Source organism: Lynx canadensis, chromosome C2 (assembly GCF_007474595.2).
Source record: "Lynx canadensis isolate LIC74 chromosome C2, mLynCan4.pri.v2, whole genome shotgun sequence".
In the NCBI taxonomy this organism is placed as follows: domain Eukaryota; kingdom Metazoa; phylum Chordata; class Mammalia; order Carnivora; family Felidae; genus Lynx; species Lynx canadensis.
In genome coordinates this window covers 152,981,190-153,125,368 of record NC_044311.2, presented here as the reverse complement: position 1 = coordinate 153,125,368, position 144,179 = coordinate 152,981,190, and the positions used below count along the sequence as shown (strand labels likewise).

General features: G+C 45.8%; 1 protein-coding gene and 1 long non-coding RNA gene across 2 annotated transcripts; both read right to left on the bottom strand.

Annotated features, from left to right (window-relative positions):
• Nucleotides 1-40,564: 40,564 nt before the first annotated feature.
• Nucleotides 40,565-41,996, bottom strand: LOC115524244. The gene is made up of 3 exons (XR_003971988.1): nucleotides 41,874-41,996; nucleotides 41,304-41,495; nucleotides 40,565-40,697 (listed from the first exon to the last, which is right to left on the bottom strand). It is a non-coding gene; the product is annotated as an uncharacterized LOC115524244 (long non-coding RNA).
• A 6,236-nt stretch (nucleotides 41,997-48,232) lies between these two features.
• On the bottom strand, nucleotides 48,233-100,852 carry IGSF5 (immunoglobulin superfamily member 5). The gene is made up of 10 exons (XM_030330034.1): nucleotides 100,673-100,852; nucleotides 100,204-100,368; nucleotides 96,194-96,271; nucleotides 81,853-82,170; nucleotides 75,739-76,038; nucleotides 65,253-65,393; nucleotides 61,742-61,766; nucleotides 57,911-58,011; nucleotides 56,402-56,475; nucleotides 48,233-49,036 (listed from the first exon to the last, which is right to left on the bottom strand). Exons 3-10 carry the CDS (start codon nucleotides 96,249-96,251, stop codon nucleotides 48,941-48,943), a joined length of 1,113 nt encoding a protein of 370 aa, XP_030185894.1. The 5' UTR covers nucleotides 96,252-96,271; nucleotides 100,204-100,368; nucleotides 100,673-100,852; the 3' UTR covers nucleotides 48,233-48,940.
• Nucleotides 100,853-144,179: the final 43,327 nt, after the last annotated feature.

Here is a 144,179-nt window from a genome sequence, read left to right as displayed (position 1 = left end):
ATGATCTCTCTCTCTCTCTCTAAAATAAATAAACATTTTTTTTAAATTAAAGGAAAAATAGATTAACAGAAGAAACATTAGGCGGTGGCTTCCCAAGGTTTTAGCAAATAATATTGCACGGCTGCTGTCCTGCCCCGCCCCCTTCATTCCCATCCAGCAAGAGTGTTTCCCCATCTCTTCTGTCACCCTTAACTGGGCACTCTGCATCAGAGATGTGTACATCTTATTATTTCTTGGAGATATTGGAAATTTGTTACCTTCGGGCACTCCCCCTTTCTCCCTCCCTCCCCCTCCATGGCTCGCACTTTCCTGAAACAACTTGTGTTTACTACATATGCAATTTCCAGCCCACCTTGGCACGCTGTGAGGTCACTTTTTCTTTAAAAGTCACCAGGCAACGGGGCGCCTGGGTGGCGCAGTCGGTTAAGCGTCCAACTTCAGCCAGGTCACGATCTCGCGGTCCGTGAGTTCGAGCCCCGCGTCGGGCTCTGGGCTGATGGCTCAGAACCTGGAGTCTGTTTCCGATTCTGTGTCTCCCTCTCTCTCTGCCCCTCCCCCGTTCATGCTCTGTCTCTCTCTGTCCCAAAAATAAATAAACGTTGGAAAAAAAAAAATTAAAAAAAATAAATAAATAAAAGTCACCAGGCAATAGGAGAGAAAAGGGGATGGTGTGGGAGGCAGACACGGACAGGTCAGATCTGGGCACCTGTCTTGTCTTATCTTCCAGTGTCAAGTGCTACAGGCCCACCGGAAGCCACTATTGTTCTTCAGGTTTAAATTACTCCCTGTTTATGGAGGAAAAGGTCATCTTACAACCTGCAGTCTCTTTTAGCTCAATTAAAGGTCCAAGGCTGTCCTAGGGATAAGTTCTGCCTGGAGAGCTCGCAGAGCCCATGTCACCCTCCTCAACTCCCTCTTTGATGAAAAGGTCAGCGGTGTTTGCATTCAAAGAGCCCCCCCCCTCCCCCGCCCCAATCCCGTCTCTGACGCCTGGATCCCTGGCCCATCGCTGAAGGCCATGCCTGTCCTGCTGGTAAGGCTGTCTGCTCCCAGCAGTCACGATGGCTCTCAGAATTGTGCTTTATTGAGTTTCTAACTATTTTCCCTGCGTGCACTTCCTGCACAGGTGGACTCCTCCAGTTCACGCTTCAGCAACTCTTCCCAAAATTTCAAATCAGTGATTCTGCAGAGCCAGATTCTGCAGAGCCCACTTGTCTGGCATTATAGGCTGAATAGGATCCCCCCAAATTCATACCTTGAAGACCTAAACCCGACGCAGCTGTATGTAGAATGGGGTCTTTACCGACACAATTAAACTTAAATGAAGGGTCATAAGGGTGGGGCCCCACTCCAATGGGGCTGGCGTTTTATAAAAAGAGGAGGAGATACTATGGACACACGTGCACGAAGAAAAGCCATGTGAGGACATGGGGAGTAGGCAGTGTCTACAAGCCAAGGAGAGAGGCCTTTGGAAGAAACCAGCCCTGCTGAAACCTTGATCTTGGGCTTCCAGCCTCCAGGACTGAGAGACATAAATGTGTGTGGTCTTCTGCCATGGTGGCCTGAGCAGACTCAGACATCTGGACCACAGCTGAGGTTCTCTCTAGAGGACACTCTAGTGGAGCCCCCTGGCCCGCACACTCCTAGGATGGAAGTGCTTGTTCCCAGGGTGCTGGGTGTTGGTGATGGACTCAGCCCTCGACTCAGTCCTCCCTCAGCCAAAGGCTGCTCTCAGCCAAAGGGCCCTGTTTGCTCAGGGTCATCATGTCATTCAGGTGACCACCCACATCCAGTTCTGTCAGCTCCACATCCAACAAATGCCTGGCCCCTTATCTCAACTCAGGACAACGCTACAGGGTCATCCATTCCAGCTCCAAAGCTTCCTGTTGGATCCTCTGAGGCATTTGTTCTGTCTGGATCACAGCCTGAATCCCCCTCTCCCCAGGGAGCCATTCCAGAAATAGGTGAGAAAGACCATTAGCAGGACAATGGAAGGAGAAGGCTGTTGCTGGGGAAGTCAAGGCCATAAAGAAAAATAAGGCAAGGCCGAGAGTGATTAACCAGGAAATGAAGGCTGAGTGTGGAACCCAGGGCTTCTCGAGCAGCAAACAGAAATTCTCATGTCCTATGACTGTGGGCAGAAAAAGAGGAACACGCCCAAGACTAACTACAGTGTAGCCAAATGCCAGAGAAAGCAAGTTCTCTTAATCTATGCCAAAGTCAGGGTCTATGGGAGGGAAAAAGATCCTGAGTCGTGGGTAGATGCATGCAAATATCTTGAGCCCTCAGGTCCCTCTGATCACTCTGGGACTACAGCACTGGCCTCCTCCTCCCTGTTGAAGGCTGGTGTTCTTGGTACTTGAAGATGGTACGGAGGCTTCTCTCTTGCAAGACAGCACATGCCTATGCCAGGCCTTCCCCACCTCCCTTCCTGACTGCCAGACTCATAACCAGAGTTAAATCACTACATAAGCTGGCACAAGTGTTGAGCCTGGTAAAGGAAGAACCCAAAGGAGCTTGGGGCTTGGCCAACACGTACTGGCAGAAGCCATGATGAAAATGCATATGCGGCTGGGTTCTGAGAGTTAGATGGAGGCAGAAAGCCAGAGGTGGGGACAAGAGAAAGTTTGTTGAGAAGGGAAAACTCTCCTATGATGGAACACTCATCATTCAGCCAAGACCCCAAGAGATGATTCCAACAAGCTGCTCGAATGGCTTTGGAACCTTGCAGGAAGTGGTGGTTCACACTGAGTGAGGTAGAAATGCCAGAACTGCTAGGGAAAAAAAAAAAAAAGAGGAAGAGAGGATCAAAAGGCTCAGTGATGAGGGCATGCTAGCGGTATATGCTATCATACCATATAACTTTGGATAAATATGCAGTGAGGGCTTTGCCTTTACCGAGGCAATAAGAAATGTGCTTCCAACAGCACTGAGTAGCTCAGTGGTATCTATCCTACTCAGGCCAGGACTGCTGCAAGGGCCAATACAGAACCAGGCTTCCTGATGGCAACAGGGATGATAGGATCCAGAAATAATGGAGGCCAAGTGGCAACAATCAACCATTGAAAGCAGGTGGGTGCAATAATCAAGATGAGTGGAAGGGTCTGAGAGCAGCCAGTGGGCTTGACTCACAGAGCGCTATGTTGATAGATGTTAATAGAACATAGCATCCATAGACACAGCATATAAATGCACCACAAAGGGCCTTTCTCAGTCTATACTGGCGCTTCTCAGAGGAGGAGCAAGGGGACAGCCCCCCCTCCCCCAGGGGACACTGGCAATGTCTGCAGACATTTTGTGGTGTCGCAACTGGGAGGAAACATTTGTGAGATCAGGTCAGGGAGAGTCTTATGACACTTAATGTGTAGAGACCAGGGTTGTTGATAAATTTCCTATGATATTCTCAACAGTCTCCCACAACAAAGAATCATCTGGGGCAACATGGGCTGAGCATGAGAAACCCTAATCAAGGTAAACATGTCTGTACGAGGATCTATACAAATCTGTACAAGGATCCCCAGGTGAGTAATCAAGAGGCTGAGGGCAAGCATCCCAATAACAAGTCAAGATTCCTTGCCCAGTTTTCAATCTGAGCCAGTTCACAGACTCAGAAGCGGTCAACCGAAAAGGGGGCCAGGTCTCCAGGGAAAAGGACCCACCCACATCATAGCCATAGTGAGTAGTGTTAACTTTCCCAGTTATTCCTCAGAAGGACCCATGACCATTTTCTTGAGTAACTATAAAATAAAAAAGAGAATACCCTAAAATTTAGAGGACTGTTGAATACAGGGTCCAAGTGGAAACTGGGAACTCAAAGCATTAGCCTGTCTGTTAGCGTATAAGGGAGCTGAGTGTAAACGGTGTCCTGGAACAGGTGCAACACAGAGTGGGTCCACTGGAAATAGACATATTTGGCAATGGGCAGAATCTCCACAATGGACCCATGGCTTGTGGTGTAAGAGCTCTCATTGTGGGGACAGCCAAGTAAAATCTCTGAAACCACCCCACCCCAGCCAAAATGATCATAAAAAAAACAGTATCATATTCCAACAGAATAGCAGACATCAGTGCCACCCTTCAAGACCAAAAGGAGACTGGAGTGTTGGTTTCCAACTTATCTTTACTTAGTTCACCAGTCTGATCTCTACAGAAGCCAGACAGACCCTGGAAGACATCAGTAGAGTTGCACAATCCCAACCAAATAGCAGCCCAAAGTGCAACTGCTGTGCCAGACATGGTATCTCTCCCAGAGGAGACTAATGTGGCCTCAGGTATGCGGTATGTGGCCATTGATCTGGCAGGTGTATTGTCTTCCTTCTTTATTAAGAAGGAGAACTGGTGTACCTACATGGCTCACTTGGTTAAGTGTCCAGCTCTTGGTTTCGGCTTGAGTCATGATCTGAAGGTTCGTGAGTTCAAGCCTTGCATTGGGCTCTGCACTGACAGGATGGAGCCTGCTTGGGATTCTCTCTCTCTGCCCCTCCCCTCCTCCCACGCCTGCACACTCTCTCTCAACATAAGTAAATAAACTTAAAAAAAATAAATAAAAGGAAGATTAGAAGGTATGAGCCCCCTGATATGACACCATCCCTCAAGGAGATCAGCCAACCCTTTGGTTGCAAGCTGACATCTTTAGACCCCTACCCTGGAAGAGACAGTAATTCACCTTAACTGGAATGGGCATATATTCTGGTGTATCTCCTTTGCTGCCCACAGGCCTCTATCTATCCAATTCTAGCACCACTGTCTGGAGGTTTAAAGAGCATTTAATCCACCGATACAGAATATTGCATAACATTACCTTGGACAGTGTTGCATTTCATGTCAGCCAAGGTTTGATAGAGGGCTAGAGTGTGTATACCATGGAAGTCTGAAAAACACAATGAGGGCATTGCTTTCACCAGGGGGCGCCAGGGAGACCAAGGTTTGCAAGACTGGATGGCAGAGAAGAGGTTGCTGTAGTGAGAGAGCTGCAGAAGGTTCCCTGGTGCCTTGGACTGAATAGTGATCTTTGCAAAAAATACCCTCTGAAACCAAAGTGGAGGAAACTTCCCAATGCTGGGGAAAGAGCCCCTGGACAATTCCTGGAGGTGCCACAGAACTGGAAATCATTCCTGTTCCCACCAGCCAAAATGGAGTGACCTTGAAATACACAGGCCTTGCCTTAGAAGTAGGGTTAAATTAGTTCCTGAATAAAGGCTGTTCTTGGCTCGCCACAACAGAGCTTAACACCAAGCCTCAAAAGACTCAAAGTGACCCACAGTTCACTTAATTACATGCCAGGAAAACAATCCATCACTCTTTAAAGGACTACAGTAAAATTAGCACCCCACAATATGACATTCATAATGTCGAGGATCCAAAAATGACCAGGCATACAAAAAAAGCAAGAAAATACTATTGTTCATTTCATAGACACAACTGCAGAGATGGTGGAATTGTAGACTCTCTTTCATACAGCCCCATTCTACGATTCTATATCTGGGATTCTGCAAACCACATTTCAAGTTGGCCAGCCATTCCCTTCCAGAATCCACCAAGAGAGAGCATGGATGGTCAGGATTCTGCAAGCCTGGAGGTGGAAGGACAGGTGTGTTCCTTCCTGTTCCCTTCTTGCTCCTTCTGTTTGATCCCTGTTCCCATTGGTGGCCGTGCTTCTTCACCTCAAGACGGGCAATTCCTCCAGACTTGATCTAGTTAGTGGTTTTCCCCACATCTGCAGAATCAGTCTCCCTACACTCCCCACAGAGACACTGCACCAGCAGAACAACACCTGCTTGACAGAGGTCTGAACTTCAACTCCCTGAGATCCTTCCCCTAAGCTTCTAAATTTTAATAATCCCAGATTCTTCCCTTTGTTCACCAGCCCCCAGGTTGATAGCTGCCTTCAAGGGACACCTCTATGACACCTCTAGAATTCTCTTTTTGTCTCTTTGGTCGGCCATTCAGCAACTGTACGCCTCATTATCAACTGTTATACAAACGCTTGTCTGGGTGAAAACCAGTGTGGTTCCTGCCTCTTGATGACCCCATCTGTGTAGCCCCTGATGCAGGTGACTTATTACACTTAGTTCCCACAAAACTGAGTAAGATAGGCAATTTTATTAACCTCATTTTTTTTCAAAGCACATGCAGTTCAGAGAAGTTAGTAATTTCCCCAGAATCCCAAAGTTAGTAACTGTGAAGTCTTACCTTTAGAAATAAGCAGTCTGACTCCAAAATTTGTGTGCTTGAAAATACCATGGAAAAATTCCTGCATAGGAGCACATATGATAATATGCTTGGACTCATTGATATCAAAGGAAATGTCCATTCAAGGGCTATTGAGGGATTGGTAGGATTCATAAATATCACAGTGGCAGTTTATGATTACAAGAGCATCCCAGAGAAGGCATTGTGGGTCATATTGGAGGCAATGAGCCTCACATCTCAGTGTCTATGTGAGAATCTCCAAGTGATCTTGGAAATAAAAATGCCAGGGACATGGGTAATTTAGCTGTTGTTACCCACAATATTAACTTCCAATTCCCTGAATTCAGACAATCCAACTATTTTCCCTCAAGAAAAATTTGTATGGTAATCAAAATTTAAAATTTGATCATGGTTTTTCTTCTTGGATGTATTAACACAGTGGATACCACTAATCTTGTTCTCTCCTGCCCCTTAATAGAATCTTTCTTGTACTAGGAGTTATATTGCATACAAAAGCAAGACAAAGACATGGTGTGTGTGTGTGTGTGTGTGTGTGTGTGTGTGTGTGATGTGGAAGCTGGGGAAAGGGGAGACAGTAAGTAAACAACCATAATATATTCCCAGTGGCATCTTCTCCTACACCAACTTGTACAGCATTTAAATGGGTCATGAAAGAAGAATTATATATGGTCATCACTATCTGGACCTAATGCATATGTCAATAGAATGCTGGGAAATTGTGCTAATATCTTTCAAAATGAAAGCAAAAATGAGGTCCAAAATTAATCTGCAAAACCTTCATGTCATTTTGGTTCTTTCCAGACTATAAAATATTAGCATAAAAAGTGGTAAGTTCATTCCATTTAATATGAATACTTGCTTTAAATAATTCCAAATACTAAATCATGCTGAAGAACTTATTACCAACATTGTAAAATTAGGAAAAATCTCAGTCAATTAAACGCAGGAAACTAAAAGTCTTTAGAAAAATTTAATTCCCTAATTAAACAGCTGAGGGGTGGGAGCAGCAAGTAGAATGTTCCACCAGAGCAGCCTCAGAGTTACTGGCCTCGTAAATGAGATAGTTTGACGAAAGCATCATTGTGGTGACTGAAGCTTAAGAATGCATAAACGCCATTAGACACTTGCATCCCAAAAGGCAAGGCCATTTTCATCATATAGAGAAACTGACCAGAAAAAGCCTTCTGAAAAGGCTTCCGAAAAATGGTTTCCTCTTCTGAAAAAAAAATAGTTTCTGCAACCACATACCTGCAAGTCAAAAACATTTTGGGTGATAACATTCCATTCAGTGGCCCAATTTTGGCCTGAACAGTCTAAGGGCAGAATGCCATCTACAGCAACATCCTTACCCAGAACATTACAGTGTAGACAAGCTCACTGCCCACTCCCACGTAAACACATACCCCTTAATTGTAATAGCAATGCCTTTAATAAGATCCATGGACAGAAGTAATTCTTTAGGGTCCTATGAGCCCTTTGATCTCTAGTGCCACGGAAAAATACCTAGAACTACGTGAGGTATTTTAGCTATTGAAAGAGCAGCCAGAAACTTGTGAAAATACCAGCCCAGGGGGTAGAGATACAGGGAATTAGGTGAATAGCTACAGGAAGGGGTTTCGCCCCTGGGAGAAGGGACGGGGCCCACCAGCGCCTCCGTGGCAGGCCAGTGGTACTCACCGTATGTAGTTTGGCATGGGAGGACCAAGGACTGGAGAAGATAGGAGAGGGTGGAGCCAAGACACAGGAAGGGAGGAGCCAGTGGAAGTTCCCCTAGAGGTCACCCAAAGAATTGCTGAGTGCAGGAGACAGAGAAGCCCAGAGCCAAGGGATAGAAAGGGCCTGAGATTATAAGTGAATCATGTTCCAAATGAGAAGAGTTAGGCAGGGCCGGCTAGGTCAGTATCCTGGAGTCAGGAGGCCAGACTGCATCTCGAGGTACAGAAGGGAGGTAATTATGGGCATGAAGAATTCTTATAGGTGAAAACTGGGTTGAATTAACAGGTTAACAAAGAGGGAATCCATGGGTACTAGTATCAGTTGACCGAGCACCAACTCAACATACATCTGCCAGGAATGCATCTTCTGTTACTGGCCACTGTACTTTTCCAGTTGAATGCATGGTGTGGTTAGTCTACCGGACCAGGATATCACTGGGCTCACTCACCTCAGGAAGTGCAGAGCACAGTTCCCAGAGCAGAAAAAAAAAGGAAGTACTTCTCTCAGTCTGGACCCAGAGGCATGAGCAACAAGGAGGTTTTACCTGATTGCATTAGTCCCTGCCTCCCTTCAACAGTGCCTAAATTTTGTTCACCTTATCCATCTGTGAAGGGGCTTTGGCTTGAGGCTTCAGAAGAAGTGAGACTTTTTGCAGTGATGAGGGACCAAGGAAAGTTGCTGGATGAAATGTGGTATAAGTCTGTCCCTCTCTGGAGTAAAGGCCTGAGGGCTATAAACAGATGAAACTCCACCGTCTCCTGTGTGCTTGTCAAAGATCAACAAGCTTGACACCAGAAGTGGTAAAGACAAATTTCATTCAGTCATAATTATTCCAATAGAGAAGAGGGTCCAGCATGAACTGAACTCAACTTCCTGGACAAAAATCAAGGGACTTTGTAAAGGCCTGGATGTGCCAATAGAAAGGCACTAAGGGGTATTAAGTGGCGTTGGTCCATGTGATTAGGCCACTTGGATTTGTTCATTGGTGCTTATTCACAGAGAAACAAACTTCACGTCTTTAGGAGAGAGGGCAGTGGTACAGGTTAGAGCATGGCATCCACTGACATTAGGCCCTCACCCTCCCGCAGGGACTGAGAGCAAGGAGCAAGCAATGAGTTATCTCCTTGAATGTTGCTCCAGGACAGCTTTGGGGCCCTTGAGAATATAGCTCTATGTGGTAGATTTATATTCCAAGGGGCAGAGAAAGAATTTATAATGGCAAGCTTTCTAAAGTAGCAGCTCTGTGAGGAGATTCAGAGGGCTATCTCCCTATCCCCAGGTTTTGGAAGCATTGAGCTCCCCCAGACAGGACTTAAGGGAGGGCAGTCATCATCCTAGAGACACAGCCTTGAGCTGTTAGAAACTATGCTAGTGTTTGCTTAAGTCTCTTAGTGTGGGGTGGGAGGTGAAATCATCTGTGCTGAGAGTCTGCAGATTTTATAAGCCAAGGTTGAAGCCTAGTCATAAAGAGGGCTCAGAGGGCCTGACTAGAGTTTGGTCAAGAGAGCATCTTTGTCAAGCTGCATCATTATCTCTTTGAGCCTCACCATCCTCTCCATGAAGCCACATTGTCTTCTCCATGAGTCACACTGTCTTCTCCATGAACTTCACCATCATCTCCAGAGCCTCACCATCTTCTCCCTGAATTGTCTTAGTGAGATCCTGGAGGACACTTATGACCACAGTGGACCCATGTGGATAATCCAGGAGAATCTTCCCACCTCAAAACCATTAACTTAATCACACCTGCAAAGTCCCTTTTGCCCTGCAAGGTAATATATTCACATGTCCCATGAATTAAGATGCAGACATATTTGTGGAAGTCATTATTCTGCTGGCCTCCCTGCCCACATCCCACAACTCAGAAATGAAAGTGTGAGGATTACTACAACAGCAGCTACAGTGCCTAGAGCTGAGAGGGCATCTGCACAGATGTGTGTGTGTCAGGGCTTCTGGATGGACAGATCCACCCTCACAGTCTGCCTCTCTGTGTCTTTCTTACACACACACACTCTGCCATCCTGAAGCTCTGGACCATGGGAAATCCCAACTCTATTCAACAGGCCATCCTCTCGCCCCCTGAGGTGTGAGCAAAGATAAATGAGTGAACGGGGTTCAGACACGAATCATCCAGATGGAGGCCTGGGGTACAGCCACGGGCTCTGCAGGAGCTGGGTTACAGTCCAAAACACCAGAAGTTCCCTAGAATGCTGATAAGTCACCTGGACAGTTGATGCTGGCAAAAAAATTCCAAGAAATTCTCAGATCTCCAAGAATTTCCCCAAGTGCCTGATGAGCTGAGAATCTGATTCCCATTGTATAATAGGCACATTTCATTTAAAAAAAAATGAAGTGTATTCTTTTTCCACAATGATGGGATCTAATACTTGTAATTATAAAAATAAGAGTGGCATAAATATCTACTGTTGTCATGGCTCCTTTCAGCATCTGAGGATGGGATTTATTCACACATAATTCTGTTAATCAATGTTGGAGCTATTATTTCCAAGTAGCTTGGTGACTTTGATGAAGATAAAGCCTTCAAGATAATTAAGCTGGAATACTCAAGCAGTGCCAATCCAAGCACAAGGAAAACAGCCACTCTTATTGCCCACAAAACATCCACAGGATGAAAAGGATTCGGACGCAATGGTTATTTGATGTAGAAAGCACCCATGTTCTTACTTCAAGATGAAGTCCAATTATAATAAAGTATTTCCATTTTATGAAAATTAGCTACACAATAAATAGGTGAATATTGGATACATTTCCAGATGAACAACAAGACCAATTTCAAAGAAGGATTTCAAAGGGGTAAAAATGTTTTTAAGTACGGAAACCAGGAAATTTTCCTTTGGAAATTGTTTAGTTAATAACAGCTGCCTGTTTCACAGGTAATTTGCCTTTTTCATTATGGAAAATTCACCTTGAACAATGGAAGCTAAGTTTTCCTACTCTAAAAATATTAACCTCCCGTGGAGTCAAATTGATGAGTGTCTTCTCATTTGCATGAAAGATAACTTATTTTCTGACGAGAGAGTCTGAAGAATGGTTCATCTTCCACATTCTATCATGTGTGCACAAGTTAGAGCAGGTACAGTTCTCTTGCTTAGGCTTATCTTAGTTTCAAAACCAGCAGCCACTTCCAACTGGTGTCAGCCAAAGAGAAGGATTGATTGCAGGGAGGTGGGCTGTGTCCTAGAATCCAAGGACAAGAAGGCAGGTGATCAAGAAGGAGGCTGGACTTGGGACCTGGAGAGTCCCTGGAGGGAGGGATTTAGGAAACCAGCAGGTATTGATGATTGGCTTCTACCTTCTTTCCTCACTAACTGGCCTTCCCAGGTACTCAAGGTCACATATGAATAGAAGATGGCCACCCACAAGCCCAAGTTCACATGTGTGGTTTCTGCTGCACAGGGTTTCTGTGTGTACATGTGGCCAGATTTCCCAGAAATTAACCCAGCTTAGCTAGGTGCCCACCCCTGGATGGCTTGACTATGTCCAGGAAAAAAAATCATGGCCCCAGCAGCTGGCCCTGACACTGGCAGTCTCAGATTTTTTTGTCTGAAGAAACCTGGCATTCATTTGGGCCACGCTGCTAAAGAGGAAGCAGTTGACATTGCAGCACAACGACTGATCATTGTTCGGGACCTCCGCACACTTTGCAGCGTACTTAGTCCCCTTGTTCCACCTAGTTAATGCCAAAAGGGCCCCCTCCCCAGTCACTGTGACACTAAACCAGCCCCCTTAAGTGCCTCCTCAGATTACAGTGTTGCGTCCTGTTGAAAAGCCCCGAATTTCAGTCCAAGCATTTTGAAACACACATGTGTGGGTCCTGTCCTAGCCCCAGAGCAAGGTGGAAACACACAAGCTATTTAGAATAAGATGGCTGGCTCTGCCAGCCTACCAGCCATGCGGCCTGAAGCAAATACCTTAATCTCCCTCACCCGTGGCTCTTCACCATCCAAAGCTTGAATTAAAGGATACCTCCCCCTTAGATCTATTGTGAGGATTAGGTGAAATTGGGTATTAGGTTGAACCATAGGAAATGTCCAGTTTTATAGGTCAAACACTTGAATAATCTTCAATTTCATAGGGTTTCAACCAACATTTCAGGGCTGTAGCACAGTGCTTGGCACATAATAAGAGTCAATAAATGGTAAATATGAATCCTACAAGGATTCAAATTAAACTTGGATGATGCAAAATGCACTAAAAAATATAACTTCTAGGTAAGAACATTGTGTCCCACCCCCTGACCTTGGGCAGAACATAGTACGTGCTGTTAACTAAGGTATAAACAATGGTGGGAAGAAAAATCCTCTGGGGAAATTTTAAACGCTATCTGTGACAGCTCATGACAATTGGAAGGGCAAAAAGGAGGTATCATCCCAGTGGAGACTTAGAGTATGGTGGCCAGCTGTCCTCTGCTTATGGAAAATACTGGAGAAAGCTATTATCTGTGATGACTCATCAGTCTTCCTCAGGAAGACAAAACAAAGCTTTCTTCTCCTCCCCAGCAAGCAGGAATCAGGGCTTGGAATGGTAGCTCAAGGGGTTATGGGCTTGGACATGGATTTCATTTTTAATTATTCCAGGCTTACCTTTTGCATAATTTTGCATAAAAGAAATAACTTTTATTTCAAGCTCCCCAAGTCCCTAACCTGTCACTTGCATGCAGATGCCACCCTCTGGCCCTCCAACTGGCCATGGGTCAGGAAAGCACAGAAGCATTAACTGACTGCATACAGCATGAGAATTTTCCTTGGCACTTTCCACTGGCAGTTAACTTTTAATTAAAAGGCAAAAAAGACATTAATTATCAGTTAACAAATTTCAATCTCTATTCAGACAAGGGAATTAATGTGTTTAAAAAAGGCCTCAATAATTATTTCTTGCAGTTTAGAAAGGGTGATGATAAAAGTATACCTCTGCCTCCACTCTTCTTTTCTGGTTTCAAGAAACTTGATGAAAGGGCAGCCATACCCAACACCTGTTTGCCAGGGCTCTAGATTTAGGGGCCATGTTATTCTAAATAACTTCAGGAGGAAGGGCACCTAAGCCCAGCAGAAAAGGAAGCTGTGGGCAAGCTGGTCACCTTTGGAAGTTGGGTCCTGCCTGAGATCCCCTTCCAGACTGTTCTCTCCAGAAGCTTGTGCCTGCTTTGCCCCTGACAGAGCCTGGGTCTCCAAATGCAGGTAGGAATGACTTGTACTGCTCACCTCCAAGTCAAGATGGATTTTCTGTTCAGTCAAAAAGCTCAAAGGAAAATGTTTCCAGGTGGGAAAGCAGGAGAGTTCTCCTCTCTCATGACCCTATAGTTATGTTGGCAGAACTTCCCAGTGGAGAACAACGGCTTTCCACTGCTCTTGTTGAGTTGTTTATACCCTGTGACTTCTCCCCCCAAAAACCTTCTTCTAAGAAAGCCTCCCACTTTTTTCCAGAATGGCCATTTTCTTTCCTTCCTTTCTTGGAAGGGAAATTGAACTAGTAACTCTTACTTGATAAGAGTAAGTCAGCCAGCCACTGGGAATGGAAAGTAGAAGGGGGTCAAAGGCTCTCAGCTCCTCAGATTAAATAGTGCTCCCAGATAGCGATGCCAGATGGGCAACATGCTGGGAGGCCATCAGCCCCATGAATAAATTAAAACCTGAGTCAAATATAGCTAAAACATTTTTTTTCATTTGATAGACCCTAATGCAGGTTGCTTTTTAGCTCCTCTGTCAGACCACAAGCACATATTGAGGTCACAGGACCAAGGGCTCCCCTGGGCTCACACATTGTAGACCAAAGGGCTGAGGAGAAAGCTTTGCAAAGGGGAAGCAAAAGACAGTGCTGACCCACTGTGGTCAAAGACACTGTACCTCCCCCCACCTACCCACCCATCCCTATCTCTCAGCCTTCCCTGCCACTCTCCCAATCTCTTTTTCTCTCTAGCTCCCAAACATCCTGGTGCTCAATCCCCTAAGAAGGTGGATTTGGGAACATCCAAACCCAAACACAGATTCCCTCTCCCACTCAGTGGGACCACACCATGGGACATACAACTTACCTTCCGCCCCCAACCCTGACACACACAGCAAGTGTGAACAAAAACTTTATTAATTCAGGCAGGACTAGAGCAGTAGAGGAAGGAAGGAAGGAAGGAAGGAAGGAAGGAAGGAAGTGGGAGGAAGGAAGGAAGGAAGGAAGGAAGGAAGGAAGGAAGGAAGGAAGGAAGGAAGGGGAAGGAAGGAAGGAAGGAAGGAAGGAAGGAAGAAAGGAAGGAAGGAAGGAAGGCGCAAAGGAGGGAGGGCAGGAGGGAAGGGAGGAAAAGAAGAAGAAAAGGAGAGAGAACAGGAGTCTCCTTATGCTCTGATATACTGTACTTCCAAGATATACTATCCAGTGAAAACTGTGCTGCCCTTCGTCTAAGGAGGAGAGTAAAACTGTATACGTATATGCCACCCAGGCTCCCTCCAGCACTCTCCCTGACCCCCTGACAGCACCTCCTCCTGGCTGATGGGCAAGAAGGCTAGTCAGTGCACTTCACAGGGCAGCTTTTAGGCTGACGGGGCAGAAGAGAGCATAAAATGGACATTGAGGGCAAGTAGAGGATCATAGCACAGGGCAGGTGGGAGATGGAATGGGTGGAAATATCTCATTGTTTTGAATTTCAAGTCTTGCAAATATATTTCCTATTTTAAAAAATTAATATAAAGTAAAATTTAAATATTCAAATAAGTCAATCATTAGGACACCACAGGACCCAAGATGAGAGAAACAACAGTGTGCCCTGTGAATATACCCTTCAGCCCCACTGGTCCATGAAATTGAAAGAGAAGAGGGGGATCTCTTCGTGCTCCAGACTGGAATCAAAAAATTCAAATAGAGTCAAAAACAATAACAAAAGCAAAGCATGATACATAGAGTTTAGTGGGGGCTTTGGTCTAATTTTATTATATCCTCCAATAACTTGCAAGCCTATGAATTGAGAACACAGACACTGTTCCAATCATTGGGAAAGATTTGGAGGTAAACAATCTCATTAGAATAGTGTCCTCCTTCCTGCAGACGAAGACAAACCCATTCACAGCCAGCAAGGAGGCTCCTGTAATGGAAGCTGGCCCTGGGAAGAAGCCAAACACTCCTGGGCACAATAATACCAGGGTTTATTGCTTTGCAAGGGGGCAACAAAAAGGTCATGTTATAGAAGCAACATCCCTCTCATTGGGTGAGACCAACTGCCTTGTCTCCAAGAAGTAATAATGCTCACCTTGGCAAGGTGTGCCTGCTTTGCAGGTGAGCTAGGGAAGGCAGTCAGCTGGCCGTCTGGCTGATAATGGGGTTGAACTATAGGTGGGGTGTCTGCTTTCCTGTACATCCCTAGGAACAGTGCTGACCCCTCCACCTGGAGCCTCAGCAGCAGCAGGAGTCCCCATGAGCATCCAGCCCAACCTGGAGGTGCTCGGAATTCAAAACTCATGAAGGAACCCCACTGGAAAAACGCCAGTCCTCCTAAGAGAAAGGGAGTAGTCCTTCACTATCAACCTGTCTCTTCAGTGCAGAAGCTATATGCTTTCATCTCCATCCAGGATGGGTTCAGAAAAGCAACAAATTGTGGGGTACTCGAGAAAAAGATCGTGAATGTCCCAAGACTTCATTGGGATGTGATGTGAAGGTTGAGAGCCTCTCATCGCCATCACAGAGCCCCTTTATAAAATTAACAAGTGCTTCCCAAGTCAAATGGAAATGAGAAAAATATACAAGGTTCCTGAACCTTGAATAAATATATTGTTTTGCAAAAACTGACTGTTCTAACTTAAATGTGCATTTCCCTTCTATTGTCCATGCTTAAAACATAACTTCATAAAAACTTTATCATCTTAAATATGCCTCATCTCTCCTCCATTGTAAAAGCCTTATTATTGCATTGCTTTCAAGTTATTTGGGCAGCTCTCTCATATAAGCCACACACACAAAAATTCCCATCACCTTGTGTAGAGGAAGGTCAGGCCTTCAAGGTCAAGACCTACAGCATCCTGAACATGGAGCCTGAATGCTGAAAGGACCCACAAGACCTTCATGACCACAGAGGTGAAAATTCCTTATGAAAGAGATTTTGCAAGAGAGACTTGCCCCAGAGGAGAAGCTCATTCATTTACTCAATGTTCAAGGTATTAGTACACAGCACTCATGCAAGTGATATTTATGGAATCTGTATGGTGGCCTGTAAGCCATGAATTAGCCTCATTGGGTGCTTGTAGAATGCAGGAGAGAGAAAAAGTCAGCATCTTATTAGGACAGTAGAACACCCACAAACAACTGGAGCACAAGATTTAAAATTTGCCAAATGAGAGTTGTAGATAGGAATGTTGCCATGTTGCCATGGATCTTTTTTTTTAAGTGTGAAAAACTTCAAATCTACAAAAAAAAAGTAAAAAATACAATAAACACTCACATACCTTCGAACCCATGTCACCAACTATGCACATCTCCCCAACATTTGCTTGCCCTCCTCTCCTCTCTCTCTCTCTCTCCCCCTCCCTCCCTCCCTCCCTCCCTCCCTCTCTCCCTCTTTCTGGTGCTGGTTCTATCCTTATCTATTTATCTATTATTTGAAAGTAAGTTCAAGTCTTTATAACCCTTCATCCCCAAAGGTTTCATCCCCAAATGTTTCTTTAAAAAAAAAAAAAAGGGGATATTTTCCTACATAATTTGAATATCACTGTCACACCTGAGGAATTTAACACTGATAAATAATATTATCATATGTCCCAGCTATCCAAGACCCCTACCAAGGACCACGTAATCTTCATGCCTCTTTTGTCTCCTTTTACCCAGAACAGATCCCTTGTCTCTGTTTTTGTTTTCGTTTTCATTAGTACCATATTTTTTAAGAGCCCAAGCCTATTGTTCTGTAGAATGTCATGCAGTCTGATTTGTCTCATGGTGGCCTCATTATTAGATTCAGGTGCAACGTGTTGGGTCAGAATGCTAAATATTTGATGCCTGCCCTTCTCCTTTCATCAGAGCAGGAGCCCATGATGTCAGCTTCTCCCCTGACCCTGATGCTGACAGGTGGCTGGGATGGGAAGGGAAGTTTCCCCTTGTGATTAATAAATAGCCTGGGGAGTGCTACTCTGATGCGGCATGATTATCCTGCTCCCCAACTTTTCAACTCATGGTTTCACCTGACCCAATTAGTGGCAATGACAAAATAATGATTCTCTAATTCGATCACTTTCTGTTCAACTCTGTCTCTTTCTTTTGTTTTGTTCCACTTTGCTTTTGCCATGTGGGTTTGAAGGAGGAGGATCCCATCTCTAGCTGGGGCAATAAAGGAGGTCCCTCAGGCAGGAGATGGCATTTGGAGATGTGAGAGGATATTGAAAAAGCTGCATTTGGTGCCTTCTATCAGGAAAGAGATTCTCCCTACAAATGTAAACAGTGCCCTGACTGAGCCACATGTAAGTGGCCCTCTTTTCTCCAGTTTCCTGCTGGTTCCTGTGGACTCACTTGAGGAGCCATGTGGGGAAGATGTGGGAGTAGGACTGTGTTCACAGTTGGGACAGCAGGTTGCTGGCTCCTCGGGCAACATGAGAAGATCAGGCTCCAGTCTCCACCCACCGCCAAGAGCATTCAATCAACCTTAAGTAGACATTGTGCAGCTCATCTGGGCCAAGTACTCCCTGTTCCTCAGACACACAGCTGTAGGGCACAAGTGCCTGATAAAGCATCTGAAAGCATCAAGGTTACTTGAAGATTTGGAGAAATAAACATTTTTAAAACAAATAGGAACATAATAAAAATGCAATTATAGGGGAAATATGAAACTATGAGATCACACAAGAGCCTCATGCCTTTGGTAAGCCATCCTGGGCTATTGCCAGAACCCTAGGGACATTCATCTTGATCCTCTGCTGCAAAGACCACCCTGAGAAGGACATTCAGGAAGTGGAAGCACTGTCCCAGCCAAGGGAGCAGCAAGTGGCCCCAAACATCGGATACCAGGGACAAAAAATAGATAATAGGAAGACTTGGTTATGCAGAAGCAAATGGAAAGTTGATGAATATTGACTTCCTGGAAGTCGATAGTATGGTCACATGAACAGAGAATACTAACGGTCAGTCTTTAAACATTTTGTTTCTTATATCTATCCTTATTGGTAGACAGGGTTGTAAAATGGTCTCCTTTGTCTTACTCTAGAGATAACTAAAAAACTTTACAGAGTGTATATTAGTAAAGAGAAGACGGGTTCTAACTTTTTTTTAGGGTTTAATTTTAGAGGGTTTTTTTAGGTTCAAATTCTATATTTTGCAAAGAGAGAGAGAACACAGAGGAAGGAAGGAAGGAAGGAAGGAAGGAAGGAAGGAAGGAAGGAAGGAAGGAAGGAAGGAAGGAAGGAAGGAAGGAAGGAGTAAAAAGAAGGAGAAAAGGAGGAAGGGAGGGAGCCAATCAAATAGCATAAGCATTCCAAAGTCTTACCAGGATTTGAAATCGGACATAAAATTAAAATTGTTTCATAAAATTGAGAAAAGAAATTGAAGCTTTAAATAGAACAGAATCAAGTCACTATTTTTATGGAATTTTAAAAATCCAAGCTCAGATTTAGTTAAGCCACCATAAAGTGAAAACCAATAAACTGTAAGCATACATTTTCATGAAGTGGAAACTATGCTAATTTTTATAATTACAAAGAAGGAGACTTTTTTGGGGTTGTCTGTCTACTTTAATCCTAGGCCCTCTTAAATATTTAGTTTATTGCCTCTCTGGAACCAAAGTCTGAGCAGCTAAAATTTTAATGATGTTGGAAAGCACACTCCGATCCCACCACAGGTAGAGCATGTTAGATAAGACACCGCATACTCATGGAGGAGAACAGTTCACTCTAAGAACCCAGGGGCCTCCGACACACCAAGGGCAGCTTCTTGGTACCTCTTGGTCCTTCCTTCTGGGGCGTGTGTCAGGGCTCAGAAGATCTCCAGGTGAAGGACTGAGTGCCGAGTTCCACCCCACCTCTTCACCAGCCAACCTTTCTTTACACACCATCTTTTTTTGTTATTAACAACTTATTTATTTTTTAATTTACATCCAAGTTAGTTAGCATATAGTGCAATAATGATTACAGGAGTAGATTCCTTAATGCCCCTTCCCCATTTAGCCCATCCCCCCTCCCACAACCCCTCCAGTAACCCTCCGTTTGTTCTCCATATTTAAGAGTCTCTTATGTTTTGTTCCCCTCCATGTTTTTATATTATTTTTGCTTTCCTTCCCTTATGTTCATCTGTTTTGTCTCTTAAATTCCTCATATAACTGAAGTCATATGATATTTCCCTTTCTTGGGCTAATTTTGCTTATCATAATACCCTCTAGTTCCATCCACATAGTTGCAAATAGCAAGATTTCATTCTTCTTTGATTGCCAAGTAATACTCCACTGTATCTATATACCACATCTTCTTTATCCATTCATCCGTTGATGGACATTTGGGCTCTTTCCATACCTTGGCTATTGTCAATAGTGCTGCTATAAACGTGGGGGTGCATGTGCCCCTTCGAAACAGCATACCTGTATCCCGTGGGTAAATACCTATTGGTGCAATTGCTGGGTCGTAGGGATGTTCTATTTTTAATTTTTTGAGGAACCTCCATACTGTTTTCCAGAGTGGCTGCACCAGTTTGCATTCCCACCAGCAGTGCAAAAGAAACACTCTTTCTCCGCATCCTCGCCAACATCTGTTGTTGCCTGAGTTGTTAATGTTACCCACTCTGACAGGTGTGAGGTGGTATCTCATTGTGGTTTTGATTACTTTACACCCCATCTAAACTGCATCTTTCTTGAACTCTCTCTTCCAGTATTTATCAGTTTGTAGTTGTGTATTTAATTGTCTAAGGTGTGTCAAGGTGTGTCACCTCAACTAGACTGGAAGCTCCATGGGGTTGGGGGATCATGCTCTTGGTCTGCCCTCAAGTACCCAAGACAAACATACTCTGAATGAATAAATGAATGAATGAATACCTGAATACATGGCTTTCAAGTAGCAATCTTATCAGAGAACACTCCTCCTTGCCTGGGAAACAATGACTTGGTAATTATACTACCATCTACGTGTACTTTTATTTAACCAAATGGGTAGTCTCAACACTCTGGCTTCCTGTAAATTCAGCCATTCATCCAGCTAATGTTCTCTGAGCCCTATCGTGTCCTAAGCACTACGGCAGGAGCTCGGGATACAGAGACGAACAGGATGAAAACAAATGCGTGAACACATCAGTCAAATGAAAGCCTGCAATGACTGTTTCTTTTCAAGGACCAGCACATTGAAGCTTTTGTTCTTAAACATAATATTTTTTAAAGAGAAATTATAAACTTAGGAGTAAAAAAAAGAGGTGGCAACCTTAACTCACCAGAATCCAGGCCCAGAAGGGGACAGCCTCTCTGGCTTCATTCCCTGAATCACTAAAGTTTTCTCTCCTCCAAGCAACAGACATTAATAGAAACCCCCAGATTTGAGGAGACCCAAATAGAGACCTCAGCAACCAAATAGCAAATGGGCTTAATCTATAATGCCAACTCTTATTGACTGATGGCCATGGGTTGGGAAGCCACCACGGACTAAGTGGGTAAAAGCCACCATCAACTGGTGATGTCTGCCATAAGCACCATATGCCATTTTTGTCAGTCATGCCCCAGGAGGTGGATTTACTACAAGGCTGAGGTGGAGAAGATCAGAGAAGTATTTTTATGACCCTGCCTAAGCACAATATTGGTCATCCAGTAGGTGTTCAAGAAAAATTTAATTAGAATGACTCATCTCCACTATTCGCTACTCGTGATTTTATGAATTTATACCCCACCTTTGTACCAGTTTGTAGCTGAAGAGCCTATAGGAAAGTGATGAGTTTAGGGTGGAGACATTGCAAATAGCCTTTGTTCTGGTTCTAATTTACGATTATTTGATAGAGTAACAGTCCTCTATGTCTTTGGACTCATGTGATAGAGCCCAAGACATTTCTAATTAGAGTAATGCCCAAGAACATTCCCTGCATTCCCATTGACCTACAGCCCTTGCACCTTCTCTTATAATTGTCTATTCCTCTGCAAGATCTACAAAGACAGTAACAATTTCTAGTTCACTTTTATTTTGTCAACTGCAAGAACAGTGCCCACTATAGCAGGATCATATCAAATGTTAAATAAATGAACTGAAAATCTTACACCAAGAAGTTGAAAGTGTTGGCTCGACAACAGCAACATCTGGGTGTTTGCATCATGGCCAACACCTCAGTTTTTCCTGTCCTGCAGAGCGGTGAAGTCACTGGGGCAAGACATCGCTGAGTTGGAAAGGAAAGGATAAATTCTGTTCAATGTGAGGCAGAAAAGGCATTATGTTATAACTACTGCCTGTTATATATTTTTTATCAAAAGTAGCAAATGTATCGTGGTGTTTAAATATATAAAAAAGTGGAGCGCCTGAGTGGCTCAGTCGGTTAAGTGTCTGTTTCTTGGTTTTGGCTCAGGTCATGATTTCACGATTCGTGGGCTCAAACCCCACGTCGGGCTCTGCACTACAGGTGCAGAGCCTGCTTGGGATTCTCTCTCTCCCTCTCTCCCTGCCCCTCCCCTGCTCATCCTTGATAAATAAATAAATAAATAAATAAATAAATAAATAAATAAATCTTTTTTTAAAATGATCAAAGAACTTGAATAGACTTTTCTCCAAAGATGACACCCAAATGGCCAAAAAGCACATAAAAATGTGCTCAATATTACTAACCATTAGAGAAAGCAAATCAAAATCATGAGATACCACTTCACACCCATTAAGATGGTTATTATTTTAAAGAATCAGAAAATAACAAGATGCTGTTTGTGTATTCATATGGAAAGTTTTCCAAGATAAGTAATTGAGTGAAAAAAAGCAAGGTATTAGTGAGGACGGGGAGAACTTGGAACCCCGGTGCACTGTTGGCAAGAATGTAAAAGCCTGCAGCCACTGTGGAAACAGTATGAAGGTTCCTCAAAAAATTAAACATAGAGTTATCACCTGGTCCAACAACTCCACTTCTGAGTAGATACCCAACAGAACTGCAAGCAGGGACTTGAACACATATTTGTAACCCCATATTCATAGTGGCATTATTCATAAGAACCAAAAGGTGGGAACAAGCCAAAAGTCTATTCATGGATGAATGGATGAGCAAAATGTGGTCTCTACATACAGTGCAATATTTTTCAGCCTTAAAAAGGAAGGAAATTTTGACATACACTCCAACATAGAAATACCTTGAAGGCATCCTGCTAATGAAATACACCAGATTAAAAGTTCAGCATCAAATGATGCCACTTGTATGAGGTGCCAAGAGTGGTCAAATTCATAGAGACAGAAAGTACACTGGTGGTTTCCAGGTCTGGAGGAGGGGAAGCAAAATCCTGGAAGCCATCTAAATGACCGTCATGGCAGGGCTAGCCAAATAAATTATCATTCCAAGCACACAACGGAAAATTTTGTAGCTATAAAAATGGATCAAGATGCTCTTTATATATTCATATGGAAAGTTTTCCAAGATAAATAATTGAGTGAAAAAAGCAAGATGCTAGGCAGAGCATATATAGGATGCTATGATTTGTTTTTTAAATAGGGGGAGAATGTGTCCTTCAATTTCTTGTATATGCACAAAATTGTCCAGGAAGAATACACAAGAAACTAATAAAACTGTTGCCCATGAAGAGAGTAAGTGGGAGCAGAGGAAGGAGGGGGTGCTTTTCACACATTCCCAGATTGATTTTCATGTGAGCACCATGGGCATGCACTGTCTGCTCACATAGACTGCTAGAAACTCCTTTTTAAAAGAAAAACATGTTTTCTATTTTTTATATTATTTTTTGAAATTTTATAGGAATTTTTACTTAAATTGAGCATCTCATTGTGGCCAATTATCTAGTCACTCTGTATTCATTTCCTGGGGCTACCGTAACAAATTACCACAAAGTAGATGGTTTATAAAAACAAAGACTTATTCTCTCACAGTTCTGGAGGCCAGATGTCTAAAGTCAAAGCATCAACAGGGCCATGCTCTCTCTGAAGATTCTAGCAGAATGTCCCCTCACCCCTTCCAGCTTCTGGACGTTGCTGGAAGTCCTTGGCAGTGCTTGGCTTATAACCGCATCATTCCCGTCTCTGCCTCTGTCTTCACACAGCTTTCTCCCTGTGCATCCACACCTCTGTGTTCAAATCCCCCCCTTTGTAAAGACACCAGTTATTTTGGATTTAGGGCCTATCCTAATGACCTCATCTTAACTTGAGTACATCTGTTTCCAAATAAGGTCACATTCACAGGTTCTAGATGGACATAAATTCAGGGAGGAACCTATTAAACTAGGTGCATGCTCTAAAAGATTATGCTGGCATCTGAGTATGTTTATGGAATAGCCCTCCTTCTTGGCCACCTCATAAGGATCTGCTGTATTTCTCCCTCCCAAGAAGGTTGGGCTAGAGATCACCCAAAAGGAACACCTAGGTGACCTAAGAGTTGATACATCCACTCTTTCTATTATTATTTCCATCACCTTTTCTGATTCCAGTCCTGTGACAATGTTACTCACCAGTTTCAAGTATTTCTACTTCAACCAATACCCATGGGGAATATTTTAATAGCAATGTTAAACTAAAGGGTTTAGTTGAGAATAACGGTCACACTGTGACAAATTGTTGAGGGTATTTGCTAGGTTGTTAAATCAAGTATAAGGTGCTAACCACAGATATAAGTACATGTTAGGTTCTTACGCCTGTTTTACGTCCCTAGGAAATAAACAATACCTCCCTAGCTGGGGAGAGCAGGCTAGTTTTGCAGTCCTGATCTTGTAAGCTGTGGATAATGATGTAATGTCTTATTCTTGGCTGCCCTGAGGATTTAACAGGCTCACTCTTCACTTTATTCAGCATCCAGTTGCTCTGTTACTGGGCTCTGCTGCTGTTGCCCGAAATGCTCATGGACTCACTTCTTCCTTATTCAACTCTTCCACTTCCTTTCATCCCTTGTACCTTCTGCAAGTGCAGCTCTAATTAACAAGCCCCTATTATGAGAAAGTAGTGACTGAGAAAACAGTGGTCACAACACAGGAAGTAGAGTCAGGCCACCCGAGATCAGATCTCACACATGTTACTTACCAGCACAGCAGCCTCACGCAAGTTACTATTCTGCTACAGCTCGGTGCACAGAGCAACAGAGATACACAGATTCAAATAATATATTCCGGGGCGCCTGGTGGCTCGGTGGGTTAAGCGGCCGACTCTTGATTCCTCACGGTTCCGGAGTTCAAGTCCCGCGTCGGGACTCTCTGAGCCTCAGTCTCCCAATCAGGCAAGGAAGGCCTCTCTGAAAAGGTGGCGCAAATATAAGACCCGAATGACATGTATGAGAACAGTGTCCAATGCACAGGAGCAACTAACACAAAGGCCCTGGAATTGAAACAAAATTGACCAACAGGGAAAGACAAAATAGGCCATGGAGTCTGCAGCATGGTATTGCAGTGTGCGTGCGCAGGGGCAGGTAAAGTAGGGGTAGGGGGTGCCAACTGAAGTCATAATAATAGGGTAGAGCCAGATTAGTAGACCTTGGAGGAATTTTTTTTCCTAAAGTGTAATGAGGAGTTCTTGGATAGTTTTAACAAAAAAATAAATAAGATCTGATTTACATTTTTAAACACTTCATGCTATTTGGACTGGAACTAGAGTAAAAGCAAGGAGACCAGTAAAGAAGCTAGGGTAGTTATCGAGACAAGAGGTGATGGTGGCTTGGACAATGGTGGCAGCCATGGGGATGTACCAACTGGATGAGTTGGGGAAGTATATTATGGAAGTAGACTGGCAGGACTTCCTAATGGATTTGGATGTTGCAATAATGCAAAAAGTTGAGTCCAGAATGGCTTCTAAATTTTTTTTCCATTTTATAGTAGGTGTCACTAAAAGTTCTATTTGGGGATTTTTGGTTTGAGAATCATAGTAGACATCTAAACAGAGACGTCAAGGGGACAGTTGCATAAATGAAGCTAGAGCTCAAGGGAAAAGTCAGAAGTAAAAATAAATTTGGAAGTTATTAGCATAGGTATGGTATATCAAGGCATAGGACCATAATGAATCACCTAAGGAGAACATGTAAACAGAAAAAGAAAGGGTCATGGATCAGGTTTCCCCAACATGAAATCTGGTAAAAACAATCAATAAAGAAAGCAATTTGAGGGGCGTCTGGGTGGCTCCGTCGGTTGAGCATCCAACTTCAGCTCAGGTCATGATCTCACAGTCCGTGAGTTCCAGCCCCTGGTCAGGCTCTGTGCTGACAGCTCAGAGCCTGGAGCCTGCTTCACATTCTGTGTCTCCCTCTCTCTCTGCCCCTCCCCCATTCATGCTCTGTCTCTCTCTGTCTCAAAAATAAATAAATATTAAAAAAAGAAAAGCAATTTGAGGGAGGAGGAAAATCAAGAGAATGAAGCAAAACGGGAGTGAAAGAAGAAAACGTTTCGGAAGAAGGAAGTGGTCAGTTGGGTCAAATGTGGCCAAGAGGGCCAGTGAGAGAAACCATGTGGCTCTCTTGAGTCTTAACAAGATGGCGGTCATTGACTTCGACATGAACAGATTCCCTGCTGTCTTGGGAACAGAAGCTGGACTAAAGTCAAGAGAAGGGAGGAGGAAAGACTATCCATATAAAGTACAACAAAACCTTGGATTGCGAGTAACTTGTTCTGTGAGTGTTTTGCAAGACAAGCAAACATTTCTAATAAATTTAAACTTGATAAAGAGCGATGTCTTGCAATACGAGTAGTACGTGACACCAAACATCGCATGATCACAACTGAGCCAATGGTTCTTGAAATTCGTCTTGATATACAAGTGCTTTGGATTACAAGCATGTTTCCAGAACAAATTATGTTCACAAACCAAGGTTTTACTGTATTACTCTTAGCATAGAGCCTGGCACATAGTAAGCTCTAGGAAATGTCATCATGTATCATTATCCATTACAAGGCATCTCTCTGTGCAGCTCCACATGACTCTGTAGATTGCTACAGATGGAAATACGAAAGTCAACATGCATACCAAAATACAACTTCATCCAGGAAAGGAGTAACTTGACCAGGACAAAATTACTATTTTTTAATAGACAAGTAAAGGTTAAAAAAAAAACTACAAGAAAATTTGTGATGTACACAAAGAAGCCTACAGAAGCTTGAGCCCTGCTGTGCCACTGGGTCTTGAAGCATAGGTGGAAGGAAGTGGATGATGAGACAAAGGAGTTCTGCTGGTTGTGTAGACCCAAGGGCTCACCTGCTGGAATTTCCTCCCTATGTGAAGGAGTTGTTCCATGAATAAATTGTTGTTTTTAAAAAAAAAAAAATCCCATGCCCTGATGTCTCAGCACTTCAGCGATGTCATCAGAAATGAGAGATGCTAGATGTGTGACTTAATTGGAAGGTCATGCTCAGTGACCTTTCCTATAGGCTGTGACAGCATGGTACAGGCTCATTTTGTAAATAGGAGTGGGGGAGAACCTTCTTCCAGTCATCATTATGTTCAAAAACTCTGTGAGTTCAGCAGAAAACCAAAGGAGCAAGCAAAATGCTCTGACCTCTTGCACCTCCGAGCCCCAACACCCTTAGGCAGCAGCTGACTAAAACCCATCAAATGCTTTCCTGTTTGACTTTCCCCTTGGCTCTGATTCTGCTGTATTGGGATATGTGCAACATGCAAGCCCAATCCAGCACCATTGCCCTCCATGGCCCTACAAAGACCCTTCACCTGGGGAGCCTGACGGCATGTTGATCTGATAATGAATTAATTATGTATAACATTGAGAATATCTGTCTCCATTCCTTCTCCTAGCACTTAGGTATGGAAGAAATGGGTTATCAAATCAAAGACTCAGATACTGCCCTTCACTTACTCATTCAACAAAAAAATATTGAACCCTATTATATACCAGAAGCTATTCTAGCCAGTAATGCACAAAACAGCAATACACAAGGTAAACTTTTAGGGGCCCTCATGAAACTTATTTTCTAGTGACAGAGACAGGCAATTATTACCAAAGGAATGAGTCTGTAATATTTGTTTCAAGTACTAGTAAATGCTACCAAGAATAATACAGCAGGTGAAGGAATAGAGGTGGAGGAGTAGGACGGGAGACAATTATAAATATGGCTGACAGACAAGTCCTGCCCATGGTGGGTGCCATGTTAGCATGACCTGATGAAATGAGGGAGCCAATCTGGTGAATATCTGGGGGAAAAGCAAAGATTCAAGAAAAAGGACACTGCAAGGATAAAGCTCTGAGACAGTGATGAGCTTGGTGTATTGTAGAAATTGCAAGAAGACCAGTGAGTTTGGAGCAAAATGAGAAGGAAGGAGCCTAGAAGAATTCAAGATCATAAAGTTCTACAGGCGTCAGTCATGTAGAGCCTTGTGGACCTGGATTTTTTTTTAGTGGATTTTTTTCTAAATCTGTTGAGAGGCTTTTAGAGGAGCTGGAGAATGGCATGATCTGATTTATATATGAAAATATCACTTTGGTTGTCTTGTGGAGGAGAAGTGAATAGGAGACTATTGACAATGAGAACTGATGGTGCCTTCAACAGGGTGACGGTAATAGAGGCTGTATTAGCTTCCCATTGCTGCTGTGACAAGCACACTTAGTATCATACTTACCTCACACTTACTATTTAATAGCATCTTAGTATCTAATAACATTAACGTATGATCTTACAATTCTGCAGGTCAGAAGTCCAGAACAGTTTCACGATGCTAAAATCAAAGTGTTGGCAGGGTGGTGTTCCTCTTTAGAGGCTCCAGGGAAGAAAGTGTTTCCTGTTCCTTTGAGTTGTCAGAACCAGTTTCTTGTGGCTACAGAGCCAAGGTCCCTGTTTTCTTGCGGGCTGTGATATGAGGGCTATCCCAGTTTCCAGAAGATGCCACATTTCTAGGCTAATGGACTCTTTTCTTTATCTTCAAAGCCTGCAGCAGCACTTGACTCCTACTCATGTCACATCTCTCTGACCCACCTTTCTGTCTTCCTCTTCCACTTTTAAGGACCCATGTGACCCAGATAATCTAGGATAACCTCCCCCCTAAGTCTGTGACCATATCTTACGGGCACAGCCCCTGTTGCCATGTAAAGTGACATTCCTAGGTTCTGGAGATTACAGAATGGACATATTTGGGGGGGCCACTATTCTGCCAATCACAGAAGCAGTGACAATGAGTGAATTTTACATGTGTCTGAAGGATATTTCCAACAAGACACTGAATGACAGATGTGAAGAAGAAAACCAAAGCCACCTGGCCAGACTATATAGGTGACATCATTTACTGACACAGGGAGCAGTGAGGTTGGGGAGAAATCTAGTATTGGTATGTAGATTTGAGGAGTCTATTCAACAACCCAGTGAGATGCCAAGAATTGGATAACAAGTCCAGCCTTCATGGGGAGGTCAAGGGTGAATACAAAATGAGGAACTATCAGCTTATGTATGGTTTTTAAAGCCATGAGACTAAGTGAAATACGAAGCCACCTAGGGATAGATTATAGATTAAGAATCTAAAACTCAGTCCAGGAGCTCCTGGGTGACTCAGTCGGTTAGCCTCCGACTTCGGCTCAGGTCATGATCTCGCAGTTCGTGAGTTCAAGCCCCTCATCAGCCTCTGTGCTGACAGCTCAGAGCCTGGAGCCTGCTTTGGATTCTGTGTCTCCCTCACTCTCTGCCCCTCCCCCCACTTGCGCTCTGTCTCTCTTTCTCTCAAAAATAATAAGCATTAAAAAAAAATTAAACAGAACTCAGTCCAGAGTGAACAACATCTAGACATCACAGGAAGAAGAGAATCTTAAAGAACGAACAGAAAAACACAGAGGAAAAGTTAATGAAAGGAGAGTTAAGAATGGAGCTTCATGGAAACTGGATGGAGATTTCAAGGAGGAAGTGACCAAATGGCACCGATGGGTCATGGAGAGTGCCGAGTGTCCACTGGGTTTGACGAGATGGCCAGTCATTGGTGGCCTGATCAGCATGATCTTGGTGTAAAGGACAAACGCTTGTTTGGAATTGGGAAGCAAGAGAGTGGGAACTGTGATTTGGAGAATTCTTAATGAAGACTGTTGCTATAAAGAACAGCAGATGAGGTGAGAAAGACCAGAGAGGGTGAGAAACCAAACAAGGACAATGCTCCGGTGCAGGGAATAGAGTGTGCTGGCTGATGGGAATGATTCAGGAGAGAAGGAAAAGCCAACAGTGCAGGGAGGCCACCTGACATGGCCAAAGGAGACAGGATCCAGGCACAATGGAGCAGCTAGTGCGGAAGAGCTATGTGAGGTGTGTAACGAATTCGAATTGGGACCAGGTAGCACCACATGCTGCTGCTTGAAAGCAGGTGTGAAATAGCCAGAAATTTTACTGTAGTGAAGGCTGGAGTTTTGCCAAGCAATGTCAAGAGGGGCAAAGGAACTGTGTGTTGGCAATGGAGCGGTTAGTTATATTTAAGGACCAAGAACTCCAACCTGGGGGAAGGGGGGTGGGGGGAGGAGTAATGATAAGAGCAGAAGGAAGGTACATGGTGGTTCCCAATGCAGACCAAAGCATCATGGGAGAAGAAGGACTGCAGCAAATAAAGATAAGGAAGAAGTGGGAAGTCTAAGAGGAATATGTTTAGAATTTAAATTTTGGAGGTGTGAGAAATGATCAAAGCAGTGGGTGGGGAGTGGAGTAGAGAAAAAGGTGTGCACCATGAGGAAATGAAGGACCCGAGAAGACCGAATGCGGCGGTTTGACATGAGTGTTGTTATCCCAAGAATGCTGGAGCAGCGTTGAAGACAATGTTCTGCGTGCAATAGCTATAGCTGTTTGTGTCAGGCTGATGTGAGCTTCCAGAACAAGGACAGATTAATTAGTACTTCTAGTAACCACCCTCCTTCCTCACACCCCAATTCTTGCCCCTGGGGTAATACAGTGAGATACAATTAGAGCTACATCAGATGTCCCCCTACACACACTGTGGTCCACAAATAAAAGCATAAATCTGGGTGGTTGTATAGGATGTCATAGTCCTCCTCCCCTTCTGCAAAAGGAAAATAAAACTTATCTCTTGTCTAAGAAAACCAGAGTTGGACAGTAGTGGTGTGGTAAAAACAGGTTTTATTCAGACCTATTAAAATAGGGGAAAAGAGACTTCACTATAGACCAGGCTTAAAACTCTGATATGGCAAATGAAAATTATAGCCCAGGAGCAGGTGTGAGACAGTGGATAAAAAATTACTAAGAAGAGGGGCACCTAGGTGGTTCAGTCGGTTAAGTGTCCAACTTCAGCTTAGGTCATGATCTCACGGTTTGTGGGTTCAAGTCCCACAGCAGGCTCTGTGCTGACAGCTCAGAGCTTGGAGCCTGACTCAAATTCTATGCCTCCCTCTCTCTCTGCCCTTTCCCACTTCTCTCTCTGTCTCTCAAAAATAAATAAACATTTAAAAAAAATTTTTTTTAATTACTAAGGGGTGCCTGGGTGGCTCAGTCGGTTGAGCGGCCGACTTCGACTCAGGTCATGATCTCCCGGTTCATGGGTTCAAACCCTTCGTCGGGCTCTGTGCTGACAGCTCGGAGCCTGGGGCTCGCTTCAGATTCTGTGTCTCCCTCTCTCTCTGCCCCTCCCCTGCTCTCACTCTGTCTCTCTCTCAAAAAAAAATAATAATAATAAACATTACAAAAACTTTAATAAAATGAAAATGAAAATTACTAAGAGGAGACACCAGGGGTAAGGGGGACTCTGGCAAAATGGACTTAACAGGACTGTTGTTGAAAGCAGGCCAGGTGATCAGACCCCACATGGGCAGAGAGGGGAGGATGAGGAACTTGACCAGAAACCCAGGGTGGGGGCTGCTGGTTGAACTGACGTGGCAGTGTTCTTGCTAAAACCAGATCTTACAAGGAAGTACACAGCCGGTCTAGGAGAAGGTTCAGGAGCCTGACTAAAGTTTGGTCAAGCAAAGAATCTTTATCACTCTCTCTAGTGTAAATAAATTCTCCTTGGAAAGAATCCTGGCTTCTCACCCTTTGGAATGTAAATAAATTACTCTAAGAGGAAGAGATTAGTGTCTCCAGCTTCATAACCTAGGGAGGGCCCTGGGTCTCATCCCCACCTTGAACTGTAACATACACTTCCAGGGAGGCGAATCTTTCCGGAAAGTTCTCCCTGTCTACTCACACTTCAGCTTCCAAGGCTTATTTTTTTAGCCCAGCCTCCTCGAGTTTAATAAAATTTTCCTCAGAACGTTCTCACTATGCAGAAACATAAATGTGTGTGTGTGTGTGTGGTATGTGTGTGTGTGTGTGTGTGTGTGTGATATATATATATATATTTTTTTTTTTTTTTTCTCTACAGTTCCCCAGATAAAAATAATGAAGGGAGTATCCAATTTTCAGTGAACAGGAAGCAACCAGAAGATGAGCTGGGGAGCGTACAGGACAATCTGGTGTGATGGCTGATTGTACGTGTCACTGGACACCCCGGTATTTGGTTAAACCTCGTCAGGTGTGGTGAGGGGTCTCAGGATGAGTTATCATGTGGATCAGCAGGCGAGTGAGTGCAATGGCCTCTCCCACCAGGTGGGCCATATCCAACCTGTCGGCTCCACCAGGGTGGGCCATATCCAACCTGTCGGCTCCCACCAGGGTGGGCCTACCAACTGTCGGCTCCCACCAGGGTGGGCCATCCAACCTGTCGGCTCCCACAGGGTGGGCCATACCAACCTGTCGGCTCCCACCAGGGTGGCCATATCCAACCTGTCGGCTCCACCAGGGTGGGCCATATCCAACCTGTCGGCTCCCACCAGGTGGGCCATATCCAACCTGTCGGCTCCCACAGGGTGGGCATATCAACCTGTCGGCTCCACCAGGGTGGGCCATACCAACCTGTCGGCCCACCCTGGTGGGCCATATCCAACCTGTCGGCTCCCACCAGGGTGGGCCATATCCAAACTCGGCTCCCACCAGGGGGGCCATATCCAACCTGTCGCTCCCACCAGGGGGGCCATATCCAACCTGTCGGCTCCCACCAGGGTGGGCCATATCCAACCTGTCGGCTCCCACCAGGGTGGGCATATCCAACCTGTCGGCTCCCACCAGGGTGGGCCATATCCAACTGTCGGCTCCCACAGGGTGGGCCATATCCAACCTGTCGGCTCCCACCAGGGTGGGCCATATCCAACCTGTGCTCCCCCAGGGTGGGCCATATCCAACTGTCGGTCCCACCAGGGTGGGCCATATCAACCTGTCGGCTCCCACCAGGGTGGCCATATCCAACCTGTCGGCTCCCACCGGGTGGGCCATACCAACTGTCGGCTCCCACCAGGGTGGGCCATATCCAACCTGTCGGCTCCACCAGGGTGGGCCATATCCAACCTGTCGGCTCCCACCAGGGTGGGCCATATCCAACCTGTCGGCTCCACCAGGGTGGGCCATATCCAACCTGTCGGCTCCCACCAGGGTGGGCCATATCCAACCTGTCGGCTCCCACCAGGGTGGGCCATATCCACCTGTCGGCTCCCACCAGGGTGGGCCATATCCAACCTGTCGCTCTCCACCAGGGTGGAGCCATATCCAACCTGTCGGCTCCACCAGGGTGGGCCATATCCAACCTGTCGGCTCCCACCAGGGGTGGGCCATATCCAACCTGTCGGCTCCCCCAGGGTGGCCATATCCAACCTGTCGGCTCCCACCAGGGTGGTGGCCATATCCAACCTGTCGGCTCCCACCAGGGTGGGCCATATCCAACCTGTCGGCTCCCCCAGGGTGGGCCATATCCAACCTGTCGGCTCCCACCAGGGTGGCCATATCCAACCTGTCGGCTTCCCACCAGGGTGGGCCCTATCCAACCTGTCGGCTCCCACCAGGGTGGGCCATATCCAACCTGTCGCGCTCCCACCAGGTTGGGCCCTATCCAACCTGTCGGCCCCCACCAGGGTGGGCCATATCCAACCTGTCGGCTCCCACCAGGGTGGGCCATATCCAACCTGTCGGCTCCCACCAGGTGGGCCATATCCAACCTTCGGCTTCCCACCAGGGTGGGCCATATCCACCTGTCGGCTCCCACCAGGGTGGGCCATATCCAACCTGTCGGCTCCCACCAGGTGGGCCAGATCCAACCTGTCGGCTCCAACCAGGGTGTGCCATATCCAAACCCTGTCGGCTCCCACCAGGGTGGGCCATATCCAACCTGTCGGCTCCCACCAGGGTGGCCATATCCAACCTGTCGGCTCCCACCAGGGTGGGCCATATCCAACCTGTTCGCTCCCACCAGGTGGGCCATATCCAACCTGTCGGCTCCCACCAGGGTGGGCCCATATCCAACCTGTCGGCTCCCACCAGGGTGGGCCATATCCAACCTGTCGGCTCCCACCAGGGTGGCCATATCCAACCTGTCGGCTCCCACCAGGTGGCCATATCCAACCTGTCGGCTCCCACCAGGTGTGCCATATCCAACCTGTCGGCTCCCACCAGGGTGGGCCATATCCAACCTGTCGGCTCCCACCAGGGTGGGGCCATATCCAACCTGTCGGCTACCCACCAGGGTGGGGCCATATCCCACTGTCGGCCCACCAGGTGGGCCATATCCAACCTGTCGGCTCCCACCAGGGTGGCCATATCCAACCTGTCGGCTCCCACCAGGGTGGGCCATATCCAACCTGTCGGCTCCCACCAGGGTGGGCCATATCCAAACCTGTCGGCTCCCACCAGGGTGGGCCATATCCAACTGTCGGCTCCCACCAGGGTGGGCCATATCCAACCTGTCGGCTCCCACCAGGGTGGGCCATATCCAACCTGTCGGCTCCCACCAGGGTGGGCCATATCCAAACTGTCGGCTCCCACCAGGGTGGGCCATATCCAACCTGTCGGCTCCCACCAGGGGGGGCCATATCCAACCTGTCGGCTCCCACCAGGGTGGGCCATATCCAACCTGTCGGCTCCCACCAGGGTGGGCCATATCCAACCTGTCGGCTCCCACCAGGGTGGGCCATATCCAACCTGTCGGCTCCCACCAGGGTGGGCCATATCAACCTGTCGGCTCCCACAGGGTGGGCCATATCCAACCTGTCGGCTCCCACCAGGGTGGGCCATATCCAACCTGTCGGCTCCACCAGGGTGGGCCATATCCACCCTGTCGGCTCCCACCAGGGTGGGCCATATCCAACCTGTCGGCGCCCACCAGGGTGGGCCATATCCAACCTGTCGGCCCCACCAGGGTGGGCCATATCCAACCTGTCGGCTCCCACCAGGGTGGGCCATATCCAACCTGTCGGCTCCCACCAGGGTGGGCCATATCCAACCTGTCGGCTCCCACCAGGGTGGGCCATATCCAACCTGTCGGCTCCCACCAGGGTGGGCCATATCCAACTGTCGGCTCCCACCAGGGGGGCCATATCCAACCTGTCGGCTCCCACCAGGGTGGGCCATATCAACCTGTCGGCTCCCACCAGGGTGGGCCATATCCAACCTGTCGGCTCCCACCAGGGTGGGCCATATCCAACTGTCGGCTCCCACCAGGGTGGGCCATATCCAACCTGTCGGCTCCCACCAGGGTGGGCCATATCCAACCTGTCGGCTCCCACCAGGGTGGGCCATATCCAACTGTCGGCTCCCACCAGGGTGGGCCATATCCAACCTGTCGGCTCCCACCAGGGTGGGCCATATCCAACCTGTCGGCTCCCACCAGGGTGGGCCATATCCAACCTGTCGGCTCCCACCAGGGTGGGCCATATCCACCTGTCGGCTCCCACCAGGGTGGGCCATATCCAACCTGTCGGCTCCCACCAGGGTGGGCCATATCCAACCTGTCGGCTCCCACCAGGGTGGGCATATCCAACCTGTCGGCTCCCACCAGGGTGGGCCATATCCAACCCTGTCGGCTCCCACCAGGGGTGGGCCATATCCAACCTGTCGCTCCCACCAGGGTGGGGCCATATCCACCTGTCGGCTCCCACCAGGGTGGGCCATATCCAACCTGTCGGCTCCCACCAGGTGTGGGCCATATCCAACCTGTCGGCTCCCACCAGGGTGGGCCATATCCAACCTGTCGGCTCCCACCAGGGTGGGCCATATCCAACCTGTCGGCTCCCACCAGGGTGGGCCATAGGCAGGCTCCCACCGGTGGGCCATTCCACCTGTCGGCTCCCACCAGGGTGGGCCCATATCCAAACCTGTCGGCTCCCACCAGGGTGGGCCATATCCAACCTGTCGGCTCCCACCAGGGTGGGCCATATCCAACCTGTCGGCTCCCACCAGGGTGGGCCATATCCAACCTGTCGGCTCCCACCAGGGTGGGCCATATCCAACCTGTCGGCTCCCACCAGGGTGGGCCATATCCAACCTGTCGGCTCCCACCAGGGTGGGCCATATCCAACCTGTCCGGCTCCCACCAGGGTGGGCCATATCCAACCTGTCGGCTCCCACCAGGGTGGGCCATATCCAACCTGCGGCTCCCACCAGGGTGGGCCATAATCCAACCTGTCGGCTCCCACCAGGGTGGGCCATATCCCACCTGTCGGCTCCCACCAGGGTGGGGCCATATCCAACCTGTCGGCTCCCACCATGGTGGGCCATATCCAACCGTCGGCTCCCACCAGGGTGGGCCATATCCAACCTGTCGGCTCCCACCAGGGTGGGCCATATCCAACCTGTCGGCTCCCACCAGGGTGGGCCATATCCAACTGTCGGCTCCCACCAGGGTGGGCCATATCCAACCTGTCGGCTCCCACCAGGGTGGGCCATATCCAACCTGTCGGCTCCCACCAGGGTGGGCCATATCCAACCTGTCGGCTCCCAGGGTGGGCCATATCCAACCTGTCGGCTCCCACCAGGGTGGGCCATATCCAACCTGTCGGCTCCCACCAGGGTGGGCCATATCCAACCTGTCGGCTCCCACCAGGGTGGGCCATATCCAACCTGTCGGCTCCCACAGGGGGGCCATACCAACCTGTCGGCTCCCACCAGGGTGGGCCATATCCAACCTGTCGGCTCCCACCAGGGTGGGCCATATCCAACCTGTCGGCTCCCACCAGGGTGGGCCATATCCAACCTGTCGGCTCCCACCAGGGTGGGCCATATCCAACCTGTCGGCTCCCACCAGGGTGGGCCATATCCAACCTGTCGGCTCCCACCAGGGTGGGCCATATCCAACCTGTCGGCTCCCACCAGGGTGGGCCATATCCAACCTGTCGGCTCCCACCAGGGTGGGCCATATCCAACCTGTCGGCTCCCACCCTGGTGGGCCATATCCAACCTGTCGGCTCCCACCAGGTGGGCCTATCCAACCTGTTGAGGATTCAGATAGAATAAAAGGCAGAATAAGAAAGAGTCTTTTCTCTCTGCCTCACTGTATTTAAAATGCGGCATTAGTGTTCTGCTTTCAGACTCAGATTCAGACAGGAGCTCACACAAATTGGCTGTCCTGGTTCTCCCACCCTTGAACTTGGAATAGAACTACACCCCCCAGCTCCCTGTGTCTTCACTTGCCCATGACAGGTTCTTGGACTCCTCCATAATCGTGTTGAACCAGTTGCTTATAGTTAAATATATATACCAGTATATCCTATATACATTACACTATGACACAATAATATTTTCTATATTAGAGGTGGGTTCTGTTTCTCTGGAAAACCCAGACTGATAGATATGGTAACAGCCGTTACCTGACAAGGCCAGAATTTTTGAGGAAAGAGGAAGGAAATGGTGGGGAGAAGGCCATTCGCGGCAGAAGAAAGGATGCCAACCCCGTCCTGGCCCTGGCTCCAGGGGGAATTGGAGAAGAAACAGCCAACACTCAAGAGGACTACAGTGTCCTTAGGGGAGACTACAGTGTCCCCCCCTCCTTGGGGGAGTGTCCTTCCCATTCTGAGAAAGAAGGAAACTTTCTGAGAAGAGCTTGAAGGTCCAGGAGACTTTGCTGGTGACAGACCAGACTGCAGAGGACATGGTGGAACGTTCTGAGGGCTGGCAGACCAAGTCCTCTCAAGAGATATAGAGAACCTTACGGGACACCAAGTCAGGATGGGAAAAGTCACCAAAAACCTGTTCTGGTGGAGACTGAGCCAAAGAGAGATGTACGTACAGACTGACGAGATTATTTCTGATAATCTTTCAGGAGAAAGTAGGTAAACAGCTCTCATTTCATCCTCGGGAAGGAAGGCTGGGGAGGGAGGTCTTGCCAGGGCTGCTGTGTCCTGTGCACCCCTCCCCCTTAAATGCTGCAGTGAGACTTGTGCTGAGACGGACAGGCATCCCCTGCAGAAATTGCTGACTGTGCACTCGGCCAGGACGAGGGCCTCCTACCAGGAGGCCTGTTTCCATGCAAACTCAGCTCAAGTCACCAGCACCAGCTTCTACCACCAAGAGAATGAGGGATGAGACCCAGCACTTTGGTCACATAATGGAAGATGATTCACGGTCAAAGCTCTCCAAAGAGAATCTGGCCATTCTAAAAGTCTCCCTCAGAAGGGACGCCTGGGTGGCTCAGTCCGTTAAGCGTCCAACTTCAGCTCAGGTCATGATCTCACGGTCAGTGGGTTCGAGCCCTGCATCGGGCTCTGTGCTGATGGCTCAGAGCCTGGAGCTGCTTCAGATTCTGTGTCTCCTTCTCTCTCTGCCCCTCCCCTGCTCACGCTCTGGCTCTCTCTCTCAAAAATAAATAAACATTAGAAAGAAATCTCCCTCGGAATGTCCTCAGTAACCCATCACGCATGGAATATGGAAGACCCAGCCAAGAATACGTCCTTCCTAGTGTTTCCTTCCCCACTCTGGGTTCTACCCTGCTTCTCACGGACACCTGTTCCTCACAGGACCACTGTCTGCTGCTTCAGCTTCTCTTGGGCTATCCTCTGACCCCTGGTAGTGTTTCTTCCTCTTTTGGTGATTTCTCTATCCTTCGCTCCCTTCCTCCCTCACACAGTAAATCCACCACTCACTGTTGCCTTCCCCCCCTTCCCTGGACTTACGCACGTCACATACCACGTCTTTATTCATTCCTCCAACATTACTAAGAGCCTGCCTTCCAACAACAACTCTTTCACGTTGCCCAAAATGTGTGCTCTTCTCCAGAAAACGGGCTCGGTGTACCGTTGGCCATAGCTCCATCTCTGAGTCGTCTCTGGGGCCCCAGGCTAGCCATGGATGCTCTCTTATCACTATCTCTTCCTAAACGTAAGCATCCTTGAACTCCATTTCTCCAAAAGAACTCATTACTGCAGGAAAACAGCAGCAAAATCTCGCAGCCACCCTTCCCTACACATGAGCACTAATAGTCACACTCACGACCTTGCCACTTGGTAATCAGGCTAATCACTTGCTTTCTTAAACGTTCATTTAACAGTTCACAGTTGACCTGACATTATTTAGTCTCTCCCCTCAGTGACGTTTTCTATATTTTAAGCTTTTAAGAAGGCACACATCACAGCTTTATATCACACAGTGTCATAGGCGGATAGATGTTAGCATTTTTATCTTGACGATGAAATAGAAAGTCAAGGGTATGTTGGTCCTGTCCTAAAACATGGCCAGCTGTAGGCCAGTGCCCTCCACCCCTGCTGGCCATTGGTCTTTGAAGGGTTAGAGTTGTGCGTTTTCCAGAAAACAGACCTAAAATTTGCATTTTGCAGGTTGAAATCACACCGCCTTTGTTTGCCCTGAAAGACACCTGAGTCTAAAGCACATCACCCTGGTAAATTTTTGAATGTGGTTAGCCCTATGGGTCTTCAGGAGAACTACTCATCTCGATTACAATGGAAGAAAGGTCTCGTCAATACCCCAGGCTTCTTCCTTAATTTGTTTCCTTATAATCATCATGATCTAAGCACAGCTGCAACTCACTCAGCAATTTGCCAAGAAAGCAGGACTTAAATTATTCAAGTCTCGGTGCCAGGAACTTGAGTCCCCCCCCTCTACTCTTTCCTGATCTTCACTTGTTTGGTTATGGAGTCAGACAGGAAAAAGAAAGGGGAGAGGAAGCTGCTGAGGCCAATGCCCCCGGGGACCGGAATCCCGTCCCTCAGACACACTGTCACGGGTGTGGTAAAGAGTGCCCTGTGCACTCAGACTCACCCCACGCTTTGCAGGACCCCATCTCAGGCAGCCCCCTAACCCTCCCCTGTTTGCACTCCAGAGCCTTCTCTGGTGGTTGGAAGGGAGGGAGGGGGGTGTTAATGTCCCCACTCAGTGAGAAGGAGCAGGAATAAGCCTGCTGTCCTTGCAGGAGGACCCCCCCCATCCCCTGAGCCCTCAGTGTCACAGTCGCCAACTTTACTGGCTTTGTGCACATTGGGGATAACGTCCATACCCGCTGTCTTCCTCCTTCCCAGCCTCAGTCTCCCTACTCCCTAACTCCTGCTTCCTGGAATCACCTTCTTCAGAGTTGAACTAGAATTCTGTGCCTGCAAGTCAGGATATTGGGCAAGGAGGTAACTGGATATGAGCCAATTTTAACATTAAGTGACAATTTGGGACCCTCTGAAAATGTCCCTACTCCCTTCGAAAGTCCTGACCTGTACGTTGGCTGCAGTGTAGCCAGTCTTTGAAGAAATGTAAAGTACACAGACCGGAGAAGCAGAGAAGCTGTATCTCTCTTTCAGATGATGTAGCTCACGTGAGAACCCACGGCAGGTCCCCAGGGTACCATCGTGAGCATAGTCAGCCTTAGAACAGCACTTTGATGAAACCAATGACTCGAAAATTCTGTGTGGGCGGCAGTATCATTCTTTGCATCCTAAGGAACCTTGGAAAATCAATAAACGTTGATTGGCTGACTCTAGCTTCCATTGAAGACAGAAAAATAAAGGTTCTGAAGCAAATTTGGCCCTCCATCCACATGCTACTCCCATGGTCCCAGAGAAGCTATACCCCAGGGGGAACCAAGGGTTTGCCTTCGAAGTCAGATCATCCAACGATGGTCAAGCTCTCTGTGGCTATTCGTTTTTAATTTTTACATAACTCCCACTCACAGTATTTGCCGACTCACATGACAGAAAAGTATTTCATTGAAGTTTTCCTCTCTGTTTTCTTTTTTTTTTTTTTTTTTTTTTTAGCATTTATTTATTTTTGAGACAGAGAGAGACAGAGCATGAACGGGGAGGGTCAGAGAGAGAGGGAGACACAGAATCCGAAACAGGCTCCAGGCTCTGAGCTGTCAGCACAGAGCCCGACACGGGGCTCGAACCCACAGACCGCGAGATCGTGACCTGAGCCGAAGTCAGACGCTTAACCGACTGAGCCACCCAGGCGCCCCTCCTCTCTGTTTTCTAAACCAACACAAATCATGTTAAAGCAACAAGTATTCAAATAACATTCCTTGAGGCTCCCGGGCGGTTCAGTCAGTTAAGCACTCGGCTTCAGCTCAGGTCATGATCTCATGGTTTGTGAGTTTGAGCCCCACCTCGGGCTCTGTGCTGATAGCTCAGAGCCTGGAACCTGCTTCAGATTCTGTGTCTCCCTCTCTCTCTGCCCCTCCCCTGCCCACGCTCTCTCTCTCTGTCTCTCTCTCAAACATTAAAAAAAAAGAAGAAACAAACAACACTCCTTGTGTATTACAATACACAAAAATATACTTTGGGAAAATGTCTATATTAAAATATTCATAAGGGCTTAGGGATGAATTTCTATAACTCCAGGGGTCTTTTGGTTTGGGGAATTTGGGGCTTTACTGGGTTTTGGTTTTGTTTTGGTCATTTGGTCATATGTATGTTTCCTGGTACATGAAAAGGTTGATCTAAAAAAGAGAAAGAAATTTTGGAATTAGAGGACTGCTTTGTTATTGATAAGCTTAGAGATACAAAATTCAAGACTTTTAATTATGGGATATCAGTGATGGAATCTGCCTATATTTGCATAAATTATTTACATGAGAGAGTGCATTTGAATATCTTAATATCTTTGAATATCTGCTTCGGATTCTGTGTCTTCCCCTCTCTCTGCCCCTCCCCTGCTCACATTCTGTCTCTCTCTCAAAAATAAATAAAATGGATTTTGGTGATTTATTTTTCCGGGAAGCTGTTGATAAGACAGCAAATGCAGTGGTCAATGGAACTCCATAGGAGGACACGTGAGACAGTCACATCCCTGCCTCCACGCTTAGAATTACCAGGAATGCAAGGGCACCCGGGTGGCTCAGTCAGTTGGGCGTCCGACTTTGACTCAGGTCATGATCTCACAGCCTATGAGTTCGAGCCCCCATGTCGGGCTCTGTGCTGACAGCTCGGAGCCTGGAGCCCGCTTCAGATTCTGTGTCTCCTCCTCTCTCTGCCCCTCCCCTGCTCATGCTCTGTCTCTCAGTAATAAATAAACGTTAAAAAAAAATTTTTTTTTAAAGAATTACCAGGAATGCAGCAGCTGTAACTCTCCAGCGACTCATGTGTCTCATGACAGCAACTCAGATACTCCAAACGGTGGTGCTGTTGCCGACGCCATTTTCCAAAATGGCAAATCATCCTCTGTGAAGCTTCCCATAGAATCCACTGCCATCTGCCCTCAATTTCCATGGCAATTGCGTTCATGGAAAACCCGGTACCTTAGATGCACGACAAACATATTTTATGTTTTTATTTATTGTGGGATATTTAGTGGAAAGTAAGCTCATATACACAGATCTATCACCATCTAGCATTTGAAAGGTTTTGCAGGCTTCTCCAAAGGAAACCTACCCTCAGCTGCCTGCCACCTGTCAATCATCAAGAATTTCAAGCACCCACCCACACTCCCAGCTTCACCAATGGGATGAGGCTCATGTGAGTCAAGTGACATGACCAAGGTCACACAGGCAGCAAGCTCTGTTGCCTCTTTCCAGCTCTTTCCCCTGTATCATGTTTCTGGGGGCCTCCAGACCTCCAAAAAGGCAAATCCAACTCTAAATGACCCCTGGCCAAAAAAAAAAAATCATGGCGATTACCTTACTGGTGGGTCTTTCTGCAGCAGGTGGGTGCCATGCCCCTTGACTTGTGACACCAGGTGAGCCAATGAGTGGAAATTGGCCACTAAGGTGCGTGAGTCCACGGACCTTGACAGCCTAGAGATTCTGAAAGCAATGTAAACAAAGTCAATTTTCATGTCCCCTCTCTGCTTTTGGAATACATCATTCATTCTGCAAGTATTTATTGACCACATGGAATGTGCTGGTTGACGGAAGTGGTGCCCAGGCCACGAGGGGAACAGGGCAGACACGGAGCTGCCCACCTCCACAGAATTTAATGGGAAAGTAGACGTTCGGTAACTCGTTAATCATACAAACAATTACGTCATTAGGTAGCACAACGAAGTCTAAGGTGATGTGCAAACATAGTCGAGGCATGAACCCAATAGGCGGTAGGTTTGTTAGAGTTCCATCAAGGAAGCAAAATGCCCCACGTGACATAGAGTAAAGGATTCATTATAGGGACTCGACTTCACACCATCATAAGACATGCTGGGGAAGTAAATGCCCAGAGGGGAAGGTGAGAGGATCATGAGAGCCACCAGGCAGGGACTGTGAAGAGAAGCCAACGAGAAGTCCATAGCCAACTCCTGCCTCTGCATCCAGGATAGGCCTGTAGTCATCACCATCAGCAAGAAGAGTTGGGACAGCAGAGACACAAACTTGGACCTGGGAAGAAAAACTAGGACCCTGTCTTTCTCCCAGCTCTCCTAACCCCCATGACACAGGTGCCGTGGGGTGGGGAAACCAGCTCCCTACCCCTCAGACTGCACATGCCCCATGCTCAGGACCCAGAGGGGCAGAAGGAGGTCATGGGGATGGGGGTGCCCGAGGGGCTGCAGTTCCAGAGAGTCAGCAAATCAGCCTCAGCACGTGTGAGCTTCAAGGGCATCTGGGGCATCACCCTTCTGAATGTGTGGCCACTGGGCCTTCACACCCACCTCCCAGATGTTGGGCACATTTCTCTGTGGCCAGCCCTCACCCAGAAGCATAGTGGGAAGAGTAGCTAGTTGACACAGTGGCTCCACCAAGGAAAATCCAAAGGATCAGCTGCAGTTGGACAAAGTGAAGAGGGAGGAAGTGAATGTTCCAAGCACGTGCAAAGGCCCTGGTGTGGGCAGCACCACAGACCCCTGTGGAATTTCCTGCACTCGGGCATGATTTGGAGAGAGTGGTACATGGCCAGGGAGAGCTGGGGGTAGAGCCAGTCAGGCCTCATAGGCCATGGTGGGGTTTTAGATTTTATCCCAAGAGTGGTGGAGATCCAGGAGAAGTTGTGACCCAGAACAGAGAGTAGACAGAGAACCAGCTTGGGAATCAGAAAGACCTAGGGTCAGAGTCGCTGTGAACCGTATTATGTGACCTCACTTTGCTTGTCGGTACAATGGAGACAAAAGAACACGGCCGGATTAAGTAAGGGTTGAGCGAACCAACCCATGAAAGTGCCTGTGTGCGCGAGACCACGCTTTCTGCAAAGGGCGACATTATAGTTACTTCAGGCTACACGGGCCACACGGCTCCGTCCCCCTCAACTCTGCTTCTGTTGCCTACAAGTAGCCATAGACCATACGTAAACTTTGGCTGCATTCCAATAAAACTGTCCTTGTAGACACTGAAATTTATATTCCCTATAATTTGCACATTCAGTGAAATATTCTTCTTTTGATTTTTTTCAACCACTTAAAAATGGAAAAACCATTCTTAGTTTGTGGGCCACATAAATAAAAGCAGCAGACTGAACTCGACTCATGGGCTACAGTCTGCTGACTCCTGTGGCTGGCACAAAACAAATGTTTCTCCCCCTTCCTTGCTCCTTACACACACACACACACACACACACACACACACACACACACATGCACATACATGCCACACACAAATACAGCACACACACATGCACAGGCAAGCACACACATGCACATACACACACACACACACACGCACACATGCACACCACACAACTGGGAAGAGGCAGAAGGTACGGGCACATTCTTGTGTCACCTCCTACTGCCAAGGTCCGAGCCTTCTGGCTAACTACATTTCACTTGATCTCATCCCATTTGCACTTTTTAAGGAAAAAATCTAGATCGACTATAATGCTTAAAATTAGTTTCTGATTTAGACAGTAATTTGCTATTATTTGAACTACCTCAGAGGTTATTAGCCATGAAATTGAAGCACGAGATTAGCAACTGTTCTCAAATTCAGTTACCCTATAAAATATCATGCATTCTTAAGGGTTCTGAGCAGAAATATATCAATACATTGTGCACTGTGTTTCCCCCATACTTTACTGGGATCATTCATTTTCTGCTTTGTCAACCCACTGTGATTACATGCTGGTCATGAACCTCTCTGTCTGAAGCCACTAGGCTGAATGGTAATCCTCACGAACCTTCCTGCGGGTGTGTGCGCTCCAAATCCCACTGTATGCTTAGAAAGAACACGTCTCATGCAACAAAGGAGGGGAGACAAATGTGGGGTTGCTTTCTGTTCAGGACCCCGCCCACTGCCTCCAAGACTGCATTTCATCCAGGTCCAGGGAGAGGAGGAAGGCCTGCTTGGGAAATGTTGGAAAGTGAGACTCACCCGAAGCCACAGCCCGAGGCGTGATTTACAGGCTGAACTAGGTAAGAATTAAATATTTACCATCTCCCCCGGTGCAGCGGGGACAGGGCTGCCTGCACGCACTCAGATGGGAACAGCTTCAGTCCGACAGCTGGGCCGTGTCAGGTGAGGACGGGGCAAGTGTGTGTGTGTGTGTGTGTGTGTGTGTGTGTGTGAGAGAGAGAGAGAGAGAGAGAGGGAGCATCTCTACAGAGATAAGTGCCACAAGGGACTTCAGGGACCACCATCCCATCTCTTTGTTCTACTGAGGTGTCACCGAAGCCGTGACCTACTCAAGTTCAGTGCAGCGAAATTCCTTTTCCCCAAATGGTGTCCTCTTTCGGTATAAAGGGATGCATCCTTAAGAATGGAAAAAGTGGAATGCTACCAGGCCAAACGTCTTTCCCCGTGACTTTGCAAACATTCTCCATTCCTTGATTTCTGTTTCCTAAATGTTGCCAGATCCTCCTTGCTGGGTATCTTCTGCCTGCCTGCCCTCCATATCCATTTTCTGCCTTTCTGCATCCTGGACGGATGACATGGGTGGGCCCCACGGACCTCTGGCTCTGGTCGGGCTTGGTCAAGGGGAGGCATGAGCAAGAGAGTGAGGGAGTCTTGTCACCTCACTTCCCACTGCCAGGCTTCCAGGGCTTGGCAGCGACTGTTGGGAGCTCTCTCCATTCAAGTCTAACCCTTTGGACGATAACAGGTGCTCGGGCCCTCGGGTCCTGGCCCAGGCTGGCTAGACCCCCTGTCCGTCCCATTCTCCCCCACTCCCCCTGCCCTTCCTTACTGTCTCGCCTCTCCTCTACCTCCCTCATCTCTGCTCCGAGTTCCCAGGTGCTCCCCAGGGAGGACTATGCACCCTCTTTACGCAGGATGGAGTACTCTTCCCCAACAGTATCATAAGCACTGACGTGGCAGGGATAGGTTGTTGACACAGAATCTCCTATATGATTGGCAGCATCCATTCACCCTTTTGGTGATCAAACTCCCAGGATCTGGCAAGGCAACTTGAACATCTCTCACAGTTTCCAAGGTCAGGGTCACACAGAGCAAAGGAAGTGCTTCTATTCAAGTCTCTAATTACCTTTGATGTGTTGACATTACCACTTATACCCTACTCTTAAGCAAACTGTGTAAGGTCCTCGAGTTCAGGGGGCTGGCTTGGAATCTGACAGAGGAACCATGGTCAAAGACCCCTGGAAGGATGGACAGGTGTGGTTTCCCCAGCCAGGATTTTATGGCACACGCCTTTGAGAGGTATTTGTTTAAGTAAACCTGCAGCCTCATGGCCATTCATTAGCAGTAGCCATGTCTGTCTTTCTGAGGAACACTCTTGGCCGTGACATTTAGCCATGATTGACCCCTCTCACCGCATCCCCCTGGGCATGCTTCAGCTCTCTGCGTTGCAGAAGTAAGAGATGAATTTACCACATCAGCAAAATACCATTTTCAGTTGAGAGCCGCCTTGGGGTTTACAGGTTCCTAAATAGAAACTAGCAAGCACACAGACATAACACTGACAGAAGACACCAATTGAGTGTTTGTGTAAAAGAGCCCATCCTGGACACATCAAGGTCATTTCCAAATAGCTAGCTCTAGGTCAGGACTATCCTATAGGATTTTCTGCAGCAGTGAAAAACTTCCACCTGCACTGTCCCATACAGTAGCCACTAGCCACGTGTGGCTATTGAACACTTGACATGTGGCTGGTGGGACTTAGAGAATGGATCTTCTATTTTATTTAATTCCAAATAACCTAAATGTGCATAGCCACTTGTGCTATGGTATTGGGCAGGACAGCTATAGACAGTTCTGTTCAAATAACTTATTCACCTCCTGTGCAATAAAAACTGGCTGGGGGTCCCTTTGAGGAACCTTACTTCTGGAATAAGCTACAGTAAGGAAATAGCTCATTAGTGACACAGAGGAAACTTCCCGAGGGACTGATAAATATTTTGAGGCAACAGGCACCAACGAAGTTGAAGCAGTTTCCATGAAAATCACTTGGCATTGCTCTCCAGAGTTCAGAACTTAAAGTTCAATTATATTTCCCATGCAACTCCCACTGATTCCTAAAACAACCACCAAAATGGAATTCTTATAGCAGGCAGATGGCAAATATTCATTACACTTCAATATATTGTCTTTCTCAATATTGCCCTGTTTGATCTCAATATTTACTCAATGCCTACAAGAACGCTAGCGCCTGTAAAGGTTACAAAAGGCATAAATGACATGACATTTGCCTTGTCTCAGGATCTGGGTTCTGTGAAGGTTTCGGGAGAGCAAACCATGAAGTAAAGAATACAGAGTTCACTCACTGAACAGCTCTGTCCAAAAGGTCTTCTGAAACTCTTGTCTTTCCCCTTGACTTGTACCCACTCAAGGATGATGATGGACGACAGAAACACACTGGCAGAGAGTTAAGAAGTTATAATGAATAAGAGTCTCATTTTGAAGCAGGTGAATTAGCAACTTTTTTCATAAAAAATTATCTTGGGAAAGTGATCTAGCAATCGTCATGGGTTTTTGAAATTTTGCATTTTAGCTCTACTTCGAAGAGAAAGAGGCGGCCAATTCCCTCACTTTAGGGACACAGTGCTAGAAGAGATGGCATTTTCTTCAGGATCCGCTAGGCAGTGGTGATACTCAAAATATTGGACAACCAGTAAGGCATGAACAGCAGCCAATCAGAGCAGATACTGTATGAGTGCCAGTGAATCGGACATCTGCACCAGCAGATAGCTCTGGAATTAGTTGTTGATTCACATGAAAGCCTTCAGGGTAGAGGCTGAGTGTGATTTCAGATCACAAAAATATTTTATAAGTCATGGTGGTATATAGGTTTGTCCACCATTGATTGGATTAGCAGGCAGCAGTGTTAAGTGATAAGAAACGTCATCACGATAAATGTACATTGTTTACTTAGTAACTCCAAGGAATCACTAAAATCTTAACCCATTTTAAAAGTCAAATTCCACTTTAGCAAGTCCATGATTGGGCATGTCGTTAATTACTGAGCAGTTGCTAATTACTAACCATCACAGAAATTTGTACCAACTGGTGCAGGACTCAGCCACCTGTCCTGTCTCCGGGGTAAATATGAAGAGATGGGTAGGCAGTGAAATGCACTGACAATATCTACACGAAAAAGCAATATTTGGAAAAGACAAATTTTTTCTTAATAACAACATTCATATTAACTGCTTTTTTTCAAGTAGGCTTTATGCCCAGTGCAGAGCCCAACATGGGGCTTGAACTCACGACCCTGAGATCCAGACCTGAGTTGAGATCAAGAGTCGGACACTTAACCGACTGAGCCACCTGGGAGCCCCTCGTATTAACTTTTATGGGGCAAATGTACAGTAGTCAAAGACTAACATGAAAATGTGATTTTTTAAATTTTTTAATGTTTATTTATTTTTGAGAGAGACGGAGACAGTGCGAGTGGGTTAGGGGCAGAGAGAGAGGGAGACACAGAATCCAAAGCAGGCTCCAGGCTCTGAGCTGTCAGCACAGAGCCCAACACGGGGCTCAAACTCACAAGCTGTGAGATCATGACCTGAGCCAAAGTCGAATGCTCAACCGACTGAGCCACCCAGGCGCCCTTTGATTTTTTTTTTTTTCCAGACATCTCATGTTGCTTTTTAGAAATGTTTGATTCCTAAACATCATGATTCCTTAAACTACCACCTGAATAGTAAGGAATTAAGAGAGGCAATACATGTTTTTTGGTGTTTTCTCTTTTATTTATTAAAGAATACATTACCCATTTCCAGTGTTTTCATGGCATTTGTGGTATGTAAGTTACATCCCCCACAAAGCAAAATCCACATCTAACTCATTGGAGAGGAAGCCTGATAAGGAGCAGACAAAAGTGACTGTCTTCATGGAAATATCCACAATGTGTACGTCGGCTTTGAACTTAATCTTTTCTTAACCTATGAGTTCTGATTTCCCAGGCAATCTTAGATTTCTGATTGATCCTAATATGTATGCTCTTTTTTTTCACAAACAATATACAATAATGTCCCACATATTAAACATACATAAATATTGTCTTCATATGATTACAATAACAAAAATATTTTAAAAGTCATGGTATGATATAGGCTTATCTGCCACTTATTAGAGAGCAAGAAGGAGTGTCCGGTGACAAGTAAATCACCACGATGGACTCGTAGCTTTTACTCAGCAACTTGGTGGAATTCACTAAAATCGTGAAACGTTTTGAAAACCAAATTCTATGCTGGAAGGTGGGGAAACGGACCCCTTCTTTCACGATAAAGTGTCCATTCCGATTACTCCAGCATCACTGCTTCCCGGTAACACTGGCGAAGCGGGAGCCCAGCCTTGGGACAGAGAGGAAGGACAACGCGGGCGTGATGCATGTTATCAGCCATGTGCAGAATGGAACCCGAGGGACGTCTTCGCTAGACCAAAGTTACGTTCCTCACGGTCCTAGGACTGGCCACGGGAAAGGAAACCTGCGGGCGACCTGCTGGACCCCACCACCGGCGGTCAGGTCCCTGGTGACAAGAGAAGAGGGTGGATTTAATCAGTGGAGATGGATGGAAAAGGCACACTTGAGAAGAAACCTCCACTCATCAGATAAGAAGAAACGAGGACCCAGAGAGGAAGCAAAAATGTTAACGCACATCCTTCCTTTATGTCAGTATTTCCACGCACGCCCGAAGTTTCCGAGCTCAGGGCCACATGAGCAACGCAGGTCAAAGAATCCAATATTCATTTGTACGGAGGCAAAGTACCACAAAGATGTGCTGTTCTGGTTTGTTTTCTTTTCTTTTTTTTCAATCTTCCTACAGAAATTCTAACTTCCATATGAAAATATAAAATATTGCTAACCTTCGGGGGGGTACCCAGGTGGCTCAGTCTGTTGAGCATCCAACTCTTGATTTCAGCTCAGGTCATGATCCCAGGGTTGCAGGATCGAGCCCCACATCAGGCTCCACACAGAGCATGGAGCCTGCTTGGGATTCTCTCTCTCTCTGCCCCTCCTCCTTTCATGCTCTCTCTCAAAATAAAGACATTTAGATAGATAGATAGATAGATAGATAGATAGATAGATAGATAGATTTCTAACCTTCTTTAATAACACACATTCCTTCTACAGGAGAGGGGCACAGATCGTTCGTCTGTCTCCTCGGGCAGCCAGGCTGCTGCCTCCTGCGAGAAATGCCATCTTTGCTGTTCTGTTCTCATTCGGAAGTGTGATCCCCGGCAAACCACACACTCTTCCAGAGGGACCAGTGCCTGCCTGACTATACTGCCCTACTAAAAAACACACAATATGTTTTCCTGCCAGTCCTGAGAGTGCCATCTCAGGTTCCAGGGTACCGCGGCCACACTGCACATCCTAAATAATGCAACCGGGCACCATGCATTATTGACATTGCAACGGAATGTGAGTAAGTCTGCAGGATAGAATCACTCAGGCTCGTGGTCTGAACTTGGTGACTCCTGGTCATGCAGGGAAAACAGGAGGCTGACGGAGCCACCTCAGCAACATGCTCTAGGAAGTGGGTTTCTGCAGTAAATATGCCCGACATTTTTGCAGTTGTTATTTGCCTTTTGTTTTCACGACTGGGCTGCACTAACGCCTGGCTGTTTTCTAAATTTATCAAGAGTTTGTTTCTGTTGATCTCAGGAGGGTGGTGATTCGCGGGGAAGAGTCGATCCACATTTCAAGTTGTTCAAGCGTTCACCCTTCAAAACTGACAGACTCCGGAGAGAAAGGGACAGAGTTGCCCAAAATAAACAGAAAAATTGACTGACAGTGAGTGGAGGCCCGGAAAGAGGAGAGGAAAAGGAGGCCTCTTGGTTTTAACTATTGATCAAGATGCAAAACATTTGCAAACCCCATGACATCATATTAAAAAAAAAATGGTGTTTGCCCTTCCCACTGGCTGTAATTGTCAGTAAGAATTTCTCATTTTATTTTTATTTATTTTTAATTTTTTAAATATTTATTTATTTTTCTGTGAGAGAGAGACACAGATCATGAGCCGGGAAGGGGCAGAGAGAGAGAAGGAGACACAGAATCCCAACAAAGCAGGCTCTGGGCTCCGAGCTGTCAGCACAGAGCCCGACGTGCGGCTCAAACCCACAAGCTGCGAGATCATGACATGAGCCGATGTTGGAAGCCCAGTGGACTGAGCCACCCAGGCGCCCCTCTAGTTTTATTTATTAGTTTTGTCCTAACGTGTCTCATGGGCAGTTATACCTAAGTTTATTGTACTTCACCAACATCAACTCCTTTCTAGAATATAAAGTCAGTATTATGTATCCTAACCGTAAATCCAGCCTGGATAGGAATCATCAGGGGAAAGAAGTGTCACGTTTTGGTGTCTGTAACTTCTGAAAATCACTCTCTTGTTTTCCTTTCTGACCTTTCCTACAATTTAATACATGCTCTTGGGGTCTCTGCAGCCTAAAATCCTGTTTTTTCTTTCATCCAGAGTGAATGCAGTATGCCTTCGGACCCACTTAAAACATAAGAGGTTTAAAAAAGCTTTCCCCTGGGGTGCCTGGGTGGCTCAGTCGGTTAAGCGTCCCACTCAGGTCATGATCTCATGGTTTGTGAGATCAAGCCCCACATCGGGGTCTGTGCCGACAGCAAGCAGCCTGCCTGGGATTCTTTCTCTCCATCTCTCTCTGCCCCTCCCCTGCTCACATGCTCACTTGCTCATGCTCTCTCTCTCAAAATGAATAAACATTAAGAAATAAGTTTACCCCAACTACAGTGCAGCCTAGATTGCAAAGTATCTCGGTATCCAGACCCTTCCGTCTAACGCTCCTCGCAGCACTGCCTAGCCACCTACTTGGTAGCACACTCGTGAAGTAGAAGTCATTCCCAGTGCACAGGTGTAAGAAAAACCCCAGCACTCAGCAGTGACTTGCCCTTAGAAACAGGCTGTACACGTCTTCCGTTTTCATGTGGGGCCACTAAAATACTGTCGTCAAAGCAGATCGCCTGGAGAACATGGTAAAAACACCCATTCTTTGGCCCCATCTCCCAGAGGTTCTGATCCAGAAAGGCTGGAAGAAGCTCAGGACTTTGCATTTTAACAAATACCCGAAGAGCTTCCGGTATACCGCTCCACTGAGAGCCACTGCTGAGCCGGCAAGGTACCAAGACACAGGAACTTACAGGTGCTGGCTGTGCCTCCAGGCTCAGCAAGCATTCCTTGGGATCCTGGATCCTGGAAACACATCCTCCCTTTCTGCCAGTTGCTGGTAGGAACAAGGACTGCCCCCATCTCTCAGCCTCTGGTGAAGAGTCCCGTGTTCAGGGCAGACCTTAGCAGGGCAGTGGGCTGACAGGTGGGGATGAGGCAGAGAGGGAGCCCCAGAAGAGCCAGCAGGTACCTTTTCCTGTGATTACAGCCCAGGGTCACCAATGGACCTGACTCATGCCAGCCTGTCCCTGAGCAGAGCCCTCACCCCTCCGAAGCTTTCTCGGGGCTGTCAGCACCGAAAGCATCTGGACACGATGAGAGATCCTAAAAAAGAGGTTCCCCATGACGTCTCAGGTTGATCTTCCCCAAGGCAGTGTGGGCCTCCTGTGTTTTGGACCTCAATCAGAAGGTATCGATGGGGCAAGAGTTATGGGGGCTGGTGCAGCCGCAAACGCCCCTCGCAAGTATTAAAACTCCAATTTCCTGCTCTAGTAACTGTTGGGCATAGAATGTAATTAAAATCATGCCTGTGCTGCACGACAAAGACGTGGCACGTGGAGGTTCACCACAACCTGGAGATCAGACACAGACGTGGACTCTGGGTGGAGCCGGAAGTTGCGGTCTTGAAGGCGAGGAGAAGAGTGGCCCAAAGACGCTGCCTGCTCCTTGGGACACTTCTCTGGTCCCTGAGCCAGTGTGGGCACATGCAGGGCTCGGGGGCTGGACCCTCCTCTACTTGTAGGAGATCCACATGACTCCAACAAGAGCACAGGCGCCCTCCACCCTCGGGAAAGGTCCGGGGTAACTGCTACCCGGTGTACGTAACCTGGGTGTCGTGAATGCCCTGGGACGCTAGCAAATAATCATCACAAAGTAGGCAAGTTGGTCACTGGAAATGTTCCACTGTCTCTCCCAGCAGCCCCTCATTTCCAGCTTGTTATAAGGTAGACAATTGCCTTTAGACTTCACCACCTAGACAACCGCCCTGTCTTGTCCAAAACTCAGACGCACTGAGGCTGCATCCCAAGTCCACTGAGCCAGGAGGTCCACAGGTGAGACCAAGAGTCTGGGCATCCCAAAGGCCACATCAATGATTCCTGAGTGCAGCCCCTGGCCCTTCAGGCTCCCTCCTCCTCAGATTGTGTTTGAACAGGATAATCTTGAAGGAAACCAAAGTGCCCAAGAGCAAAGTGGCAATCTGACATGGACTTATTTACTTTTCTTCAATGAACCCCAAACACAGTATTTTTATGGTGCGTCCTCCTTTATACCTGTCTAACAAATGTCTTGGGGTGATCAGGTTGTGATTATCTGCAAAGGGAGCGCATCTACACACACACACACACTCCCTGTATCACCTTGCTCGTGACAGCATACGGCTAAGCACTGAAGTCATTCTCCACATCAGTGCATAGCTTTTTTTTTTTTTTTTTTTTTTTTTTTTTTTTTCAACATTTATTTATTTTTGGGACAGAGAGAGACAGAGCATGAACGGGGGAGGGACAGAGAGAGAGGGAGACACAGAATCAGAAACAGGCTCCAGGCTCTGAGCCATCAGCCCAGAGCCCGACGCGGGGCTCGAACTCACGGACCGCGAGATCGTGACCTGGCTGAAGTCTGACGCTTAACCGACTGCGCCACCCAGGCGCCCCCAGTGCATAGCTTTTAATGAGCGCCCAGTAACGCTGTGCTAGACTGTGCGTAGGCCTGGGCCACCAGTTAAGATCTGAAAATGCTGAGTTAACATAACACCAGCAGGTTGAGCAGACGAGAGAGCCAGCACGAAGAGAGAACGAGGGCACGTACTCAACGGTTGCTGAGCTGCTGGCAAAACCAAGATCACCCCACTGTGAGACCTATTAATACAAAACAGGAGCCTCGGCTGGTGTTGTGCACACCATGCCTCCATGGATAGGATATGCATCTGCCCCAACGAGCTCCATGCAGAGGAACACCGGGAAGAGATTTTGGGCAGGCTGACTCCCAGCTGGACATGTCTCAGCTGAAGCTACGGGCTTTTGAGGAGCCGAGGCTGGTGCAGATTTTCTGCACAATCACGTAGTCTGTAGCCCACAATCCTAAACTCCAACAAGCCAGCTTTATGGGCAGGAGTCCCACCGGAGCCCATGAGCATGGAAACACCCAACAGTGGCGCAGGTGGCTCTGTCACAGGCTGGAGTCACACTGAGGTCTCTGGAGAAGAGGCCGGGATGAAAGACAAATGAAAGAGCTCTGAGTAGCTCTCAGATGCCTCTCCTGGGCCTTTAGGGGTCACTACAGAACGGAGAGAGCCTATGAGAAAAGAAAGTGCAGATTGCACTGTCGTCTTTCAGTGAGGCCTAATGAGCTCTGACGAAGGTCTTCCTCGGGCTGCACAGCATGAACACGGACGCACGGACCTGGCAGGGCTACAGGCCTGGCCTGGGGAAGTCCTAAAAGGAACCTCTGTGCTGCAAGTCACCTTGACCTGTTTCTAGAAGCAGCGGCGTGGCCTCTTGGCAGCTCTCGAGTGGCCAGTTGACCACGTGCAGGAATATGTCCTCTTTGGGCCGAGGGCCCCTAGGCTCGGCCACTTGCGTCACCGTCTGCCTTCTTCCCTCCCTTCCCAAAGTGCTCATGGAAAGTGTACCCCACGGTACATCTTGCGTCCGGGTTCTGCAAATGGACAACCTGCAGACGGTGCCTGGGCCCGCACCTGCAGAGGCACCCTCTGGTTACTGATCAAAGGGGGACTCTTCAAAACTGGGTTTGCCCTGAAGTTCCCCAACTCTAAACAGAAGAATCCAGCTATTTAAACAGCCTCTCGCCAGCTTCTAGCCCAGGCAAGAACAGCTCATCCTCCTTGTGTTCTGTTGGTTTCTTAAGGACCTTGATGCTCTGGGCCGAGATGCACCTTCCCCTAGAAAACTGACAGACACTTCAAGAAACACAGGTGTGTGTGACAGTCCCCCAGGGCCCAGCACCTCCAGGCCACTGTTCTTTTCCCACCAATAGATTATTTAGCTGATGACACGTTTAAGTAGCAGAAACTTCTCAAGTTTCTCTCCCCGCGTATTTTCAAAACACTTCAAACTCAAGAAGGATCCACTCTAAGCTCTGAAACGTCATTCTCCATTCCTGTATCCAAATGCATCTAGAGTTCTCCCTTGTCCTCATTTCTACTTCAGGGGGGGATCATCTACGTGACTTCTTCTGACTCCCCTCCCCACTTATCCCAATGCCCCCCACCCAACGCCAGACGTAAGCACTTTGGCTTGTCCAGTGGAAAGACACCTGACAGTAAAAGGTAACCACAGAAATAAGGGCTGGAGTAAACGTGTTCTTGAACGACCGTGCTTGGTTCTGGGTGAAGAGAACCCCTCCATCAGCCCATGGCCCCCACTCAGGTCCAGTCTGAGAGGGTTGATAGGCTCCTTCACAGCCTGGTGATTACTCTCTTGGGTCAGCCCCCCCCCCCCCCGCCCGCCTTAGTCAAGAGATGGCCCCTGGAAAGGAAATCTGTTATGTCTCCACAAGCCACCCCACCTGGGGCCAGATTAAATGTATCAGAAGATCTATGTGCCAAAGAGAGCAGATTAGATGGGAAGAAATTTACCTCTCCATTTTCCCGACAATCACCCTAGGGAAATAGCCTGAACTTGTACCAGGAACTCAACTATTTGTCACGTAGGCCCATGTTCTTTCGTGCCACAGACACCCCCCCCCCATATGCCTTCCCACCTGGCTACCACTCTTTTGAGACCATTTAGGTCTCTTAATACATGCATGAGCATCAATCAAACCTCACCTCCCCCCACCCACCCCCAAAGGCCCAGGAGGCACACATCACTGACAAGATGTATGGACTGAGCTGAATCTCAGCTGCCGAGAGGAATATCATGGCCTGGGGCTGCCCGGAAGCTCAAGGAAGCTCAAGTCAATATCTACGCGTACAAAGAATGACGGGTCTAGGAAGGCACTCCCAGCAGCAGCGCCTCAGGCTGATAGAGACTCGCGGTCAGAATGCGGCCATGACCTCGGACCCTGAGTGCTTTCAGGATCCCAATCTGCCAGTGGGCCTTTTCCAAAAGCCAAAGGGGAGAACATTCATCCATATCGGGGACACCACTGCAGTGTCACATCGAAGTGTTTCTCATTTCAAGGTGCCTTTGTGCAGGTCAATAAATGATCAGAAAATACATATTTTGCCTAATATGACTATGCCTATGCAAAGAATTGTATTTTCTGTGCAGGCACTCTAACTCATCTGTGACAACCACCACCGACTCTGTGTCAGAAAAGTAACATACTGTGTCATCACGGTTCCTGGGTGACTATGTTCTTTATGTGCGCTTTGAAGGATGGAGACCATCAGAGTTTGCCTAACAACCAACAATACCTACCACCTGTGCTCCCCCACTGGAGCTCCAGACCTGTACATACACCTGCACCCTCATGTAAGAGATACCCCAAGATCTATAAGCCCCCACCTACACTTCTGATCTTCCCCCCCCAATACCCACTACGAAGGCCAAGAGATACTACATGTCCTGGCCCATTCCCTCCGTGTTGACAGGTTGACCAGTGAGCAAAGGCCATGTTCTTCCATCATGAGCATAAAACAGGCATGATTTTATAATCACCTACCACCAGGCAAGGGTTGTTAAAGGGGGGGAAAAAAAAGAGTCTCAAAATGGGTAAAATGGTCTGAATCACCTGATAAGGTTGCCTACTGCTGTGTTGTTCCTGAACACTGGATTCAGAGGACACTGGAGCAAAAGAAGCAAGTTCTGAAACAGAAGAAGGATTTTAGAGTGATAAATGACAAAACCCAAATAACACGTTCTCACAATTCTGATTTAGAAGGAAACGCATTTGTTTTTATATAGTAACCCTGGCATAAAGTAATCTTTAACCATAAACAGATTGTTTTTAGAGTTAACCCTGAGGTTACATACTTTGCAACTCCTACCTTTCTAATGAAATAAAAATATGGCAAACTCACAATCAAGCTCTTCCTTGACTCATTAGTCTCATCCAGAGACAAGGTGAATCCATAGCTGTAATGCTGACCAAGGTAAATAAACACAGGGCAAAAGAGGGGAAAAAAAGATAGGTTTGGTTTGGGCTATGATTTTGGTCAAGCTACACGATTAATTGCTCAAAACACTAAGAAATAAATATTCTCCTACAGGAAATTTTTAAGCTGTGACCCGATTATGAAAGGAAACAGTCAAGGGGTGCATGGGAGGCTCAGTCGGTTAAGTGACCAACTCTTGATTTCAGCTCAGGTCATGATCTCACGGTTCGTGAGATCGAGCCCCAAGTCAGGCTCCGTGCTGACAGTGTGGGACTCTCTCTCTCCCTGTCTCTCTGTCTGCACCTCGTGTGCACTCCCTCTCAAAATAAATAAATAAACTTTAAAAAAAAAAAAAAAAAAAAGGAACCAGTCGTGCTTCATGGAATTTTTAAAAGTCTTAAGTGAGCCATTTTGAATAGATATGTGAGGTGGCCATGGCAAAGTGGGAGAGATGGGACATGAGCACAGCCCCAATCTTAGTGAAAACAATTTTGGGGGGAGCCTGTCAGTAAGAACTGATTAATGAAACATCTTTCCATGGAATTTGATTTTCCAGGCAACTTAGAAGGGCCAGGTCTCCCCCTCCAACCCATTTGTACTCCCTTCCCCTCTCATCTGCCTTCTGGAAGATCCCTGCTGCTAACCAGTGCCCGAGCCTTCCAAGATGCCCTCACCAGGACTGTGTCCTGTAAAGGTAAGACATTCAGGTGCCACAAAGACTTTTCAAAGTTAGGTTTTGTTTTCAACATTCTCCCACTCCCTCTAAAGCTCAATAGGAATGGATTTCTTGCTGAGTCTCACCTTTATTTGAAGTTTTGGGGAAGTGACCCTCAATGTCTTAAAATGCCTCCTCACATACTTTACTAAAGGTAGAAGGCTATATCCAAAGAGAACATGAAAACAGAAAGTTTATTTTAAAGTCCTTAAACTGTCATCCCACTTTGCTTTAAACTTTGGACAAATAGGTAGACTGTTTACCTACTAGAATATTGCTAGTCCTGAAATTTCTCCTTCTTCTGAAAATTACTCAAAGAACAATGCCCAGGAATGGCTAAGTCCTCTGGCTTCCGCAGCTGGTACTGGGCTGGCCAGCCCCTCCTCCACACGCCCCTTCGGGTATTCCCACGGCCCCACCGACCACTCACTTGCCGTCCGTGGCTCATCTGAATGGTAGCCCAGGTTTTCACTGCCACTTTCTAGGTTTGTCTCAAAAGTTTCTTTGTTTGTCTTCACACTTGCAGATTTCCTGGAATCAGGCCATTTTTAAAAGCCAAATGTTAATCAGTAGTGGATGTTTGGTTCACACTGCTCCACCTAGGGCATCCTCGCACACTGAACTTACCACCGCATCAGGAAAGACCCTCATCGCCACCAGCACAGCTATGCAAGTGGTCTCTGCCTGCTCACACTCCCACTGAGGTGGGGAGAGATGGAACCTTATCACGAGAGCCCTGTGGGCACCATTCCCCAGTCAATATAGTCCACCCCCAGAAACCAGTGACCTTGAGTTGGCCAACGACAACCCACTGAGCCACCCAGGCGCCCCTTTATAAAGTTTTATCAGAACAGAGCCACACCTGTCCACTTCCATGTTATTTATGGCTGCCTGCATGTTACAACAACAGAACTGAGTGTGACAGACAGTGTGGCCCACAACACCAAAAATATTTACTATCTGGCCCTTTAAAGAAAAGGTATGCCAATCTCCAAAATAAAGTAAAAATCGGTGCAGCATCCCAGGGGAGGAAAGCTTGGCAATGGGTATCCAAAGACTTAAAAATATTCATGCTCGACCATTAAGAATGTATTATAGGGAAATGGCCAAAGATATGGGCAGAGATTTACTTAAAAGAATGTTCATTCATGAACGCTTTATAACAGCAAAAGCTGCCAACAGTCCGCATGCCCCACCCTAGGGGACTGTAAAATAAATGACAATCCATCTCTAAAACGAAATTCCATGCCACCTATAAAAGTTATTACAGATGAGAACTCTCACGCACCGCATGTAAAAGTATAAACAGGTGCACCTACTTCAGAAAACTGGATGATGACAGAATCGTCTACCCTGCCTACCCTGCAGCCCAGCGTTCACCAGTAGACACACACCCAACTGAATACAAAACAGGAATGAGGACTTATGAACATGTCACCAAAGATACATGCTAAATTGCTTAGTGCCACAGTATTTATAATGACCCCAACCTGAAAACTATCCAAATGCCCATTTAAAGGGAAAAGGAGAAGATAAATGGCATATATACCCAGTGTGTGGTACCGTAACATAATCAACCATCCACATCTTCTCTGAACAACACGGACCAATCTCATAGGGTGAAAACCAAAATCAATGAGTGCACATGACATGATTCCATTTACACAAAGTTCATATGAATCTGATCTCTGGGGATGTGGGGATGGAGGTCAGAAGACGTGACATTTGAGGAAGAGGCAGCAATGTGGGGGGGCAGGGAGGTTGGGGCGCTAGGGGTGTTCTAGTTCTGCATGGCCCCACTCAAGGCCCATATGCCTTACGAAAGGTAATCAAGCGATGCACCCGTGAGTTGTGAACTTTTCTGTACTCACACTTCAGTAAGATATATTTATTAAGCAAATGAAGCAAAAATGTGGCCGGCAAGTATTTGTCAACGGAAATAATCTTCAGAAGAGTTTCAAGAGAGAAGAGCAACTTATGAAGTAAGGTTTATTATGGTCCAAATTTTACAAAATGCATGTGTGTGTGTATCGACGTGAACGCATCGATGCGTGCATATACATCGAAGTGAGCATATACATACTCAGGTGACAATACCTACTTCTGAACAATAGAATTAGGGGTGATTTCAAAATCATTTCTTAAAACGATATGTTTGGGGGCACCTGGGTGGCTCGGTCGGTTGAGTGGCTGACTTCAGCTCAGGTCATGATCTCGCAATCCGTGAGCTTGAGCCCCACGTCGGGCTCTGTGCTGACCGCTCAGAGCCTGAAGCCTATTTCGGATTCTGTGTCTCCCTGTCTCTGACCCTCCCGTGTTCATGCTCTGTCTCTCTCTGTCTCAAAAATAAACGTTAAAAAAAAAATCTTTTTTAATAAATAAACAAACAAACAAAACGATACGTTTGGGGCACTTGGGCTGAGCGTTTCTCAAGTCGGTTGGGCGTCCAACTTCAGCTCAGGTCATGATCTCTCGGTTCGTGAGTTCGAGCCCCACATCGGGCTTGCTGCCGTCAAGCCTGTTAGCGCACAGCCCGTTCCAGAACCTCTGTCTCCCTCTCTCTGCCCCTCTCCCACTTGCGCTCTCCCAAAAATAAATAAATATATTTTTTTAAACTGTATTTTTAATTTTTTCTATAATAAACATGCATTGATTCTAGAGGAAGAAGTATGTTATTTTACTGCAGAAGACGTCTGAAAGCAGCTGGAGCCAGCACAGCTGGCACAGTGCAGGGAAAGCAGCTAGGATATGGGGGTCCCAGTGAGTCTCCCCGTCTTTGCTCCCCAGACCTAATGCACTCAGATCTAAGTGCGAGAGCTGCACAGGGGCAAGGTCCAGGCCCTGAGCAGGACGGCCTCGCTCACATCCTGACCGTCCACTCTCCAGATGGGAGACCCGGGGCACACTACCTAACCTCTCTGTACCCCTCAGTTTCCTCCTCTACAAAATGAAGAAACGGCCCATAAAATCATCATGAGCATCCGGCGAGAAAACGGGCTCCACTGCGTGTAGAACAGCACCTGGCACGTGTGTTCGGCACTTGGCATAAACCAGCTGTTGTCATCACTATTGCCATATTGTTGCTGCTGCTGTCAGTAGTTCTTATTCTCTACCCGTGCCCCCGAATCGCTGCTGACCAGTGTCCTATGTTTTGAAATCAGCTAATATCCCAGAGAACACAAGTGAAAGATGTTATGAAGTCAATAACGGTCCACGGAAGAATCCAGGCTGCCATCAGGCTGAGAAATACCAGAATAATTATTAGAGTGAGTCTGCCTTCCTCTCCTCTTGCCCTAAGTCAGCCCCCAAAGGAGGTGTCATTTCAGATTGCTGCTTTGTGGTGTCCTGAGAGAGACCGCAGCTGCCTCTCCCAATACCACGTTATCACCGGGGAGTGACCGGGGTCAAAGAGAAAACAGCTCGTGTCTGTTACACAATGATTACACACATCTTCATTCACCGCGTGTAGCCTAAAGGTATTTTTAAACCACAGCCTATCAAAAACGAAAATTATCTAATAAAATAGTGAAAATTAGACACAGTTTGGCTGTAACACCTCCACCAAAATCACTGCTGTCTAAAAATCCCTCCCCTTAGCGCATTTATACTTGTATAAATATTGCAGACATTTAAACTAGTTATTGTATTACCGTAGGTCCTTGACACGGCTACCTTCAAAGTGCTTGCGGCTACTTCTGGACGGCCATGGGATTGTCAGGAATTTTTCTATCCCCTCCCCTATCAGTGGTACAAGCAGTAAATGCTACCTAATTTGTCTGTCTGGTCAGTTTCATGTGCCTGAAGCCATCCAGCTGGCCCCACTGTTCTCCACCGCCCCAGAAACTGCAGCAGGATTTCTGCATGGTTCTTTAATATCCTTGAAATGTTCCTTGAGTCCCTTGCATTGACTAAAAACAGGAGGGCCAACAGTCACGGTGCAGGCACCTAGTGTCCTCTTGTGGAAAGAGTTGTAAATGCCAGACACCAGGTAGAAAATCTCCTTTTTCCTAAGTGAGCCAGGGCAAGTCAAACTTAGGCAGTAACCAGCCCCTATTTTATTCTATGATTAATTTTGCCATATGAGTTTGTGTTCGGCGTATGTGTTTTTCAGAGTCGTCCACCTTCAGTACTTAATTTTGAGTAACATAATCCTGAAACACCACAGTTGTGTGTGTGTTAGTGGTGGTAGAGTTGGTGTTGTTTGGTTGTTTTTCATTTGCTTGTCTTTGTTTTCAGGAAAGTGATGTGATTTCAAACTTACCTTATTTCACTTTGATAACTAGATTCTGGGGGAAAAAAAAGGAACAAAATCACATATCACAAAATCACAAAATAAAATATCATCAGTTTTTATAGACACCCCCCCCCCGCCGATTAAATACATTGCTGAGTATCTGTGACCCATTAGGTATTATTAAGTTCCCCCGCACCGAATTACCAAATGACTTTCAAGCATAAAGGAAGTAGAATTCACTATTAACTATCATAAACATAAATAATTCCTAGGTACCTGTAGTATAGTAAGTACCTAATAAGTATTTAGTGAATATTGAATTTGACTAGCAAGACTACAAAGACTCCGTTCACCAGGGAGAGGCATTCTGCATTCCCAGTCCCTAGTGTCATTCATTCAGTACTTACTGTGTGCCAGCACTTATCTCATTTAATCATTACAACCCAAGAGATAGGTATTAGTGTCATCATATTATTAACAAACTAGACACTATCATGTTGTATTATCATACTTTAACAAATAAGGAATTACCTTGCTTAAGCACTGTATTTACTTAATTCTAGAATTCATTTTCAATCAACATGTACCAATGGTATCGATTCATGGAGGTGGATCCCCTTCCCCGCCAACCCTGAGCTGTCATTAAATTGCTGATGTTTTTAATCAAAGGATTCTTGGACTGGAGGGGACATAGAACTTGAAAGTAGAGAGAAACAGAGTCACGCTCCAGTCTCCAATCATCTGTCTCAAAAGCCAGTGTTCTTTGCAACTCTGCTGTCCTGTCTAGGCCTTCTATTCATCAAGCTTTACAGGGGCACCCGGGTAGCTCAGTCGGTTACACGTCCAACTTCGGCTCAGGTCATGATCTCAAGGTTTGTAAGTTCAGGCCCTGCATCAGGCTCTGTGCTAACAACTCAAAGCGTAAAGCCTGATTTGGATTCTGTGTCTCCCTCTCTCTTTCTACCCCTTCCCCACTCACACTCTTGTCTCTCTCTCCCAAAAATAAATAAACATTTATAAAAAAATGTAAAAAAAAAAAGCTTTACTGAGATCTAAAATATATTCATTTTCCTTATTTTTAGAGAATATTCCCACTTACTTACTTAATATTCCCAGTCGTAATATTATCTGCCAATTCACATCCCAAATTGGACTTCAGAAGCAATCTTATTTGAATTGAAAGAGAGACACAGAATGTCACTATTGTTTCCTTAAGGAATGGGCTGCAGGAGATGGGCTCTTGGCTTCTTTGCTCTATTAGCAGAAACAATCCCAAGGCCTTCAGGCCACACTTAGTGGGGTCCTCAGCTCTCTTCAGTCGGTCCCCAGTTAACCAGTCAGACCATTGAGAATTCTCCAGGCATCAGCAAAGCAAAGTGCCAGAAAATACTTCTGAAAACAACTTGATGTTGCCATTTTTAAGGATGGAAATATTGTCATGGGGGAAACCCAGGCCTTCACTGCATCCTTTCCATTTATGTCAGGTGAAATGTAGTGCCCATTGTGAGTCCCACCCAATGGGGGTGGGCTTTGTAAGGTCGCCACAGGCCATGCTCACAACACTTACCTGGACCTGTTAAGACGCAGGGGAATAAACACAGCTCACTCTTACATGAGCTTTTCATCTCAAAGTAAAGGATAAAATCTAAAGTGGAGGGGCAGCTGGGTGGCTCAGTCGGTTTAGTGTCCAACTTCAGCCCAGGTCATGATCTCACGGTTTGCGGGTTCAAGCCCCACATTGTGCTGTCAGCACACTGTCTCTCTCAAAAAATAAAACACAGTAAAAAAATTTTTTTTAATCTAGAATGGAAACAGTTTCATGTAGCAATTTATTTTGTCCTCATGACCGATCTATAGGATGGCACTTATCCCCATCTTGTAAATGAGAATGCTAAAAATCAGACAGTCCCCCCAGTGCACATCTTACCTGGGCCACCAACCATCACAACCTTCCTACTAGGCTATTATGGAACAGGCAAAAAACAGCTTAGGAGAAGCAGGAATCCAAATAAATAGAATGCTCCTTCAACGACACCACAGTAGCTAATGTGGAAAATAGTATTCTGAAGGCACTGCACAATCCTAGTCACGTCTAAATTAAAATTTAAGTTATCCAATCGTTTTCATCTAAAATCCAGTGTATTTTGGGGCGCCTGGGTGGCGCAGTCGGTTAAGCGTCCGACTTCAGCCAGGTCACGATCTCGCGGTCCGTGAGTTCGAGCCCCGCGTCGGGCTCTGGGCTGATGGCTCAGAGCCTGGAGCCTGTTTCTGATTCTGTGTCTCCCTCTCTCTATGCCCCTCCCCCATTCGTGCTCTGTCTCTCTCTGTCCCAAAAATAAATAAACATTGAAAAAAAAAATTTAAAAAAAAATAAAAATAAAAATAAAAATAAAATAAAATCCAGTGTATTTTACTTGAGTAATCCATCTGTGGCATATAGGGTAACTCCCAAGTTAAAGCAAATTGCCATCAAATCTGGGCCAACAGAGGCTTACTACTTTTCATGTTGTTTCCTAGGGAATAAAGTTGTATCACAGAATTAATTCCCAATCCTGAACCAAATCCATGCAGGGGCTGAGGCTAGGCAATTAGCTTAGATATGGCTTAACTATGCACTTTGCATAGACTATCTAAGAGAGATAGTCCATGTAAGATAATTAACACAGTGCCTGGGTCACCCACAAAAAAAGGGCTCATCAAATGGCAATTATTACTAATGACATTTTAAATGCAATTAAACTGACACATAGCCTAATATCAGAAGTCTGACTGTAAGAAAAATAATTTAAGTGTAGAGAATATTCAAATAGGCGTAGGTGAGGTTTTCCGAGACAAAGAAAGGTAAGGCTGTACACACACATTCAGCACTTGGAAAGTCCCGAGCCTTCTACATGACAAAGATCCTTTGGTTTCTGAAGTCACGAATGGCTGAACCTCACGACAAGCCCCCCCCCAATGTCGGTGAGCCCACCCCATTGTGAAGCCTGACCCCCAAATGAGGCCACTGCTTTCATATATCTTGGAGTCCTCGAAAGACTTCATTCAGAAGAAATGTGTGATTATTAAGTTTATTTGTACTATTTTTATTGGCAGACCTTCTTTTTCTTCCCACCACTATATCAACATTCACCTCCAAATGCAATTTGGAATTACACAAAATAGGAAATAATCTTTTCATGTGCTCAGATAGGTAGATACTATTCTAGATAAAAGCACAGCATCTAAGTGGCAGATTACAATGTCCTTCTATCCTCGCAAATAAGCACAGAACTCAAATAGTCAGCGTCTTTGCTGAGAAAGGTACTGTCTCTTCACCCTCTCAAAAGTGTGCAGATCTCAGTCTTTCTGGGAGTGGTTACAGCAAGCCCCAAAGGAATGTATTCCTTCTTCATAAAATCCTTTCCTTCCCTGAAGCCCGCTTCCAAATAAAGGGCGCTCCAAAGGCCAATGCATCTTACAAAAGAGCTAATGACTGACAAGTGTTTGTACCAAACGTTCAAATATATACACAAATCTATATAAACAAAAAAAAAATTACCTTTTATCTCTCTCCCGGAGACACAACAGCAGCAGATTATTATAATCAGAACAATGATCAGGATCAAAAGCAATGAAAATGATACTGCAAGCAGAATTATGGCCCAGGTAGGCAATGATGTACCTGCTTTATCAATACTGCCTATAAAGTTGAGAGGAGAAAAAAAACTTTATTTAGTGATGCTTGCTACCGTCTAGGGTTCGTAATCACTATTTCTGCCGCCCTGTAAGTTAGATTCTGTTTTCCGATAATATTATAACCATTTAGCCACTACAGCTGGGTGCCATAGGTCAACTTCTCTTCAGTGTGCTCAGATATTCAATACTCTACAGGATCTTCCATTACAATACTTACTGCTACCAATAAGCACCTGCTGAGTAACACGGTCCCAGTATTTGTCAGTTAGCGCCTCTATTGTTCTTAGAGGTAGAGTAGGCAACACAGGAAGACCGCTCCCAAGTGGGAGGAGTGATTACCTCACCCCAACATCCTTTATTTCGCCAAGGAATACTTACTAGGCAGCTACTACCAGACAAGACTGCAAGACCAGCATTTGGTTCTCCCTTCCACATTCCCACCCATCAAGGGTCCAGAGCCCAGAGAAAACGAGGCCAAACTGAAGAAGAGTCACGTCTAAGGGATTGTACTGCAAGGGCCTTCAGCCCCAGCCCACCCACACCTGCCCACAGACTTCATTCCTCATCCGCTCATTGCTGTTTTCCATGGCTCTTTGGGAGGCACCGCCCTTAATGTCTGCTTTGCCCTCTTGTTGCATCCAGTAGTCACGGATTTGGGAAAGGGAACAGACAGGCAAGGTAGTGCCTGCAGAGAGTGAAAGGGAAGAGGTGAGAAGGGAAGAGAGAAGAAAAAGCCACTTTGATGTAGTACAGCGCTGTCTTAGCCAGAACTGTCCAACATGCTTCGCACAGTTCTCTAAATTCAAATTAAATTAACCAGAATTATATACAATTAAATACTCAGCACCTCAGTCACACTAGCCACATTTCAAGTGCTCAGTTTCCACAGGTGCAGAACATGGTCCTCACCACAGGAAGTCCCATTGGACAGCACCGTGCAGCCGTGGGTTAGAAGAACCATACCCACATTCCGAAGAGAGCCCTTATCCGGCCGGCATTGCACTTGCCCCCGAACCACATTGAGGTCAACCCGCATTTAAGTTGATCCGTTCCAATGCGAATTGCTCTTGAGTAAAGTCTGTCACTCAACCCTGAGTGCTTGGTTGGATTCTGATTGTAAATGAATGCTATTGTATTGAATGCAAGTCATTAGAAAAATATTAAAACGATAGACTTCCTATGAAGGAAGAGAGGGTTTGTTTTTAAATGAAGAGACTAAGAGCACCTGGGTGGCTCAGTTGGTTGAGCGTCCAACTTCAGCTCAGGTCATGGTCTCATGGTCCATGAATTTGAGCCCCTTGTCAGGCTCTGTGCTGACAGCTCAGAGCCTGGAGCCTGATTCGGATTCTGTGTCTCCCTCTGTCTCTGCCCATCTGCCACTCATGTTCTGCCTCTCTCAAAAACTAAATAAACATTTAAAAAAAATTAAATCAACAGATTTCTAGCACTTTGGAACCAGAGGTTATAGTGGGAAAACAGTTCTTGGGTGTTCTTAGAGTTTTCCATGAAAATTGACCTTGAAATCATAATTTGCTAATCCTGTGTCAAAGTTAAATGCTCAGACAACCTTACAGGAATGGTTAGAGATGATCACTAATGCCCTAGTTTCTACAATCATCAACCACCTGGATTCTGACTCATGGACAAGAAAGGATTCCACTGCAAAATAATAAATGGACTGATCTCGAAGCACATGCTAAAATTCAGAGAACTCTGTACTTTGAAGAAATACATAATATAAAAAGGTACTTGTTTTCTGCTCTCTGTGCAAAGCCTCTCCACATTACCTGTGATGGTTTTTTAAATTTCCTTTTTTTTATACATCTCCCATTCATTGCCACCATAAAAGTTTGTGAAATTGGCAGCTTTCACCTTCAGTTCTTCTTACACATTTGCTACTATCTAAACTAAACTTAGTCTCCTCAAGGTCGAGGACTATGTCTTATTTTTCTTATACCCCAAGCACCTGGTACATATTGGGCACATTGGATGGATGGGTGGATGGATGGATGGAAAGAAGGAAGGAAGGGAGGGAGGGAGGGAGGGAGGGAGGGAGGGAGGAAGGAAGGAAGGAAGGAAGGAAGGAAGGAAGGAAGGAAGGGTGGATGGAAGGATGGATGATGTATCTCTGTATCTCCACATGACCCATCATTTTTCTGAGATGAATTGAGACAGATAGGGATAGAAAAGAATTCCCCAGAAAAGGCAGAGTTGGTAGGGGCAGAATTCTACCCTTCTCATACCACCCCTCCTCAGCCCCAGAATTGGAGCTTTAAAACAATCCAGTGTCTTCCCATCCAGAGAGTAATACAGATTGTCCACCTGCTGCACCGAGAGCAAAATCCCAAGCATCACCTGGAATGCTCGTTGCACATCAAATGCAGAGCCTGCCTCCAGTGGTGCCAAGTCAGGGGGTCTGCAATGGCACCCAGGTGATTCTGATACAGGTGGTTGGTGACCCACACTTTGAAAATACCAAAATGCAAACACTTCCCAAGCAACCTGCCACACAACAGCTTATGGGTGTGATAAAAATAAAAATAATAACAGTAATAAGTCCACACAACAGCTTATGGATGTGATAAAAATAAAAATAATAACAGTAATAAGTCCAAATCCACATTTATGATCATCACAATCTGGAGTTTAAACTCAGAGCACCATGAGGAAACTTTGCAACTGACAAAGAGCTTTGGGCTTCATGTCAGTGCATCCAGCGAAATCTCATGGCCACTGTTTACTTGTGTTCTACCAGCCACTGGCTCAATCGTCCACAGTTCCTGCTCCCTTCCCCCCCAGGCTGGTCAGAGACTCGGGATGCATGTCAAAGTGCTGAGAACACTGTAGGGTACAACACACACGTTCGAGATTGCTGACATCATTCTAAATCAGTGTGATGAACTGTTTACGAATTGAAGTTTGCAAATATTAGCTTTCTTAAGGGAGCCAGCTGGGGTTAAACATTAAGATCTGGCTCAATATTCAAGAGATGGCGGGGGGGGGGGTGGGCACCTGGGTGGCTCAGTCAGTCAAGCACTCGACTCTTGATCTCAACTCAGGTCTTGATCTCAGGGTCGTTAGTTCAAGCCCCACGTTCAAGCTCCATGTCTGGCCCGGAGCCTATTTGAAACATTCAAGAGATAGGCTTGAAATTCACACTGGTGAAGTCAACACACATTTGCTGACTTGCCCCAAACATTCCCTATCAGGGCATTTTCCTCCCCTACTGGAGAAAATGACCAGTCTGCCAAACTTCTGTCAACCAAGTCTTGACCGTGACAACCTTTCCTCTGATCTAGCACAGAAATAGCTGCCTATCCCTCAGGAAGGACTTAAAGTAAGGGAAGGGCTACCCTGCTGGGTACTGTGATCTCACTCACTCTCTTATCTCTTAATTTAACCACCGCACTCAGCAAAGTGTTGCCTGCACTCACCTAAAAGCCCCAAACTCTCACCAAAACAGCAACTGGTAACAGGAGGCACATGGCTCGTTCTTTTGCTTCTTATATGCTGTGACCACCCTCCACTGGGGGTCAAATCTCCCCTGGGGTTTCACACCGAGGGAAGACTTTCGCTCTCCCTCCAGTCCAGCGGGGCCCCCCAGACAGCATGGTGTATGCGCCACGGGGGGGGGGGGGTAATTTGGTACTGGAGCTACACAGAAGAACTTTTCCTATTTGAATAACAATTTTTAATTTATCATATATGACATACATATGAATGCACACAGGCATATATATCATAGACGTCTTAGTGTGATGCTTTTTAAATGGTACATTTACAGTGGATTGGAAGAAAAGTAAATAATGGTCATCTACTGATGGAAAGCATGAGAGCGGGCAGAAAGCACAGAATCTTGGTATGACCTTGTCCATAATCCTCCATTGTACAGATAAGACACGTGGAACAAAGACACTCAGTGAACGCTGGACAACAGAAAACCAGAACAGGCTCGGTTCTGTTTCTCAGAACAGGAGAAAACCCAGTGCTGTGACTCTTGTCTATTTGTGTTGTGTGTCCAATTTGGAAGAATCCTTCTGGGAAGCTGCAGCCCAGGTCTTACGGGAAATGGGGAGTCCAGGTAGGTGCTGGACCCTGACGTATGTCCTAGCAAAGGATGTGGATGTAATCGGTTCAAGGTGAATGACAGAGTTGCTGGAAAGGATGCACATGTGCACCTCGTGACCAAGGAAGACAATGTCCAAGTTGAGCACTGCTTGCCTTCGGCCCTACGTTCCCTCACACAACTGTGTACGTCACGGCCACAATCCTGAATTTCCTGTGCACCTTTAATCTCAGCTTCAAGGCTGTCCTTTACCCATCTGCGCAGAAAAGGAAGACAGTTCTTCCCAGATGCTCTCACAGAAATGCTCTGGGTTTTAAAAGGGCCTATAGAATTTCTCGAAACCAATTGGATCGATACAAAATGTCACCAGCGGCATGTGAAAAGGTGTTCCTCTGCTGACTGGAAGGGACACAGGAGATCTCTGAATCAATGAGACAAGTGATAAAAGCCGCCCCCCTCTCCTGCCCTTGGGCTCTGCAGCAGGGACTGTCCTGAGCACTTTAGACGTTTTAACCTGCTTACTTCTGACACCAATAACAATTGTGTGAGGTAGATATTATTATCATCTCTGTTTTACAGATGAGAAAATTGAGGCACAGAGAGGTTAAGTAACTCGCCTGAAGTCACACAGCAGGCAAGCTGGGAATCTGAGCCCAGGCTCTCTGGTGTCCACGTCTGTGTGGATAACAGCACTAATGAAGCTGGCTCAGGAGGCAAGGCCTTCAAGATTTCCCTGTGCAGGAGCCCCCAGTTCTGACTGCCCAGTGAACTGGGGCTTTCTCAAAAACGTCCATTTCCAGGCCCCGCACAAACCAATTACGTCAGAACCTTTGGGATGGGCCCTGAGCATTCACCATGTGCGTCAAAGCTCCTGGAGGCTAACAGGCAGCCGGGAAAGAGAACTTCTGCTCTATGCTTCTGCTTCTCATTTAACAGGCAAGAAGACTAAGCTCCGAAGTCAGTGACTTGCTCAGAATCACATAGCGGGAGCCAGAGCTGTGACCCAGGACTGCCACTCCCGGGCCGTCGAAATCACCACTCCCCACAAAACTAAGATTATAACCAGGAATCACTACACTCTACCGGGTGCTCCCCTGTCCCAACAATGTTGCTTTGTTGGAACGCTTCACTGGCCTGCACACCAAGCAAGAAAACAGAGGAAACCAGGCAGCTGGGCGCACGGAGGGCTGAGAGCGCTTATCTGAAGGGGGGTTGTGCGAGGCGCTCTCACTTTCGGCCGTCCGTGTGTCTGCAATGCGGTGTTGCTTCTGGAATCAAGAAAATCGATCTTTAAAAAAAAAAAAAAATTAGCAGTACCCTTTTCAGGATGCTTCTCTTCCAGGAGTCAGTGAGTGTTTTATTTGGCTTGAACTGATTACAGGCTTCCTAAACGGCCATTGTCATCCTTGCCACGACTTACAGGGACTATTCCAGAAGTGAAGACTTCCTGCACTTTTAGGAGGAAATGGGTGGCAGGACTGATGCTTATCGATTCCTGAAGAAGCCTGCACAGCCCAGGCTTGCTGCTTCTGGGCTCTCCGGACCGCTGGCTGTGTTTCTGGAAGCCTCCCACGCACCAGCAGCCCGCGCTGTAATGAGGTCTTCAGCTACTAAAACTTGCATAAAATATACAACACGCAGCCAGCCGCCAGCTGCTCTGGATCTTGATGAATAATTTAGAAACAAATTACCCTTTTCCAAATGAGTCCCATAAAGTAAGACTCATTGCAAGGCGCCCACTGGGCTTCCCTTTGAGGCTGCGGGGACCCCAGCTGCCATAACTAAGGCCTAACTCCCCCAGTCCCAGTTTACGAGGCCCCCAGCTGAATTAAACCTGATCAACGGAAATTAAGTGCTCCTTACCCTTCCCTACAAAAGAAAAGCTTTGCAGGCAAGCGAATCTCTAAAATCCATTTCTCTGGGGCATGATCCATCAGACCAGAGCTCTGTTGCAGTGTTACCTTGTTAAGATGTGCAGTTTCAACAGTCGATTTCATTGCATTTGGGGCTAATGGAACTTTCTTTTTTTTTTTAATCCTCCCTTTCAAAGCCTGGACTGTACTTTATCATATTTAAATAGCTTCAAAGCAAGCTGGACTGGCTCCTTGGAGAAATGGCTGATTCCAGGTAGAAGAGGTGAAATGCATAGGGACTTCAGAACATCATCTTACTAGGCTGACTGCTCAAAAACTAAGGGCCATGTCAAAAAGGACACTGGACCGGGGCGCCTGGGTGGCGCAGTCGGTTAAGCGTCCGACTTCAGCCAGGTCACCATCTCGCGGTCTGTGAGTTCGAGCCCCGCGTCGGGCTCTGGGCTGATGGCTCAGAGCCTGGAGCCTGCTTCCGATTCTGTGTCTCCCTCTCTCTCTGCCCTTCCCCTGCTCACGCTCTGTCTCTCTCTGTCCCAAAAATAAATTAAAAAAAAAAAAATAAGAAAAAAAAAAAGACACTGGACCAGCTGGAAGGGATTCCCACCTAGCCAAATATGGAGCAACCTGAACATCAAAATGAATAATGACAGGAGCAGATAATAGTGTATTGGATAAAAAGGAGTCCATACTAACACTGTTTAAAAAAAAAAGAAAGAAAGAAAAGGAAAAGGAAAAAAAAGGCAAAAGAAGTCTCTTCTTTACAGAAGACCACCAACTAACAAATATAGAAAAATTATGGAGCCAGAAAATCATTCTTTTACAACCACCATAGAAGCAACAGATTTAGGCAATGACTTATTGATGAACACAAAAGCTATGAGGTGAAAGACTGCCAGGAAATGAGACATTCATACAGTATACGCTGATTATGTATTAATTATAAAGGAGAAAGGTATCATTACAACAGAGAAATCATTAGCCAAATGACCAAATTCATTACCAATGATAGAGAAAATCGGCATCATGTGCCTACATGACAATACCCATGGCTTGCCAAGAATATTTAGCCCCAAATCAAAATAGGTTTATATCAGGAAAGACAGAAAAGGTGAGGGAGCCATTCAAGAGTAAGGGAAGGAAACAATACACCTGACAGCCAAAGGCAATGCATGGTCTTTGACTGGATACTGGTTTGGAGAAGAAAATCACTATAAAGGATACTTGGGGAAATGTGAATATGGGCTGTATATTATATAATAGTATTGTGTCAGCATTATATTTCGTGATTGCTGACGACATCATGTGTGGTTAAGTAGAATGTCTTTGTTCTCATGATACACATGCCAAGGTATTTAGGTATTTATTTAACAGAAGCTCTCAAATGGCTCAGCAAAAGAAAAAGCTGAGAGAGGGGCAAACAGGACAAAATGTTAACATTTGTTGTATCTAGGCAAAGGCACACAGGTATTCATTGTACTGGTCTTGCAATTTTTCTAAAGGTTTTAGTCGTTCAAAATAATAAACTGGAGACAGAAAAGCAAGCTGGGTTTGAATTCTCGTTTTATCTTCTTACGTCGTCTTAGCAGAGAATAAGCCAAACTCCCTTGAATTTAATAAGCTAAAATAAATTAATCTTGACTTAAAACCAAAGAAACACAGATTTTGGTGTCCTTTGCCCTCAAAAGCATTGATAGGCACCAGATCCAGGTCAGAGATCTGCCAGCCCTGGATCTCCTTTCCCATTGGCAACAACCAGCTGGCACTGATAGAGCTGTTCCGTGTGGATGGAGCATGATGTCTGGTTCCCAATGGGCCCCTCCACTCCATCTTCTACCTGACACATGTATTCACTTATGCTTTCGTTTCTGTTGTCTGCCTGGTCTCTGGGAGCATCTGAATCAGAGACAAGAGGCAAAGTTTTAGCAATGGTGGGACAAGCTTGTGCTCGTTGCACCAAGGACTAATCCCCACAGTGCAAAGCACAGAACTGTTGGTACTGACCACAGGTTAGTCTCTGACTGGCTTTTTATAGGTTCACGGAGACATCATCTGTGATGACGGGTTGACTTGTGTCCCCCTAAAATTCATGTGTTAAAGTACTAACCCCCAGTATTCCCAGAACGTAACCTTATTTGAAAACAGAGTATTGCAGACGCAATTTAGTTAAGATGAGGTTATACTCGATAGGATGGGTCCCATAATCCAATATGAGTGGTGTCCTTATAAAAAAGGGAAATTTAGGGGCACCCAGGTGGCTCAGTTGGTTGAGCACCCAGCTTTTAGTTTTGGCTCAGGTCATGATGTCATAGTTCATGGGTTCAAGCTCTGCATCAGAATCTGTGCTGACGGTGTGGAGCCTGCTAGGAATTCTCTCTCTCTCTCTTTCTCCCCCCGCCCCCGCCCCTCCCCCACCTCTCTCTCTCCCTGTCTCACTCTCTTTCTCAAAATAAATAAATTTTTAAAAGATTTTAAAGGGGAAATTTGGACACAGACCAGCACACAGAGAGAGTATCCTGTGAAGATGACAACAGAAGTCAGGCTGCTACTTCTACAAGCCAAGAAACACCAAAGACCACCAGCAAATACCAGAAGCTAAGAGAGAGGCCTAGAGATCATTCCCTTATGGTTCCTGGAGAGAACCAGGCCTACCAACACCTTGATCTCAGACACTCAGCCTCCAGAGCTGTGACATAACATATTTCTCTGGTATAAGCCACCCACTTTGTGGAACACTGTTATGGAAGCCATAGGACACTCCCCCATCCCCCCACGTGGCTGCCCACATGCCCACACAAGTGAAACGCAGAGCTGACAGGTGAGCAGATTCTGGAGACAGACCAGCAGGGCCATCTCTGCCATTTACTAGTTCTGCGGACACGGGCAAATTCCAAACCATACTATTTCCCTGTCACCTCGCCTCTGCAACAGAAGTAATAACAGGGTCCACTCATAGACCTGCTGTGCATGTTAATTCAGTTAACATCTGAGAAGCACTTAAAACAGAGCCTTTACTTGGCAAATGCTGTGTTTCTTCTTCCTCCTCTTCCTCCTCTTGCTCCTTCTCTTCCTCCACTTGCTCCTCCTCTTCTCCTTCTCCTTCTTCCTCTTCTTCATCATCAATCTTTCTCTGGCTATAACTTTGTTCTGAACTTTGGAAGATCTCAAGTAAAGGTGTTTTTGTAGTGGGAAACTCTTTGGACCAAGAGAGAACCCCTACCTGGCTTCTAGGTCCTGCTCTGCCCCAGCCAGAGCACAGCACCTCTCTAGGCCTCCCTTTCAGTCCTCTTTTGCAAAATGAAAGACTGAGAGTTGATCTCCAGTCCTGGCCCCACGTTTTCTTCTTGTTCCAGGCTGACAGAGTTCAAGCAGGCTCTGCAGCCCTGTAGGCTGTGTGGTTAGAGTTTTTGGCATGCCAAGGACCCTACAGTAGGTTCTCTTGGGAATCTAAACTCTAAATTTATGTCATTTAGTTGAGTTTTTAGCTATATTTTTTAAAATATAAGACGTGGTACCTTCAAATACACTGTGGATTTGTTGGGAGAAAGAAAGAAGAAAGAAGAAGAAAGAAAGAAAGAAAGAAAGAAAGAAGAAAGAAAGAAGAAAGAAAGAAGAAAGAGAAGGAAAGAAAGAAAGAAGAAGAAAGAAAGAAAGAAAGAAAAGAGAAGAGAAACAAAGAAAAGAGAGAGAGAGAGAGAGAGAAAGAGAAAGAAAGAGAAAGAAAGAAAGAAAGAAAGAAAGAAAGAAAGAAAGAAAGAAAGAAAGAAAGAAACCATATGCTACTGAGATTGGAAGGAATCCAAGAGGGCCTGCACACCCTCCTCAAATATTAGAAGAGCTTGCCCCATACTGGCCAAGAGGATGGGATCAAACTGGAACAACAGATAAAAGCTACAGAGAAACACTGACTTCAAGTGTTTATCACTGAACCTGATGTGTTTTATGATAATTGCCAAGGTTCTTAATGGTTTCCATAAGGAAGTCAAAAATAAAAACACTTGGGGTGCCTGGGTGGCTCAGTTGGTTAAGCCTCTGACTTCGGCTCAGGTCATGATCTCACAGTTCGTGGGTTCAAGCCCCACGTCGGGCGCTGTGCTGACAGCTCAGAGCCTGGAGCCTGTTTCGGATTCTGTGTCTCCCTCTCTCTCTGCCCCTCCCCTACTCACGCTCTGTCTCTCTCTCTCTCTTTCAAAAATAAACATTAAAAAAAAAAGAGACACTTGAAGATAAAATTTAAAAGCAAGTGGAATTGCAGCATCATTAAGCTGACACTAATTTGTCTCCATCACCATCCCTACCTAAAATCAAGGTCACCATACAATTCTCCTAGGCATTGTTGACTGAGAGCACCCCATATGAAATATAAGCATGCAACAATATTTTTATTTTATATAAAGCAAAAGGTCTTCACTTACCCAAAGGAGGCTGAACCACAGTAAGATTCACAGTTACAGACTTGTGGGCATGCAGCCCTTTCATGGTGGCCACACAAGTCAAAGTCCCGTTGCCCTGTGGTGTGAGAGTCAGGACGCTCACTGCACTTTGGGGATTGTTGGGCTCCGGAACGGAATGATAGCTCGAGTGGCTCACGGGAACGCCGATATCCCAGGAAATACCTGGGGGCGGGATCCAGCCCCATGCGTGGCAAGTCACATTACAAGGTTCATCCTCCGCGACTACAAGGTTGCCTCCGGGAATGAGCAACGCCCCCATAACTAAAGAAGAAAAGAGAAATGTTCCAAAGGGGTGACCACACCTCTGTTGGTTCCAGGTTGTCTTTAATTTTCCCCTTGGATCGCATTTCACGAGAGCCATCTTCCCGAGGCCAAACTGGCTGTGTCTGTATCGAGAACCTTAACTCAGGTTTGACCTGTGTCTTTATTTAGACCTGCCAGGTTCATGGAAGAAGGGGAGGTTGCTCACCAGAGAACATATAATTCCAGAGGAAATGAATAAAAATCAGGATCCAGGAGAATATGAATTCTATGGGAAAGAGAGGGCAAGTGTGCCTGCCAGAGTAGGCTACTCAGTCACTCAAGTGAAGTTGCAAAGTTATCCTGGACTCTCCTGGGAGCAAAAGCAAAAAGGGAAAAACCTTTATACATTCTTTGCATTGTCAGGAGAACGTATCTCAGTCGGGGTCATGGGAAGCAAGTTGCTCCTGGCCTTTGGTCGGTCAGATTCATTTCATTTTATTTTGGGGGTCATACATTTCTAAACAGAACTTCCTATAGTATTTCCTTAAAATGTTTTTCCAGTTGCAAATGAATTCAAAATCAAATCTAATATAATTATAACAATAATTGCCCAAAATTATGTACCAGAATATAATAGATAAATTAAAAACCTTACGGTTTTTATCAATGGCCTACCTGCATATGTCAATGTTCACACTATAAACAACCTATATGAAGACAGGACTTGTGGGGCGCCTGGGTGGCGCAGTCGGTTAAGCGTCCGACTTCAGCCAGGTCACGATCTTGCGGTCCGGGAGTTCGAGCCCCACGTCAGGCTCTGGGCTGATGGCTCAGAGCCTGGAGCCTGTTTCTGATTCTGTGTCTCCCTCTCTCTCTGCCTCCCCCGTTCATGCTCTGTCTCTCTCTGTCCCAAAAATAAATAAACGTTGAAAAAAAAATTAAAAAAAAAAAGAAAGAAAATAGGACTTGTGTGTGCTAATATTAATAAAATAACCTGAGGATTGGCTCCAGTAAAGACACAGCCTTAGTGAAACATCCAAGCGTCCAAATTAAAATATCCTCCCTGTTGTATAATATAATGGGAAGAACACTGGACTAAGAATCAAAAACTCAGTCTTGGGGCACCTGAGTGGCTCAGTCAGTTAAGCAGCCAACTTTGGTTCAGGTCATGATCTCAAGGTCCATGAGTTTGAGCCCTGCATTGGGCTCTGTGCTGACAGCTCGGAGCTGGGAGCCTGCTTCAGATTCTGTGTGTGTCTCTCTCTGCCCCCCCCCCCCTGCTTGCACTCTCCCTCTCTCTCAAAATAAAATAAATAAACATTAAAAAAAAACCAAAACCCTCAGTTCTCAGTCAAATTGCCCTCACTTGGGCAATCACTCTCTGTTTTTAAAGGTCAGATGAAACAATCTGACTAGATCAGTGGTTTTCAAATGTTTTTGTTTCAGTACTCTTAAAAATCACTGAGGACTCCAAAGACATTTTGTTTATGTTCTATCAATATTTACCATACTTGAGCAGCACCCGGGTGGTTCAGTCGATTAAGAATCTGACTCTTGGGGCGCCTGGGTGGCACAGTCGGTTGAGCGTCCGACTTCAGCCAGGTCACGATCTCGCCGTCCGTGAGTTCGAGCCCCGCGTCGGGCTCTGGGCCGATGGCTCAGAGCCTGGAGCCTGGTTCCGATTCTGTGTCTCCCTCTCTCTCTGCCCCTCCCCCGTTCATGCTCTGTCTCTCTCTGTCCCAAAAATAAATAAACGTTGAAAAAAAAAATTTAAAAAAAAAAAAAAAAAAAAGAATCTGACTCTTGATTTTGGCTCAGGTCATGCTCTCATGGTTCCTGAGTTCAAGGCCCACATCAGGTCTGTGCTGACAGCATGGAGCCTGCTTGGGATTCTTTCTTTCTTTCTTTCTCTCTCTCTCTCTCCCCCTCTCTCTGCCCCTCCCCTGCTTGTACACTCACTCTCTCCCTCTCTCAAAATAAATAAATAAACTTTAAAAAATATTTACCATACTTGAAATTAGAATATTTATTTTTAAAGATATTTAAAATAACAATGACAAATCACTACATGTCACCGTGGATTACCATAGTATGATGAAAAACACCTGTGTTTTTAACCCAACATAAATTATTGAGAAGAATATCATTGTTTTAGATTTCTGCAAATCTCTTTAACGTCTAGCCAGATTCTCAAAGCTGGTTCTGCATTCAAGCTGTTGCAATATATTCAATAAATGGCTTTACTGGAGTATATTTTTAAAACTGACTTCACATGGAGGTGCCTGGATGGCTCAGTTGGTTAAGCCTTCGACTTCAGCTCAGGTCATGATCTCACAGATCATGAGTTCGAGTCCCGCATTGAGCTCTGTGCTGACGGCTCAGAGCCTGGAGCTGCTTTGGATTCTGTGCCTCCCTCTCTCTCTGCCCCCACCCCTGCTCACTCTCTGCCTCTCAAAAGTGAATAAACGTTTTAAAAAAAAATTTTTTTAACAAATAAATAAATCTGACCTCCCATGGATATATAGGTGAAACAGTGAGAAGGTTTTTCTTTTTTTTTTTTTTTTTTAATTTTTTTTTTCAACGTTTATTTATTTTTGGGACAGAGAGAGACAGAGCATGAACGGGGGAGGGGCAGAGAGAGAGGGAGACACAAGGTTTTTCAAATAATCACGTATGTTCCTTGATATTGTACCAACACTTGGCAAGCAGTGATTTCTTACAGGGTAGTTGCACTGTGGAAACTGAAACTATATAAAGGAACTCTCATTCTCTTTGACATACAAACCCATTGCTCTATCTGGCGCTTTAACTGACCTTTCACTTTTGCATGACTTTGTATCATTATACATCAGTTATTGGGAAAGACATCCTGTGGGCACAAGTGAAATGAGCGTAGGAAAGGCAGTTCACATGTTAGTATTATAATGGAAGCAGTCGTGACCTTAAGGACCCTGAAAGTTCTAGGGGATGCCCAACAGTTCCCAAACTAGATGGGACTGGGTCAGCTTTGAAAGCTCTTCTTACTCTAAAATGTTAAATTTCCAACCATTCCTTTCCTCAATAGTCTCTCGGAGTAAGTAAAGCCTGTTTGCTAATGCAGGGATTACTGTAAATGCAACAATGCGAGGGAAATGGATTTGTTCCTTACATGTAAAGGGTTTTGTACTTATTCCTTCTTCTCCACTCACTGTTTCATTTGGTGGAGAGGTTTAAGATGAAACTGGAAGGAGCGGTATTGCCTCAATTAATAAGGGACGATCTTGAACTCAAGTCTACTGGCCCTCGAAATACAAGGGGTCTAGAATTTGGTGTGTGATTTAATGGGCAGACTTGGCAATGGATGGACAAATGCAACAACCGGAAGCATTTCCTTTTTCTACACATATTTGTGATTCAACTTTTCCCACTGGCTTTCACAAAGCTTATCGCATAGTGCAATGAACACTCTATACAAAGGTGATGACTGTAGCATTCACACAGATCTAAGATGACTCTAGAGGGAGCTATGTAAGCTCTCTTTTTCTTGCTGATACATGAGCTGGAAAAAATAAGTCTTCAGCTAAACCATTTTAAAAATAACATGGATGTTTCCTCTTTCTTCAAGATTCTTTTCCCTTGAAAGAGATCTTGTTGCTTAGAGAACATTTGTTCCTCTGGGAACAAAGAGCCATTCAGACCACTGGAACCCAGGTAATACGACCAAATTCGGTGCCCAGTCTATGGGCTCCTTCCACATGACCTTGGGAAAGAATTTATCATCCCAAATGCTTAATCTTCCATGTGTATCAAAACTAAAAGCTACGGTAATTGCCAACCGACAAAAATGCATGTTTAGGCACAGACAACTTTATAGATGTGGAGCTTTGAGCAAAGCTGCTATAAAAACACATGGATCTATGAATTTGATGTGCCATGAACATATCAATTAAGTCATGCCTTTGGCCCTGTGTCCTTGAGCCAGGTGTCCCCCTCCTCTTTCATTTCCCCCCTTGGCCTAGCATCCCCAAACCTTCGAAGCACAGAAGGGCACCTCAACACGGAGTCATCTGTACAGGCTTTGCTCTTTCTCCATCTCCCCTCCCAATTCAAACCTGAACTTGTCTCCCTCACAGCACCTGGCAGCATCTCCAGGCCACTCATGTTCTCCCTGCATGTGCATGGTCTACTCTTCCCGGGAGGTCCTTGAGGACAGGACTCTGTCTTCTTCTATCCATCTTTGAGTGCACTTCCAGATGCCCAACACAATGGTGTGCTCCTATCGGGGATGCGATTGGCTATACGGAGATGGCCATGACCCAAGTGCTGTTGTAAAGACTTTATTGGACCTACGCAGTTGATCCCACAACAACCCTCTGATGAGGAAACTAGGGCACAAAGTCATTAAATAATGGCCAAGGTCACACAGTTAGCAAGTGGTACAGCTGGAATCTGAACCTAGCATTCAGGCTCCCAAGCCTGCATTATGAACCACTAGCCCACGCTGGCTCCCAGCTCCATGTGCGATAAATTGAATCAAACGGGACTTTGGGGTCTTCAAGCCATCGTCAGTCACTGCTTCGTCTGACCCCCACAGTACACCTGTGAGGTGGGGTGGGGGAGCCTTATCCTTCTTTTAAAGATGAAGAAGTCGGGCCACCTCAGGAGTCACTAAGTTGGTAACTGATGACAGCGAACCCAGAACTCGTGTCTTTGATTCCATTTTTCCTGTGTTCTTTCCCTTATGCCACAAATCATTATGGTAAGAATCTGGTCATGCAAACTAAGCCAATAATCCAGGTAGTCTCATAAAAATCACTATTTTGAAAATATCATTAAGCCGTATAAAATTAAAGACACACAAAAGTAAAGGGACAACATTTTGGCTAAGTAAAAAAAAAAAAAAAAAAGCAAGTAGAAATAGGTAGACCTGCATTCCTAACAAATGTTATCAAACTGGATTTGATGCAACATTAACACAGATCAAATGTTTGGAAATTTCTCCTAGACAAACCAATAAATAGACATAAGAAAAAATTTCAAAATACAACGTGGTTTTCTTAAGAAACGCTGCCACAGAAATCAGGAGCTCAACTAGCTCCAATGCATCTACAAATACCATATAATTGCATTTTAAGAATTGCAAAGTGATTAAACTTTGATAAAGATGTTCTGAATTCTTGTAAAGCATCCTTTTATTTTTCTTTTCACTACATACCATGATTTAGAGCACCTCAAAATTACCTCTGAAAATGAAAAATAAACTATCCCTTGTGATAAATTTAGCTTACTCTTTTCCCTAAAATGTTTGGTATAGTTAGTGAACACCCACCTTTGACTACAAGAACCGCTGGGGGCGGGAAAGAGTAAAGGATAGGGAGAACTCAACTGGAAAGAGGAAAAGGGTAAAAAAATCATGATTCAAAGTGCATACGTGACATAAGGCGAGGAAAGAGCAGCACGTATATAAAACACCAGAGAAACGGCAGTGATGGGCAACTATTCCTAAATCAAAGAGCAGTGGCCACAACCGGCCTGGGAGAATCTGGGGTATATGTCCACAAAAGCTCTCGGTGGGATAGCAATGGGAAAGTGATAAGACCTGTCTTTAAGAGTCTTAGTGAAAGAAAAGAGAAAGGAAAGAAGAGATGAGGTAGGGGAAACAGAAAGAAGGGCAGAAAGAGATTTGGTGAAGAATTGGGGTAAGAAACAACAAACAACAAAACAACAGGCATTCATACTTCTAAGCCTAACACGCTGAGGGCAGACCCTGGATGCATGCAGGGTCCTCCTGTGCCCCTGGCATCCAACCCAGCCGCCTCCACCTGCTCCGCTCAGAGCCACCTGTGCACCCACCTTGCACTGAAAGGAAAGCGGATGCATCGCGGTCACTGTTCTGGAGGCTGCACTTGATGTGCCCCGCGTCACGGAGCTGCACATCATGGATTATCATCTCAGAGATGGAGTTGCCGCCCTCTTCGTAGCTCGCAGAGGTAAAGCGGTCGTTGGTGATGATGGGCTCTGAGGGCGTGATGCTCAGAACCACCGTGCCATTCAGAGCCCACATGATGAGCCTCCAGCCCTGTGAGACCGTGCAGTTGAAGCGAGCCTCCGAGCCCTCCAGCACCGTTGCGTTCTTGGGACCTTCTATGATTTGATAGCTGGATCCAGAGGCTGGAAGGCAACCGGTGTTTCAAGGTGGTAAGTGAAGAAATCTGTGTAAGTCTAAAGTAGGGTTTAACCCTTCTGTATTCACCAGCCGTGGCCTCTGGATGGCCAGTGGCTCAGACCCCATGTCTTCCTGGTCCCAACACCATGTCTCCCCAGTGGACAGGAAGCCACCCATCCCTCCTTTCCATCCGCTCCCTCCACATCTCAGAGCACCTCCCAGCAAGACTGCCCCTCTACCTCCAGAGCGATGTTACCTTGATCCCAGCCTGGCCCCGAGAGCTCCCGGGTCTATTTGAGACAAGTTTTCACCTTCCCCATGAAACGAGAGTTATCCTCCAAGGAAGTTGGGCAGGGTCTTTGATTTCCACCCCTGTGGAAATCCCAGGGCTCAGAGGGGAAGGTGGAAAACAGTCTCTCTTCATGAAGAGAATGGGGACCCCAGCATGCTGAGATCATAGCCCACTGCATGCCCCTGCACCCTTAGAGCCCCCAGATGGGATCCTTAGGACAGTGTCGAGGGCTGGAGGATAAACAAGGTTGAGAGAGAAGGAATCCAGATGGAGAGAGACAAACGTTGCATCTGAGTACACGGTCGTGGAGTAATAGGTAAGCCAGTCGCCGAGTATCAAGAGAACCGTACCATCATTGATTCCATGCCTCTCCTCTTAAGGACCAGAAGAGACACGGGTGGGGAAATACAAAGAGGGAAAACAGGCAGAAGGATAGGGGAGTGGGTTCCCATAATGATGAGAATGATCAAGCAATGCGTCTGGCAGGCTGGTAAAAAAAATCCCACCATATCTAGTGTGGGGTTCAAAACTCCAGCAGACAGGCAGGTGGCTCAAAAGCAGAAGCCCATGGACTGTCAGGTGGGGCTCCTGGCTCACGGGCAAATTATCTCAACTTCTCCATGTCCCACTCGCCTCAGCCACAGAACAAGGGCACTGGCACCACAGTGGATTGTTTCAAAAACCAAATATGACAGTCCATGTCAAGCCCTAAACGTGACCCTCAAACACTCAGTAAACATTCATGAGCATATAACCTGCAAGAAGGAATGTGTTGATTTTGTAAGACAAGCCAAGAGTGGTGTAGATTTAAGTAGAATTGTTTCTTTCACACTTTCCACAACATTCAACCCTTGGCTCCCCAGATGCACCATAATGCTGGTTTTACCTGGAGTGACAACTTGTTTTTCTTTTTTAAGTTCATGTATTTATTTCGAGAGGCAGAGAGAGAGTAAATGCGAGTGGAGAAGGGCAGAGAGAGAAGGAGACAGACAATCCCAAGCAGGCTCTGTCCTATCAGCGCAGAGCCCGATGCAGGGCTCAATCTCATGAACCTAAGATCATGACCTGAGCCAAAATCAAGAGTCAGATGCTTAACCAACTGAGCCACCCCGGTGACCCTGGAGTGACAATTTCTACCTGGTCTTCCACACAGTGGACCTCAAGGGCTCTCCAGCTCATATGAAAGGAATCATGATAACAGGGGATGAAGCATGTTCGGCACTGGAAGAACTCAAGAAAAATCTTTTGTCCATTTAGGACAGATGTTCTAATCGCCTTAGAGGAGCCAACTGGCAGCCAGGGTTTTTAAGAGCTTCCCATGTTTGTAATAATAATTCGATATAGGGAGGACGGCAGCCCGCACCCGGCCTGAGGAAGGGGAGGAGGGAGGATGAGGAGGGTGAGCAGCCTGTGCCCGGCCTGAGGACCAGGACGAGGAAGAGGAGGGCGGGGAACCCTTGCATTGAAACATAACCTTCAGGAGAAGAGCCTAGATGGCGGAACAGCATGGAAGTTTTTTGTGTGTCGCATCCATGAAATACAGCCAGACCAACAGTAGACCATCCTACACACCTAGAAAACTGACTGGAGGATTAATACAACAATCTGCACAACCTGAACCACAGAACTCAGCAGGGACGTGGTGCGGAGAGGTGAACGTGGGGAGAGAGAAGCCGGCAGCGGGCAGGAAGCCGCCTTTGCAGGCAGGGAGAGGACAGAGACTGGGAGGGGAAGGGGGGCAGAGAGTATGGAAAAAGCACCCCTCCCCAAAAGCAGCTGGAGAGAAAGTGGAAAATTGGAAACAGCCGCAGGGACTAAACTAAAAAGGGAGAAAGGAGAAGGGAGAGTGTTTAAATTCCATTAAGACTGTAAACAAGGGGAGCACAGAGTCTGCAACTCCGCAGCTCCATACCTGGAGGTGCTCTGGTGGGAAAGGTGAATCCCCAGGAACAGAGTGGGGTCCGGGAGGTTCTCAGGCCACAAGGGGAAAAGCGGTTCCACTGCTGGAAGGACATTTGGTGGAGACCGTTGAAGCCACCTGGTCCCAGCAGACCCCAGAAAACGGCCACATTCGCTGGTGCCGGAACAAGGTTGTTAAGGGTAAAGCCTGGTGCCAGATGTGTGTTGTGATCTTCCATAATCCCTGAAATGCTGCTGCTACACTGTCTCGTGAACTTTTTCTGGGGCAGGCTGGCACCTGGCCGCAGTCTCGGGGCACCGGCAACAGCAGGGTCCAGCGGGCGTTCCTGGCTGCAGCCGACATTCGGCCGTTGCTCCCTCGGCCATGGCTCGGTGAGACCCTCCCGCAGACGGGCGGAGCGGGTCCAAGCCGGCGTCCTTCGGAAGTAAGGGGCCGGGGAAAACAGCCACATCTGGGACAAAACCCGGGAGAGAGGTACTGCTGGGGCCTGGTCACGGAGAGTGGAAAAGCGGGGAGTGGACGAGAGCTGAAGCCAGAGGACGGGTGCGCGATTGCTGATGGGGAGAACAGACCGGGTAGCTGACTGCCGCCATTTTTACCACTGCCGCGCAGGCGCATACGCACCTACCAGCCCTGCAACACTCCACCCCAGTGAGCTGAGCAGCGCCATCTAGTGGAGAGCGGAGCTGTTGCACGGAGCCCCGCCCAACCGGGCCAACCTCGCTCTTCAAGAACCCAAGTCTCTCCACCTACTTAGTTTATGGGCTATAAAGCACTAGGTAGTCTGACTTCTAGGGGGAAATGAAGTAATTTCAGTCCTATTTCAATCTGTTAGCAGGTCTATCTATTCAATTTTCTTTTTTTTTTTCTTTTCTTTTCTTTTACACTATTCTTTTTCTTGAATAGAGAAAGAGGAAAACTTCATTTTTATTTTCAATTTTTATTAAAAATATTTTTCTTTAACTGTTTTACTATATTTTTTATTTTTGTATAAATTTTTTCAAATTCTCTCTTACTTCCATCATTCCATTTTAGTCTACTTCAGTGTATTCACCTTTTCAAATTTTCAAACGATTTCCTTGTTTTCTTTTTTCTTTTTCTTTCTCCTCTTTTTCGTTTCTTTCCTTTTTCTTGAATGCAGAAAGTGAAAAACTTCATTTTTACTTTCAATTTCTGTGAAAAATATTTTTATTTAATTTTTCTACTATATTTTTTGCTTTTATGTAAACTTTTTCAAATTCTATTTTACTTCCATCATTTCATTTTAGTCTACTACAGTGTATTCACTTTTTCAAATTTTCCAGCGAGTTCTTTTTTTCTCTCTTATTTCTCTTTTTCATTTCTTTTCTTTTTCTTGAATACAGAAAAAGAAAAAATTCATTATTTTCAATGTTTATTTAAAATATTTTTCTTTAATTTTTTCCTACTATATTCTTTACTTTTGTGTAAACTTTTTCCAATTCTATTTTACCCCCATCATCTCATTTTAGCCCACTTCAGTGTATTCATTTTTTCAAATTCTCATATGATTTCTTTTTTTTTCTCCCCCCCCCTTTTTTTCTCTAATCTGTCAAACCACTTTCAACACCCAAACCAAAACACACCTAGGATCTAGCATCATCTATTCGATTTGTGTGTGTGTGTGTGTCTGTGTGTGTTTCATTTTAATATTTTTTTAACTTTAATTTTTTTAATTTCAATTTTTCTACCTCATTAATTCCTTTTCTCCCTTCAAAATGACAAAACAAAGTAATTCACCCCAAAAGAAAGAGCACGAAGAAACGACAGCCAGGGATTTAACCAACACAGGTAAAAGCAAGATGTCTAAACCAGAATTTAGAATCATGATAATAAGAATACTAGCTGGAGTTGAAAATAGATTAGAATCCCTTTCTGCAGAGATAAAAGAAATAAAAAATAGCCAGAATGAAATGAAAAATGCTATAACTGAGCTGCAATCATGGATGGATGCAGTGGCGGCAAGGACGGATGAGGCAGAACAGAGAATCAGCGATATGGAGGACAAACTTATAGAGAATAACGAAGCCGAGAAAAAGAGGGAGATTAAGGCAAAAGAGCACGATTTAAGAATTAGAGAAATCACTACTCATGAAAAAGGAACAACATGAGAATAATAGGGGTCCCAGAAGAGGAAGAGAGAGAAATAGGGGTAGAAGGGTTATGTGAGCAAATCATAGCAGAAAACTCTCCTAACCTGGGGAAAGACACAGACATCAAAATCCAGGAAGTACCGAGGACCCCCATTAGATTCAACAAAAACTGACTATCAACAAGGCATATCAGAGTCAAATTCACAAAATATTCAGGCAAGGAGAGAATCATGAAAACAGCAAGGGAAAAAGAGTCCCTAACCTACAAGGGAAGACAGAACAGGTTTGCAGCAGACCTATCCACAGAAACTTGGCAGGCCAGAAAGGAGTGGTGGGATATATTCAGTGTGCTGAATCAGAAAAATAGGCAACCAAGAATTCTTTATCCAGCAAGGCTGTCATTCAAAATAGAAGGAGAGATAAAAAGTTTCCCAGACAAACAAAAACTAAAGGAGTTTGTGACCACTAAATAAGCCCTGCAACAAATTTTAAGGGGGACTCTCTGAGGGGAGAAAAGATGAAAAAATAAATAAATAATATATATATATTTATATATATATTAAATAATATATATAAAATAAAGTATACGGGGCGCCTGGGTGGCGCAGTCGGTTAAGCGTCCGACTTCAGCCAGGTCACGATCTCGCGGTCCGTGAGTTCGAGCCCCGCGTCGGGCTCTGGGCTGATGGCTCAGAGCCTGGAGCCTGGTTTCCGATTCTGTGTCTCCCTCTCTCTCTGCCCCTCCCCCATTCATGCTCTGTCTCTCTCTGTCCCAAAAATAAATAAACGTTGAAAAAAAAATTTTTTTAATAAATTATATATTTATAATTATATAATTATATATATAATTATATAAAATATATATTATATATAATATATAATTTATAATATATATAATATATATATAATTTATAATATATATATAAATCTCAAAAGCAACAAAGATTAGAAAGGACCAGAGAAAACACCAGAAACTCCAACTCTACAAGCATGATAATGGCAATAAATTCATATCTTTCAGTACTCACTCTAAACATCAATGGACTCAATGCTCCAATCAAACGACATAGGGTAACAGAATGGATAAGAAAACAAGATCCATCTATATGCTGTTTACAAGAGACCCAGTGTAGACCTAAAGACACCTTCAGACTGAAAGTAAGGGGATGGAGAACCATCTATCATGCTAATGGTCAACAAAAGAAAGCCAGGGTAACCATACTTATAGCAGACAATCTAGAATTTAAAACAAAGACTGTATCAAGCGATGCAGAAGGGCATTATATCATGATTAAGGGGTCTATCCACCAAGAAGACCTAACAATTGTAAACATTTATGCACCAAATGTGACAGCACCCAAATATATAAATCAATTAATCACAAACATACAGAAACTCATTGATAGTAATACCATCATAGTAGGAGACTTCAACACCCCACTCACAACAATGGACAGATCATCTCATCAAAAAATCAACAAGGAAGCAACAGCTTTGAAGGACACACTGGACCAGATGGACTTAACAGATATATTCAGAACATTTCATCCTAAAGCAGCAGAATATACATTCTTCTCCAGTGCATATGGAACGTTATCCAGAATAGACCATATACTGGGACACAAATCAGCACTAAGTAAGTACAAAAAGATCAAGTTCACACCATGCATATTTTCAGACCACAATGCTATGAAATTCAAAATCAACCACAAGAAAAAATTTGGAAAAGTAACAAATAGTTGGAGACCGAAGAACATCCTACTAAAGAATGAATGGGCTAACCAAGAAGTTAAAGAGGAAACTAAAAAGTATATGGATGTCAATGAATGCAAGTCAATGAAAATGATAACACCACAACCCAAAACCTCTGGGATGCAGCAAAGGCAGTCATAAGATGAAAGTATATAGCAATCCAGGCCTTCCTAAAGAAGGAAGAAAGGTCTCAGATACACAAGTTAACCTTACACCTTAAAGGCCTGGAAAAAGAACACCAAATAAAACCCAAAACCAGCAGAAGACAGGAAATAATAAAGATTAGAGCAGAAATTAATGCTATCAAAACCAAAAAAACAATAGAACAGATCAATGAAACCAGAAGCTGGTTCTTTGAAAGAATTAACAAAATTGATAAACCACTAGCTAGTTTTATCCAAAAGAAAAGGGAAAGGACCCAAATAAATAAAATCAAGAATGAAAGAGGAGAGATCACAACCAACACAACAGAAATAAAAACAATAAGAAGACAAGATTATGAGCAAGTATATGCCAATAAAAAGGTAATCTGGAAGAAATGGACAAATTCCTAGAAACATATATACTACCAACACTGAAACAGGAAGAAATAGAAAATTTGAACAGACCCACAACCAGTAAGGAAATCGAATTAGTAATCAAAAATATGCCAAAAAGCAAGAGTCCAGGGCCGGATGGCTTTCCAGGGGAATTCTACCAAACATTTAAGGAAGAGTTAACACCTATTCTCTTGAAGCTGTTCCAAAAAATAGAAATGGAAGGAAAACTTCCAAACTCTTTCTATGAAGTCAGCATTACCTTGATTCCAAAACCAGACAGAGACCCCACTAAAAAGGACAACTATAGACCAATTTCCCTGATGAACATGGATGAAAAAACCTCAACAAGATATTAGCCAACTGGATCCAACAATACATTAAAAAAATTATTCACCACGACCAAGCAGGATTTATACCTGGGATGCAGGGTTGGTTCCATATCCACAAAACAATTAACGTGATTCATCACATCAATAAAAGAAAGTATGAGAACCACATGATCCTCTCAATAGATGCAGAGAAAGCATTTGACAAAATACAGCATCCTTTCTTGATAAAAACTCTCAAGAAAGTAGGGATAGAAGGAGCACACCTCGAGATCATAAAAGCCATATGTGAATGACCCAACGCTAATATCATCCTCAATGGGGAAAAACTGAGAGCTTTCACCCTAAGGTCAGGAACAAGACAGGCATGTCCACTATCACCACTGCTATTCAACGTAGTTTGGAAGTCTTAGCCTCTGCAATCGAACAACACAAAGAAATAAAAGGCAACCAAATAGTCAAGGGGGAAGTCAAACTTTCACTCTTTGCAGATGACATGATACTCTATGTGGAAACCCAAAAGATTCCACCAAAAAACTGCTAGAATTGATTCATGAATTCAGCAAAGTTGCAGAACATAAAATCAACGCACAGAAATCGGTTGCATTCTTATACACCAACAATGAAGCGACAGAAAGAGAAATCAAGGAATCAATACCATTTACAGTTGCACAAAAAAACAAAATACCTGGGAATAAATCTAACCAAAGAGGTGAAAAATCTATACACTGAAAACTATCGAAAGCTTATGAAAGAAATTGAAGAAGTCATAAAGAAATGGAAAAAGATTCCGTGCTCCTGGATAGGAAGAACAAATATTGTTAAAACGTCGATACTACCCAAAGCAATCTATATATTCAACGCAATCCCTATCAAAGTAACACCAGCATTCTTCACAGAGCTAGAACAAATAATCCTAAAATTTGTATGGAACCACAAAAGACCCCGAATAGCCAAAGCGATGTTGAAAAAGAAAAACAAAGCAGGAGACATCACAATCCCAGACTTCAAGCTATACTACAAAGCTGTAATCATCAAGACAGGATGGTACTGGCACAAGAACAGACCCTCAGATCAATGGAACAGAATAGAGAACCAAGAAATGGGCCCAGAAATGGCCAATCTTTGACACAGCAGGAAAGAATATCCAATGGAATAAAGACAGTCTCTTCAGCAAGTGGTCCTGAGAAAACTGGACAGCAACATGCAGAAGAATGAACCTGGACCACTTTCTTACACCATACACAAAAATTAACTCAAAATGGATGAAAGACCTCAATGTAAGACAGGAAGCCATCAAAATCCTCGAGGAGAAAGCAGGCAAAAGCCTGCTTGATCTTGGTCGCAGCAACTTCTTACTCAACACGTATCCGGACGCAAGGGAAACAAAAGGAAAAATGAACTACTGGGACCTCATGAAAATAAAAAGCTTCTGCACAGTGAAGGAAACAATCAGCAAAACTAAAAGGCAACCGACAGAATGAGTGAAGATATTTGCAAAGTATATATCAGATAAAGGGTTAGTATCCAAAATCCAAAAAGAACTTCTCAAACTCAACACCCAAAAAACAAACAATCCAGTGAAAAAATGGGCAAAAGACATGAATAGACACTTCTCCAAAGAAGACATCCAGATGGCCAACCGACACATGAAAAAATGCTCAACATCACTCATCATCAGGGAAATACCAATCAAAACCACAATGAGATACCACCTCACACCTGTCAGAGTGGCTGACATTAACAATTAGGGCAACAACAGATGTTGGCGAGGACGCAGATAAAGAGGATCTCTTTTGCATTGTTGGTGGGAATGCAACCTGGTTCAGCCACTCTGGAAAACAGTATGGAGGTTCCTCAAAAAACTAAAAACAGAACTACCCTATGACCCAGCAATTGCACTACTAGGCATTTATCCAAGCGATACAGGTGTGCTGTTTCGAAGGGACACATGCATCCCCATGTTTATAGCAGTGCTATTGACAATAGCCAAAGTATGGAAAGAGCCCAAATGTCCATCAATGGATGAATGGATAAAGGAGATGTGGTATATATATATGATGGAGTATTACTTGGCAATCAAAAAGAAGGAAATCTTGCCATTTGCAACTACGTGGATGGAACTGGAGGGTATTATGCTAAGTGAAATTAGTCACAGAAAGACCAAAATCATTTGACTTCACTCATATGAGGACTTTAAGAGACAAAACAGATGAACATAAGGGAAGGGAAACAAAAATAATATAAAAACATGGAGGGGGACAAAACAGAAGAGACTCCTAAATATGGAGAACAAACTGAGGGTACCAGAGGGGTTGTGGGAGGGGAGATGGGCTAAATGGGGGAGGGGCATTAAGGAATCTACTCCTGAAATCATTGTTGCACTGTATGCCAACTAATTTGGATGTAAGTTTAAAAAATAAAAAATAAAAGAAGTTAATAAAATAATAATAATAATAACTCAACATAGAACTTGCACGGCAAAGGGTAGTCTTCCAAATCCTTCATGCCCCTCTTTTCACTTCTGGTTTTTTAAATGAATAAATGAAGGTAAGCAATATCCCAGGACTTGCCATCACAGTGATGAGCTGGAACCCACACTCACACCTTCCCACTCTTGCCCACTCTTTCCCCCTCTGATCTCACTCAGAGTTTATAGCAAACAGACCCCTAAGCAGACCAGACCCTGTGGTTTCTCCTCAGCCCTGCCCGCCACACCAGTAAGACTGCAACGGGTTCCTCCTACCTTATGCAGCTGTAGGATTCCTGTGGGTCCACCAGGCAGCCTGCCATATAGCCTGAGTGCCCCCAAATCATTGCAGCCACCTCTCCTTCCAACTTCATATGGTCAAGTTGTAAGACAGGACACGGCAGACACATTAACGCATCACCTGAGTACCCAGAATGCACGGTCTGCCGCAGGGACAGGTTAATGGGAGAGCAAGAACTATTGCACAGCCCCGGAGGCAAGCAGGACCAGGAGGCAAGGCAGCCAGGGTCAAGGTCAAGAAAAGGGTCCTGAAAAGAGACCTACAGGCTCCAAAGAGGCAGAACTGAGGGAAGATCGCAATTAGCTAAGACTATTCCTGTGTTTGGATAAACATGATGGTTATTCTTTCCTTTGTCTCTGGGCATGGTGGGAAAAGAGAGAAAGTGGGACTCTAAATAACAACTCCTATTGGCCATCCTCCCTTATCCCCGGGGCAGGCCTCTCTAATCCAAGGATCCCTTTGATCTGGGATTTTATAAAAAGAAAAAAGCCTGAGGAAGAGAAGTCAAAAATGGGGGCGCCTGGGTGGCGCAGTCGGTTAAGCGTCCGACTTCAGCCAGGTCACGATCTCGCGGTCCGTGAGTTCGAGCCCCGCGTCAGGCTCTGGGGTGATGGCTCAGAGCCTGGAGCCTGCTTCCGATTCTGTGTCTCCCTCTCTCTGCCCCTCCCCCGTTCATGCTCTGTCTCTCTCTGTCCCAAAAATAAATAAACGTTGAAAAAAAAAATTTTTTTTTTAAATTAAAAAAAAAAAAAAAAAATGATCCCCCAGGGAGAGTCACGGCCTCTGTGCCGACTTGGCTCTTTCCACGAGCCCTGAACTGCACCTTCAGAAGGACAGAAGGAAGGAAACAACCAAATCTACACCCCGAGGAAAGAGACGAGCTCTCCCCGCTCCACAGGGAGACCACAGCACGCTCCCCCCACTCCTGATGCAGAACGGTGGGAGTTAAATGGACAGAGCCCAGTGGCTCAGGTGTGGGGAGCGCCAAGGTGGCTGAGACCCAAGCCCGCCCTGCCAGGAGCGCCATCTAAGTGCCTCCCACAGAACACGCAGACCCATCTGAAACCATGGCTCCCTCACTGCCTAGTGCGAGGTAGAGAGATTATTTCACTCTGGAAAACTGTTTGCTCCGAGCCACCAGACTGCACCTGTGACCAAGAAAATGTGCAGGTCACATACCTTACTTTCCAGGTGGGAGGTGAGAGGGAGGAAGAACAAATGGAAACTCTTGCTGGAGTTTGAACCTGACCTCTAATAAATTAAACAGGAGGCTCCAAATCGTCAGCACTACATTCCCCGGACAGCACGTCCCCAGCGGTCTTGGCTACCGCCATAGGTAAACTCGCCTTCAGCCCTGCCTCCTGACTCAGAAGCTGTACCCTGATAATGCGAGGTCCTGGAGCCCCTTTCCTCTCCCTGAATCCTATCAGCTGCGGGTTGTGTAACCCTTCCCTGCACAGAACAAATACGAGAAAATTGACAGTAAGGCCTTTCACCAAACACAAATCCTCCTCTTCCCTCTGTTCGCCTTTCACTCTGTAGAGCGAACAGGTAAATCAGGGCAGAGCCACAAGAAAGATCAGTGTCCGCCCCCCCCCCCCCCCCCCCCCGACACTTCCCCTGGGCCACCAGCTGTGGTGGTCAGCCAACTCGGGAGTTTGTCCATTTGCAAGATTCTTATTCACACTCACACTCTCCAGTTCCCACGTCGGCAGCCCTCCTCCCTCTGCTTCCTCTCCTGCCAGGATCCTACTCTACCAGGCACCTCCGTGAATGATTGGCTGGCTGCCAGCCGGGACCAGACATCTCGCCCACTCACTGCATCCTCCTGTCTGCAAAACGGAAATCACCCAACAGTAGCACTTTCGTGCCTCCTCCCGGCCCTCCATAAATGGACCCCAAACATGCATCCTACCGGCTTTCTGCGAAGGTTCTTTTCTCAGCTCCCTGGGGGAGCAGCTGGATGTCTCCCTGATGGGAGGTCGGAGGCCAGACCCCTCTGTTCTCCCCCTGTCCTCCCGCCTCCCTCACTGCACCTGCAGACCCCTCGCCTTCCCCTGCCTCTTACTGAACACTGCAAAGAAACGGTGAAGCAGACCATTAAAATCAAAAGGGAGAAAGGGAAATGCAGGGGATCTGGCAGCAGAGAAATGCTTTGGTGAGGCAGCTGAGAAAATGGGAGTCAGGACAGTCAGAAGGGAACTGAGAAACAAGGGGGGGGGCGGTCCTGAGGCACCTGCAGAGTACCACTGATGATGGCAGGAAGCTCGAGTGTCACCGCTGTGCCACCACCACCCAGAACTGCTGTTCACACGGCAGCCAGCACACCAGCATGATAAGACACCCCTACCGCCCACCTCCACACTCAGACTTAGTTTAAATATTTTAAACATGTACATTTTGGATAAAGACCAGATAACCCTTAACATTATCCTCTTAAGACTTCACTTAGTCTCCCATCAACTTCCTTTGGCCCCAAACTTCACCTTCCAGCCACCAGACCACCCTAAATTTATCAAACTCGCCAACTCTTTCTGGCCCCAGGGCCTTTGCATGGGCAGTGATCAGTCTGGCGTGCCAGTCTTGGCTTTCAAATCTTTGAGGCAATTGTCACAATGGCAACTTCATATTGATTTTTCTACCAATAAGTGCCTAATTCCCCTGCGAGGCTCTAAGCGCTTTGTTAGCAGGGACTATGCCTGGTTTTTTCATTGCCACATCACAATGCCTACAACTAAATGGCACATAACAGGCCCTCAGTCAATATTCACTGAGCGAATAAATAAGGGTGTTGAGTTCTAAATAACCCATTGCACTGGGGCAAGATAGAGAGGAGAGGACTGGCAGGAACGCTTTGACTGTGCATGGAGGTTGCTCTCAGCTATTCAAAGTCTACAAATGAAGGTGTCTCTACCCCCAGACTTTCCAAGATGAAGCATCCGAGGTGCTCAGTGCATAGCAATGGACCCCATCCCCCAGGGGGCATTTGAATGAGCCCATAACACTCTCCCCTCCTGGAACAGCCATCTCCAGGCCTCCACCAAAGCCTCCCCTTTGTTCCAAACACAACTTCAGGGAAAATGTCCCAGAAAAACCATAGACCCCACAGCACATCAGCTCCCCGCTAAACCGCCAGAAGAGATTTTTGCAACCGTGGCTGAAATAGCCACGTTGGAGGCTTATCCCTCAAATGAGTGCTGAGCGTGGTTTGCCAGCCCCTGGACAAGTCCTCAAGCTCTACGCAACAGGGCTGGTGTTTTCCTCTCCACAAACCAGGGCTTATCAAGCGCCTACTAAACACCTCACACTGCGCACTATGAGTCGAGGGTTTCTGAACATCTTTGCCCTCGAATACGCGTTAACACCACAGCCTGGGCCCCTGGGCTTAATGTCTCAACATACTCCAAACCAAAACTTACAAAAGAGTCCTAATTGCCTGTAACACACTCTGAGAGTCCCTATATTATTTCATTCTTTTCCGTTTTTCAATAAATATCGAATATTGGGGGAGGGGTATCAGAATGACCAAAAGGGAGGCGTTCACGGGAGGTTCTTGGTCTCACTGTTAATACACGAAGGTGTTCAGTTTGTGAAAATTCATCAAGCCGTACCTCTGTGACTTGTGAGCTTTTCTACATGTGCATCATTCTTCAGTACAATGCCTTGAAATCACTGCACAAGAAATACAGGATGGCTGCCCTCTAAGAAGTCTAGGCAAGACATAATCAAAAGAAAGCTGGGGGAACCAACTCCAGTCACCCCAAGGACCCCGCAGTCTCAAGCTCCACCTCCTGCAAAGCAGAGTGTGATCGGAAGACCCTGGCCTGGGACCCCCTGGAGTCCCTTTCGACTGACCCCCTGGCGGCGATCCAGGACGAGGAGAAGCTGATGGGAGAGACAGCGGTGGGCCCTTCCCCTGTCAGTAAATGGGAGCTGGGATTATTACCCAGAAAACGGCAAGGTCAGGAGGGCTTCAGGGAGGAGGTGATGTCTGAATTGGGCCTTCCTTGAAGGCCAGATAGAAATGGAAGAAGAGAAAAGCAGGCAGAGGACAGGACAATGACTTACAGGGAGGAATGGAAGGGCAAACGCTCACAGCAGAGACGACCCAGTGGAAGGACCGGTAGGAAATTCAGTCAAGAGAGCAGGAAGTGCACCCAAGGAAAGAGACCCTTCTGTGGAAAGAGGAAGCAGTGAGAAAGGCCCAAGGAAGAAGCTTCTGGCAGCCACGTATCCAGGAAGCTTCCTCTGGGTTCCCTCCTGCCCACTTCCAGCGGACGCCCAGGAACATTCCACCAAGCTCAGGAGACCCCTACCTGCCAGCCCAGCCAGGATGACCAGCACGGTCGAGATGCCTCTCCACCTGCCCTCCATCACCACGCGTCTTCTTCACCCTGGGGAAACAAAGCAGCCGGGTAACCATCTGTCACTGACGAGCGTTTGGCATCCCGAGTACGCGGAGCCCCAAATCTGTCCAAACAATTAAACAGTGGACCAATTCTGGCCCAGGCTCGAGTTGGAGAATCCCTGCATCAAACGACCTTGCTCCCCAGTCCAGGTATAAGTTATGGAAGGCAGACGGTACGGCCTTACTGCCGACTGACTCTCCAGGATGTAGGGGTGAGGGCTTGCTGCTTTTCACTTCAATCCTGATGTTTTAATCACTGAGGGGAAAAAAAAAATCCTCCCCGTAACAAGTTCACGTTACCAAAAGGGAAAACAGGTGGAATAGAACATAAGCTTATTAAGTTTTTTTTTCAACGTTTATTTATTTTTGGGACAGAGAGAGACAGAGCATGAACGGGGGAGGGGCAGAGAGAGAGGGAGACACGGAATCGGAAACGGGCTCCAGGCTCTGAGCCATCAGCCCAGAGCCCGACGCGGGGCTCGAACTCACGGACCGCGAGATCGTGACCTGGCTGAAGTCGGACGCTTAACCGACTGCGCCACCCAGGCGCCCCAACATTTATTTATTTTTGAGACAGAGAGAGACAGAGCATGAACGGGGGAGGGGCAGAGAGAGAGGGAGACACAGAATCGGAAACGGGCTCCAGGCTCCGAGCCGTCAGCCCAGAGCCCGACGCGGGGCTCGAACTCACGGACCGCGAGATCGCGACCTGGCTGAAGTCGGACGCTCAACCGACTGCGCCACCCAGGCGCCCCGAACATAAGCTTATTAGAAGGTGCCAAAAGGTAAAAATACAGAGAGAACAGGGGGACGTCTGCAAGGGGTCGTGTGAGTGCATGGGGTGGCCGGCTGTAATTACAAACAGGCGAGTCACAGAAAGTCTCCCGAGAAGGTGTTCTGTGAACAGTGAAGGAGGTGAGGTGACAGCCACGTGGATATCTGCAAAGGAGCTTTCCAGGCACAGGGGCAGCAGGTGCAAAGGCCCCGGGGTGGGACCATGCCCGGCATGTTTGAGAGGCACTGGCGTTGGGGTGGAGTCAAGGGTGAGGGAGAGGGGGAGAGGTCGGAGCTAGGAGAGGTCAGGGTAGACTGAGCCCTAGGCAGCTCATGGGGAACCTGTCGTGTGCACCTCTTGGCCCTTCCTTCCAATCCCTTTGTTCTTGGATAAACCTCTTGCTCACCCCTCCATCCCTACGTGTTCTCTTTTTATTTTTATTTTTTCCTTCTTCCCTGTGGTAGGCCCATGCAACACAGTCACCAGCAACGTGTGGTCCCACGGGAGCATGTAAGGTAAATCACCCACTGAACGTGTGGGGAACTGCCCGCAAAAACAATGGTCCCTTGGCTCAGCAAAAGGTCTCTTTCTTTCACAGTCTTCAACACCACCACCGTGTGGAGCACAGCTCCCTAACCAGGGATGGTTTTCACTTTGGCTTTGGCGTTCACACGGATGTCACAGCCCCATCAACTGGGGAGGGGGGTAGGGGGGGACCCTCCCTCTGAAATGTGGGGCACCAGGTGTCATCAGAGACCCCCCCTCCCCACGGCTGTGGGATTTTGTAATTGGCTGACACCTGTCCAGGGCTCCCGTCCCCTTTCCTCTCCTACAGCCGAAAGAGGCCGACCCCACAGCAACACAAAAGCACAAACACAGGAAGTGAAGCAGGCACAAGTAACAACCACACCTCACGTCTGCGGAACCCATTTCACGCTGAAGCAGTGATCCTGGCTATTCGGGGCTCACGAGAAGGAACGCGGGTTTCCACCCCTCTGTTTCTCTGATGTGTTGGGAAAGCAAAACCCAGCATGCGTGCTAAACCATAACCACTTGCGTGCATGGCACAGCGCAAGGTTCAACGTCTGTGCCGCTGTGGGGACCCCGGCTCCCGCGGGGTCTAAAACACACCCCGCAGAGCTCCACAAATAGGCCCGGGCGGCAAGCTGTGCAGCAGCCCTACCCAGACCGGACTGAAACCCCAGCCCTCCCAGACGGACTCCAGGTCCCCAATTATGAAGTGCCAATAAATCATTTACTAATTTGCAAGGTTCGATGCACACCGCTCTGACAAGTCGGTGGCTAGACCTGTCGTCTAGAAGGCTACACCCCAGCTGAGGATGCGGGAGACACTGAGCCCTCATAGAGAAGATTACACATCTCACCGAAGGCCATAAATGCCAAGCTTGGACCCAGTGTTTATCGAAATTGCAGCCGAAGTTTAAGGTCCATTAGGAAATACCGATAGCCGTGCTGAGTCAGGCTGAGTCTGAGTGCTGTGTTTTTTTCTAAAGCCTCTGTTCGGCCTCCGTCCCTCACACGCCGTTCTGACTTCTTCTCTGTAAGAGCGGTGACTCTGTTTCCCCAGAGCCCAGCAGAATCCCCTGGACGGGCAGGGCAGGAGCGCCCAGTGAGGTCCAGGAAACCCCGGGGCAGGATTGCTGCAGGAGTGGATTTGTGCCGGGCTGGTATTTGAAGGATGTGTGCAGAAAGGAGCTGTCCCTTCCCTTTAATTCAATGAGGACCTATTGCCAGGTAATTTGCAAGTTAACATCTCTGTGGGATAGTCGGACAGACCCCGGAGATTTCACTTCCCATTCATTTTGTTATGGAAGACTTGAAGTACCTACTTCTGGTTGAAAACCTGCAAAGTCTTCTTAAAGTCTTAAGTCTTGTTAAATTGTACTAAACACAGGACACCCGGGTGGCTCAGTCTGTGGAGCAACTGACTTCAGTTCCGGCCGTGATCTCACAGGTTCATGGGTTCCAGCCCATGTCGGGCTCTGCACTGACAGAGCTGAGCCTGCTTGGGATTCTCTCTCTGTCCCTCTCTCTCTGTTGCTCCCCTACTTGCGCTTTCTCTCTCTCTCTCAAACTAAATAACTTAAAAAAAAAAAAAAAACTGTACTGGTGCGCTTGTGGGGCTCAGTCCGTGAAGCATCCGACTTCAGCTCAGGTCATGATCTCACGGCTCATGGGTTCGAGCCCTGCGTTGGGCTCAGTGCTGACAGCTCAAGCCTGGAGCCTGTTTCCGATTCTGTGTCTCCCTCTCTCTCTCTGCCTCTCCCCCACTCTCACTGTCTCTCTTTCAAAAATAAACATTAAAAAAAGGCTTTTTTATTTGTACTAAACAGGAGTTAACCGCCAACCACTCCCTTACTGCCCTGACAAGGCAAAAACCACATGGAAGGTTTGTGAGGGGCCACCACACTGATCTCAGGAAAGGAAACTGCCGCGTTTCATTATCTCACTCAGTTACCCCCACACGCAAGCCCTCGTTTCTGGGTCCCTGGAAAGAGCTTTGCCAAGGTGCCTGCCACACTTCTTGCTACAGGCAGCAGCATGAAGCCAAGACCCAAAAAGAAAGCTGGGTGCTGGTCAGGGTGAGTGAGAATTCGTCACAGCAAAATCCACGCAAGGGGCTCGCTGCAAACGTCTGTGCCTAAATACACATAAAGGCTGCACTCGGACAAGCCCATGTCCTGCACCCCTACATCCGGAGGGGCTGTCCTGCCTGCAGGAATGAGGCCCCCGTGAGGGCTTCCGGAGACTTCCGTGAGGCTCTCCTTCCCACAGGAGGAGAAACGGCATTTACAAGTGCGGGGAATGACCCATGGGGCCACGGTGACTTTCCAGCCCTGGAATCCTGACCCCCCCAAATCCCAGCTGGCTCTCAGCTCTCGCCACCCCCAGACAGCGGTGTGCTATGACAGAGGCTCTCGCTCCATCAGAAGTCATCTTGAATTCCTGAACTCCCCGAACAGCCTACTTTCTTAATGTTTAACTGGGTGGAAGTTGGGAAACAAAGAGTGTGTGTTTGGTCCTGGGACACTTTCCCGGGGAAAGCGACCCGCCCCTCGGCCCGAGACAGGTGCCTGTGGACCTGCTGGACAGACGCCCACCGCTGGCTGGAGCTGGCTCACCTCAGACAGGAAGTTCTCCTCTTCCGGCGTCACAGAAGTTTCTCTGATCCCAGAGGCATCTGGGCCTCCGTCCTCCCTCCACGCAAACACAGGAACAAACCTGTGTGGCCGCCGAGAATCTCCACCCGGGTTGCCGGTTAGCAGGAAGTTCCTCTTGAAATGGCCCTGTCACGTCACAGGCTGGGCTGTAAACACAGAGGTGGCCCCTGCCTGCCACTGGCCCCTCGCTCCCGGAAGGTGTGCATGCCCCAGAGTGACATTTTCCCTGCTAATCATTAGCCAGCCCCAAACAGCAAGCCAGGCCGCCCAGCGGGGCCTGAGAAGGTCACGGCCTCCGGGGCCACCACTCCTTCCCCTCGGCCCTCTGCCCTGACTCCTCTTCTGGGCCTCTCTCTCTCTCTCTCTCTCACTCTCTCTGTCTCTCTCAGTCCCACAGAGCCAAGCCCTTGGGGGCTGAAGGTCCTCTTACCCAGGCTGGGGGCCCTTCCTGCCCGAGGACGCCGGCCTGGACAACCTTGTTGATCTCTGGCGTCAGCACGGGCCTGGGGCTGGCCGAGCCGGTTCCTTCTCCGGCCAAGAACCTCCACACCCACAAGAAGACTCTTCGGTGAAAGAAAAGTAGTCCTGAGGGTGAAACCTTCTGGAATGTGGCCGCACTTTCCCGAGGAGCATTTATAGGAAAACTGCTAAGAGGTTTCTTTGGCCCTTCCACGCCCACACCCAGCCAGCACTCAGCCTGAACAAAGGAACTTGGCTTCTTAGAGCCCGTGGAAAATTCTGGAAGAGACCACCACCTGGCACCCACCACACGGCAGCACCACGTGGAACTGTTTGCTCTCATGCCGTTCTCTCTCAGCACCTGCCTAGTCTCCCCCACTGCGTTTTAAAATTTTTTTTAAGGTTTATTTATTTTTGAGACAGAGCGCAAGCAGGGGCGGGGTGGGGGGGGGTGGGGAGGTTGGTTAGGGAGAGAGATGGGGACCCAGAATCCCAAGCAGGCTCTGAGCTGTCAGCACAGAGCCCAACGTGGGGCACGAACCCACAAACCGTGAGATTGTGACCAGAGCCAAAGTCAGTGGCTTAACCGACTGAGCCACCCAGGTGCCCCTCACCCACTGCATTTTAATCTTGTCAGGGGACTCAGAGCCAAGGGCGTCTGAACAGAATAGACACCAACAGAGGGTGTGGATCACGCACTTAGCGTGAGACCCTGAAACAAATAAATAGGGGGAAACGGTTCTCCCCAGTGGAACAGGATCAGAATACACCACCCCCAAAAGATGCCAGTTTGGCATAGAGATTTATTTTAGGCTGAAAATAGTTGAGATTTAAGAGATTTAAAAAAAAAGCCTTCTTAGAGATTCCCTTTTCTGACTAAAAGCATTAACTACTGGGGAATACGGCTGCCATAAATTCCTTTATAGGGTGGGTCCACTAATGAAGCCTACTGGAGATCCCTTCTTCAGGGGGAGTTTCCGACTCTGAATGAGAATAACGTCAAAAGACCACTCATCACCTGTATAGATAAACATTATCACAAACCTTCTCCTCTCTTGTCTCTTCTACTGAAAATCTATTTGTCCTTCCAAAAAAACCCTATTTGTTTTTCCCATAAGAAGCCTTTCTCCTCCCCCCCCTTTACTCTCCCCTTCTAAATCAGGTATATATAAGTATTCATTCCAACCACTTGGTTCCTATATGCATACAGATTACACCTTTATCCTGCTAACCTGGCTTCACAGGTCCCAGGCACTGTACCTGAGAGGGCAAAAAAAAAGGTTTGTTTTCCTCCTCCCCTACAAGGCCCTGTGCTGGTCAGAAAAAACGGTGAGCGAAACAGATTCCAGGAGTTAACAACACGTGAGTCAAATAATCTCTCAAATATACACAAGGTTGTGGCATCTTATTTATGAGCTATGTCCCTGAAGGCCAAGCATAATTCAAAACTCAAGTAATTCCCAAACAATGAGCCACTGAAATGAACACCCAAGGCCAGTGTGGCTGATTTTTATCCCTGATACACTTTTCCTCATTTTCTTGGCTTCAGCACGAGTCATTTAGAATATCAGTCAGCACCAGGGCTCAGTGCTGACAGCTCAGAGCCTGGAGCCTGCTTCAGATTCCGTGTCTCCCTCTCTCTCTTCCCCTCCCCCGCTTGTGCTCTCTGTCTCTCAAAAATGATTAAGTGTAAAAAAAAAAAAAAAGAAGAAGAAGAATATCAGTCAGCACTAGGAGTCCCAAGCACTGACCTTCAGAGCACAGCTCAGCCTCAGCATAACTACTGGAGACTATTGTTAGAGCTTCTAGAAATTTTGAGTTATGATAACAATGAGAGTGTAGGGGAGGGGAAAGATTTGTTCCTATACCCTCCTTGGTTTGGTGGGTAGGGCCTGAAAATTAAACTGACAAAAGACAGATTGACAAGAGAAAACAAGAGAACAGCAAGATATCAAGAGTTTATTAATGCATACAGGTGGGGGAAACTAGGTGCTGAGTACTCAAAGGAGTCTTAACAAGACAATAAACTTGAAGAGAAGTGACAAGGCAAAGGAAAAGAAGTCCAGGCTTTTAAGTGTGGCAAACTGTGGGCAGGTGAAGACAGGGGGGAGACGAAAAGGAAGGTAAGGGTTGTATCGGGTCAGGTTTGTTATAACCATTCTGAGAAGAGCCCCCAGTGACGAAGATGGTGTTTGCCCTTCCTGATACCCGCGGGAGGAAGCAAAGTTTGGGGTCTGCTGTTTCTCAGTTATCTTCAGCTTACCATAATTCTTATGACAACCTGGCCCATTCCGGGGTGCTATATTCTGATCCCCTACAAGTGCCATACGACGTGCGTACGTAACAACAGTAACCACCTCGGAGGTGCCCCCACAGATGCAGGGGCCGGCACTGCAGACCCTGGGCCTGGGCACTTCTGTCTACCATCTACCCAGCCTGGAAACCCTGTATCCAAATCACTGGAAATGCAACTCTGAGACTGTGTGGTCTCGAGGGACTTTTTTTTTTTTTTTTTTTTGGACTTTGGGAGGTTTTCATTATTTCAAAGTTTGAGCATAAAGACAGATGTACTAATATTTTTAGCCTATGCTATTTTAATTTTTTTTAATGTTTATTTATTTTTAGGAGACAGAGAGACAGAGTGTAAGCAGGGGAAGGACAGAGAGAGAGGGAGACACAGAATCTGAAGCAGGCTCCGGGCTCTGAGCCATCAGCACAGACCCTGCGGGGCTGGAACCCACAAAGTGCGGGATCATGACCTGAGCCGAAATCCGACGCCCAACCAACTGAGCCACCCAGGCGCCCCTAGCCTATGCTATTTTAAAATCACAAAGTTCAAATCTACCTGAAACATACTCACACTAAAATTCAAATTGTGGTAAAGACCCCCAAAAAAGCTTTGTTGAAGGTGCAGGGGTTGGGAAGGGGTTTCCCTGAGGAAAGGCGTTTGAGCTCAGGTGTGGGGTGGGCATGTTAGGACCACACTGGGTAGGAAGGTGGAGTTTAGGAAGGACCATGCGGGGGGGGGGGGGGGGGGGCGCAGATGAAGGGTGTGCCTTGAGTCAGGGTGGGTGGTGAGAGGCCCCAAAAGCCTGAGGAAGTTGGAGAGCCTAGCCCGGCTTGAATGCAAAGGGGTGGGAGTTGGGGTAGGGCTGGCAGGGGGGGCAGGGGTCTTCCATTAGCCCAGAGAAGAGGCAAGGTCCAGACTAAAGGGTACAGTCAAGATTTGGGGTTTTGTCCTTACATATAAAAAGGAATGTCAGGGGGCGCCTGGCTGTTCAGTCGGTCGTGCATCAGATTCTTGCTTTCAGCTCAGGTCACGATCTCGCAGTTCGTGGGATTGAGCCCCGTGGGTGGAGCCTGCTTGGGATTCTCTGTCTCCCTCTCTCTCTCTGCCCCTCCCCCACTCACATCCACTCTCTCTCCCTTTCCCTCTCTCTCTCTCAAAATAAATAAATAAACATTTTAAAAAATTGTAAAGGAATGTCAGGAAAAGCGGTGAAAACCTTTTAAATGAGCAAAGAAGGTTGTGGGGTTTCATGAGCCCACCATGAAGGCACGTGAGGTGTCTTTCCCATTGTTGGCTTAATTCAGTCATAAGGCAAGGTTAACATAGTTATGAAGCAGATTCAGGATTCCAAACTCAGTGACATTACACTACACTTAAAAAAAATATGTTGCGTTTATGTATTATTTTTGAGAGAGACAGAGCATGAGCAGGGGAGGGGCAGAGAGAGGGGGAGACACAGAATCGAAGCAGGATCCAGGCTCCGAGCTGTCAGCACAGAGCCAAACGCGGGGCTCGAACCCACGAACTGCAAGATCATGACCAGAGCCGAAGTCAGATGCTTACCCATCTGAGCCCCCCAGGTGCCCCCATTGCACTACACTTTTCATTTGGCTTCTTACACGTCACCCAAAGCAAAGCACGAGCCAAGTTACACAACAAGTTAGGTAGAACAGGGCGTAAGAAGTTAACGAACCCAACGCGAAGACAGCCTGTGGGCACACGGTTGAGATAAGGCCTCCATCGGGTCTGGGTCGGCGCTCAGAGCTCACTGTTTATTATGTCCAAGCAGCGGAGGGTCTCTGTTCCTGTTGGAGATGAACCGGGCAGAGTCTCTGGCCGCAGCTGCCTTTCTGAGGTGGTCAGACACAGAGGGGTCACGTCCGAGGAGTCTGACAGTTTGCTGCAAAAACCCGCCCTTTTTAAAGGGATGTCATCAGCCTTCGGCCCCTGCAGGCCTCCCCTGCTCCTGCCGGTTATCAGTTCCGGGGTGTCTCCAGCCGGTGCTGGTTTCAGGGACACCTGGTCATAGCCACAACGCCCTTGGCTGCTTACATCACTGCTTTGACACAAGTCGCTGCTTGACATGAGTGACTCCATCTTGCTCTCTACATGGGGTCACCTGATGTAACAGGACCTGAGCTGTCTTTGAGCTCTTAAAAACTCTAAGTGTGTGACGGTTCATTTGATGTGTCAACTTGACCGGGCCATGGGAAGCCCAGATAGCTGGCTAGACGTTATCGTGTGGAGTGTGTCCCTGAAGATGTCTCTGTAAGATGTTAGCATTTGAATTAGGAGACTGAGGAAAGCAGAAACCCCTCCCCAATATGGGTGGGCCTCGACTAATCCACTGAGGGCCTGGAGAGAACAAGGGGTGAGGAAGGGCAAAATTTCTCTCTGCTTATTAGCTGGCACACACACCTTCTCCTTCCCCCTGATATTGGTGTTCCTGGTCCTCAGGCCTTTGGACTAAGGGCTTCAGACTTGCACGGGAGCCACAGTACCTGCTCCCCTAGGACTTCCCCAGCCTCCAAAACTGCATGAGTCAGTTTCTCATAAAACATACATACATATATAATACATACGTACATATATGTTGTGCAGCCGCACCCCAGCAGACCCTAAGCCAAGGGTGGGTGGTGGTCTCACCATCGGAGAATTGACCCAGAGACAGCAGTCAAGATATAGGCTTACTGGACTCTGGAAAACAATATGGAGATTCCTTAAGAAATTAAAAACAGAACTACCCTACGACCCAGCAATTGCACTACTAAGTATTTATCCAAAAAATACAGGAGTGTTGATTTGAAGGGGCACATGCACCCCAATGTTTATAGCAGCACTATCAACAATAACCAAAGTATGAAAAGAGCCCAAATGTACATTGACGGATGAATGGATAAAGAAGATGTGGTACACACACACACACACACACACACACACACACACACAATGGAGTATTACTCAGCAATCAAAAAGAAGGAAATCTTGCCATTTGCAACAACATGGATAGAACTAGAGGGTATTATGCTAAGCAAAATTAGTCAGAGAAAGACAAATATCATATGATTTCACTAATATGTGGAATTTAAGATACAAAACAGATTAACATAAAGGAAGGGAGGGAGGCTGGGTGGCTCAGTCAGTTGAGTGTCCGACTTCAGCTCAGGTCATGATCTCACCATTCACAAGTCCAAGCCCCACATCAGGCTCTGTGCTGACAGCTCAAGCCTGGAGCCTGCTTCGGAACCTGTGTTTCTCTCTGTATCTGCCCCTCCTCTGCTCTCTCTCCCTCTCTCTCTCTCTCTCTTAAAAATAAATAAATATCAAAATTTTTTTAAAAAACATAAAGGAAAGGAAGCAAAAATAAGATAAAAACCAAGAGGGAGGCAAACCATAAGAGACTCTTCAATACAGAGAACAAACTGAGGGCTGCTGGAGGGGAGGTGGGGGGGGATGGGCTAAATGGGGGATGGGCATTAAGGGGATGCCTTGTTGGGATGAGCACTGGGTATCATATGTAACTGACAAGTCACTAAATTCTATTCCTGAAATCATTGTTACACTATATGTTAACTAACTTGGATTCAAAAAATAATTTTTAGGGGCACCAGGGTGGCTCAGTCGGTTGAGCATCCGACTTTAGCTCAGGTCATGATCTCACAGTTCATGGGTTCAAGCCCTGCGTCAGGCTCTGTGCTGACAGCTCAGAGCCTGGAGCCTGCTTCAGATTCTGTGTCTCCTTCTCTCTCTGCCCCTCCACCACTCACACTCTGTCTCTGTCTCAAAAATAAATAAAAAGTTTTTTAAAAAATTCTATAAAAAAATTTTTAAGAAACAAAAGAAAATAAAAAATAATAAAATAAATAAAATAAAATAAGATAAGATAAAATAAAATAAAAATACATCGGCTTATTGGGGGAACTTACATACAGGGAGCACAGGAGTGGCCAACTAGATAAAGCACCTGCTGTTTTTATGATCTAGCAAGTAGCCCCCTTACTACCTGCAGCCTTCGCCCTCCTTACAGGGCCAGCGTTCCAAGGACATCAAAGCCTGCCATCCAGATACTCTTGGTCACAATTGAGATGCTCCAGGTTGGTCACCCCCTGAGCCCTTGACCTTGAGCACGGAACAGCAGGTTTCCACATTTCCTGCTTGTTGGGGCTCCAGCAGGAAGACAGGATCTGTGTATTCTGAAGCCAGTGGTTTACAGGGGCGTTCAGGGTGTGCTTACACAGACCAGCATCCAACGGGAACCACACCACACACCTCACTGCGTCTATTCCTAGAGAACCAACTAATGCAAAGTTGCAAGAGACCTACAGTAATACTTATCCTAGCACACAGATACACAAGTGAACTTTGGTGAAGAAGCACCTGATTTTCGTGTTTCAGATAATGACCAGTTTCGTATCTATTTTTTAGAGTTTTCAACATTCGTAATAGCATACGTATGTGTGTTCTTTGAGTTCTCCATTGAACCTGTTGTAACATCTTGCTGGTTCCCTCATTATTTAGTGAGTTAAATAAAATCTCAGACACGTGCTCCTTTCATTTAAAAAAAAATTTTAATTAAACATTAAAGAGAGAGAGAGAGAGAGCGGAGAATATGGCGGCATAGGAGGACGCTGAGCTCACCTCGTCCTGCTGACCACTTAGATTCCACCCACACCTGCCTAAATAACCCACAAAACCACCAGAAGACTAGCAGAACGGACTCTCTGGAGCCAAGCATAGACAAGAGGCCCATGGAAGAGGGTAGGAAGGGCGGAGAGGCAGTGCGCGCTACACGGACTGGCGGGAGGGAGCCAGGGCGGTGGAGGGGCAGCCTGCCCGGCAAGGCGGAGCCCCCAAGTCTGGCTTGCAAAAGCAGAGGGGCCGGACGGAGTGTGTTCTGACAGCCAGTGGGACTTAACACCTGGAATGTTAAAAGTCAGCAGCTCTACTCGAGAGTGGGAGGGCGAGAGGACACCGGGAGGGAGAGGTGTTGAGCCCCGGGAGACAGAACTCAGCTCCACGGGGAATAAAGGCTCTGTCCAGCGCCATCTCCCTCTCCCATCCCCCAGCCGAAACCCCAAAGGGAACCAGTTCACCGAACTTGCTTGCACCACGCAAACACCCAACGCTGTGCTTCTGTGGATCCATCCCTCCAACAGGTCGGGTCGGCCTCCCTCTTGGTGCTGCAGGGCCCCTCCTGCAAGGGACCACCGTTGGCAAAGCGATCTGAGCCTGTCCCTCCCACCCCTGTGCACCTTGCGGATCCACCCTGGCTAATACGCCAGATCCCATCGGAGCAGCACCACAAGCCTGGCAGTGTGCAAGTAGCCCGGACAGGGGCCACACCACTCCACAGTGAGTCCTGCCCCTGGGAGAGGGGAAGGTAAGGTACACACCAGTCTGACTGTGGTCCCAGTGGTGGGCTGGGGGCAGACATTGCGTCTGACTGTGGCCCCGCCCACCAACACAGGTTACTCCCAATGGCACAGGGGAAGTGCCCTGCAGTTCCGCACCACTCCAGGGACTATCCAAAATGACGAAACGGAAGAATTCCCCTAAAAAAAAAAAACCTCCAGGAAATAACGACAGCTAACCAACTGATCAAAAACGATTTAAACAATACAACAGAAAGTGAATTTAGAATAATAGTCATAAAATTAATTGCTGGGCTTGAAAACAGTATAAAGGACAGCAGAGAATCTATTGCTACAAAGATCAAGGGAATAAGGAACAGCCAGGAGGAGCTAAAAAATGCTATTAATGAGCTGCAAAATAAAATGGAGATGACCACAGCTCGGATTGAAGAGGCAGAGGAGAGAATAGGCGAATTAGAAGATAAAATTATGGAAAAAGAGGAAGCTGAGAAAAAGAGAGATTAAAAAATCCAGGAGTATGAGGGGAAAATTAGAGAATTACGTGATTCAATCAAACGCGACAATATCCGTATAATAGGAATTCCAGAAGAGGAAGAGAGAAAGAGGCTGAAGGTGTACTTGAACAAATCATAGCTGAGAACTTCCCTGATCTGGGGAAGGAAAAGGGCATTGAAATCCAAGAGGCACAGAGAACTCCCTTCAGACGTAACTTGAATCGATCTTCTGCACAACATATCATAGTGAAACTGGCAAAATACAAGGATAAAGAGAAAATTCTGAAAGCAGCTAGGGATAAATGCGCTCTAACATATAAAGGAAGACCGATAAGGCTAGTGACAGACCTATCTACTGAAACTTGGCAGGCCAGAAAGGAATAGCAGGAAATCTTCAATGTGATGAACAGAAAAAAATATGCAGCCGAGAATCCTTTATCCAGCAAGTCTGTCATTCAGAATAGAAGGAGAGATAAAGGTTTTACCAAGCAAACAAAAACTAAACGAATTCATCACCACTAAACCAGCCCTATAAGATCCGAAGGGGGATTCTGTGAGACAAAGTACCAGAGACATCACTGCAAGCATGAAACCTACAGACATCACAATGACTCTAAACCCATATCTTTCAATAATAACACTGAATGTAAATGGACTAAATGCTCCAACCAAAAGACATAGGGTATCAGAATGGAGAAAAAAACAAGACCCATCTATTTGCTGTCTACAAGAGACTCATTTTAGACCTGAGGACACCTTCAGATTGAAAGTGACGGGATGGGGGCGCGTGGGTGGCTCAGTCAGTTAAGCATCCGACTTCAGCTCAGGTCATGATCTCGCAGTCCGTGAGTTTGAGCCCCGCGTCAGGCTCTGTGCTGACAGCTCAGAGCCTGGAGCCTGCTTCAGATTCTGTGTCTCCCTCTCTTTCTGACCCTCCCCCGTTCATGCTGTCTCTCCCTGTCACAAAAATAAATAAACGTTAAAAAAAAAAAAGTGAGGGGATGGAGAACTATCTATCATGCTACTGGAAGTCAAAAGAGAGCTGGAGTAGCCATACTTATATCAGACAAACTAGACTTTAAAGACTGTAACAAGAGATGAAGAAGGGCATTATATAATAATTACAGGGTCTATCCATCAGGAAGAACTAACAATTATAAATGTCTATGCATCAAATACGGGAGGCCCCAAATATATAAAACAATTAATCACAAACATAAGCAACCTTATTGATAAGAATGTGGTAATTGCAGGGGACTTTAATACTCCACTTACAACACTGGATAGATCATCTAACACAGGATCAATAAAGAAACAAGGGCCCTGAATGATACATTGGATCAGATGGACTTGACAGATATATTTAGAAGTCTGCATCCCAAAAGCAACAGAATATACTTTCTTCTCGAGTGCTCACGGAACATTCTCCAAGATAGATCACATACTGGGTCACAAAACAGCCCTTTATAAGTATACAAGAATTGAGATCATACCACGCATACTTTCAGACCACAATGCGATGAAGCTTGGAATCAACCACAAGAAAAAGTCTGGAAAACCTCCAAAAGCATGGAGGTTAAAGAACACCCTACTAAAGAATGAATGGGTCAACCAGGCAATTAGAGAAGAAATTTAAAAATATATGGAAACAAATGAAAATGAAAATACAACAATCCAAACGCTTTGGGATGCAGTGAAGGCAGTCCTGAGAGGAAAATACATTGCCATCCAGGCCTATCTCCAGAAACAAGAAAAATCCCAAATACAAAATCTAACGGCACACCTAAAGGAAATAGAAGCAGAACAGCAAAGACACCCCAAACCCAGCAGGAGAAGAGAAATAATAAAGATCAGAGCAGAAATAAACAATATAGAATCTAAAAAAACTGTAGAGCAGATCAATGAAACCAAGAGTTCGTTTTTTGAAAAAATAAACAAAATTGATAAACCTCTAGCCAGGCTTCTCAAAAAGAAAAGGGAGATGGCCCAAATAGATAAAATCATGAATGAAAATGGAATTATTACAACCAATCCCTCAGAGATACAAGCAATTATCAGGGAGTACTATGAAAAATTATATGCCAACAAACTGGACAACCTGGAAGAAATGGACAAATTCCTAAACACCCACACTCTTCCAAAACTCAATCAGGAGGAAATAGAAAGGTTGAACAGACCCATAACCAGTGAAGAGAAATTGAATCAGTTATCAAAAATCTCCCAACAAATAAGAGTCCAGAACCAGATGGCTTCCCAGGGAAATTCTACCAGACATTTAAAGCAGAGATAATACCTATCCTTTTCCAAAAAATAGAAAGGGAAGGAAAACTTCCAGACTCATTCTATGAAGCCAGCATTACTTTGATTCCTAAACCAGACAGAGACCCAGGAAAGAAAGAGAACTACAGGCCAATATCCCTGATGAATATGGATGCAAAAATTCTCAACAAGATACTAGCAAATCAAATTCAACAGCATGTAAAAAGAATTATTCACCATGATCAAGTGGGATTCATTCCTGGGCTGCAGGGCTGGTTCAATATTCACAAATCGATCAATGTGATACATCACATTAATAAAAGAAAAGATAAGAACCATATGATCCTGTCAATTGATGCAGAAAAAGCATTTGACAAAATTCAGCCCTTCTTTAAGAAAAACCATCGAGAAAGTCGGGATAGAAGGAACGTACTTAAACATCATAAAAGCCATTTATGAAAAGTACATAAATGTATCATCACATAAAATATCACCCTCAATGGGGAAAAACTGAGAGCTTTCCCCCTGAGATCAGGAACACGACAGGGATGTCCACTGTCACCGCTGTTGTTTAACACAGTGTTGGAAGCGCTAGCATCAGCAATCAGACAACAAAAGGAAATCAAAGGCATCAAAATTGGCAAAGAGGAAGTCAAGCTTTCACTTTTTGCAGATGACATGATATTATACATGGAAAACCCGATAGACTCCACCAAAAGTCTGCTAGAACTGATACATGAATTCAGCAAAGTTGCAGGATACAAAATCAATGTACAGAAATCAGTTGCATTCTTATACACTAAAAATGAAGCAACAGAAAGACAAATAAAGAAGCTGATCCCATTCACAATTGCACCAAGAATCATAAAATACCTAGGAATAAACCTAACCAAAGATGTAAAAGATCTGTATGCTGAAAACTATAGAAAGCTTATGAAGGATTATGGATTCCATGCTCATGGATTGGAAGAATAAATATTGTTAAAATGTCAATACTACCCAAAGCTATCTACACATTCAATGCAATCCCAATCAAAATTGCACCAGCATTCTTCTCAAAGCTAGAACAAGTAATCCTAAAATTTGTATGGAACCACAAAAGACCCCGAATAGCCAAAGTCAAGTTGAAGAAGAAAACCAAAGCAGAAGGTATCACAATCCCAGACTTTAGCCTCTACTACAAGGCTGTATTCATCAAGACAGCATGGTATTGGCACAAAAACAGACACATAGACCAACAGAATAGAATAGAGACTCCAGAAGTGGACTCACAAAAGTATGGCCAACTAATCTTTGACAAAGCAGGAAAGAACATCCAATGGAAAAAAGACAGTCTCTTTAACAAATGGTGCTGGGAGAACTGGACAGCAACATGCAGAAGGATGAAACTAGACCACTTTCTCACACCATTCACAAAAATAAACTCAAAATGGATAAAGGACCTGAATGTGAGACAGGAAACCATCAAAACCCTAGAGGAGAAAGCAGGGAAAAACCTCTCTGACCTCAGCTGCAGCAATTTCTTACTTGACACATCCCCAAAGGCAAGGGAATTAAAAGCAAAAATGAACTATTGGGACCTCATGAAGATAAAAAGCTTCTGCACTGCAAAGGAAACAATCAACAAAACTAAAAGGCAACCAACGGAATGGGAAAAGATATGTGCAAATGACATATTGGACAAAGGGCTAGTATCCAGAATCTATAAAGAGCTCACCAAACTCCACACCCGAAAAACAGATAACCCGGTGAAGAAATGGGCAGAAAACATGAATAGACACTTCTCTAAAGAAGACATCCACCTGGCCAACAGGCACATGAAAAGATGCTCAACGTCGCTCCTCATCAGGGAAATACAAATCAAAACCACACTCAGATACCACCTCACGCCAGTCATAGTGGCCAAAATGAACAAATCAGGAGACTATAGATGCTGGCGAGGATGTGGAGAAACGGGAACCCTCTTGCACTGTTGGTGGGAATGCAAACTGGTGCAGCCACTCTGGAAAACAGTGTGGAGGTTCCTCAAAAAATTGAAAACAGATCTACCCGATGACCCAGCAATAGCACTGCTAGGAATGTACCCAAGGGATACAGGCGTGCTGATGCATAGGGGCACTTGGACCCCAATGTTTACAGCAGCACTTTCAATAATAGCCAAAGTATGGAAAGAGCCTAAATATCCATCAACTGATGAATGGATAAAGAAATTGTGGTTTATATACACAATGGAATACTACTTGGCAATGAGAAAGAATGAAATATGGCCCTTTGTAGCAACACGGATGGAACTGGAGAGTGTTATGCTAAGTGAAATAAGCCATACAGAGAAAGATACCATACGTTTTCACTCTTATGTGGATCCTGAGAAACTTAACAGAAACCCGTGGGGGAGGGGAAGGAAAAAAAAAAAAAGGAGGTTAGAGTGGGAGAGAGCCAAAGAATAAGAGACTCTTAAAAACTGAGAACAAACTGAGGGTTGATGGGGGGTGGGAGGGAGGGGAGGGTGGGTGATGGGTATTGAGGAGGGCACCTGTTGGAATGAGCACTGGGTGTTGTATGGAAACCAATTTGACAATAAATTTCATATTTAAAAAAATTAAATATTAAACATTTTTCATTTTAGGTTTTTTAATTAAACATTTTTTAAAAATTTTTAAATGTTTATTGATTTTTGAGAGAGAAAGAGAGACAGAGCATGAGCAGGGGAGGGGGAGAGAGAGAGAGACTCAGAATCCGAAGCAGGCTCCAGGCTCTGAGCTGTCAGCACAGAGCCCAACACGGGGTGGAGGGGGGGCTTGAACTCATGAACCATGAGATCATGACCCGAGTGGAAGTCGGACACTTAACCAACTGAGCCATCCAGGTGCCCCAGATGTATATTTTAAGAACGCGAGAGGGGGATGGACAGAGAGAGAGCTACAGAGGATTCTGCAGAAGACTCTGCACTGACAGCAGCGAGCTGCATATGGGGCTTGAATTCACCAACTGAACCGCGAGATCATGACCCAAGCTGAAGTCAGACACTCAACTGCTCAACCGACTGAGCCACCCAGGCGCCCCACGTGTTCCTTTCAAATTTGTATGAGAGCCACAATCTTAAATCCCAGGAACAGGAAGGAGTTCTTTGAGCACTTTAAGCAGATAAGGGCCATGATCTGTGTAGAACTTTTTTAAAGTACTAAAAGCAGTAGGTTAGAACACGTTTACCTGTGTTTTTTTTTTTCTTACAGAAACAGCTATTTCATGTTAAGCTCAACCTAATATGAAGAAGAAAATAAAAACCATCTATAATCTCAATATCATCCATGGATAAGCATTATAAATTTTTAGTGAGTGGCTTCTAGTTTTTTCCTTACTTAAAAAGTGATACATATTCACTATGAAAAAAAAAATAGACAATGTAGGTAATCCAAAAGGAGAAACATTTTATTTTATTTTAAATATATATTTGTTGACTTTTGAGAGAGAGAGAGAGCACAAGCAGGAGAGGAGACACAGAATCGGAAGCAGGCTCCAGGCTCAAAGCTACCAGCAGACAGCCCAACTTGGAGCCTGAACCCACGAACCGTGAGATCATGACCTGAGATGAAGTCGGAGGATTAACCGACTGAGCCACCCAAGCGCCCCAGGAGAAACATTTTAAATAGATTGCTTTTAAGCACACCATGAAGACAAGCACTGTTAACAGCATGGTGTGTATCTGCTAAAAAATGTTCAGATGGGACCTACTGTTTAGTAGTCAAATTTTATTTACTTAATATATTACAAATCCCTGCCCCAGTCAGTAAATACATTATTTTTAATGACTAGGCATAATTCCGTCAATGGATGGTAGCATCACTTACCTAAGCCGATTCCCTCTGTCCAGCTTCGCGGTGCATATGGTGATCAACACCGTCTCAGCTGATCAGAGAGTCTGCCCCTGATGATTCCTTAGGATCCCTTCTGAAAAATGCAGTTGCTATGATGACGACAGTAAGAAGATGAGTAATGGCGGGGAAGTGGGGGAATAAATAGGCAGAGAAGAGAGGATTTTTAGGAGAGTGAAAATACTCTGCACGATCCTATAATGGTGGGTGCACGTCACTATACATTTGGCAAAATCTATGTCATGTACAATACCAAGCGTTAACTGTAAGGTCAAGTGCGCACTCTGTGTGATCATGATGTATCAATGTAGATTCATCAATTGCAACAAATGTACCACTCTGGCCGGGGGATGTGGCAATGGAGAAGACTATACGTGTGTAGAAGCAAGGCTTATATGGGAACCGTCTGTACCTTCTGCTCAGTTTTGCTGTGATCCCCAAACTGCTCTAAAAAATAAAAGTCTATTTTTTTTATGCACTTGCTAGGTCAAAAGACACGCACATTGCAAGAAGTCTGAAAATTTCCTGGATTAGCAAAATCTCTCCAAGATACTTACAGTGCCCCTAGTAGTTAATGGCCGATGCAATCAATACCATCGGCTATTTTAATGTTTGACAATTTGGTAAAATGTTTTTTAATTCAATATTGTTTTCATTACAAAAGGAATGTGTTGTCAATGTAGAAAATGTGGAAAATTCAGGGCGGCGGGCGGGGGGGGAGCGCACAAATAACGGATAATTAAAGCAGAACCCAAAACCTTGCCATCCAGAGAGACTCATTATAGTGTTTATTATAAAGCCTTCCGATTTTTAATGTGTGTGTATGTGCATTTGTATGTCTATGAGTGTATGTGTGTATGTTAAGTTTAATATTTAACTTTTTACAAAGCATTCAATGTAATTTTATATACCAAATCTGTGTTTTCCACCTAACCCACTAAACGGGATTGAGTAGTGAGTGTCTTCACTACTCAAAATTTGTATCTACCCAGAACCTCAGAATGTGACCTTATTTGGAGACAGGGTCTTGGTAGATGTAACTAGTTGAATTAGGTAAAGTCATATTGTATTACAGAGAGCCCTAACCCAGTATGACTGGTGTCCTTATAAGAAAGGAATGTGAGGGGCGCCTGGGTGGCCCAGTCAGTTAAGTGTCGGACTTCGGCTCAGGTCGTGACCTTACAGCTCGTGAGTTGACAGCTGTCTGCGGACAGCTCGGAGCCTGGAGCCTGCTTTGGATTCTGTCTCTCCCTCTGTCTTCCCCTCCCCCACTTGCACGCTCTCTGTGTCTCTCTCGAAATGAATAAATACACTTAAAAAAAAAAAAAGAAGAAGAGAGCAATGTGGACACAGAGATATACACAGAAGAAAGAGTGCTGGAAGGCACACTGGGGTGTATCAGGTGATAACAGAGGGGGAGATTGGAGTGAGGTGTTACAGGACACCAAGAGTGGCTACCAAGCCCCAGAAGCTACAAGAGGCAGAAAGGAGTCTCCCCCAGAGGCTTCAGAGGAAACAAGGTCCTGCCAACACCTTGATTTCAGACTTCCAGCTTCCAGAACTGCAAGAGAATAAATGCGGGTTCCTTTAAGGAGCCTATGGGCAGGACTCTGTAACTGTAATCCTAGGGAGCGGTTACAACCACTTAAGCAAATGGCCTAACTGTCTTTCCATAAATTTATGGATTCCTACAGAATATTTGAAGTGACCAGAAGAGTATTGCTTTATGGATGTACCATCAGTTATTTAAAGAATTCTTTATTATTAAACATTAAGTTGCATCTATATATTAGATTCTAGACATGTTCTCCTTGAAGAACCAGGTATACATTCATGTATTATATAGTAGACTATGACTTTATATCCTTCTTCATGTAACACGGTATCATGAGCATTGTTCCCTACCATTAAAAACCATGCATGAACACTGTCTTAATGGCTTCATAATAATGTGCTGTATTATGATTCATAATATGACATCATTATTATACGTATCATCATGACAGTAAGAATACCCATGTGGTTAAACACTATGTTGCTTCCAGCTTTTTAGTATTGCAAATAATACTGAGATGAATGTATTTATGTACAGAGAGTGTTGGGCTGGGGGGTTGTATTTTGCATTTGGTACTGTATCTACATTAGGCTCTTTTCATTAGGATCATGTAAAAACATTAGTCACTTCAAAATTATTGATGAAGGGGCACCTGACTGGCAGTCAGTTAAGCGTCCGACTTCGGCTCAGGTCAAGATCTCGAGGTTCGTGAGTTTGAGCCCCACGTCAGGGTCTGTGCTGACAGCCCAGAGCCTTGGAGCCTGCTTCAGATCCTGTGTTTCCCTCCCTCTCTGCCCTCCCCCCACTCATGTACTCCCATGCTCTCTCTCTCTCTCTCTCAATAATAAAAAAAATTTTTTTAATTAAAAAAAAAGTTATTGATGAAGTTGGGGCACCTGGGTGGCTCAGACAGTTAAGTATCTGACTCTTGATTTCAGCTTAGTTCATGATCTCAAGCCCTGTGTCAGATTCTGCACTGAGAGCACAGAGTCTGCTTGGCATTCTCTCTCTCTCCCTCCTTCTCTCTCTCCCTTTCTCTCTGCCCCTCCTCTGCTCTCACATGTTAGCACAATTCCCCACTCTAAATAAATAAATAAACTAGAGGCCCCTGGGTGGCTCAGTCAGTTAAGTGTCCAACTTTGTCTCAGGTCATGATCTCACAGTTCGTGAGTTCAAGCCCCATGTCAGGCTCTGTGCTGACACCTTGGAGCCTGGAGCCTGCTTTGGATTCTGTGTCTCCCTCTCTCTCTGCCCCTCCCCTGCTCATGCTCTGTCTCTGTCTCTCTCTCAAAACTAAATAAGCATTTAAAATTTTTTAAATAAATAAACTTAAAAATATATATGCTGATAAAGTTGAAGGAGTTTCCAGAACTATGCCAACTTATGATCCCACATGCAGTGTCAAAGGTGACTTACTTCACCACACCCTCAACAGCACGTGATATTGTCATATTTGTGAGTGTGGTTGACTGGAGTGCAAAGCTGATAGACCCCTCCTGTGACTAGAACTTGCAAAATGCTCTCTGTCCGTGGTGCTCCTTGAGTCACAAAATCCCCAGAGGAAGGTCCACGAGAATAATGTGCCCTTGAAGTTGCAAGGGCTGCTTTCTTTCCTAAAGAAATGCCTTTGGGGGTTCCTGGGTGGCTCAGTCGGTTAAGCATCTAATTCTTGGTTTAGGGTCAGGTCAGGTCATGATCTCACAGTTTGTGAGTTCAAGCCCCACATCGGGCTCTGTGCTGATGATGTGGAGCCTGCTTGGGATTCTCTCTCTCTCCCTCTCCCTCTGTCTGTCTCTCTCTCTCTCTCAAGATAAATAAGCTAAAAAAGAAAAAGAAAAGAAAAGGGGGGGGGGGCTTTCTGCTGCAGCCTGGCCCTATGCCCAGAGTCCCCACCTCATGACAGTCCTGTGTCATGCAGCCCACACACTAATGGTTGGACACTAAAAGTGACCCTTGAAAGCAAACTAAGATTCTCAAAGACAAACAAAAGATTTTTGAAAATGAATTTGAAAGCATAGGAAAGTATAAACTGCCTTTGGGAACCGCATCATCTAATTTCTTCTATTTTACTGCAGAATCATCCTCATGTCAGACTGGCCTGATGCCTCACAGGTGCGTGTGGCTGAGGAGTGACCACATCACCCTCTCTTGGCAACTCAGGCTCACTTAGGGGTTCATGTTGCTTGGAAAATGGAACTCCCTGTGTGGGTCACCGACCCAATCAAAGGAGGGAGGTGGAGATTCAAGCCCAGTGAAGCCAGGCTTTAATCAACGTTCTTGCAAGAGCAGGTATCTGATGGACAGGCACACTGGGACAGTTACAGCAGACGATTTATCTCCTAGCAATCAAGTCCCTCCCCTGGTTCATCATTGGCTGAGCACTACAGAGTGAGTCCCTCCCCTGGTTCCTCATTGGCTGAGCACTATAGAGGTAAGTCCCTCCCCTGGTTCCTCATTGGCTGAACACTACAGAGGTTACAGCCTTACCCGGAAGGCGCCTATGCCCATATAAGGCAAAGAGTAGTCTAATTGGAACAAACCTACATTCCCTGAGGTTCCAGACTTTCAGTCCCTCCTCCCTTTGTTCTTTGGTGCATGCTCATTGCAAACCCCATGAAAATAAGCCCATGAAATAGAGAGGGGAAGAAGAACCAGGAAGTGAAGTGTCTAAGGGTTTAGGACTCCATTGTTGGGGGGGGGGGGGTTGTACATATTTCCAATAGGTTATAACCTACTGTTAACTAGACAACACAGCATTTATTTGGTATTTCTGAAAATGAATCATCTCCCTTACTTCTCACACCTAGATGTTAATATTGGTTCTAGGGTGGGATCTTTCTTGCTTTTTTTTTTTTTTTTTAATTTTTTTTTATCCAACGTTTATTTATTTTTGGGACAGAGAGAGACAGAGCATGAACGGGGGAGGGGCAGAGAGAGAGGGAGACACAGAATCGGAAACAGGCTCCAGGCTCTGAGCCATCAGCCCAGAGCCCGATGCAGGGCTCGAACTCCCGGACCGCGAGATCGTGACCTGGCTGAAGTCGGACGCTTAACCGACTACGCCACCCAGGCGCCCCTCTTTCTTGCTTTTAAGACAGACTTACATTTCCTTTGACCTCAGATATGAATGTCCATCAAGCAAGCCATTGTGGGTTGAACTGTGCCTGTCCAAAAAACTAGGTCAAAGTCCACATTGGCAGGACCTCAGAATGTGGCCTGCTGTGGAGATAGGATCTTTACCGACAAGTCACATTAAAATGAGGTCATTAGAGTGCGGCCTAATCCAGTGTGGCTGGTGTCCTTAAACAAAGGAGAGGTTTGGACACAGATACAGACACATATAGCAGGAAAGACAGTATGAGAGACACAGGAGAGGCCACATGAAGACAGAGGCTGAGAACATCTGAGGTTGGAGGAGGGGAGACGGATTCTCCTCCACAGGCTCCAGATGGAGCACGACCCTGCAGACCCCTTGATTTCTTGCACCGGCTGTGAAAGTGCTGCTGTCCAGTTAATGTTCTCTGGCCTCACTGCTCCCATGTCTCCAGTCTGCTTTTTTTTTTTTTTTAATGTTTATTTTTGAGAGAGAAAGGTAGGGAGGGATGGAGAGAGAGAGGGAGAGAATCCCAAGCAGGCTGTCAGCACAGAGCCCGATGTGGGGCTGGAATTCACGAACCACGAGATCATGACCTGAGCAGAATTCAGACCCTTAACCAACTGAGCCACCCAGGTGCCTCCCCCTCTGCTCTGCTTTATTCACCTGGTGTATTTCCTTCCAAGACTGAAGTTGAGGTCAGTGTATTGTTTGGGTTTTTTTATAATACCCCAAGGAGATCTGTATTTCTAGTCTTGAATTAACTTAATATTACTCCTCCCACCTTAATTTCTTTATTGGTTTATTTTGTGTATCCTCCCGGCCAGGACCTGCTGGTTGAACCTACTTGGATACCGACGCTCCCCATATATTGTATCCTTGCCATTCCGTGGGCCACAACGTCTACCTCTACCAGCTAATGAAACTTCACTTTCGTTGTCTCCTCCTTTTGGGTTCAGGAATCAGAATGCATTCATTCATCTTTCTCTTCCCAACAAGGCTTGGTGCCGTTCCATGCACAAAGGTGTCCCATGAATGGCTGCTGCCATCCCCTAACATCCACGCTCTCATATTCTGTGGCAACAGAACCCTACGCTCTAGCAGGACACAAATCCAGACTGATTTCTCAGCCCTCGCACCTTGCAGCTAAGCACGGCCGTGCATCTAAATTCTGATCAATGGGACGTGAATAGATCCTGTCCTTACAAAGAAATCTGTTCTGTCTCCCTTTTTCCCACCTTCTTACTGGCTGGAGAGTGGAGGTGACGATGAGCCATCATGAACCACACCCCCAAGATGGCAGAGCAGGTGGGAAGAAGGAACCTGAGCCCTTGAAAGCTTGAAGAGCAGGCCTGCCCCCAATATGTAGGCGTTTGTAGAGAGAAATAAACACCTGCCTGTGCAAGCGGCTACTATTTTGGTCTTTATAGCAGCCAAACCTATATACCAACAAATACAAGAGGATTTGTAGATAAAATCTAGAGACCATCAGAGAAATTCCAGATTTCCTGGGCATTTTTGGCGATAGGTAGTTAGAACAAGGTCTGGGGTCACAAATGCTCTAAGTTACTTAAACTCAACCAGACTGTTTTTCTTCTGCAGAATAGGATTGTGACTATCTACCATGTGTGGTTGCGTGGGATTAAATCCGATATGTTTATACAGTGCCAGGCCAGCAAGTGGTATCATTATAATTGAATATTTCACAAAAAAAGGAGTTCGTTCAGAAACTTAAGTCTCATTTAGACACTAAGGTTTCCCTCTTCACACAGCACAGGGGCGTCTTGGCCTGGGTTCCTAACAAGAAAACCCTGGGAAGCCATGGACCAGTAAGCAGGTGGTTGATTTGGGAGGTGATACTGGAAAACTGGAGAGAGGAAACAGAACGAGGGCATTCATCTCCCAGGATGGCGTAAACACAGACCAGGGGGTAAAGCTGGCGGTTTACTTTCTCACAGGTCCGGAGACCAGAGGCCAGAAACAAAGATGTCGGCAAGGCCGTGCTCCCACCGAAACCTTAGGAGAGCCTCCCTCCAAGTCTGGTGTGGCCGTTGATCTGTGGTGTGCCTGGCCGTGGCTTCAATCCCTGCCTCTGTGGTCTCATGGCCTTCTCTCCACACGTCTTCACGACGTCTTTTTATAAAGACAGCAGTCAAGTTGGATTAGGACACGCCCCACCCCAGTATGACCTCATCTTAGTGTGATTGCGTCTGCAAAGACCCTATTTCCAGATAAGGTCACGTTCACAGGGACCAGAGATTAAGACTTGAACATCCCTTTTTGCAGGACACAATTCCACGCACGGCAGTGAGAGGGGAGGGAAGAAGAAACTGTCTTGTCAAGGAAACCGCTCTGTGCCACTTGGCCCCCTGAGAATTGTGCAGACTGGCCCCAGGCTGTTCATCTGAAGGAAGGAAGAGCAAGCGCCTCGTCACCAGCCTCGGCCCCACAGGTCCAGGATGTTGTCAAGGTCACAAGCTGCCCCTGTTGAACGTCCCCCATTCACAGCATCAGAGGAGAAAGCAAGTCCAGCAGCAGGTGCAGGAATTCAGCTCTTATCAGCACGAAGCCCGGCAAGGAGCACCAGTGTAGCCCCAGCCCCTGCCCAAATCTGGGGTCAGGCCAAGAGAACAGGAGTCCGAGAACCTCACACGTGTGCTGCGGGACAACCCTCACACCGTTCAGATGGCTCCCACTCTACACCAGTCCCTCTCTGTCTCCTGGTCTGTAAGACAGTGGCCAGCCCCAATGCACAGATGGCTCCACAGAGAAGGCGTGGGTGTCCAGCACCTGAGGCTAACCAGGGGCCACGGCCAAAACGCATCGTCTCCCTCCTCCACCACTGCTCCAAGATGACCCCCACGCTCCACCTGCATGTCTGCTGTTCCAGGCCACTTGCCTGAGGGTCAATGACCATCATTATCACCAGGCTGGGTGGCACCCAGGGAAGCCCCAGACAATCTCCAAGCAAGAGCTGTGTTCCCGGTGCTGCTGTGACACACAGCGGCCACAGCCCCAGTGATAACCGGGGTCAAGGGCCCCTGCTGAAAGAGTACCTGCTTCCTTTGCCTCCTCGGCCACCAGCAGGGGAGGCCCCAAGTATTCAATGGAACCCTTTCAGTGTGACCCCTCCCACCAGTAGCCCGGATCTCTGGTCCTACAGAACATGAGGTTTCTGGCAAAATTGCACCAGTGGCCACTGGGCAGTGAGAGCAGCCGGTCCCTCTCCTGTACATCGTCTGACCCCAGGCTCCTGGGGCTGTGCCATCGTGACATCTCCATCCACTGACACCTTCCCAGTCCACATTCTGAAACTGCAGCCATCCCCCATGGCTGGTGTGCACATTACGGTTTTCTTTCATTTGATTTCTGGCTTAAAACACAGTTGGCTACCCTAGTCCCATCCTACACCTAGGATCTGTGGAATGATGAACCTGGCGGGCCTGTAATGTTCTCCCCTAGTTCACACTGAAATGAAACCACCATTACTGAGCTTAACATTGTGTCTGTCCTTCATGGACTAACCATGCAAACCAGCTGGAGAAGAATGGTCATCTGGGCCAAAGTCAAGCTTCATGGACTGAGCCCCATTGGGTGTCAGGAGGAGGAGGCTTGGTCTTCTTTTGGGTCTGCTGAAGGGTCTAAAACTTGGATTTTTTGGTTCACATGTTGAGACAGTCAAAGCTCTTTTATTTCAACCACAACAGAGAAGAAAGAGATTCTGCTTTTCTCACTTGCGGAAAAACGCCGACGGGTCTCTAGTTTAGGGGGACAAATGGCCTCGGTTTTACACAACAAAATGGAAGATACCCTGGTTCCTTTCTAAATAGGTCTAGTGACCTCTAAAAGTGCTTCACAATGGGGCGCTGTGTGGCTCAGTCGCTTGGCCATCCAACTCTTGGCTTCGGCTCAGGTCATGATCTCACAGCTCGTGAGTTTGAGCCCGCGTCAGGCTCTGTGCTGACAGCTCGGAGACTGGAGCCTGTTTCAGATTCTATGTCTCCCTCTCTCCCTGCCCCTCCCCCACTCATGCTCTGTCTCTTTCTCTCTCAAAAATAAATAAACATTAAAAAAAATTAAGTCATGCTGGCTGGCTTGCTGTTTGTTTGTTTATTTGTTTGTTTTTCTACATCACTCTGATTCCCTTTTTGTCTTTAGGACACTTTCCACTACGTTCTGAAAGTAAATGTCCCCGCTCCCCACTGGTGAGTATGTCATCGGGTTTGGCAGTAGGAGAGAAGCACATTATTTATATTTAATGCTGCCTCATTAGACCCAGGACCTCACACTGTCAGGAGAGGAATGTGGAACATATGGGGAAAGACACCACATTTTTTTCAAGCACCTGGTTATTTTAACAGTAAATTAAAACTTCATGGATCTAGGTTTCTTTCATTTGGAATTTATGATAATATCAAATTTGTAATTATTTGAAACTATTCTGAATGAAATGAACAATGCAGATAAGATCCTGGGAGTTACTTGTAGAGAGTATAATTTTCAGAGGGTTTAATTTAATCAGTTACTGGCATGCAAATCCCAATTACCTACAACAGGCAGTAAAATTTCACCTTGGTGTTTCTGCTCTAGAGGGTATATGCACTTGAATTAAAACTAACTTTCTACATTCAATACGTTCTACAGAGTTTCCACTTCCAAATAAGGCTTCCTTGTGATTCATACCAATTTTGGGGCTCAGCCTTGGTGGAAGGTAGAAAGGTTTGTTTCTCTGAGCCAGACACTGTGTAAGGGGTTGTTTCGATGGTCTCATTAATCAGCTCAACACTCATGAGAGCTGGGCATTACTATACCCATTTTACAGACACTAAAACTGAGGCTCTAAACATTTTATCACATTGCCAAGAGTCATGGCATCTGTAAACCAGCTTTGCCCCTGATTCTGACCCCAAAGACTCCCTGTGGTCTTCCCATCCTGTCTTTGCATTAGAATATTTACGACAAATGTATAAGATGCGTCACTAACCTAACCTCCCCTTTGGAAAGCTGTCCTTACAATGAAAGTGATTTCAAATGTCTGTTCCTACGGGTGAAGTTACTGCCACCCGCAGTTCAACTCATTAGCCCCTTTACACTAGGATTCTCTCTGTGAGGGTGTTAGTTGTTTTATTTTGCTTTATAAAGCGTCAGGATTTTTTAAATGGAGATATAATTGACATAAAACATCATCCTAGTCTTGAGTGGACAGTCTATTTGTATAAACTGTTAAATGATCCCAGCTAACATCCCTCGCCTCACACAGTTACGGAACTTTGCTTCTTGTGACGAGAACTTTTAAGAACTACTTCCTTAACAACTTTCAAGGATAAGGAACAACTCTGTTAACTACAGTCACCATGTTCTGGATTATGTCCCTGGGACTTATTTATTTTATAACTGGAAGTTTGTATCTTTTTACCCCCTTCATCTACTTCCCGCCTCTGCCAAATACCAATCTCTTCTCTTATCTATGAGCTCAAGGGTTGTACCTTCGTATTTCTTAGATTTCACCTGAATTGTGTGTGTGTGTGTGTGTGTGTGTGTGTGTGTGTGTGTGTGTAGTAAGCTTTTTATTTTAGGGTAGTTTTAGATTTAAGAAAAAATACAGTGATATACACAGGATTTCCAGTGTCCCCTATTATTAATCTTACACGATCATGGTCAACATGACATCTATTGATGCCTTCTTATGAGCCAACGTGCATAATTTACTCAGATGTCCTGTGTTCCCCTAATGTCCTTTTTCCTATCCTGAATTCTGTCCAGGAAGCCACGTGTGTGACATTTAGTCACCTGGCCCCCTCAGCCTTCTCAGATTCTCTTTGTTTTTGATGACCTTCACAGTTTGAGGACTGGGCAGATATTTTGTGGAATCCCTCAACTCGGATTTCTGTGATGTGTTTTATGCACCATACAGACATAAGATGTTAACTTTAGGAGACTATAGGAAAGCACTGTACTACACTCACAATTTTGTTGTAAATCAAAACCGTGCTAAAATAAAAGCTTTAAGTTAAGTAAAAAGCCTAAGACAAAAAATGTTAAGTTGAAAGCTAAATCATCAAGAAATTCACTCACACTAGTCACGCTGTGAGAGAGTGCTTTGCGATTGTCAGTTATGCTCCGCATTGGGTATTACCGTTGGCCTTTGGAGGTGATGCTTCAGGCAGCTTCACTAGCTCTCACTGGTATCCCTGCAAAAGGAACAAATCTTTAGAATCTCTAAAAGAGTTTTCTTCAAGCCCAAGAGAGCTGCCCACCGCCTTCACAGTGAAGAAAGTACCCCAGAGAATGAACAGTTTTTACATCTTGTGAGAGCTCAAAAGAACACAGATAACATATAGGCAGGAATCACGAGTTTTAACATCAGGAATGCACGGAGTTAGGACGGGCGGTGATCAATATTTTAAAAACAAGATGATTTTCCTTCAGGCTACGTAAGAAGCGTGCTCAGAAGACCCTAAATCAGCCTTTTGATCGACACAAAGATTACGTACAGTCATGCTGACTTAGAAATCTAAAATGGCGTCCCTTTGGGGTGCCTGGGTGGCTCAGTCGGTTGAGCATCCCACTTCGGCCCAGGTCATGATCTCCCAGTTCATGAGTTCGAGCCCCACATAGGGCTCACTGCTGTCAGCCTGTCAGCCAGAGCCAGCTTCGGATCCTCTGTCCCCCTCTCCCTACCCCTCCCCAACATGCACTCTCCCCAAAACAAATAATAAAATACTTATAAAATTAAAATAATAATAATAATAATAATAATAATAATAATAATAATAATAAAATGGCATCCCGGGGTGCCTAGGTGGCTCCATAGATTAAGTGCCCAACTTCGGCTCAGGTCATGATCTCACAGTCTGCGGGTTTGAGCCCTGCACAGGGCTCTGTGCTGACAGCTCAGAACCTGGAGCCTGCTTCAGATTCTGTGTCTCCCTCTCTCTCTGCCCCTCCTCCACTTGTGCTCTGTCTCTCTCTGTCTCTCAAAAATAAATAGATACTAAAAAAATTTTTTTAAATGGCATCCCTTGTAGACCAGGCCTTCAGAGGGTTTCTCGCTCATCACTGGCCAGCACACACTATGGCAGAAAAACACATTAATACCAAACCAAATGGATTGTTTTATATATTCTACAAACAATATTTGTAGGAAAATATTTTAGGGACAAATGACATTACGCACTAGTCTCTGGGGCAGGGTGAAAACAAACTTGGTGACTATTATATTCACAGGAAGTACATGAATTATATTTCCTGTCTGTTTCTTCTGTCTCCCCCCAAATAAACTAATGCTCATTAGTTGTCCACCTGACCATGACCTGGAAGAGAATAGATCAGGCTGGCCTTCAGCCAAGCCAACACGGTGGCAGAGAGGGCCTGGGATTCAGTCAGTGCCCAGGCTGACCTAGGTGAAGCCTCGAAAGGTGAAATACCTCCAGAATTCTGTCATTTACAACACAGAGTGTCCCGATACTCGTTGGTTTCTCAGCACACGTGTCAGGGATCAGTTCGTCTACTGAAGGTACAGAAAACAGACATGGTTTCCGCCCTCGTGGAGCAAACAGTCAGGTAGGAGAGAAAGACGTGCAAGAAAAATAAATCCCACAAGCAAGTACGAGGTCTAAACCACAGTAAGGGGCGAAGTTCACAGCGTTAAGAAACAAAACTTGACGGAGTAAATTTGAAGATCGAACTGACTTTATTAGGTGATTCTTGAGTTGGGTAGCATCCCATCCAGCAAGTAGAGAGGGGCTCTGAGCTAACAAAATGGTTATATAGGAAGGAGGGTGGGGCAAGGAAATTATTAGCAAAAGAAAAGAAAGGATTGTTTCAAGCAACTTCCGTTTCCCTTAGGGAAAGGGGCCAGGGGTCCTTTGCAGATTCCCTCCTCTTCCTTTGGTGGGTAGAGAGGGCCCCTGTGACAGACAGACTACCTCGTTGGTGTTTAATAGAAACTTCCTGACTGACCTGTTAAGACTTACATTTCTGGGGGAGGTTGAAACCTGCAGTTAGGTTAAGAATTAAGCCCCAGTTTGGTGACCTGGCCTAGCATAAGTGACTCCATCCTGGGTCGCTTCATCTGGTCCAAGAAAAATGCCACCTCTGTTCTGGGCAGAATTTCTCTTATGGCCTCACCTGGCCACTAGGTGGCGACAGACCTGACTAAGTAGGCACATTACCTGGGTACGCAGACCTCTGGGACACCAAACCCCCAAGTCCTTCAGAGGGGATACCTGGAAGCCGAGAAGTCAGGCATAGCCCCAAGGCAGGGATGTAACAGACATTTCATGGCTGCAGGGAAGGGCTCATGACGAGGGAAGACAGGGAAAAGCTGAGGTAAGAGCAGAACCCCGACAGCCCAGCCAGGAGGGGGTCCCCCTGACACATAGGGAGGTGGACTTAGCACAGTTTGGAGGCCACGTTCCAGTGTTTCACTTACAAGAGAGACATCCTGGAGGAAGAGTCTCCAAAGAAACCTATTTCTGGCAAATTGGTGATAATGCAGGGTTTCTCTGTACTGAATATGAGAAGGGGAGACCCAGTGGGTGGGGCTGTGGTTCTTGGACCACATGCTGGGTGTCATCATCCAGGCTGAAAGTGCCGATAGTGACATGTTGTGTAGACGGGAAGGCTGAGGGTCTGCTCGAGCACATGAAGGTTTCAGGACCTTCCGGAACTGGAACGTGATACTCATTTGGAAAGCAGGTTCCAGAACTGGGAGCTGGGAGGTCATCAGTAAGCTAGGCCTGGGCTCCCAGGTGCAACTGAGGCCACAGGGTCCCTGCTTCTTTTTGTGGTTCTCTGTCCTTTTCCCTCCTCCCCTCCCCCTCCTCCTCCCCTCTCCCTCCTCTTCCTCATTCCCTTCCCCTTCCCTTCCACCTCCTCCTCCTCTTCCTCCTTCTCTCCCTCTTTCCCTCTCTCCTGTTAGGACCCTCCCAGCTCCCAAGGTTTTATATCCTTATCACCAGAGACTAACTAGTGTCTTGGGCCCCAATTCTAAGTCCCCAGGGAATAGACTCTGATCACCCACCTTGGTCTGGGGTCCCCACTGCCACCTGCCGGAGTGGGCAGAAAGACAGCCAGGGACCCTGTCTGAGAGTTGGAGGGTAGTTTCATAAGAGGGGTTTGTGAACCAGAAGATTCCTCAAAACACATATTCTAAAAGTGGGTGGCTCAGGCTTAGCCCCAGCGCTCACAACCACATGCTGGCCCCCAGTGGAGGCTGGCCACCCAAGGATATTGATCAGAAGAGCCATCCCTCCTAGGGGGGGCCTTAGTGTGAGCTCGTCCTCTGTGACATCCTACTGGGAAGTGAGCAGGAAAATGCTATTGGGGGCACCTGGGTGGCTCAGTCAGTTAAGCGTCTGACTCTTGATTTTGGTTCAGGTCATGATTGATGTGGTTTGGGAATGAGGGGGGGGTGGGGAGTCCAGACCCACAGTTAAGAAAGAATTCTTGAGACGTCTTTGGTTAAAGCCTGGGGTCAGGACTCATGGGCAGAAAGAGCTGCCCTGGGGATTATGAGGAGAGGCTGATTACATACTTGGGAGTTTGGGGAGTAAAGACAAGGGGAAGTTTCCAAAAGGAGTTTCATATGCAAACAAAGACTCCCAGGATCCTGGAAATCTAGCTGTTGTCAAGCTCGGGTTGTTTTCCCCTCTAGCAAAGTATTAACACTAAGATGGCAGGGAGTCCCTGGAAAAATGTTATTCTCTGCCTGCCTCAAGTATCTATCAATGGGCTGCAGGTTATAAGGAAATTTAATTTTATCTACCATTTCCTTCTGCCTTCGTTTCCCACATCAGTGATCTTGCTGTTGGTGAGTTTGGGCTTTGTGCCGGACGCAGAGCCTGCTTAAGATTCTCTCTTGTGCCTCTACCTTGTGCATGCACACTCTCTCTCTCTCTGTGTCTCTAATAAATAAATTAATTAATTAACTAATTAACTAATTAAAAATGAAAATGCCTCCTAAGAATTCCCAGGCTCCCTCCATGATCATGCCTACCAGACTTCATTTCCACTGCCCCGAGCCCAAAGTTCCAAGCTGGCATTTCTATCTCACCCTGTGCAAATCTTCCCCAATCTTCCAGCATCTTCTGGTGCCTGGGTCTAGGTTCTTCCTATGGCCCTACTGCACTTTCTGCGCTAAAATTTTGTGGGTTTTACCAAATTCAAACAAACCGTGCTGTTAACGATTCCGAGTCAATCCTTCATATACTACTCCCTCCGTGCATACCTGCGTATGGAGGTGGAGGTCCAAGTGTGGTTACATAGCTCGGACTTCTGCCTCCCCACCCAGATGGGTGCTTCTTGGTTAGGAGTAGGTGGTGGTCATGCAGGTAAGGCCTGAGCTTTGTTCCGAGCAAAAGCTGGTCTCAAAAACCAGTTCTGTGCTGGCCGCCGATACCACCTGAAGCAAGCTACTTAACCTCTACAGCCCGGGGTTGCCAGACTTAGGAAAAACAATACACTATCCAGTTACATTTGAATTTCAGAGAAGCAACAAATAATTTTTAGTATATGTCTCAGATAGATTGCACGACATATACTAAAAAGTGAACCATTGCTTATCTGAATATGTGTGGCGTACTTATGCAAAAAAATTATTTGCTGATTCGCTGAAATTAACTGGGCATTCTATATTTTATATGGAAAACCTGAAAGCCCCCTGTCTTCATCACTAAAGTGAAGATAATAATTGAACTCACCCTTCATGGGGTTACTGTGTGGATGTTACAAAATAATGCCTGTAATTGAGGAGGGCACCTGTTGAGATGAGCACTGGGTGTTGTATGGAAACCAATTTGACTATAAATTTCATATTAAAAAAATAATAATGCCTGTAAAGAAAGGGGGCGCTGTAAATGCTTGATTTATTATAATTACTACTCTTGCATCTAGTGCAGGTCAGTCTGGGGCAGTCGTATTTGACGCGTGTTGTCCCTGGGAAATGATGAGTACTTTCCCTTTTTACATTCAAAACTGCCCCAGTTTTGATAATAAATTGTCTGTTCATCACAGGCAGGGGACAAATGTTTATGCAATTGTCTGTGGAGGCTGAAATGTTTTCCTTCATTTCAACCACCAGATGGCATTGCAGGGCAATGAGCAGAAGTAAGACTTGTACATAAAATTTTACTGTAATTACATCTGGGTTCCGTATTGAGGAGGGCACCTGTTGGGATGAGCACTGGGTGTTGTATGGAAACCAACTTGACAATAAATTTCATATTAAAAAAAATTAAAAATTACATCTGGGTTGGTTCCCTCCCCACCCCTTCACACACACACACACACATACACACACACACACACACACGCACACACATGCACGCACACACACACAAGCACTCACTTCAATTTGTTCAGTGAGATTGGGTGACTCAGTAATCCTGTGAATGCTCGCCCTTAAATTGGAACACACAAAAAGAAGACTGTAAATTATACTAATTATAAAAATCCACGAATGATTATTCTCCTACCATTTTTTTTTCTTGAATAAAATGAAACTGTATTTCTACTTTCATAATTCAGGCTAAAATTAGCCGGAACATTCTTTGTATGCTACAAAAGCAGGGATCTATTTTCTTATTTGCTTACAGTGTATCTTTATTATCTAGAACAGTAGCAGGGATAGAGAAGTTCTCAGTGGAGAATGAATGAATGAATGAATGAATGAATGAATGTGTGCCAGGGGTTATTATAAAGAAAATAAGTCCATGAACCTCTGTAGCTTGGGCTGAAACTTCCTGGAAGTTGGAATGATGTGGCCTGATTGAAAACAAAAGCACATATTTATTTACATTTAGAAAAAGGTATTCACAGCAACAGAGACTATCAACTGTATGTCTTAAATGAAAGAAATGCTATTCTTGGGAAGAAAAGGTCAACTAGAATAAAGAGCTCAAATATCACCAGCTCCATTTTTGCTAATTCAACTCTCAATACGAAGATAAAGGGTTTTAATTTCCCTTCTAGTGGAGTGAAAAGCACATTGAAGGGGGATTTTAAGACCTGGCGCTCAGGAGACAGCACACACCAAGCAACACATTGGCCAAGGATAAAAATATTTTTCCAGGCCAGTGCATCAAGGAAAACATTAAATAATTTATTTTTTGCTTCTATTAATAAATAAGGCACACACACAAAAAAACATCCATCAGCAAAACAGAAGAGGAAAAGAAGCATTTCAAACACTGAGTCCTATTTGCCTTTCTAACACAAAGAAAATTTCACATGACAACCCTATAGGTGTATTGTTTTAGTACAAAAGAAATTCATGATGAAAATCAATCACACCAACATTACAGGGATATACACAATAACTTCCCAGTGGTGGCTGAGATAGAAGATGCCTCTTAAATGCCCATGGTCAGCACCGGTGCTGTCTGGTATTGATCACTGAAGCACAGTGTCTACAACAAAACGAGTATCTAGATTTATCATGAAAACAGAAAGTTCTTCATGAGAAAGGATTGTTCGTTATAATGGCATCTCCCCCTGTCCAAATCTGTCTCTTTTTAAGAAAAGTGGCCTCGGGGTGCCTGGGTGGCGCAGTCGGTTAAGCATCCGACTTCAGCCAGGTCACGATCTCGCGGTCCGTGAGTTCGAGCCCCGCATCAGGCTCTGGGCTGATGGCTCAGAGCCTGGAGCCTGTTTCCGATTCTGTGTCTCCCTCTCTCTCTGCCCCTCCCCCGTTCATGCTCTGTCTCTCTCTGTCCCAAAAATAAATAAAAACGTTGAAGAAAAAAAAAAAAATTTTTTAAAAAATAAAAAAAAAAAAGAAAAGTGGCCTCACCCCATCTTCCCACCTCTCAGAAGTTAAGTTTTCTCCAAAACCATTTGGAATCAGTCAATGCAAGTTAAGCACAGCAAAAGTCCACACGGCAAATCTGCAGAGGAACCGGGTAGATTTCTTAGCCAACATGCCAGGCGCCAGTAGTCAGGGTCACATCCCCGGGAGCCAGGCCGCTGGGCGGCTTCCTACTCACCAACTCAGGTTCTTTGACTGCAAACAGCATCTAACTCTGGATCACAAGCAAAATGTGAGGGAACGGCAGCCAGCTCAAAGAACGGGCAGATCTGAGAACTGGGTTTGGAAGCAAGACCAGAACCTGGTGTCTACACAGCAGGACGTCTCCATGCTCTGGTTCAGGTCCCATCAGTGGAGTGAACACGCTCCACCACCCTTTTCCATCCATAGATGGGAAACTGAATTCCCAATCCATGAAAATAAAATGAACGCTGGCTTTGCAAATGGTCGACTTTGTAGGAAGAGGGTAGGAAATGTTGCCTCTTGCGTCTTCACATAAGCATTGAGAGGAACTCCCTGTTATCTCCATCTTTTGATACCATGGTACCCCTAGCAGTGGGAAGCGTTCCCCTACATATGTGATGATCCCCTTCAAGACTGAAGTCCCAGGAGAAGTCTGCTTGGCCAAGTCTGGGTCACACACCTACCCTTGGCTGTGGCTGGCAGAACACCTTCACTGGCAGACCCATAGAGGCCACCCACGTGGAGGAGAAGTATTTTTCCAAAAGGAGGTTCCATGTTTTTAAGAAGGATGCTGGACTGTCAGAACATCAGCAAACATCAGCACAGTTCACTGTGCTGAACTGAGAAAACCACTTTCTCTTTCTGCCCGGAGGCCTGCCTGCCCATAGAGCAGACATTCGAGCCTCTTGGAAATGTTTCATAGACATGTCCACCTCTCACACATTCTTCCCCAATGGAAGGTGAGAGGTAGACATTCAAGCCTCTTGGAAATGTTCCATAGACACGTCCACCTCTCACACATTCTTCCCTGAAGGAAGGTGAGAGGTTTGGGGAGAGAAAGAGAGAGAAAGACACAGCCTGCTTGGCCCTGTTCCATCAGAACACACTTTCAGGCTGGCCTGGTCCCAGGCACCTGGGTGCTCTGCACATTCCTGTCCTCCCTGTGGTGAGCAACCCTGGATCTGGCTCAGGCCTGGACTGGGGTCTTTAAACGCTTGGGAAGTTGGTTCTGGACTGGTGGCAGAGCAGGCTCCTTACTGAGACTGGCTGGGTGCACACTGCCCTGCACCTCTCTTTCCCCAGGCGAGCTTGGAGTGGATGATAGAGTGAGCTCCCCACATTTTATGGGTTGAACTGTGTTTCCCCCCACATTCATATCTGGAACTCCTAATCCCCAGTAGCTCAGAACGTGACCTTGTTTGGAATGGGGTCACTGCAAATGTAATTAGTTAAGATAAGGTCATTAGGATGGGACCTAGTCTTATATAACTGGTGTTATATTATTTAAAAAAAAAAAAGAAAGAGAAATTGGACACAGAGACACACACAGGAAGTATACCACATGAAGATGTAGGCAGAAATCGGGGTGATGCTTCTGCAAGCCAAGGAGCCCCAAAGATTGCCAGAAAACCACCAGAAGCCAGGAGAAAGGCCTGGAATGGATGATCCCTCCCCGCCAGAACTGTGAGACAATATCTTACCCTTTGTTTAAGCTACCTGGCTAGTGATGCTTTGTCACAGCAGCCGTAGGCACTGACGCACACGTGTGGATTCCTTGGCCTTGGGTAAGAGCTGTCACAGTGAGGAAGGCCAAAGGGGAACATGAAATTGCCTTCAGGCCAAGATAGTAAATCAAAAACAGTATTTCCCAGGAGAAATGACAGACTCGTAAAGATCACCGCAGGGGGTGATGAACTCCATTAGCTCCCCCATTTCATTCACTATCTGGACCCCTTCCAATCATAGAGATCTGGGGAAACAAACATGAACTACTGCAAACCCAACCACATGGTAGTCTGAAGACAGCTGTTGTGCCAGATGTGGTCTCTTTTCTAGAGCCAGCTAGCGCTGATGTGGTACACAGCCATTGATTTGATGAATGCATTATTTTCCATCTTTATCAGGAAGGAGGATTAGAAGCAGTTTATATTCACATGGGATGGATAACAGTATTTATTTATAGCCCTGCCCTGGAGCTATATGAATTCTCCTGCCCTCTACCATCATATATCTCCAAAGACCTGGACCACCTGGACATTCCTCAGAACATCACATCGGTCCACTATATAGATGACACGTTAAGTAGACCGAATGAACAAAGGTGGCAAGGATGTTGGAGGTCTTTGTAAGACATACGTATTCCAGAAGGTGGGAGAAAATGCTATATAGATTGAGGAACCTAGGGCATCAGTGAATTAAGAGCTCAGTTTGCTGAACTTCCCCTCTAAAGAAAAAAGATGAATTATGTATCTTAAACCTCCCACCTGTAAGAAGGAAGCAGGCCTGGAAGACCTCTCTGGGTTCCGGACGTAGCATATTCCAAACTTTGGATATTGCCCAACAAGTTTACTATGTGACGTGGAAGGTGCCGGCTCTCAGTGAAGCCTAGAGAAGGACAGGGCATGGCAGCAGGTCCAGGCTGTGATGCCAATGTGCCCATATGCCTGGTAGACCCTATATATCTGTGGTGGGAAAACACATCATGTGCCGTTTAGGACAAGCCCCAGCAGGACAATCACAGTGTAGACCCTTAGGATCCTAGAGCAAGATCATGCCAACTGCAACAGAGAAATATACACCATGCAAGGAAGAGCTTTCTTCCTGATATCACGTCCTGATAGAGACTGAGGACATGGCCACGGACACCATAACTGCCCATCGCGACCTGGGTTCTGTCAAGACCCACAGACTCACAGGGTCAACAAATAATTCTCATGATAGAGGCAGAACCTGGAGATGAGGCACCAGCACAGCCAGAAGGCAGGTGGCCTAGACCCCCACATCACTTACCACTGTCACCTTAGCATCTCTCCTTCATCTACACCTGTAGCCACATGGGTGAGGTTTGTCCCTTATTAGCTACAAAAGGAAGAGATGAAAAGGCTAAGTTTGGTTCAAAGACGGGTCCTCTTGCTACAGGGTAGTACCTGGAAATGGTCTGTTGCTTCATTATAGCCCCAGAGTACCCAGGGGTGGCCCCAGAAGACATGGTGAGAGAATTCCTCCCAATGGGAAGAGTTTCAAGCAGCACATCTGTCATCTGACAGAGGAGGTAGCCTGAGGTCAGAATGTACGTGGACTTGTGGGTAGTGGTGAATGGCTTGGCTCCTTTTTCAATGGCCTGGAGGAAGAAAGATTTGAAGATTAGAAATTCAGAAGTCTAGATGGTCCTATGGGAAGGGGCATTAAGTGTAAAGATCTTTGTGTTCTATGTTAGCATCAACCAGATCTTCTCCCGTGGAAGAGACACCAGCCAAGCAAATACAGAGAATGACTTGGCCAACTGAGATCAGCCCTCTTCATTCATTGACCACACCAGTTCTTGTATAATGGAATCCTGAAAAGAGAAGGTGTGGTGGCAGGGAAGGAGGCTGTGATGTGCCCACCAGCGGGGCCTCCAACTCACCAAGGCTGATCTAACCACAGCTACTGCTGGATGTCCAACCCACAAGCAACACAGACCAACCCTGAACTCTCAATATGGTATCATCACTCACAGATCAATTAGCCAACCTGGAAAGGAATGATTCACCTTAATGGGTATTGACTCATCCCATACAGGTATGGATTTGCCTTTCCTGTCCATAGGGCTTTATGCAGCATCACTAGCTAAAAGTTCACAGAGTATTTGATCCATCAATATGAATCCTACATAATATTTCATTGGACCCAGGAACCCATTTTACAGCAAAGAAAGTTTGACAGTGGGCAAATGACCATGAATTCACTGGTCCTAGCACATATGAATCCACCCTGAAGTCTCTTGCCCAATAGCCCAATGGAACAACCCTTTGAAGGTACAGGTAATGTGTCAGCTTGGAGATAATAGACTGCAAGGGTGGGCACTCCCTCCAGGATTCAGTATTCCAGCTAAATCAACAACCAAGGCATGATAGTATGTCCCCAGCAGGTATTACCTAAAAACATGGGCATGAGGGGCAGAAGTGACATCAGCCCTACTTACACTCACTTCCAATGACTCCCCTGGGGAACTGTGCTTCCCATCACTGCAACTCTGGACTCTTCAGGAAGAGGTCCTCTTTCCCAGAGGGACTCTTTCCATTAAGGGACACAGCAAGAGACTCATTAAACATTAAGCTATGACTGTCTCCTTGGTATTTCAGGCTTTTTGCGCCATATGGCCGGCAGGCAAAGAAAGGCATCACCATTCTGGCAAGAGTAATTGACCCTGATCACAAAAAAGAGGCTGATGGTACATGCAGAGAAAAGGAAGAACACTTTGTCACTCACATGACCCTCTGGGTGCCTATTGGTACTCCCTTGTCCAATTTTGATAGTAAATGGACAGGTGCAGCAGCCATGGATTAAGGGGAGCTTACTAGGGGCTAAAAACCCTCCAGAGCTGAGAGCTGGGTCACCACCACTCTAGACCACATCGGCCTGAACCTAGAGGTGCTAACAGAGGGTGAGGAGAGAGAATCAAGACTGTAGTAGAGAGAGAGGTAACCAGTATTATCATGTCGCAATCTTGCCTCAGCATGGGGATAGAAGTTTATCCTAACAACCCTCCTGTTGTAGGCTTCTTCAAGCAGAGACCAACCAGAATCCTGGAAGAGCTTCTCTCAGCTGGAGTGAGCTTATTATTTAGTGCAAATTGATCCAAATGGGTGTTGGCCACTGCCCACCCTCAGTTTATTTAGGCTTCCGCTATTGATGGACATTTAAAACCTGTTGTTGTGGGTTTTTTTCCATTAAAAATAGAGCTTTGGGGGCACATTATTGTACACGCCTCTGTGCACAAGCGATATCCTACCAGGAAGACACCAAGAGGCAGGATTGCAGGAACAAAATGTTTGTCCAGTCTAACTTTCACGGAGCCACTCACTTGACTCTGCTGTGACCCCTGCCCTTCCTCTTCCCACCCCACTGAAGCAGCACCTGCTGAAGTCGCCAGTGACCGCCTGGTCATCACCCACCCTGTCTTCTAGTATCCCATGGCGGGGAGGAAGCCATCTCCTTCCCAAAGCTTTTCCTTGATTTCCAGCATCCTGCAGCCTCTTGGTTCCTCTACCTCCCTGCTACTTTCTCTCGGAATCTTTCATCTAGTGGTTCTCAGACATTACTAAGCAGAGAATCACCTAGAGAGCCGAGGAAATGCAGGACCCAGGTGTCTACCCTGTGGGAAGTGCAATTTGGTCGATCTTAGTGGGGATAGGGAACATGCGTTTCCACAAGTCCCTGGAGTTGTCGTGCACACCAAGTGATCCCGGCGCAGGAAAGCCACAGAGGACACTGGGCTGGTTTGTGGGGTCCTGGGCAGAATACAATAGGTGGTTCACTGGAGCTAACTAGTCCCACACCGAGCTCCATGCCCTGCGCTCTGCTTACTTAGCCTCTAGAACACAGCGCTGCGAGCGAGGGTGTCACTCCCCTGTAGAGAGCCGCGTGAATCATCTGTACAAGGATAATAGAAGAGACACTACCACCCTGAGCAAAGCTGAAGGTCCCGTCGTTATTCTACCAAATTCAGAGGCTCAAGCCGGAGCCCCCCCAGACAGGTTCGAGTGCCAAAAGACTGAGTATTCTCCTGGCTTTACTGCATTTTGCATTTGAAGCTGCACGAAAGAATCTCTTCAAGAGTGTTCACCAGCTTTCATAAGCTACCTGACGCTCAGTTTGAAATAAGTCGGATGATCTTATTTACAATTGCAGTAAACTATAATAATGATCCGAGAACTGATTCCACCTGCTCCAATGCAATTTTCTTTGTGGCACTTAGGCCACATGAGTCTGAAAACACCCTTAGTGACAATATGGCAAGGAAGAATCAACTTTATTTATATATTTATTTTTTAAATCAACTTGGGATGCCTGGCTGGCTCAGTTGGTTAGGCATCTGACTTCAGCTCGGGTGATCTCACAGTTAGGGAGTTCGAGCCCACGTCAGGTCAGAGCCTGGAGCCTGCTTGGGATTCTGTGTCTCCCTCTCTCTGCCCCTCCCCTTCTCTCTTTCTCTCTCTCTCTCTCTCTCTCTCTCTCTCTCTCAAAACAAATAAACGTTAAAAAATAATTCATATATAGGGGAGGAGCCAAGATGGCGGAACAGCATGGAAGTTTTTTGTGTGTTTCGTGTCCATGAAACACAGCCAGACCAACACTAAACCATCCTACACACCTAGAAAACTGATTGGAGGATTCACACAACAATCTGCACAAACTGAACCACAGAATTCAGCAGGTACGCGGCGCGGAGAAGTGAACTTGGGGAGCGAGAAGGCACAGACAGGGAGGTGCTTTTGCAAGCGGAGAGAGGACAGAGACTGGGGGGGTGGGGTGAGAATACAGGAAAAGCGCCCCTCCCCAAAAGCAGCTGGAGAGAAAGTGGAAAATTGGAAACGGCCGCAGGGACTAAACTAAAAAGGGAGAAAGGAGAAAGGAGAGGGTTTAAATTCCATTAAGACTGTAAACAAGGGGAGCGCAAAGGCTGCAACCCCGCAGCTCCCTACCTGGCGGTGCTCTGGTGGGAAGGACGAATCCCCAGGAGCAGAGTGGAGTCCGGGAGGTTCTCGGGCCACACGGGGAAAAGTGGTTCCACTGCTGGAAGGACATTTGGTGGAGACTGTTGAAGCCACCTGGTCCCGGCAGACCCCAGAAAACGGCCACATTCGCTGGTGCTGGAACAAGGTCATTAAGGGTAAAGCCTGGTGCCAGACGTGTGTTGTGATTTTCCACAATCCCTGAAACGCTGCGGCTACTCTGTCTCGCGAACGTTTTCTAAGACAGGCTGGCACCTGGCCGCAGTCTCGGGGCACCGGCAACAGCAGGGTCCAGCGGGCGTTCCTGGCTGCAGCCGACATTCGGCCGTTGCTCGCTCCGCCATGGCTCGGTGAGACCCTCCCGCAGACGGGCGGAGCGGGTCCAAGCCGGCGTCCTTCGGAAGTAAGGGGCCGGGGAAAACAGCCACATCTGGGACAAAACCCGGGAGAGAGGTACTGCCTGGGGCCTGGTCACGGAGAGTGAAAAAGCGGGGAGTGGACGAGAGCTGAAGCCAGAGGACGGGCGTGCGATTGCCGATGGGGAGAACAGGCCGGGTAGCTGGCTGGCGCCATTTTTACCACTGCCGCGCAGGCGCATACGCACCTACCAGCCCTGCAACACTCCACCCCAGTGAGCTGAGCAGCGCCATCTAGTGGAGAGCGGAGCTGTTGCACGGAGCCCCGCCCAGCTGGGCCAATCTCACTCTTCAAGAACCCAAGTCTCTCCGCCTACTTAGTTTATGGGCTATAAAGAGATACATGGACTGACCTCTAGAGGAAAACGAAGCAATTTCAGTCCTATTTTAATCTGTTAGCAGGTCCGTCTATTCAATTTTCTTTCTTTTTTTTTTCTTTTTCTTTTTCTCTTTTACACTTCTTTTTCTTGAATACAGAAAGAAAAAATTCATTTTTATTTTCAATTTTTTTTAATATTTTTCTTTAATTTTTATTACTATATTTTTTACTTTTGTGTAAATTTTTTCAAATTCTATTTTACTTCCATCATTTTAGTTTAGTCTACTTCAGTGTATTCACCTTTTCAAATTTTCAAACAATTTCCTTTTTATTTTTTTCTTTCTTTTGTTCTCTTTTTCGTTTCTTTTCTTGAATGCAGAACGAGAAAAACCTGCATTTTTACTTTCAATTTCTATTAAAGATATTTTTACTTAATTTTTCTACTATATTTTTTGCTTTTATGTAAACTTTTTCAAATTCTATTTTACTTCCATCATTTTTTTTTAGTCTACTACAGTGTATTCACTTTTTCAAATTTTCAAACGAGTTCTTTTTTTTCTCTTTTTTCTCTTTTTAATTTCTTTTCCTTGAATACAGAAAGAGAAAAAATTCATTATTTTTAATTTTTATTTAAAATATTTTTCTTTTATTTTTTCCTACTATATTCTTTACTTTTGTGTAAATTTTTTCCAATTCTATTTTACCCCCATCATCTCATTTTAGCCCACTTCAGTGTATTCATTTTTTCAAATTCTCAAACGATTTCCTTTTTTTTTCTTCCGCCCCTCCCCCTTTTTTTCTCTAATCTGTCAAACCACTTTCAACATCCAGACCAAAACACACCTAGGATCTAGCATCATCTATTCAATTTGTGTGTGTGTGTGTTTAATTTTAATATTATTTTAATTTTAATTTTTTTAATTTCAATTTTTCTACCTCACTAATTCCTTTTCTCCCTTCAAAATGACAAAATGAAGGAATTCACCCCAAAAGAAAGAGCACGAAGAAACGACAGCCAGGGACTTAACCAACACAGATACAAGCAAGATGTCTGAACCAGAATTTAGAATCACGATAATAGGAATACTAGCTGGAGTCGAAAATAGATCAGAATCCCCTTCTGCAGAGATAAAAGAAATAAAAAAATAGCCAGAATGAATTAAAAAATGCTATAACAGCTGAAATCACAGATGGATGCAGCAGCGGCAAGAATGGACGAGGCAGAACAGAGAACCAACGATATAGAGGACAAACTTACAGAGAATAATGAAGCCGAAAAAAAGAGGGAGATTAAGGCAAAACAGCACGATTTAAGAATTAGAGAAATCAGTGACTCATTAAAAAGGAACAATATCAGAATCATAGGGGTCCCAGAAGAGGAAGAGAGAGAAATAGGGGTAAAAGGGTTATGTGAGCAAATCATAGCAGAAAACTTTCCTAACCTGGGGAAAGACACAGACATCAAAATCCAGGAAGTACAGAGGACCCCCATTAGATTCAACAAAAACCATCAACAAGGCATATCATAGTCAAATTCACAAAATACTCAGGCAAGGAGAGAATCATGAAAACAGCAAGGGAAAAAAAGTCCTTAACCAACAAGGGAAGACAGATCAGGTTTGCAGCAGACCTATCCACAGAAACTTGGCAGGCCAGAAAGGAGTGGCGGGATATATTCAGTGTGCTGAATCAGAAAAATAGGCAGCCAAGAATTCTTTATCCAGCAAGGGTGTCATTCAAAATAGGAGAGATAAAAATTTCCCAAACAAAAATTAAAGGAGTTTGTGACCACTAAATCAGCCCTGCAAGAAATTTTAAGGGGGACTTTCTGAGGGGAGAAAAGGTGAAAAAAAAAAAAAAAATATATATATATATATATATATATATATAATATATATGAAAATATAAAATACATATGAAGATATATATCAGTACTCACTCTAAACGTCAATGGACTCAATGCTCCAATCAAAAGACATAGGGTAACAGAATGGATAAGAAAACAAGATCCATCTTTATGCTGTTTACAAGAGACCCAGTGTAGACCTAAAGACACCTTCAGATTGAAAGTAAGGGGATGGAGAACCATCTATCATGCTAATGGTCAACAAAAGAAAGCCAGAGTAGCCATACTTAGAGCAGACAATCTGGACTTTAAAATAAAGACTGTATCAAGCGATGCAGAAGGGCATTATATCATGATTAAGGGGTCTATCCACCAAGAAGACCTAACAATTGTAAACATTTATGCACCAAATGTGACAGCACCCAAATGTATAAATCAATTAATCACAAACATAAAGAAACTCATCGATAGTAATACCATAATAGTAGGAGACTTCAACACCCCACTCACAACAATGGACAGATCATCTAACCAAACAATCAACAAGGAAACAATGGCTTTGAAGGACACACTGAACCAGAGGGACGTAACAGATGTATTCAGAACATTTCATCCTAAAGCAGCAGAATGTACATTCTTCTCCAGCTCACATGGAACGTTCTAAGTAAGTACAAAAAGATCAAGTTCACACCATACATATTTTCAGACCATAACGCTATGAAACTCGAAATCAACCACAAGAAAACATTTGGAAAGGTAACAAATACTTGGAGACTGAAGAACATCCTACTAAAGAATGAATGGGCTAACCAAGAAGTTAAAGAGGAAATTAAAATTATGTGGAAGCCAATGAAAATGATAACAACACAAACTGAAGCCTCTGGGACACAGCAAAGGCGGTCATAAGAGGAAAGTATATAGCAATCCAGGCCCTCCTAAAGAAGGAAGAAAGATCTCAGATACACAACCTAACCTTACACCTTAAAGACCTGGAAAAAGAACAGCAAATAAAACCCAAAAACAGCAGAAGACAGGAAATAATAAAGATTAGAGCAGAAATTAGTGCTATCAAAACCAAAAAAAAAAAAAAAAAAAAAAAAAAAAAAAAACAGAACAGATCAATGAAATCAGAAGCTGGTTCTTTGAAGGAATTAACAAAATTGATAAACCACTAGCTAGTTTGATCCAAAAGAAAAAGGAAAGGACCCAAATAAATAAAATCAAGAATGAAAGAGGATAGATCACAACCAACACAACAGAAATAAAAACAATAAGAAGACAAGATTATGAGCAAGTATATGCCAAAAAAATGGGTAATCTGGAAGAAATGGACAAATTCCTAGAAATATATACACTACCAAAACTGAAACAGGAAGAAATGGAAAATTGAACAGACCCATAACCAGTAAGGAAATCGAATTAGTAATCAAAAATATGCGAAAAAACAAGAGTCCAGGGCCAGATGGCTTTCCAGGGGAATTCTACCAAACATTTAAGGAAGAGTTAACACCTATTCTCTTGAAGCTGTTCCAAAAAATAGAAATGGAAGGAAAACTTCCAAACTCTTTCTATGAAGTCAGCATTACCTTGATTCCAAAACCAGACAGAGACCCCACTAAAAAGGACAACTATAGACCAATTTCCCTGATGAACATGGATGCAAAAATCCTCAACAAGATATTAGCCAACTGGATCCAACAATACATTAAAAAATTATTCACCACGACCAAGCGGGATTTATACCTGGGATGCAGGGCTGGTTCCATATCCACAAAACAATTAACATGATTCATCACATCAATACAAGAAAGGACAAGAACCATATGATCCTCTCAATAGATGCAGAGAAAGCATTTGGCAAAATACAGCATCCTTTCTTGATAAAAACTCTCAAGAAAGTCGGGATAGAAGGAGCATACCTCGAGATCATTAAAGCCATATGTGAATGACCCAACGCTAATATCATCCTCAATGGGGAAAAACTGAGAGCTTTCACCCTAAGGTCAGGAACAAGACAGGCATGTCCACTCTTGCCACTGTTATTCAACATAGTTTTGGAAGTCTTAGCCTTTGCAATCAGACAACACAAAGAAATAAAAGGCATCCAAATAGCCAGGGGGAGATCAAACTTTCACTCTTCACAGATGACGCGATACTCTATATGGAAAACCCAAAATATTCCACCAAAAAACTGCTAGAATTGATTCATGAATTCAGCAAAGTTGCAGGATATAAAATCAATGCACAGAAATAGGTTGCATTCCTATATACCAACAGTGAAGCAACAGAAAGAGAAATCAAGGAATCGATCCCATTTACAGTTGCAGAAAAAAAACCATAAAATACCTGGGAATAAATCTAACCAAAGAGGTGAAAAATCTATACACTGAAAACTATAGAAAGCTTATGAAAGAAATTGAAGAAGTCATAAAAAAATGGAAAAAGATTCCATGCTCCTGGATAGAAAGAAAAA

Coding starts and splice junctions, on each gene's coding strand:
- IGSF5 (XM_030330034.1), bottom strand. CDS start 96,251: ATGGAGGGCAGGTGGAGAGGCATCTCGACCGTGCTGGTCATCCTGGCT. Junction 76,039..81,852: donor CGCTTTCCTTTCAGTGCAAG/GTGGGTGCACAG, acceptor TTTCTTCTTTAG/TTATGGGGGCGTTGCTCATT. Junction 61,767..65,252: donor CTCCGGGAGAGAGATAAAAG/GTAATTTTTTTT, acceptor TTTTTCCCCCAG/AATCTAGTTATCAAAGTGAA.